The sequence below is a fragment of the Cryptomeria japonica genome, chromosome 3 (assembly GCF_030272615.1).
Source record: "Cryptomeria japonica chromosome 3, Sugi_1.0, whole genome shotgun sequence".
Taxonomy (NCBI): domain Eukaryota; kingdom Viridiplantae; phylum Streptophyta; class Pinopsida; order Cupressales; family Cupressaceae; genus Cryptomeria; species Cryptomeria japonica.
This window is the reverse complement of record NC_081407.1, coordinates 370655057-370799235: the sequence shown is the minus strand read 5'-3', so window position 1 is coordinate 370799235 and position 144179 is coordinate 370655057. Positions and strand designations below refer to the sequence as shown.

Genomic DNA, 144179 nt, shown 5'->3' with positions numbered 1-144179 from the left:
CCTAACTGTTCTACAAGGTCGTACTCAGGCTTGATTGATAAAGGATTGGTATTCTTAGTGGAGGCACCTGGCAACGTGATCTTACCTCGACGGGTTGTAACATGACATTCAGAGGTAGATTCAAATGAAGATCCAACACCCTTTAGGACAATCTTGGGTCTCTGAGAAGGATTCTCAGGATTTTTGTTCTTGATAGTAATAGTAGAAATATGATTGTCCATTGAGATGTGATTGATAGTTGAATCATAATTGTAAGGTGCTCTAGTGTAATTGGCTTGATCATCTGTGACTTTGCCTTTTCCTTTGTCATGTTTTGGGAATGGTTCCTTAAACACCTCATGTTCTTGGTTAGATGAATGTCCCTCAATCTCAATATCTCCTCTATCAATGAGATCTTTCACAATGTTTTTCAATCGATGGCAATTACTTGTCTTATGACCCTTGCTCTTATGAAACTCACAATACTCATCATCATTCCACCAATTTGGTTTGACCTTTGGTTCATATGGAGGAAAATCTGGAACTGTGATCACTTTGTTTGCCACAAGCTTTTTGAATACTGATTCAAGTGGTTCTCCCAATGGAGTGTACTTCCTTCGTGGTTTAGAAGTTGTTTGATTGTTCACTTGATTGTTTGTAGAACTTGATCCTGAAAAGATGAATTTGGGTCGCACTGTGTTGGCATCAACAACACCATCATTGACTGTGTTCTTGTTTTTATTCCAAAATCTTGGCTTGTCTTTTCCTTTAAAGTCATCTTTGTTTTCCTTGAATAGCTTGATGACTCCTTGTTCAATTAGGACCTTTTCTGTTGCTAAGCCCTTTTCAATAACATCTTTGAATGTAGACAAACAAGCTTTTCTGAGATCATAGCCAATAGCCTTGTTAACATTTTGTGTGAACATTTCTACCATTTGTTTTTGTGGAATCTCACAAGAGCATCTGCTGGCTAGATTTCTCCATCTTTGTAAAAATGATACAAAAGATTCTCCCTCTTTTTGCTTGGTGTTGCACAAGGTAGTAACTGAGACATCTGTTTCAATGTTGTAAGAGAAATGTTGAATGAATGCCTCTGCCAAGTCGCCCCATGACTTAATACCAGGAGGTAATTGAGAAAACCATTCCATAGCTTGATCTCCTAAGCTCTGTGGGAACAACCTCATCAAGTATGTTTCTTCTACCGCTACCTCAATGCAAGTTGTGAAGAATTGTCTTATATGTGCCTTGGGGTCTCCTCTCCCTCTATATTTATCAAATTTTGGCATCACAAAGTGAGCAGGAAATGGAGGCATTGGAATACTCTTATCAAAGGGATAAGGACATATATCTCTCATAGTGTATGTAGGTTTTGATGTACTCATGTCCTCCATTTTCTTTTGTAGATCCCTAATTTGTTGCTCCAAATTATTCTTGGGAGGAGATTGATTTCTTGTAGCATACCCCATGTTTGAAATGCCCATTTGAGGAGGAGCTTGTTGCATGTATGGATGATACTGATCGTAGACATGTCCATATGGAGGTCTATATTGTTGCGACATGTATGGAGCACTTGGCATAACTTCTTGTTGAGGGACCCCATATCTATTTTGTGCATATATACCATATTCAATAGGCTTTTCATTTTCCATTGTGTTGCCCCCAATTTTGACATGAGGTCTCCTTGTGTCAAAATTTTGAGGATGTCCTTGAGTATCCACTTGTTTTGATTGATCCATACCTTGAGCATGTGTTTGAGCATAAGGCCTCCATGATGGTCTTTGAGTGTAAGTATCATATGTTTGAGCTTGTGTATGTGGGATTGCTGGCTTTTGAAGCAAAACTGATGGTGACTCAGGCATCACATTCGGTCCTCTATTTCCTCCACTATTTGGTCTCCTTTGATCCATGTTGGCTTGAATTTGTTGTGAGGGTCGACTTTCTATAAGTTGAGATAAGTCAAAATCATGCGGTATTTTAGCTCCACTTTGTGCCATCATGTGTAAAAAGTATTGACGATCTCTCCTCATTATCTCTTCAACCAATCTATTGAAATGAGGATTCATTATGGATTCTTCTATGTCTGCTGATAGTATTGAAGAGTTGTCCACATTGTCATTGTGTGTAGTATTGTTGTTTATAGTGTTTGTGGTTTCCACATTTGGATTATGTCTATAAACATTCATGTCTGGTAATGTAGTGTGCTCAGGATTGTAGAATAGATCATTGTCATACTCATAAGAACTCATGTTTACGGATTCTTGAGCTTCTTTAGCTATTCTCCTAGATTTTTTAAGGCGGGTTTCAACCATGAACTAGGTGTTTGACCAATATGTGAGAGACTAGATGAAAAATGACAAGAGTATGGAAGACCAAGAGTTGTATGGAGTGTAAATGAATCTTGAGGTGTACTTGCAATGTCCAAAGTGTAAGACCAAGTATGTAAGTAGTAGAGTAGGTGTGACTTCCAAAGAGAGGATCGTTTCTCTTGATGAGGTAAGCTGACCTTGACTCTAAGTAAGACCAAATGAGACCCAAAGGTAAGAAACCTTGATGAGGGACCACTTAGCAAAGTGTAGTAGTATGTAGTGTGTTGACAAAGTATGATGAGGACAAGCAAGTGACCTTTTGACTCAAGTTTAGACAATTGTGAATGTAAAATGAGATGTAAAGCAATGATGGACTGTATGAGACCTTAGGACAGGTTAAATGCTAGATGAAACCTGAAGAGACAACCTAGGAAGCTCAAGTATTCCGAAACTGATTTTCTTTGTTTGCTGGACTCTGAAATTTGCAATTTTGAACACAGACGCGACTGTATCCTTCACAGACGCGGTTTCTTGACACAGACGCTACTCTGTTAAACACAGACGCGATTCTGAGATTTTTTGTTGATGTTTGCTGGACTGTAAAGTTTTTTGCTCTTCTGAACACAGACGCGACTGTATACTTCACAGACGCGATTCCCAGACACAGACGTGTCTCTGTTCGACACAGACGCCTCTAAAAACACAGACGCTATTCTGCCCTTCACAGACGCGCTTAGATTACGCAGACGCGGTTAAGACAGACACAGACGCGTTTCTGTAAACTTCGTGCAATTTTTCCAATCTGTGAAGTTGTTTTGTTGTGACCAAATCCGACTGTTTGACTGTTTTTCGTGACAAGAGGACACAATGTTGATGACTCAATGTTTGCAAACTGTCTAGACTCCAAAAGTGTGTTGTTTGATGTAAAAAGTTTTGCATACACTTGAAGACAAAAAAGACACAATGTTTTGTTGTTTGGTCTTGAATGTTTGAGTGTTTAACATAAGTCAAGCACAATTCTTAGGGCTGGCCAAGACAATAGTTGTTGATCCCACATAGGGTTTTACCCCCGAGGCTACGCTATTCAGAGCGGATACTTAGATGCTTGACCTCACTGGCTCCACCCTCGGCACTCACTTCTTGGGTCAGCCAAGCATCAGTCCCCATGAAAACTCCCCATGGCGAACTTTGTACCTCTACTAAGAACCGTATGTGTGTGGGCCGCTACCAGAGGTCCGACCTCCTGCCCCAACAACTAGAAGGATTTGGGCTTCTAAAACAAAAAGGTGCTAGTAAGGGCATCCGCTCGTGTGGCCATACATGCGGCACTTTCAGCTCTGTAAATACAGAAGGCTCCCAGCCGGTAGGGGTTACGCCCTACAAATGATCAAATAAATTTGATCAAACGGGTTTATGGGGAGACATAGTGTCGGTATGAACTAATCAGCACACGTTATCCATAGTTTTCACCATGAATACATTTGATTATAGTGGTTCGGAAGAGGTGGGTTTTCCTCGCTACCACTTGGGTCGTTCTCTTCTCATTAGTAGTCCTAATGACCACACGGGAAGACAGGCCCTCTAAAGATTGAACAAAAAGAGCCTATTGCTCAGGACACAAAAGACAATGATTCAATTTTAGTGCACCAATGGAAGTGTTTGCTAATCTATGAAAACAAGGCACACAACAAAATTACAAAACCCTAGCAAAGGCCCTGCAACAAAATTGTTAGTAGTTTGGGTTGTTTCAAATGATAACCCCTTCCTGCAAGAACACAAGTTAGGTAAATTTTAGAAAACCCAAAAGACTTTGTGAAAAAGGGGCCTTCAACAAAAACGTTTTTGCCTCCAAAGCAAGCTGCACAAACTTAGTTAGCTAGATCTGCAAGGGTTAGCCGAAAATAAACCAGATCTGAAACCCTAAGTATAAAATCCGAAAACCTGAATTAAAGAAAATTGAAAAATTTGCAAAACAGAAAACACAGACGCAGTTATACCAGACACAGACGCGTCTGTACGACACAGACGCGGTTCTGTAATGCACAGACGCGCTTGGATACCGCAGACGCGTTTCCCAAACACAGACGCGATAAGATCAAGCACAGACGCGATTTAAATTCACAGACGCAGTTCCAGAAACCTGCAAAAATAAAATCTGGCAAAGACACAGGCGCGATTAACGATATTGCAGACGCTTCTGAAACACAAAAACGTGATCCGAACGCTCGCAGACGCGGAAAAACCTAAAATGTCGTCGAAAATTGTCCGATCTGCAACTTCAAAACTGCGAAATCTGCAACAAAAATGTTAAATGCAAAGGGACAAGGGTCCCACCGGGCGTGCCAAAATGTTTATGGTGAAAATGGATAACAACAATAACAATATTGAAAGGCTAAATGAATTCAACCACAAAATCCTAGCCTAACAATCAACAAAGATCCACCATAACATATGAAGATTACCTAAGACCATGCAAATAACTCAAAATCACAAAGATTATACCATCACATGTCCAATAGGGTTTTGATCTCCATTCTTCCTATCTCCATTGATCTTGCTTGATATACTTGCTCTTAGATTTTTATATGCACAAGAGCTCAACAAAGAACGGAATGTGGTTGCAAGTAGGATCGTAGTGTAGTCAATTGATCAAGTCATTAGTCATTAGGGTTTGATAATGAAGAAAGCATCTCCTTATATAGAAGACACAATATGAAATGGAGGGTTAAGATTGAGAGGTGTAAAAGGAGGTCGGCTAGGATTAGAGGGTAGGTAGAAGAAATAGTAAAATAATGAAAGGGGTAGGTAGTGTAGGAATTAAGAGATGAATGACATGTGTCATGGGTAGAAAAAGCTAATGAATTAATTAAATAAATAAAGATTTATTTAATTAATAGAAGAAGTAGGACAATTAAATAAATAAAATATTTATTTAATTTAGGAAAGGGATAATTTAAATAAATAAATGTATTTATTTAAATGAGAAATAAGGCTAGAAGAGGATAAATGAATTAATTAAATAAATAAAGATTTATTTAATTAATAGAAGAATTAGGCTTAGATAATTAAATAAATAAAATATTTATTTAATTAGACATGACAATTTTAGGTGTCTACAGTTACCATACACCAATAAACGCTTCTTAGAAATTTTAAAAAATTGCCTTTGTAATATGTCACCTTATAGAGACAAAACCTTTCCCAAAACCACCTATTGACCTATACCTATATATTTATCTATACTTTAATGCTTTTCCACTCTATCCTTATTGTCAAAATTTGCATTATATGATTTTCCACTCTATCCTTATTGTCAAAATTTGCACCATCTCATATAATTTTAAACTACATTAGTCAACAAAATAACGACATTGATTTCAAATACACGCTTCGATCCACTACCTGCATTGTTACTAAAACAACGTAATGCAATATTATTGAACCTTGTCACAATTTGGAAAAAAAAGAAAGAAAAGATCGTCATCTTCCAAACATCTATAACTATGTTAGTTTATATGTTCATTTCTAAGATATACATTGATTTTTTCACTCTTCCTTCAGTTATAATTATGAACAACTCAACAAAGCCTTGAAAATTTATAAAAAATAACCATTATTTTGTTTCAATTTACTATTCATTTATACTTTTCCATTTTCACCTTTTTTTGAAAATACCCGACCTATCGACGGAATGTTGCATGCAATATAAAACTTGCAACCGCTAGTGATATCATCATTCCTTTTGATAACATCAATAGTGGAACTTCCCATCAAGAGAAAAACATTAACCGTCAAACTATTACATTTTTTTAACCATTAGGGGAAGAGCATCAATAGCTGACATAGTTCCAATACCCGTACACTTATTGCCATATTGGCTCCCCAAAAAATACAAATATTTTTGTCAGTACATAATTAAAAAAATACCAATAAATATTTAATTGAACACCAATACATGTTATCAACTGAATGTGTAATTGACCACCAAAATTTTTTAAAAAAACTACTGGTACATTTCCAATTTTAATACAAATCAACGTGCACAAAATATAATGATTATTTTTTATTTTTTAAAAACTTTATGTTTACATTTACCACTCTATGCAAGTGGCTACAAACTACAAACGTACTCAAATTATATTTACATATGCATAGTTATTGGTGCATTACATGACATAAAAACAATCAAATATTGACTTCATAGACACTCGTGTGTACATTCTCCCAAACATCACTTCATAGCTTCATACATTAAAGAGATCTGCATTTGGTACCTGCATTTGCAACAACTGATGTAAGGCTCCCCAGTAACCAAGAATTTACATAAAATTAATTAAAAAAATCAAATTTCATTCAAGTCAGGAAAGAAAATAGAAGGGAACGAAGCTATGAAGGATTGCATATTTAATATGAGATGACCGATTGTTTCCCACAAAAATTCAAATTTGCAAATCAACTACCACAAATGAATGCATTCATATTCCATATTTGAATTAGTTTATAAGACATAATTTCCTGTGTCACTTTCGTTACAATCCAATTCACTGCATATTCCTGAGATTCCTGAGCTTTGCAACTTCCCTCTGCACATTCTTTATTCAAGGGCGCTCATTCAGGTTGGTGCACACAGAATAAGTAAATTCCCTTTGTAGTCAATGTTTCATGTTATAAATCTTTCAATTTAATTTATATTATTTTCAGTAAACCAACATTTCTTTCATATATTTCTTTCAATATCTCAGAATTATATTTCATTCCAAGTTTTCCATTTGATATAGTCAATGTAAATAATATTAACAGGCATATTGGATGTCAAATGATGGTTTATCCTCCTTCGTAGCTGCATTATGCTTTGTATATTGATGATTTATTTGTATGTTGTTTACGGTTTCATTTCAATGCTCTCTTACAGTTTAATAATGTTGAAATCCTCACAGAGAATGGCAAAAAAATTGATTATCTCTTTGTTTTCTTTGAAACCCTTTCATTTAATGGGTGCGCTCTTAAATGGTGTCTCTCTGTTTATAATGCCAAAATCATTACAGAGAATGCAAAAAAAAAGATTGTTGTTCATAATTATTCGAAACCCCTTCATTATTTATCATTTCATTAATATGTATGCCTCCTCCATTTAATACCCATATGGATAATTGATCCAGTCAGTGATCAATTATATTTTTTGAACACTCCATAGAACAGATTTTGAGTTTAGATATAACTGTGATATTATTATAAAATGACAAGCTGCCATATTTTTTAATGTTTTCAAAACCCCGTTGTTGTTTTTCAGATATCTCATATGATTATACCAATGAATTGATGATGTTGTTATAAATCTCATATGATTTTTTTTTGTCTTCAACTAAGTGTGTGTGTGTGTGTGTACACACACACACACACACCTATATAATGTATACATACATATATATAATGTACACACACACACACACACACACACACACACACACACACACACACACACACACACACACACACACCTATATAATGTATACATACATATATATAATGTACACACACACACACACACACACACACACACACACACACACACACACACACACACACACACACACACACACACACACACACACACACACACACACACACACACATATCAGATATATACATATAAGCATTGATGGTGTTGTTAAAAATATTCAACTGTAAAGCATATATGATTTTTGTCTAATGTTAACTAATTGTGTTCTTCCGTTGTTTTTCTGAAATCTCATATAATTGTACCAATAAATTGATGCTATTGTTATAAATCTCAATTGATTTTTTTCTAATGTCAACTAAGTTTGTTGCTTGCAACCATATGATTTTTGTCTGATGATTATACCAATGATTCTCATATGATTTTTTTCTAATGTCAACTAAGTGCGTTGCTCACTATCAAAAGAGGCCACATAAGTGTTGAAATTAACAAGATATGACATAACAAGAACATAAGAATATAAGAAGAACAACAAAACAAGATATGCATCAAAGTGTTGAAATTGCTCACTATCAAAAAGGCCACATCAGTGGCCCATCTGTTTATTTAGATGCCACTGATATGCCCTCTTTTGATAGTGAGAAATTTCAACACTTATAACTGTTGAAATTGTAGGCATCATATATAAACAATCCACAAAGAGAAGATTGAAACGTAAAAAATAATAGAAGACAACAATTCAAAAATTGCAGTGTCTACAGGGTCTACTAGGTCATTGCATCGAAATGATAAAAGGAAGTGTCCTATTTGTAAAAGGCAACAAACAAAGAATTATATTCTAGTGCCTTACAAGATATTTTGGTAGCTGCCAAGTTTTGGTTGTTGGTAGTATCTAACAAAATATCTAGTATTGCATTTTGAAGATAATCAAAGAACAAATATTGTAGTACTCTGAATCTAGTTTCCAAACTACTAAACTTTTTCAAAATTGGATAAGATTAAGGGGGTCATATCCTTCGCGCATGAAAAACTGACCTTGATTTTTTCTAAAAAACATAACATAGTGTCTGACGTGCGCATCAAAAAAGTCAGTTAGATTTAGTATTTTGACAAATCCTTTGGCAGAAAGATAGTTAAGAGTGAGCACTAGAAGTTGTGTATTTTTTTGTAATTTTTTGTTGAGTATTTTTTTTTAATGGTTTTTCCAATCGAGCACATCCTGAAAATTAGGTACATGTTCGTACGCGAAGCATAAGTTGCACTAAACGAATTGAAAATACAATTTTTTTTAAAATTATAAATAATCAAGTGCACTACAATAATATATAAAGTTTTTAAAATTTAGATAAGTATATCAAAAGTTATTCAAAAAATGGGGCACCTATGTCTGTGAGAACTATGGAGACACTGGTAAAAGAAATTCAATAATAATATGTTATTATTGTTCAAATTTTAGAAATACCCACTTGATGAAGTGTAAACCTGATGATGACAAAGTCGATAAACCAAGTTGATAAAATAAAACACGTCAAAAATGAGAGAAATGGAGGGAAATCAAACTTCCAAACCGTAGCTTTGTCATCCAGACCTATTTCCAAGCCTAAACAATCAAAAGAGCGTACAGGATACTTATGGTTTAAAAAGCACGTACGGGGTACTTATGGTGTAAGAAGTGCATACGCACTCTTTTTACTATAAACGACGTGTACAAGCTATTGTATAATATGATATTGTATATATAATATGTGTATATACATAGAATATATGTAATATATAATATGTGTATAGTATGATATTGTATATATAATATGTATATATACATATAATATATAATATTTATATATATATAATAATATATAATATATTAAGTGTATATATACACATGTAAGTGTATTGTCTCCCCCCCCCCTCTCTCTTTCTCCCTCTCTCTCTCTCTCTCCCCTTCTCCTTTCCTCCATACCCCATCCCTCTCTCTCTCCCTCCCTCTCTCCCCTTCTCCCTTCATACCCCATCCCTCTCTCTCTCTCTCGCTCTCTCCCCTTCTCCCTTCCTACATACCTCATCCCTCTTTCTATTCTTCTCTCCCTCCCTCCCTCCATACCCCACTGCAATTGTGTCTGCACTTCTATAGAAGTAAGTGAATTTATTTCTTGTCTGCAACTTCCTCTTTGATTTTTATCATGTATGCTCTCCTAATAAATTGACTGATGGATTTGTGTGTGTATATTGAATAGGAGGAATAGGATTTGAAATTGAACCACAGGTGCATTATCGTGACAAACAAGGAAACCTGCAGCAATATTCTTCTCGAATATGTTTTTAATGAGCAGAGCAGATGTGGAAAATAGTGTCAACAAAGCAACATGATGAGTCAGAGTACCTGCAATATGTTTTTCAGAAGGAAACGACCAGTAGGAAGAGAAAGAGGGAGAGTAACACAGATGATGTCCTAGAGAATGATAGCGGTGGGTATGCGAGAGTTCCCATGTCGTTACACAATGCCTGTCACCTAAATAAATTAAATTTTGTTGTATGCATGGCAGTGGTAGTATATGATGATCATCACTTGTCAAACGGCTTGGAACGGTACATACCCATGAAAGAAATCAAGTGTGTACTTCCTATAGTCACAATCGAGATCAGTTCTATAACCTTGCAAATTTAATAGCATCATATGTTTTAGAACTTAGCCAGTACTATTAAGGTTAGGTCAAGCTCTTACACTTTCTTTTTAGCGAAGCCTCGTTGTTTGTTCGCTTGGAGTCTCGTTGTATGATGTTCTATTCATAACTTTAAATTTAATATATCATTTTATTAGCCCACCATATGACCCCTTAGGTGTCATTAGAGGTCGTATTGTTTCCTAAAAGGTCATATGGTGTCCTGTGACCCCTTAGGACACCATATGACCCCTTAAGACACCATACGACCCATAACAACACCATATGGTGTCCTAAGGGGTCATAGGATGCCATATGACCCCTCAGGACACCAATGACCCATAACAACACCATATGGTGTTCTAAAGAGTCATATGGTGTTCTATGACCCCTTAGGACACTATTTGGTGTCGTTATAGGTCTTATGGTGTGTTAAGGGATAATATAGTGTCATATGACCCCTTAGGACACCCTATGACCCCTTAGATGTTGTTAGGGGTCATATTGTGTCCTGGATTCAATCTCTCTTCCTCTCCCTCCTCTCTCTCTCTCTCTCTCTCTCTCTCTCTCTCTCTCTCTCTCTCTCTCTCTCCATACCCCATCCCTCTCTCTCTCTCGCTCTCTCCCCTTCTCCCTTCCTCCATAGCCCATCCATCTTTCTCTTCTTCTCTCCCTCCCTCTTTCTCTTCTTCTGTAATTCCTATAGTCACAATCGAGATCAGTCCTATAACCTTGTAAATTTAATAACATCATATGTTTTAGAACTTAGGCAGTACTCTTAGGGTTAGGTCAAGCTCTTACACTTTCTTTTTAGTGAAGCCTCATTGTTTGTTCGCTTGGAGTCTCTATTATGTTGACAATGGTCTAACTTAGCTATATCAAAACTGAACTACTGATATTCTATTGTATGATGTTCTATTCATAACTTTAAATTTAATATATCATTTTATTAGCCCACCATATGACCCCTTAGGTATCATTAGAGGTCGTATTGTTTCCTAAGAGGTCATATGGTGTCCTGTGACCCCTTAGGACACCATATGACCCCTTAAGACACCATGCGACACATAACAACACCATATGGTGTCCTAAGGGGTCATATGGTGTTCTATGACCCCTTAGGACACTATTTGGTGTCGTTATAGGTCCTATGGTGTGCTATTTGGTGTCGTTATAGGTCCCTCCCTCCCCCCTCTTCTCTCCCTCTCTCCCTCCCTCTACCTCTCTCCCTCTCTCTACCTTCTCTCTCTCTCTCTCTCTCTCTCTCTCTCTCTCTCTCTGTCCCTCTCCCTTCCTCCATACCCCTTCTTCTCTCCCACCCTCCCCCCTCCTCTCTCTCTCTCTCTCTCTCTCTCTCTCTCTCTCTCTCTCTCTCTCTCTCTCTCTCTCTCTCTCTCTCTCTCTCCTTCCCTCTCTCTCTCTCTTCCTCTCCCTCCTCCCCTGCTTTCTATCTCCCTCTCTCTCTCTCTCTCTCTCTCTCTCTCTCTCTCTCTCTCTCTCTCTCTCTCTCTCTCTCTCTCTCTCTCTCTCTCTCTCTCTCTCTTCCTCCCCCTCCTCCTCCCTTCCCCCTCTCCTCTCCCTCCCTCCCCCTACTCTCCCTCTCCCTTCCTCCATACCCCTTCTTCTCTCCCACCCTCCCCCCTCTTCTCTCCCTCTCTCTCTCCCTCCTTCCCTTCCACCCCCTCCTCTCTCCCTCCCCCCTCCTCTCTCTCTCTCTCTCTCTCTCTCTCTCTCTCTCTCTCTCTCTCCCTTTTCATTCACATTTTTTCTACTACCAATAGTGCGTACAGGGTACTGAACCTATTAGTTCACTGATCTACCATAACTTTTTTAAGGCATAGGAGTGCGTACGCGGTACTTATTACTTGTAAGCATGTACGAGATATTGAGCCCATTATTCGCTACCCTACGATAACATTTTTTAGGCTTAGGAGCGCGTACACACTACTTATTAGTACAGAATGGGAAAAAAATACCATTGGGTTTGCCAACATTTTATGGACTAACAGCGTGTACGCGGTTATTAATGTAGTGCGTACATAGTACATAGACATAGTTTTAGTTTCCCAAGAGCCTCAATAGCCTCAAAAAACAAATTTGAGGTCGTTGAAGGCCCCACTGGAACTGTGTCTGCACTTCTATCGTTGTTTTATACATAGAAGTAAGTGAATTTTTTGTTTTTGCATGATTTCAAATAATTGAATTGTTGTTCTTATTAGTTTTGTCAATAGTATTGTGATTGTTTAATAGTTTGATTCCAAAAAATAGTGATAAGATGCATATTTATGGTTATTTGTTTGTTTATGAACTTTTGTTTACATATATATGTAATATGATTCTATTTAGGACAACCGATATCAACCATGGGAAAGAACAAGCGAGGAACGATGGAACAACAAGAGGTTGAAAAGGAAAGACAAAGGCAACGTATGAAGAAATTACGTGACATAAGAAAAATGGGAGAAGAAGGTATGTCATCCTCAACATCTCAATTCGATTTACCAAACGAACATAATGCACCTAATGCAATTGAAGAAGAGACATTTGATTTACCATATGAACCTAATGCAATTGAAGAAGATATTACATTGAATAATCAATTAAATGATGAACATACACCTTCTCTATTTAATGAATTGAATGTACGTAATGCACCGATGTTAACACCTCCTAGAATCATTCATAGGAAACCAAAGTATCTAATTGACATTGATGAGAATATATTGAAGCCAATGCCCAATAAAATGAATGAACGAACTTGTAGGAGAATGGCTAAAAGAATATGGCAAAACTATTTTGAAAACTTAAATCAAACCGCAAGATGTCAATTAATTATTCAAATGATTAAAAATTTGAATTTTAGAGAGACAATGAAAATTCTAGGCCTAAGATCATCTGAAAGTAACAGTGAAAGAACTATTGTGAGAAATCTATCTGATGCATATCAAGCTATTGGTTCAAAATCACATACTAAAGATTCTAATGCTATTTGACATGTCATTGCATCAACCTTAATGAGCAAGAAAATAGAAAAAGATCGTTTGATAAACAAAACAAGTAAGTCATTAAACGTTAGTAGAACAACATTAAGTAAAGCATTAAAGAGGTGGGAAAAAATAGAGGAACCTAACAATAATTCTCTTTGGGCATTCTCGGGTAGACTACCACGCAAAGACAAGGTTGTTGTTGATGCACTAAGAACATTAATTGAAATTTTTTGGCATGACAACACAAGAGTTTCGCCCAACCAAAGAGATGTTGTTAGAAGGCGAATTGGGTCTAAAAATCACGAGCCACATGCCAAACACTATTTGGATATGACTCAAACTAAATTTTATGAAAGATTCCTTCAAAAGTTTCCTCAAATAAGAATTTCTCAAAGATTTTTTGAAATGACAAAACCTTTTTATATTAAGATTAATTATGTACGCACCACGTGTTGTTGTAGGATGCATATTGAATTTCTATGCACTATGATATTTTTCATCATATTTGTTCTACTTTGCACACTAATGATGTTTTGCAAGAATGCAATATACAAGCACCTCCTAAGTTGGTAAGAGAATTTATTTCAAGTGTGCTATGTAATAGAGATGATGGTTGCATTTATTATAAGATGCCTTGTTTGGATGGTTCTTGTGCTATATGTGGTGGTTTGCAATGTTTACCAAGATGCGTACATTTGGAGAGCACATATGAAATTGGTATGAAACTAGTTTCTTTCGGAAAATACAAGACAGACACATATGGAGTTAAAGATGGAAAAAATTTGAAGAGATGTGAGCTAGTGAAAAATGATATATGTGTAGTTGAATTTATGAAAATATTTCAAGAGAAACTAGATTATGAGTACATAATTCATACACATAGAGCTCGATGGTTAGATGAGCAATTCAAGTTATGCAAGGACACATTTCCTCTTGGCACCATTGTCTCTAACATTGATTTCGCTGAAAATTATACACTACAACCTCAAAATGAAGTGCAATCTATGTATTATCACTCTATACAAGTTTCTATTTTTGTACACATAACATTCATGCATGCAGATGATAGCACAAAGGAGAATAGAAAGTTTGTAAGAGAGTATCACTTCTACATAAGTGATGATCGTACTCATTCATCAGAGTTTGTACAAGGATGCTTTAAAGTTTTCTATGATAGTTTAAGCGAAAGGAACATACGATACAACCGACACTTAATATGGTCAGATAATTGCACTGCACAATTCAAGAATGCAAGGATGTTTTATTGGTTGACAAGGATGCACATTAAAAGTGGTGTACAACATTTTTGGAATTTCACTGAGGTTGGACATGGTAAGGGAGAGCACGATGGTGAAGGAGCATGTGTGAAAAGAGCCCTAGCTAGAGAAGAATTGAAGTAAAAAGGTGGTGCTGAGTTGATAGATGCAAAAACAATTGTGCAATGGTGTAAGTCTACGATGGGTCCAAGTAATCCAGGTACGTCAATGGTTCATAGATATTTTTGGTTGATCACTGAATCTAACATTGAAAACTATCTAGATTGGTGTATAGTTGTAGGATTGAGTGACATGCACTCACTTATGAGTTCAAATTCAAGTTCACTGGTAATTTATACGAGACAGATGGTATATTTTTTCTCTTCATGCATGTATTGTTTGTGGGAATAATGTGAATCACAAGAGTGGGTTGACAAATGGCCTTGTAGACTGTTGGTTCCCATTTATTCATATCAAATTCCCAAATCACTACAATTGAGCCAGATGGAGACATCAGTGGATTTTGACCATGTATCCGACCTAGTGGATTCAGGTGATTTTTTGAGTTAATTTTTTTGCAAGTATTCTTTTTGGTTCATTTTGTTGTACATCATACTTTATTTTTGGTATTAATTAACACTTTATAAAATGCAGGTCATGTATATGCAGTTGTTGCAGAAGAGAACAATAAAGAAGGAACATATTACTATTTGTGTCGTTGTGTTGAGCCAAAAAGAAAATTGACAACCACAATCATTGATGGAGAGGGTATTGAGTACCCAATAGGGTTTGTTGTCGTGATAGGAACATGGCTTCAGAGATACCCTATCAAGAATTTTGATGTTTGGTTTCTCGAGGACTTTGAAGCACACAGACATATTCTTCATTTCTCTAACCTTGTTGTTGCAACAAATATTCATTTGATTAAGTATCGTGGTAGACCTCATAACAAGATTTTATGGAAAGTTCGTGAATCTGACCACAAGGCAATACTTGACACAATACAGATTAGAGCCAATCCCGAAGGCTCACTTGATTGATTGTACGGTTCAAAGTAGAATGATTTTGAGAATTTTGTATAAATCATCGATGAATTGTTCTATATTCATTTTTTGTATATATAAATGCCCATGAGCTGATTTTTACATGTTTAAGGGCATAATTTTGTATATTTAAATGACAATGAGCTGATTTGTACATATGCATATGCCAAATTTTGTATATTAAAATGGCGATGAGCTGAATCGCACATATTGTAATGCCAATTTTTTTATAAAATCCCATGAGATGATTTGTATATTAAAATGGCGATGAGCTGAATCGCACATATTGTAATGCCAAATTTTGTATAAAAGCCCATGAGATGATTTGTAAGACATTTTTTTGTATAATCAAATAGCCAAGAGCTGATTTGACCATATTTAGAGGCAAATTTTTGAATAATATGTGACAATGTTTTGTGACTATTTTGTGTGTCAATGTTTTGTGACTATGTTTTGAGTATATGTGATGTGTCCCTGGTCAATCATGAGCATTCTTGATTCTTGTATAATCATGGAGAATTATTTGAGTCATTATCGGGTCATAGGGGTCATAGATTGAGACTAGATACAATTTGAGCAAAAATTGTCATTGCTGTCAAAAAAAATGTCAAAAAAGTTGTCAAGCAACTTCTACATTGTGTCGGTAGGGTATGACTCTCAACGTTTCGGCGCTTTGGGATGCACGACAGGGGTATGCTTAGCGTAAACTTGCCCACTCGGATGCGCTCGTGACGTCGGTTTGTGCACACGACGAACCGAATCAATTCTAGCCAATCCTGCAACTTTGCATTGCATGCAATTGACGACTTTTGCAACAAGCGAAAAAATGCTACCAATTGAAAATTGCTCCGAGTCATCAAAAATCGAGATAGGCCATTGTAGAGGAGCCTCACGCGACCCCACAGGTTCAAACGGATCGACCATATGTGTCAAATTTTGACAATTTTTTAGACTCATGGCACTTGAGAGATCACCCCGGTACGGTATGACTCTACGTTTCGACGCTTTGGGATGCACAATAGGGGCATTCCTAGCATAAACCTGCCCACCTGGATAGACTTGTGATGTTGGTTTGTGCACACGATCAACCGAGTCAATTCTAGCCAATCTTGCAACTTTGCATTGCATGCAACTGATGGTTTTTGCAGCAGGCGAAAAACTGCTACCAATTGAAAATGGCTCCAAATCATCAAAAACCAAGATAGGCCATTGTAGAAGAGCCTCACACGACCCCACGAGTTCAAACAGATTGACCACATGTGTCCTAGATTTGAAGAAACAGTCTGTCAAATTTTGATAATTTTTTGGACTCAGGGCACTTGAGAGATCCCACTGGTATGGTATGACTCTCAATGTTCTGGTGCCTTGGGATGCACGAAAGGGGAATGCCTAATGTAAACCTTCCCACTTGGACGCGCTCGCGATGTTGGTTTGTGCACACGACGAACCGAATCAATTCTAGCCAATCTTGCAACTTTGCATTGCATGCAATTGACGGTTTTTGCAGCAGGCAAAAAAATGCTACCAATTAAAAATGGCTCCAAGTTATCAAAAACCAAGATAGGCCATTATAGAGGAGCCTCACGCAACCCCATAGGTTCAAACGGATTGACCATATGTGTCCTGGATTTGAAGAAACAGTCTATCAAATTTTGACAATTTTTTGGACTCATGGCACTTGAGAGATTGCCTTGGTACGATATGACTCTCGACGTTCCGACGCTTTGGGATGCATGAAAGGGGCATGCTTAGCGTAAACCTACCCACCCGGACATGCTCATGATGTCGATTTGTGCACACAACAAACCAAATCAATTCTAGCCAATCTTGCAACTTTGCATTGCATGCAACTGACGGGTTTTGCAGCAGGCGAAAAATGCTACCAATTGAAAATGGCTCCAAGTCGTCAAAAACCAAGATAGGCTATTGTATAGGAGCCTCACGCGACCCCACAGGTTCAAACAGATCGACCATATGTGTCCTAGATTTGAAGAAATAGTTTGTCAAATTTTGACAACTTTTTGGACTCAAGGCACTTGAGAGATCGCCCTGGTACGGTATGACTCTTGATGTTCTGACACTTTGGGATGCACGATAGGGGCATGCCTAGCGTAAACCTGCCCACCCGAATGCGCTCGTGACGTTGTTTTTTGCACACGACGAACCAAATCAATTCTAGCCAATCTTGCAACTTTGCATTGCATGCAACTGACAATTTTTGTAGCAGGCAAAAAAATGCTACTAATTGAAAATGGCTATGAGTCATCAAAAACCGAGATAGGCCATTGTAGAGGAACCTCACACGACCCCACGGGTTCAAACGGATCGACCATATGTGTCTTGGATTTGAAGAAACAGTCCGTCAAATTTTGATAATTTTTTGGACTCAGGGCACTTGAGAGACCACATCGGTATGGTATGACTCTCGACGTTTCGATGCTTTGGGATGCATGATAGGGGTATGCCTAGCGTAAACATGCCCACCCAGACGCGCTCGCGACGTTGGTTTGTGCACACAACAAACAAAATTTGACCATTGCGAGTGTGAGGGTGCTCTCGCACCAAACACATATTGTTGTTTATATTCATATTGTCGATTTTTGTTGTTTATATTCATATTGTTGATTACATATGCAAATATTCATTTAAATTTATAAAAGGGCAGCCATCAAATACAACGAATACACAATAATGAACTGAATACAAGGATTTTTGTAGGGTTAATTCAACATTTTAGAAATTTTACCAAATCATATTCCACGATTGCAATGTTTTATATCATATATTTTTGTTGGTTATATTCATATTGTTGATTACATAGGCAAATGATCAATTAAATTTATAAAAGGACAACCACAAAATACAACGAATACAAAATAATGAACTCAGTACACATTTATTGGATCGAATATCGACATATATATATATATATATATATACATATATATAATATATATATATATATATATATATATATATATGTATATATATATATGTATATATATATATATATATATATATATATGGCATGTCTGCCAAGTCAATACAAGTATTACAAAAAATGTGGCATATGCCATGTCCAAATCAATATACAATAAAAATGTAGAATATATCTACATGTATTGGTCATTCTATGACCAAAACTAACACTATATGATCCTAAAATTGTGGTGGATCATCAAAATCAAGCCTCTTCGATGCAATTCGCGGCTCTGTAGATGGCTGCAAAACCACAATTCAAAAGCCAAGTTAGAATTCTTTTGTAGAAAATAGTTCACAATTAACAACATAACTTTGCATTTAACTATAACTCCTTCGCAATTGAAATGTAGATTACCTCATCAACTGATCTAGGAGCTAATGTCTTCGCTCACCTCTCCTTGTCACTCTTAGGAGTTTTCTTGAAGACATACTTAAATGGATCCACGTTATGACCGTACCTTGAAGGGATCTATTGTAGATTAAATGTACAATTAATACAATGTACTAACATAAATATATCAAAACACTTAAAAGCTATAATATAGAGAACAATGACGTACTTGTGCCTGAGATGCTTCTCCAATGGATTGAGGATGACTCACCATCGATGGAGAAACTGTCGCTATTACCTATACAAAAAATGTTCAAAGATTAAATACAATCAATATAATGATAAGTATTGTAGGTTAAAAATAATTAATTTTACATATCAAACAAAAGTGTACCGGATTCTGAGATGCTTCTCCAGTGCACGGAGGAGGGTTTGCCATTGATGAAATATGTATGGATATTTCCTGTATGAAAAAATTATAAGATTATATTAATCACAAGTTCACATGTATGCATGCATATAATCATGAAATCAAGAAAATAAAGTAGAGATACATACCTCCGCCCTCTCTTGATCCACAGGCGAATCAGGTGCATTCAACAAATCCACATAGCTCAATGGCCGCTAAAATAGACAAAAAACACTAATCAATCTACAAACCCCAACTAATACTTGATTTCAACATTTTCAAACAATTGTACAACTAAAAATGTGTTCAGTTACCTTCTTCCCACGTTTTGGCATCTTTGAGGAATTCTTTTTCTTAGGACGAGCCCTAGACGAGGAGGGGGTACCCTAAAAAAACAAAATTAACATGAGATATTAGTACAGAAAATAAATTAAACATAATTTTAAAAATTTAAAATGAAATGACTTGCATATTCCATCAAAACAATACATAAAAAGGGTTGTACAAAATATGATACCGTATAGCCTTGTAGGCCAAAATCGATCGCTGAGAGCGTGATCTCATCAATCTGGGACATTTGGTCCCCTGTCAACACCTACAACCAAAAATTGGACCAAGCATTAAAGATAGTTAGTATATCTTGTATTTTTTTGAATTCAAAGTGTACTATTCTATTTTAACATGTTACAAAATTTATACCTTAGGCATCGAAGTTGCAGCAATAGTAACTAGGGGAGGAGTATGGGATACCACTGCTGCATCCTGAAATGCATATTATTTGTCTCAATTTAAATCAATGTATAAATGAAAATTCATTTATGTAATTACAAATTTAAAGTGACTGATAAATAAAATGCTATGAATTCAAATCAACACACCTGTGTTTGTCGCTCATGGGCAAACACCATGTCCATCAACTCATCTGTCAGCGCAAAATCCTCAGTCGTGCGGGCTTGACATCTACTTCCACAAATCGTGTACAGATGAGATGAGGATCCATCTGCACCGGCTGCATCATCTATCCCCGAGTATATCCTCGAGCAACTGACACACATATGCTGGATGGGCTCTTTGTCGCCACCTAGAGCAACTAATGGCTCATCATCCAATACAATAGGGTGTGCCAACGACGTCCCATGTTGGATGATGGCACCAGTTAATGTTGTGGCTGCCTAAAGAGTCTGTAGCTCCATCGACTCTTTCAACTCTACTGGGACAACCTGATGCACCTTGGGTTTGGGTGCTAGGGGGCGGCGACTCTCCGCGGGTAATCACCTACAGGCTCCAGGTCTATCTTGGGCAGAGCCACCACCTCCACCATGGAACTCTCTCGTGTCAAAATAGTTTGGGCACACATTGAGCACAAACTCATAATATACTTTTCTCAAAAAATATAATGGCACCTCATAATTATTACAAGGTGGATCATCAAAGACCATCCACCACCTATGCCAAAAAAGATTCTTCATCTGCACATTGGTACACCAATGTATGGGAAACCTCTTTGAATTAAGAGGTAACGACTGACCAGTTTTGGGATCAACGAAAAGGGCACATATTTGTTGTTTACTAATATTTTTGTTTTTACTCCATCGTATGATATCCCATCGACATAGAATTGACGACACCTATCCCTAAAGCTTCCCCACTTGGTAATTTGTGTGGAAACAACTATGGCACCACTAGCTAATGTTTCTAGGCTAGTGACGAGGGATTGATCATGCTCAAGTTAAGATGTTTTCAATTTAACAATCAGTCTATTGATTTTAGACGTATTTTATCCCAATTGATTAATTAATTGCTCATGTGTTTCAGGTGTGTGGTCAAAAGGAGGAATTGGGGGTGCATCTTGTGGGTTTTCAGGAGGTGCATTTGGTTGTTTTTGTTGTGGATTAGAAGAATCTAGTTTTTGAAACAAAAAATGAAAAAACCTAATCAAAATTAATGAAATTAAATTCAAAATGTAAAACAAATTGAACAAACGGGAAAGAAAGACAAAAAAAAACTAAAACTAACCTTGATCCATAGTCAGGAGGAGAAATCTAGCACCCCGTTCGTGGTTTAGGAGAGAAAATGAAGAAAAAACAAAGTAAAAATGCATTATTCACGGGAAAATAAGACCCAATTTTTTTTTAAAAAACTTTTTTTGACAGGCATCGCGTACACAGTTATCTTGGGATTATTAACGCGTACGTGCTCATTTTCCTATAAGTAGCACGTACGCGCTCATTTTCCAAGGGGTAGCGCATACGCGCTCATTTTCCTAAAAGGAGAGCGTACGTGCTATCTTCTCTAGGCTCGGGAACAACAAACCTAAGCACATACGCGGTGAATTCAAATTTTAGAACCGCATAAGCGCTGCTTGTTTTTCAATGTTTTTTTTGGGTGGTGTCCACTTTTCTGACCACCATCTTTGTGCACTTAACCCCAAAATGCATAATCATTTGAGATATCTACACAAATTAATAAAAAATGTAAGCATATAAGGCATAATCTCCCACAGAATTAAAGTGTGTTAATAAACACATTTACATTGATATAATGATCTTCCACAAGTAAGGTTCTTCCCTCGATGCTCCTGCACGCTTGCAAAAAATAGTAAAAATCGGGGGTAGTAATGATGTCACAACAAATCATCCATACATTATTGCATGCACAACAACTATTTGACTGTCTTCAACATTTCACAACATGCATACAATCCTTACACACATTCATACATACATATTCAAATGCACAAGTGCATACATATACATATACATATCCATCTACATACATATGCACATATACATATATATGCATATGCATATATATAACATACATACAAAATGTATATAAATAGTTACATAAGGAATGTGTAGAGGGAATTTGCAGAGCTTAGGAATATGCAGTGAATTGTATTCTAATGAAAGTGACATGGGAAATTTTGTCTTATAAAATAATTTGAATGTGGAATATGAATGCATTCATTTGTGGTAATTGATTTTCAAATTTGAATTGTTGTTGGAAACAATCGGTCATCTCATATTTAATATACAGTCCTTCAATGCAAGCAAGGTATGTTTTCTATGTTGCCTTCAATGAATGGAGGTATATATGTATATATATACATATAAAATCTACACACACACACACACACACACACACACACACACACACACACACACACACACACACACACACACACACACACGAGTCAAGTTCACACTATAATACAGGGGCATTATAAACAGAGAAAGATGATTGAAATGAAACCTTGAATGCCATTAAGAGAATTGATTAAAAAACAAATCAATTTTTGCAGCTACCAATGAGTACAAATCCATCATTGAAAACCTTTGAACAAAATAAAATGCTATCATACGTGTGTCTATATATATGTGTGTGTATGTGTGTACACACACACACACACACACACACACACATGGACAACAACCATATAGCCACACTAAACTGTAAGAGAGCATTGAAATGAAATCGTAAATCACATAAAAAGAAATCATCAATATACAAAGCATAATGCAGTTATGAAGGAGCATAAACCATCATTTGACATCCAATATGACTGTTAATATTATTTGTGGTGACTATATTGAATGAAAAAATTGGAATGAAATACAATTAGGAGATATTGAAAGAAATATATAAAAGAAATGTTGGTTTACTGAAAATAGTATAATTTGAATTGAAAGATTTATACCATTAAATATTGATTGTAGAGGGAATTTAGCTATTCCGTGTGTACCAACTTGAATGAGTGCCCTTGAATAAGGAATTTAGTAATTATGATGTTGATTACAACAAGTATATACTCACAATAAATAATATTTCAAGCATACATATTATTGAAATAAAAATATTAATTTGTTAAGTTCTGTGGCTATATATATATATATATATATATATATATATATATGGACAATAACCATATAGCCACATAACACAAAACATCCATCATTGAACATCTTTGAACAAAATATAATGCTATTGTGTGTGTGTTTTTACACACACACACACACAAGTATACGCACACACATGTATATATATATACATATACATGTACATGTATATGTACATTTATATATGTGTATGTACACACACACACACACACACAGAGAGAGAGAGAGAGAGAGAGAGAGAGAGAGAGAGAGAGAGAGAGAGAGAGAGAGTTTATATAACAAGGAGAGAAACTAAAAGCACAAGATACAAGAGTGAAAGATGTAAGTATGATGTGATTAAAAATTGGACACACACACACACACACACAATAACCATACAGACACAAAACTTGAAACTTTATATAACAAGGAGAGAAACTAAAAGCACAAGATGCAAGAGTGAAAGATCTCTCTCTCTCTCTCTCTCTCTCTCTCTCTCTCTCTCTCTCTCTCTCTCTATATATATATATATATATATATATATATATATATATATATATATATATATATATATATATATATATATATAACTTGAAACTTTATATAACAAGGAGAGAAACTAAAAGCACGAGATGCATGAGTGAAAGATGTAACTGGATATTGTTGATATTCTATTAGATGCAGATTCATTTCTCATATGATTAATAACTGAATGATGTTGCTGTATATAAATGTTGTTGTATTTCCCATATGAAATTTATTGGAAGTAATAAATAGGAAAGATTAAAGCTGTTTGAAAACAGTATAATATGTATGCCTGATAATATTATAAAGTTGTCTAAAATTAGTATAATATGTAAGACTGATAATATTATTCACAATGAGTATATACTCGCTATAATTAATATAATCAAGCATACATATTATTGAAATAAAAATATAACAAATTGAAGGAGAAATGACGAAGAACAAGGTTTTTTGCAGAGCAAACAATGAAAATGCCCCAAAAAATCTTCATTTTCTAAAGTTTTTAGGGCAACATAGTTGTCGGTAATTCATGCCAAGTGGCCCATAACGTGTACACGGGAAGGCTGTTATGGGTGTTCAACGGATAGCCACACACACACACACACACACACACATGTATATCCGTTGAACACCCATAACAACCTTCCCGCGTACACGTTATGGGCCACTTGGCATGAATTACTGCCAACTATATTGCCCTAAAAACTTTGGGAAATGAAGATTTTTTGGGGCATTTTCATTGTTTGCTCTGCAAAAAACCTTGTTCTCTGCCTTTTCTCCTTCAATTTGTTAATATTTTTATTTCAATAATATGTATGCCTGATTATATTAATTACGGTGAGTATATACTCACTATAAATAATATTATCAGGCATACATATTATATTGATTTTAGACAACTTTATAATATTATCAGGCATACATATTATACTATTTTTCAGACAACTTTAATCTTTCCTATTTATTACTTCCAATAAATCTCATAGGAGAAATACAACAACATATGTGTGTGTGTGTGTGGGTGGCTATCCATTGAACACCCATAACAACCTTCCCACGTACACGTTATGGGTCACTTGGCACGAATTATCGCCAACTATATTGCCCTAAAAACTTTGGGAAATGAAGATTTTTTGGGGCATTTTCATTGTTTACTCTGCAAAAAACCTTGTTCTTCGCCATTTCTCCTTCAATTTGTTAATATTTTTATTTCAATAATATGTATGCCTGATTATATTATCCACACACACACACACACACACACACACACACACACACACACGTATATAGATATGTGTGTGTGTGTGTGGACAATAACCATATAGCCACAACAATGAAGGGGTTTCGAATAATTATGAACAATAATCATTTTTTTTTGCATTCTCTGTAATGATTTTGGCATTATAAACAGAGAGACACCATTTAACAATGCACCCATAAAATGAAATGATAAATAATGAAGGGGTTTTGAATAATTATGAACAATACTCATTTTTGTTTGCATTCTTGTAATGATTTTGGCATTATAAACAAAGAGACACCATTTAACAGTGCACCCATAAAGCGAAATGATAAATAATGAAGGAGTTTCAAAATATTATAAACAATAATCAAGTTTTTTTGCATTCTTTGTAATGATTTTGGCATTATAAATAGAGAGACATCATTTAATAGCGCACCCATAAAATGAAATGATAAATAATGAAGGGGTTTCGAATAATTATGAACAATAATCAAGTTTTTTTGCATTCTTTGTACTTATTTTGGCATTCTAAACAAAGAGACACCATTTAACAACGCACCCATAAAATGAAATGATAAATAATGAAGGGGTTTCGAATAATTATGAACAATAATCAAGTTTTTTTGCATTCTCTGTAATTATTTTGGCATTATAAACAGAGAGAAACCATTTAACAAAGCACCCATAAAATGAAATGATAAATAATGAAGGGGTTTCGAATAAGTATGAACAATAATCAAGTTTTTTTGCATTCTCTGTAATTATTTTGGCATTATAAACAAATAAACACCATTTAACAACGCACCCATAAAATTAAATGAAAAATAATGAAGGGGTTTCGAAGAAAACGAAAAAAATAATCAATTTTTGTGCCATTCTCTGTGAGGATTTTGACATTATTAAATCGTAACAGAGCAGCGAAATGAAACCCTAAACCACATACAAATAAATCATCAATAGACAAAGCATAATGCAACTATGAAGGAAGTAAACCATCATTGGACATCCAATATGCAAGGAGGAAGAGCACGACCGTTACCTAGGAGCATAGAAGAGCTGGATCGACTGAAGGAGAAAGGACAAAGAAATGGTTGCAGAGGAGAAACGACAAAGAACAAAGTTTTCGCATGGCAAACAATGAAAATGCCCCAAAAAATATTCATTTCCCTAAGTTTTTAGGGCAACGTAGATGGCTGTATTTCGGGCCACGCGGGCCCATAATGCGTACGTGAGAAGGCGATTATGGGTAGTCAATATTTTTTTCGACCACCCATTTTAAACTTTATAATATTGAATGTGTTTAATAATATGCCTAACATAAAATATTTAGGTCAATTTTAATTTATAAAAAGGTGGAAAACAGATTAGTTAATAGGTATTCTATAAACATATATTGGTCTTTTCGTGTGTGGTTATTGGCACAATAGAGGTCAAGTATCGGGTGACACTTTGAAATGACCACTTTTTGACCTTTCGACGCATAACGACCCATAGAAATTGGATCGTTACTACCCAGAAGGCAGATCAATAGCTATAAGCAGTTAAGTCGCATACAAAGACAACCAAAAAAAATAAATTCAAAATCAGATGTACCTGTTTGGGATATATGGGTGTACGAAGTTAGCTATGACGACTACTAATGCTCTTCCCCTACTCGTAGAGAAGTTACAATGAATTGCAAGTGAATTCCTTGCAATTGTGAGAAAATAAAGCCTATCATCACCTAAGCCAAAAGTGACCGTTTTGATTCAAATTCTTGGCATAACGACATTGTGTAATCAAATATGGAGGCCGAGGGTGAACTTTTAATGACTAATTAATTTGATTTGAAACTAAACCAGTTCCCGCCATCACCTATTCACTTTGCAAATTTAATGCATTAGACCTTCAAGAATTAGTAACTGTAGAAAAAATTATTGTGCCATTTTTCATCACAAAAGCATCTTAGCGAATGAAGAAATAAAGTGTAGACAACAAATTAAAATGACATTTTTGGAAGGAGGAATTGGGGAGAGATGGTAACAAAGCATCCAGTTGTAGTCCCCGAAAGGAAGAAGTCACCTAGTTCATGACGTTGTTACTTCATGACATTGCTTAACTATACAGGTAAACACAGAGAAGCGATTATAAGTAAAAATCTAATATAATTTTCTTGCCCATTATGAATTGAAAATCTTTTGTTCTCAATTCTATTCAATTTCAAGTTGAATTTTGTTTATGCAACACACTGAAGCATATTTCTTAGCCTCCTGCATTTTAAAATCATCGAAAATGTTGAAACCCTAGGTCAAAAGCTAGAACAATTCTAATTTAGCAAAAGCTAGAACAATTCTAATTTAGCAGAAGCTTTTAGGTAATTACTGGAATTCTTTGTTAACTAGGTCAAATGAGTAAGCGGGCAAAGGATATGAGGGATCAAATTCAAGGAGCCACCCCACAACCGCAGATTTGGCTAAAGTATGGGGTTATCTTTGACGCCAATCTGGGACATGTTGATATGGATGATTTTCACAAGAGAATTTCAGCTGAAAATGCATTATTGTGGGTTCAAAACATCGTGAGTGGATTACACAGGGCTGATGGATTTCTTATGTTTTTGGAATCTCCCAAACTCATGCTAGAATGTGTCCATTACTATGATGAAGGAAGGAGACTAGTTATCAAAGAAGGAAGGGTGTATGCAGAATTGACAGTGGAAGGGATTAGTAGAGCATTCAACATACCTGTATAGCTAATGATGAATCATTTGAAGGACAAATCTGTAGATGAATTTAAAGAGGCCGAGGAAAAGTGTAAAAGATCCATACACAAAGGTTGGCTAATTGATGATCAAAAAAGTCAAAGTCTGTTTCAAAAATGCCCAAGACTTTATGTAGAAGTGATCTATAGAATGAGATAAGTGATATAGTAAATCTCTTAAGCAGAGTTGCTGGCTTACCCAACTCAGGAATATTCGAATCATGTATGTATGAGTATATCAAGATTGTGAAAGATGAAGGAAAAATGATTCATTGGGCCCAAGCCATCAGCGATTCAATTCATGCATAGATGACTAATATCAGACAAACTAGGCAGTTCTACATGACACCTTATGTAGTGTATTCGTGTGCCAAGGACTGGTGTACTTGGCAATGGATCTGGATAAAATCTTGTATATAAATATTACCTACAATTAGAACTGAAGAAATCAATCAGACATTACTGAAGGGTAAATGATGCATTTGTTATGTGGCTAGTGAACACTATTGAGGGTAATAAGGCCAAGAGAATTTCTATGGATGTCTAAGGTGTAATTTATCTGCATGGGAGTTGGTTCATCCAATTTGCCAAATTTACATACATCCGAGTGGAAGGGTTTACTGGAATGCCTTTCATGTTGCCCAAGTATCCAACGGACAAAGTGATACTACTAGAGTTGTCTCAACAAATAATTGAGTTTTATGTAGAATTTAGAGACCTTGCATAGGGGAGAACGGATGAGATTCCTTATTAAGATGCGGTGGTATAAATGTAATGCCCTTGTGAATGCTAAAGAGTCTAAAAAGGAGCTGGGATTTCTTGGGTCGAAGCCTTTTGGATTAGCAAGACCAAATTATGATACATTCCATAGGATTGAGAAGTAGATTAACAAGAAAAAATACATGAACCTCACTTAGAGGATTACTGGACGGATTGTGTAGATGATCATGAGGTCAGAAGGCATTATCAGAGGTTAACTCTAAACTAGATGAGGACACTTGGTACTCACAGTGTTCCACCACAAATTAGGGAAGATGATGAAAATGTCTTGCATCCCAGTTATGATGGGAGTAGAATGTTTGATCAACCAATATTGGTTGCTAGTAAAACATGGTTGACTCATTGTGCTTAGGCCTTAAAGATTAAAGGCGTAGTTATCACATACCCCAAAGATAGTAAAAAGGACAAAGGAAAGCAATAGATGATACAGATTTTGATTACTGTTTAGTAAAGAAGAACACAAGAGGCTAAGGTAGTGGAAGCAGAAAAGATGGGAGAATCAGAAAAGGAAAACAATTGCTGGGGTGCTAGAACATCCAAGTCGGCTTGTGCAAGCTAATTGTATTAATCTAATCAGCTCACTGTGGGCTATATCATCTAGCAGATGACTTGCCATAGATAGAAATGGTTGCCCTAACATCACCACCAATGATCCAAGGGTCACTACCCACCATTCCGAAAGGAGATGAAAAATGTAAAGGTGTGAAGGGGACTCTTGTCTCAGTATATACTAAAGAATGTTGCATCCCCTCACCCTCAATACCCACCATTTTGCAACCCACAGTATAAGAACAAGAAGTTGAAGTAGAAGAGGAGGCAGCAAATAGTCCTACCACAACAACAAAAGAGTAGAATGCAGGAAACCCGAAAGTGGGTAGAAAAGGTAGAAACTTGCAGTCCACCTCTTCCTAAATTTATTGATCTTGGTGATGACGAGGAAGAAATGTTATAGCTGTAGGATCAATTTTTGAGGCCCAATCCATTCACGTGGGTTTACTTTCTTAAAAAACAGGTCAAGAATTGTAGATAGGCCTAAATTATACAGGTCAAGAAAGACTTGCAGGAAACCTGAAAGGGGGTAGAAAAGGTAAAAACTTGTAGTCCGCCTCTTCCTGAAATTATTGATCTTTAGAATGATAAGGAAGAAATGGATATAGGTGTAAGATCAATTTTTGAGGCCCAATCCATTCATTCGGGTTTACTTCCTAAATAAGTAAGATAGATTCCATTTTTGACAAGGTATTACGAATAAATAAGGAGGTGGCACCTATGATTCACATTAAACAAGTGGAAAAAGTGCCCTATAAGCCCATTCTTTTGGTGATTCTATCTCAAGAGACAAATAAAGGAGCTGATAATAAAGACAAGTAGGAATCTGATCCTGAAAGTGATGGGACTGACCAACAACAACAAGGACTATTAACTGAATCAGGTAGTCCCATAATTGATACAGAGGAAGAAAAAGCCCAACAGCAACAAGAAATCCTGGCCCAATTAGAGAACACAGAACTAGAACAAAAAATTCTTGAGGAACAACAAATACAAAGGGACACCCCTTTGGAAGTAATGAATCGAGACAAATAGAGGCTTAACTGCAGCGAAGTTAGAGTGAAGAGTCAACAACTGACATTCCTAGCTAGCTTGCTACTATAATCCAGCAGATGTGGAATGTACAAATTGTGCCATTAGATTTAAAAGTTTATTCCAAGAAGAAGAAATGCTAGCAAGGCTAGGGTGATGTCCTTGATTAGAGAGACGCCATGGGTTACATAACTACTCAGGTGGCCAATACATTGGTTCAGGAGGATAAAGGTGACATGTTGATGACAGATTATCAGATAACAACAGTCAACCTAGGGCATGGTACTAGAGAGCAAGAAATTGAAGAACTTTGGGCTAATGTAGATGCTATTACCTCAAGATTGGAGAAAGACAAAAAAGTAAAAGGGAGTTAAAATATCAAATTGTCCAGCTGCAAAACTTTATCAAAAGCCTAGTTACTCCAGGGCAAATTATTGAGGACATGCCCATTTACCTAGCCCTTGTATCTCAAGAGCAAACTAAATTAGATAACAAGAAACATGAAGACAGGGTGCTCAAGAGTTGGATTGGAAAGTTATTGCAAAATGGGATGAAATGCTCCACAGGGAGAAGAATGCTGGGGTAAGAAATGACTGTAGTAGCAAACTTGAGCAAAGTGATATAGAATTATTCAGGCTACAGGAAGTTGAGAAATTGGATGATGGGCTACTGTTGAAAGAGGGAATAGTGTCTCATGAAACTATATTCCAAATAAGGTCATAGATAGAAGAGTTGAAACTCAAAAGAGACCTAAGACAGGGTTGCGAGGAAAAAATGGAAAGCGGAAGAGAGTTATATATAAAAAATATGAGGACATAACGATTGTAGAGAAATTAATGGGCCATATTTGTGATCCTGTCCAAGTACATGATGAAGAGTCTGCAATTAAAGAATTCGAGGAAATGTTTGATGCATCACTTCAAAATTCAATGGTTAATTTGAGTGAGAGGATAATGGATCAGGTCAAGGAAAAATTGACTTTAATAGAGGAATATCATAGAGCTATCAAAGGAAGGAAAGATCAATTGACCTCAATCACAAACTTTTTTGGCATGCAAAAATTCAGATGGCTAAAATCTAAAAAAATTGATAGAACTGAAGTTAATAAAGCCCTTGTCGCCTACAATAGATATAGGAAAGCAAGATGAAGTTATAGTAGAAGATCTTAGAGACAACAAATAATGTTAGTTTGTAGGCGTGCTTTGTATGTAACGTTTTAACCAGCTTACTGGTGAAGCCATCTTGATGGATTGCCATTGAGATTGGTTAATTTTCAAGGTTCCTGAAAGCATATGGAGTTTTATGTTTCTCTACCCGTTTATTCCACGTCATCAATCTTGGAGATATTTTGAAAGATTTTGATGCAGATAGTATATGTTGCCAGTTGTCCTATTTTGCAAAGGTCTCAATCAAAAATCAAATATTCTATGTGCCAACTGTAAAATTAAAGTCGCAAAGCTCTTGAGGGATATTCTAACTGCCAGCTAGTACTGATTGTTAAGGTGATGGTGTCATCTTATTGCCACTACCAAATTGCCACTGTTGATTCTTTTTGATGCATTTTGAGCCATAGATTTTTGTGACTTATTGGCACCTTGTTTCTATAAAAGAGATCGAGTCATTCATTTTAAGGGATTAGAAATTGCTGATTACTACCAAGCATAAGCTAGAGAATTGCTAACTTTTGCTTGCTTCATGGCTTCTCTTCATATTCAGTGAGAGCATTTGTCTAATACAGAGGTAGTGAAATAGAGGCTACTACAGGTCATTTCCTAATTCTAAATCTTATGTATGTAAATTTTCCAATCACTGTGAAGTATCAAATAACTGCACCAAAACTTTGGGTGCATTTGAATCATCTCATGGTGTTTGACAAACCTCCTTTGAAGTGTGCATCATTTGTATGTAGTTGTGAACAACTTAGGTAAAATGCTGTTCGATTGAGGTCTCTGTTCATTATTCTGGAAGGATATACATGTGTGATCACTGAGAATTTAAGTTTCTTAACCCTTTTCTCTCCATTCCCTTAATCTTTTTCTTTTTTTAGAAAATCCTTTTAGAAACATAAAATCTCTGATGTCAAATTGAAAATATTTAAGAGAGTCAAGAGAGTTGATGAAGTTGTGAAGATCTTTAGGTGGTTTCCAAAGAATTGATTAAAGCTAAGCCAATCTTTACCAATCTTCATACCTTTTGTCCATAAATCTTCTAAATTTGCAAATTCTTAAAGATGAGTAGATAGTTTTAGAAGTATTGCTCAAGATTATCAATTAATATTACACATGCAGTTAAATAATTGTTGATCCTGTCCACTAAGTGTTATAACCTATCAATCCTATAGAATATCCTACGAATCCTTGTCATTTAAAGTTTGAAAATAAAGATCGCAAAAGTTGAAGTCCCTTTGTGAAACAATAAATACAACGAATCTTGAGTGAACCTAATGTGTCAAGACCTAACAATTGAAGCCTTGGGATTGCAAATTCTATTGAAAGTTGAAGTCTTTCAAGAGAGATAGGATTTAGTTGTATAAAATTTTGTATGTGTTGTGTGTGAATGCAAACCACATCAAATTTACACAAAGCCATACATGATGGACCACTACTTGTGGTCTTTATCAGCTACTTGTTCATTCATTTTGTTGGTGTAATTTATGTCTCATGTAATTACACTTTACTTAAGCTCACTTAGGATAATGTATTTCATAGTAATTTGCATATGAGACATATAGGGAATTACATATCTAGGGAATATGGTTGCAGGAGAAATTCCACCTTTAGTCGAATAATCTATTATTTTCTCCTACCTACCCATACTTACCTTTGCATCTCATTGGGCCACATGTCATGATTGTGTGCTCTCTTTTCCCTATGGCCTTGCCTATATATGTAAGCACATGTACATTGTACTTAGTTGAGCTATTTGCATCTTGATGAGAATACAATTTGTTATTGTCACATAATATTTCTCTCTTATTCTTGTGCTTTCCATTGCCTTTAGATCTTGGCTGGCTACCTTCATAGCCAATTCTCACACATTTCAAATAATTCTTGAATCTTAACCATTAGTTCTTATCATATTCCTCTTTTCTCTTGAAATTATCTTCCTAATATTTAGTAGTTGTTAACTTTTTAGATAATAAATATTCATAAGTACTTGAGGGTAGCAATAAAAATATTGTGGTTGGCATCTTGTATACATTATTTTGTATCTTAAGATTGAACCTATTACCATAATTAGTAATTACAATATATGTAAATTGTCGCAAGCTTCCTTCCACAAGCAGCCTTTTCCATTTGATAGTTTCCATATGAGAGTAACTTGCAACTATACTTTCCCATAGTTTGTGTCCATTCCCTCCCTCTCTTTGCTTTGGTAAGTGTCATTGATACCAAGTCATGATTCTGGTTGCAAATGGATAAGTTGTACTTTGTGAAACACTCTCAATATGTTTTGACACACGAATTGATTCTATGTATGCAAAAGTTGACACCCAACATCAAAATTGATACCTCGAGTTAAGACGGGTAATGTTACAAACTAATGATAGAAAAAAAATTAATGAAGCAGCCAAAAATTTTCAAAATGAAGAACAAACCCCAATTCTGGAAAAATTCCAGAATATAAAGGATTTTTACAAAAATCCTTTCTGGAAGGAAACTTCCTCCAAAAACTCCTGGACACACCCAAAATCAAAATCTTTCCCTTTTTAAAAAAAAACTTCCCTCAAAAATTAAAATTAAAATTTAATTTCTAAATTCAACATTAAAAATTAAATTAAATTTCCAGTCTCATAAATAAACAATTTAATTTAATAATAAATAAATTTGTTTCAAACTTTAAAAAGTCATTCCAAAATAATTCTATTTATTTAATTCTGAATTGATTTAATTTTCACACAAAAAGCATGACACATCAGTAAATCAATCTTTGTTAATTTATTAAGCAAAATAATTTAATTAGATTAACTTATTACGATTGATTTATTATTTTATAATTAAAGGGTACAATATTAATTTAATCCCCTTGATTAACTTTATGCATAACATAACATTAATTATTAAATACACTAAGGTAATAATAATTAATCAAATGTAAAAACAACACTTAGGAATAAATTGATAAATTCAATCAACACATAAAAAAAAACATAAAACTCAACCAAGCAAAGATAAACATGGCCCACAAACTAACATTGGAAAGTTGCCTAAGTGGCGATCCGATATGGTTGACAAACAACTGACAATGCTCTGACATTGAGCAAGGCTAGGTATGACTCTGATGGGCCTTAAGACTATCTCCTCCACTTCCATCGGGATAATTAGGTACGCTCAAACCTGTGAAGCCAGGTGGAGTTGGTACCTTGTACCTGCAATTCTTGCATCACCGAACAACATATATATAGATATATCCAAACACGATAGACACACCGGCAAAGGAGAATCATGACGTTTCGTGTCTCACCGTAGCGAGTGACGGAAAATCATCCCCTCGCATCCCATACAGACTCCACAAATCAATGAAGACAAATACATAATACATCTCATACATAAAGTAAATTTGTTAGTCCATGGTCAGTACACATGAGTAAAATTAACATTTCATCATCCATAAAGATATGATGAATAAGCAAAATTAACATCTAATCATCCATAAGGAAATAAAGCATAAGCAAAATTAACATCTAATCATCCATAAGGAAATAATGCATAATCAACATTCACTGAATCACACACCCAAGCATAGTCCATCATAGCATAGTATCAGAATAAAAATATCACAACATAATGTATCCACCATCCACAAAACTATTGAAAAAGTCAACCATGGTCAAACTAGGTATCAAAATAGTCTGATCAAGGGAGGGGCATTACAGCTATGCTGACTTTAGTCTTTTAACTGGAGATAGAAAGTAGTGCTACTAAGTCAATTAATTTCTTAATGAACTTATTTTGTTTTGTTAGTTGGTAAAACCTACCAAACTAGAATGTAGAGGATTATGGGTTCACAAATTATGTTTAAGAATGTCTTAACAGGGGTGTAGAAGAGACACATGCATATGTGCATGTAAGCTAAGTTGCCGGTTCAGGTTCGAAGAACTGGTATGTTGGTATGGCAAAATTTTGAAAAGGGGATTGGGTTCATCTGGGTTCGTTAGTACAAAAACAATGTATATATATATATATGTATAAAAGCATGTGTTAAGATTAGAATGTATACACACACACACATATATATGTATATGTATACATATGAATATACATATACATATACATATACATATACATATACATATATATGTATGTATGTATATACATATGTATATGTATGTATATATATATCAAAGAAACGGGACTCAGATTCGGCTCAAACTCGGTAAGGCCGACTCAGACTCGGACTCGGAGTCAGACTTGGCTGGACTTGGGAAAGTGAAAAACTCAAGAAATTTAGAGATTTTTAAAGATTTTGGACCCCAGTCTATGTCTGGCCAAGTCTGGCCGAGTCCTGGAGAGTTTGGACCCCAGACTCGGCCGAGTCCGAGTCCGAGTTTGTTGGACTTGTGGGGGGTGACTTGGACTCGGTTTGCCGAGTTTGGGCGATTTCTGGCGATTTTCGTTTCTCTCTCTCTCTCTCTCTATATATATATATATATATATATATATATATAAGCATGTATTAAGATTAGAATGTCACATAGCATCATATAAACAACAAAACCACCATAAACTTATAATCATAGCATCATGATCATACCATCATATACATCAACTTCAATATCAAAATAATAATATCGAGTTCAAGTATCATTGTTTCAACAATTAGATATCTGCTCTAAGCTGCAATTAATAATGTTTATATTAGAGGAAGACCTAGCAAACTGGTGCTCTTAGAGGAAATCACTGCTACCTACCAATTGTACTCTAGTCGATTAACTTGTGTTGACACTTGACACCTCCTAAGCCTTGTGTTACAGCCTTTTCTATGGTCATCTTCCTATGCGTTGTGTTACAGCCTTTTCTATGGTCATCTGGCACTACCATTTTGATTTGAATGTTCTTCACCCCAATGTTGTTCTCTGATCATTACATCAGTAGATCTGATGCCCATTCACATTGATTAATAATGCTCCAGTTTGGGATATTGAGGATATTCAGATGCCCTTGGTGGTACTCTTTTAACATTTTGGAGTCTCCTCTGTCACTTTTTGGTATATAGTAAGGCAAAACCAAACTTTTGGAGGATTGAGGGTATACAAGATTAACTATAAACCCTGTAGTAAGGAGCAATAAGGTTGTTTTTATGTAAGGGCGCATGTTGGTGGTATTCAACACCTTGATCAAACTAGGTGTGTTTTGTAACTTGAAAATGGGTCCTTTGCACTTGAACATGGTTTGCATGCATCCTTCACAATCCAATCCTCACCACAAATTTAATGCTATTGGTCAAGTCAAAGACATATTTGTAAGATTTTGAGGTACCGGCAGATTTCAAATGGCTGATTGCAAAAAAAAAAAATGTTTTTGGGTGCCCGCGCCCAAGCGTTTGGGTTTGCCCTGGGTTCGCCTAGGTTCACCCCGGACAAACGAGCTCGCTTGGGCACGAACCCTGGCCGAACCCATAGGCGAACCGGACCAGGACTAGTAGGAAAACCGAATCGGACCAGTACCAGGCCCTCAGACCTGTGAACCCTACAACTTAGCATGTAAGTGCAAGGGATGCACTACATGCACATATGTAATGTGTCAAGAAACACCTTCTTACAAGTACATTAAATACTAAACTTGTTTGATATGATACATAATGATACATAATGAGATGGTATTCTCAAGCAGCCCTATGCCTTCTAGGGTACAATCTCTAGGAAGTAATCCTAATCAATGGAAAATTTGAGACCATGATAAATCTGAAGTTATAACTCATCTAGTTAATAAGATAAGTTTAACCATGTACCGAGAAAACAAAGAAAGATGGAAACTATGCTGCAGTATTAGCATGTCGCAGTGGTCAAAGTTCACCTTAGGAACTTGAGTGTAAGAAACAAGTCGAGTGGGGTGGTGAATTGTGAGTGCAAGTTTTATGTGTTTGTAAGTATTCAAAACCTTTGGCCAAGGTGGTGCAAGGTTTTGCATGCATCAGTTAGTTCACTTGAACCAGATGCACTTCCAAGTTAGATGGTCGTGCTAGTTAGGAGGTACCTATAGTGCTTGACTGTCTAGAGTCGTGTAGGATTCAAAACACTAGGCTCAGATGGCAATTAGACCTAGTCCTGTGTCTATACCCTCGTGAAGGGTAGGGCCACTTCCATAAGGAAGGTGTGCGAGGGACCGCTAGGTCTATGGTTGGAGGAAAGGCACCTTGATGATGCTCTCCTTCAGAAAGATCAAGCCAAGACTTGTATGAACACACCAAACTAATATGCAATTCATTGTAGTCTCTTAACTCTTTCTTTGCTTTTCTTTATTATGCAAAATGTTTATTAAATGAGAATTATGATTTAGTGATTTAATGTTAAAGGAAGATCATGCAAGAGAAAGATAGATGTTGCTTTTGAAAAAAATTGTACATGAAATTAGTAGCACTTTATTTTATGCAAGTTAATTTTTTTTTAAATATGTTTTAAATTTCTTCAGTAAGATAATATGTTTCATATGGTATCACTATGCAATATCCTTCATTATGAAATTGACCTTTCTCTACTCTAACCTTACTGCTCACTGCCACCTTGGTTATCACCTTTCACTGTATATAGGGGTCCTCAAACATGTAAAGACATCTTTTGTGACCTTGTGACTGTGACTGTTAACCACCCTTCTTAATCTCTGCTCATGACTGTCATCTAGCTTTATTAAAGACCACTCCCTCCAAGAAAATACTTGAAGTGATCTCCTTTGGTGGTTTGGTATCCCATCCATAGCCCTTCTCTTCTTTTTAATAGTCATTGAGGGCATATGACTGTCACAAATAACCCTGTCTTTTTTCACATAACAGTCTTTAATTTCAATGTACCCTTTTGATGAATTTGAAAGGAATTAACAGCCAAATAGTTCACTGTCTTCTGCAAATACTGTAGCTCTTGTAATTGTTACACTGTCTTCATGTATATTTCCTTGTCTTTCAGCCTCTGTCACTTCGCATTGACTGTCATTCTGCATTGTCCTTTTCTTGTAGCCTCTTGAATTTGACCATAGATCATCATGCTACTTGGTATCCTTTGATGAAGATTGTAGGTCCTTTCCTTGGAACTACTTACTTCGGCCTTTGATGCATTTTGAGCAGTAAGCTGTCCCTTTCTAGCCCTTTTGATCCTTAAATACCATCATGCCACTTTGACTGCCACTAAGCCTTCTTGGCTATCAGTCATGTAGTCTCTGTTATGGGCAGACTGCCACTAGATGCTTTTGACTATCCTCTTTTCCCTCATTATGCTCTGCTCTGTCTCAAAATAACTGTGGCTAAGTCCTTACTGTCCATAGCATTTCTCCTTAAATGTCACCTTCGTAGCAGATTTGTTCATTGTAATTAGGTCTTATAGAACTCTTGAAGCTTTCCCATTGATTGTCTTCTCAACAATTACTTGATCACTGTCATGATAGATTTACCAAAATCAATCATACTGAAGTTATACACATGCTATCTGAAAAGAGCAGCTTGTCTTTGTGCTCACTGCCCTCTCCTAGCCTTTCATAGATGTGTCATATCTTCCCCTCAACTATCATGGAACTCCTAACGTTGTTCACTATCCTATACTCTTTTGTTGTCCACTGCTCTGTGGCTTAGGACAGTCACTTCAAGACTAGGTTTGTTCCTTGCCAAGCATGATCAAATGCTATGTTATTGCTCTAATGAATGCTTTCTCATTTGTGAGTGCCTTGTTTTGTGCTCTTGACTAACTTTTGTTTGGACTGCTCCACTGTCAATAGGACTGCAAACTGTCCCTTAATTATCTCATAACCCATCTACTCTCTTCTAATCAAGATCATTGCATTTCATGCTTCATCAAGGGTTTTACTCAACCTTTGAAACTAATGCTCATTAGCATTGCTGCTGCTGCTTTCTGTGACTGTATTGTGCTTCTATGGAGTGCCCTATACCATGCACTAGACTGTCCTCTAACCCTGTCTCATTGTTCAAAAACAAATAGACTAATCACTTTCTTTTATGACTATATGACTGCCCGTATTAGCTCCATATCCTTTTGACTGTCACTTAGCTCTGCATTTTCTTTGGATGGTGATATTTGATGAAGAGACTGTCTTCTTTGTTGCCGACTGTCACCTTCATGCAAGCTGTATTTATCATGGATATCATGGCAAAACCTTACATAATCACTATGTTCTTCCATTTAATGAAGACTAGGTCCTTTAAAGCTTTAGACAAATTCATCTATGGCATTCACAAAGGTATTTGGGTGGACATGTATTGCTCTTTTGATTGTTCTATGCATGACTACCATTACTCAAGATCTCTCATATCACCTGTATCTCTTGTATCCTGACATTTACTTTTCTCTTCCTGCTGTCCTATTGTGGACTGTTCTATCTTTCTCAACCCAATGCTGCTCTCTATATCACTCGCGGAGAAAAGATCTTGCTGTCCACTTGCTTCATAACAGTTCATGGCATAGTAACTGTCCTATGCTCTTCAATTCCAACTGCAATTTATCTTGTCTCTCAACCTAAATCATTTTGGAGCTCTATTTCCTTGAAAAACAATATCTCAAGCTTCCCTTATGACTACTATCTAATGAAGAACAACTAACAGTCTCCTTATTGACTGTCAATGTAGCAAAGTCATATTCAGGCCTGCACTTTAGTAATCACTGTTTAAATTGGATTTGTTATGAAAAATCATGACTGAGCCTCTTTGGTTGCCAATACCCTATTACGTCTTAGATTGACATGCACATAATGACTCACTAATCCCTTGGATAATGCTGTTGTACTGTTGGCTCCTGAAGCTTCATATCTATCCCTTTATATTAGTGATTTGATATTGTTACACAATTACATGTTGGTATAGATTATCGCTGTCTATTCCCTTTTGATATAGACAGTGCATAGGTCTGCCATACTTATGACTGTCTCATTGGTTGCTTTTGGATATGCCTTGCTGGTTGGGTCTCTCTTTTCCATGGGTCTGTCATAACAGTGAATGACTATTCTTTGCCTCTTTATGATGCATTTGTTCAGTTGATATGGCAATCGTTTCTCTTTTCCCTCTTTTCTTTTGTTCTTTAGCTAAAGCTGCTTCTTTTTACCTCTTGGATACCTTCTTTACATTGCTAGGGGTCTTTGCATTTCCAAGGACTGTTACCTTGCTTTGGTCTCTGTCATGCAATATTAATCATGTAGATTAATGTCTCTCCAACATGTCAGTTGATCTTAACAAAACATATGCCCTGTCCTCCTTCACTCATACCAAAACTACCTTTCCTTGGATTGTAAACCCTTTGTTGCTTCATGTTTTCATTCCTCATCATGCCTACTACCTTTATTACTGTCATTGTACATCTTCATCCCTTTTTATCTCTTATATTTCCTCCTCGTAGTATTAAAGACTGCTTTATTCTAAAAAAGGGACTGTTCTTTTTTATTTTTTGGCATTGATGCATCATAGAGAGTCGAGACTGAGGTTTGACAGAATATGAGGAGATAATCCAAGATTTAAGTTACAGTACACAACAAGAAATCAATTTTCTGCAATGAGAGAAGGATAATGGCGAGATTACAGACCTGGCGTGAAAATAGTATGGCAATGTATCTGAAGACTTCTTCCACTTTCTCTAACACATGCTTAATCTGCTCAACCGCCTCTTCTTGTTTGTGGCTGCCATTATAGTTTTTCTCAACTGAAGGAAGACTAGGGGTTCCTCTTGCGTTGAAGCTAAATGTAGCTGAACCTGAGTCAAGCTTGACCCAAGAGTAGTTGGGCAAATATTAACTTGTTTCTGCACTTTTTCCTCCAAAAGCGCTTAGGGCTGAATGTGGACTCCTCTTAAGACTAAGTCTAAACCCAAAAATCACATGAAGAGGCATGCTATGTAAACTACAACCTTTTTTAAGGCTTTTCTCTCCCTTTTTAACACCAGACATTTGACCGTTAGATTTTAAACAAGCAAAATTCCACATATAAAAATGTGAAAGCAAGCTTATTTAACGTATACAAAAAAAAAAACTTCATTTGGTCAAATAAAAGGGTTAAAATAAAAGACTACCTATTTAGGTTAAAGGTAAACTAAAATAGTTATCAGTAAGTTCTTAGTTTACATCCCTAGACTAAGACTTCTATTTCCACCATATCAGTACTGAAATTGGATTTTGTACATCTATGATTGCATCTAGCCTGACATATGCATTTCTAAATTTCACATTTTGTTGATATCAATTCATATCAACATGCTTCCAGCATGATGGTGCTGGAATTGGGCTGCAGTTGTCATGATGCTTAAATTTAAATGGGACGGCAAAACAACAAAGGGACGTGTTTTGGGGATGGCAGGGGGATGACAATATATATATATATATATATATATATAGAGAGAGAGAGAGAGAGAGAGAGAGAGAGAGAGAGAGAGAGAGAGATTTCTACAAGTTAATCAACATCAGTTTAACAGCAGCATTATAGCATGGCATTGCTATAATGATGTTTGTAGAAGCTTGCATGTCAACCACATTCCAAAAATAAATTGTTTCTTTGTACTTCTCACACAATACCACACTGTACCAGACCATGGCAGATGCACCTTTAATGTCTTTTGCAATAGACAATAATAACAGACTCCAATATCATATCAAGAATTGTGAAGTTTTATGCTTTTTTAATTTTTAACAATGGAATCAGAAATCCAAATTATTGCTGTTAATATTAAATAATTTATATCATTAACTATGAATCTGGATCATTGTATATTTATTTTTGTTATATATAGTTGTTATTTCTGTCATGATTAATTAAATTGCTGTTATAGTGCTGTCATGGCATATTTAACAGTTTTTTTAGTGTTATGAACAATTTTTTTAAAACATTATTTAAAATTGCTTTTCAACAGGGGACACCAAGCATCCCCTGTGTATCCTGCCATCCCTGATTTTGGGGACACATTTTGGAATGTTTCCACATTTTCTCAGTTGGGGAGGATGGCCAGGGGACGTCTGCTAAAGTCCCCCCGTCCTCGAAATGCCTCAAAAGACAAGAATGATTGTTTAGGGATGGGGATGCTTCCCTATGTAACACAACTTCTTATCCTTATTACCTCAGGATCATAATAGCTCTTTGCAATGGTGAGAAATTACATTTGTGCAATATGCCTCTTGTCTATTTCTTCCTTGGTGAGCTTTGCTTCTTGTTGAGCTGCTACCATTTGAACTATAGTCTTTTATTTTACCTACAATCTTAGTTGCCTTTACATTCTTGGTATGCTACTCTAGATTCTTGGGGTTGATTTGAGGATGTTATCTACCAAACCATCCTAATGCCCCACTCTTGTTGCAATGTTCATAGCAACAATATTTCATTCCAATACTTTTTGATAACAACTTGCTTTACTATTTATGTTGATTTCAAGTGTGACATTCACAGCCTGCTTCCTCCTTGAATTACTTGTGCTGATTGGTGATGTATTTTTTTCTTTCCACACATGGCTACACAATCATTACTGATTCCACAAAACAAATAAGGATATATTGTCCAACAATAAGATGTTACATGGTCTCTTTATTTACAATGGTAACAAACAGTGGCTGATCAGTTTGCATATCATATTGGGCTTCCATCATATTTGTTTTCACAAGGTTGAATTGAGTGGTGATCCTCATCTTATCTTTTGGACTGGTGCCCTCTCTCTAGAGATGGTTTGCATTATTTTGTGATGCATATTCGTCTATTAGACTGCTGCTATTCTTTTGTAGATGTTTTGCACTCTTCCTGGATGCCTTTGCCTTTATTGGACTGTTGTTGTCTCTTTGGACACATGTCGCTCTCCTCCATCATACTTTTACCTTGATTGGACTGTTGCTATCTCTTTGGAAATGATCTTGGGAGTATTAACACCAACCTTAAACATGTCTTGTTGTGGTGGTGGCTTGGACTCCTCTTATTAAAGATAATTTTATTCAGCTTCCTTGAGTGCTTTCCAATCACTTCTTTGTCCCTAACAACCCCAAATCTGCATGTTTAGGTCTCTCTTCAAACTCTATTGGATTCTCATTCCTTAGCGATGCTTGCCATGATTTGTCCCCTATAAATGATACATTGCATCATTTCAATTTAATTCTTTATGTATACTTTTCAAAACTACCACAAGTTATATTCAATGCTTCATTGAACGAAAGAGCATGTGATGGGGTGCTTATGAAATGTTCCCCTTAGTTTTTTTCAATTTTCAAACACAATAATTTCACCCATTAGCGTTAGCAAGATGAAATACTGAGAGCAATACATGTTGGCGGTTAGACCAGCCACTTCCACTTTTCAGAGGGATAATGAAATATTGAAGATTAAGCAACTACTTGGCGGTATAACCAACCAATAACAAAGCCAAGAATACTGAGATTAAGCAAATGACAATCACTCTATCACTTTTCAGCGAGAGGACTAGGAATAACAAAACTATCACTCAAACCACTTTTTAGCGGGAGGACTAGAAATAACAAAACTATCACTCAACCACTTTTCAGAGGGAGGACTAGAAATAGCAAAACTATCACTAAACCACTTATTCAGCGGGAGGACAGGAGTACAATATGAAATAGAGATAGGTGGCGAAGCCAGCCTCTTCCACTTATGCAATGGGCAATACAAGAAAGTATAATGTAGTATGAAATGGACTGTTTCAGTACTATTGAATACATCCTTACAATGGACAACTTTGCAAGATACTGTCAGTACATTAAAGCTCCAATCTCTAATAGATATAAGAGGGTACTCCAAGAAGCTACAAACAAGAAAACTGGAAAATACAAGCTAAAATGAACACTTTACCAAATTTGCTATAGCACATCAACATTGCCAAAAATCAGACCAGCAGCAATGTGAAGTCCATGTCTCCTTCAAAACACCTTCGAATGGCTCTAAATCAATGGTGAATGAGAGCTAGGAAGGGGACGCGCAAGTTCCAACCAACAAACTAAGCCAAACAACCTTAAAACTTTATTGCATTCTTCCCAATGTAACTTCAGCAAGGTATGACCTGCCTGGAGAGGAGCGATCTGCCTTAAAAATCAGACTGTTCACTATAAATCATGAGACTCATCAAGAAAGGACACCTAACATAGAGGAATCCAATGAGCCATTACCTAGAACGATCAAACAATCAGTCGGACGGATATGAATGAATAACTGCTACAGCCATGACACAATCCAGCAACATGAAAAATGTAATGTCCCCAAGTAAGTTTAACCATTTAAGACATCATAAATTCTATATTCTCAAACAAAGAGAAAAATAAAATAGAAATTAACCTCAAGGTGGAGTTCAACTTTAAACCTTATTACCAATGTAAGTTTGGAAAGGATTACGTTCCTGAATAGGATGCTTTGATACCTCAGCGTGACGACTTCCGTCAGAGTTTTTGGATCCAAGCCCAGGCCTAATTTTGGGACGACACCCTCAAGGACTTATATGGGTCGCTGATCTCTACCCATCTTGAGATAGACGCCCAATGGTTTTACATAGGCCTTTCCCTATTCATTCATGCAACCCTCCTACTATACTAACTGTTAAGAAATTAACATTTGTTCTTGACTTAATTAATTGTTCTAATTTGTTTATTTGCCAATTTGTATGATTAAATTAGATAGTTTATTGCTTATTAATATATGTGACACATATAAAGAATTAATCTAATAATCCACTGTGAATTTATATAAATGCAGATATATTTCCTATGCTACAGTTCTATGCGTAAGGATGGCATATTATGACTCATTTCATTGGTTACAAATTATAACTTAAACTTATAGCTTTTGTCTTATAAATTAAGAGTGTATAACATTATGCAGTATTTATGATAACTTAATTTTAATCAGTATCTTGCTGTAGGCGTACGTACCTTTGGTATTGTATGCGGAGTAGGTAGAATGTTTTGGCTAACGTTGTAGTAGAGTTGATATTTTATGTGGCGGAATTCCTCCAGACACTCCTTTCCGATATCCCCCATAAATCCTCCTAGTGCAGGTTTCTTCTACTTATATTCATTCCCGTGTTTTGCCAAAGCCACGAGGTTACCAGGTGTGCCCGTTCGGTTTGAAGTGTTGTGCGTGTACCATCCGAAGAGGTGTGCCCACTCGACAATACCTAATTCGATTTATATTGCAATCGTTGATTTGTAATACGATTAATGCTATCGTTTGGTGATTACCGTAAAACACTATTCGATTCATCAAATATGAACATGTAAGTATAACAATTTATAATAATATTATTATATTATTATAAAATATAAATATATGTAAGTATGATAGTTTAATAATAACAATGCTATTATATTAGGAATCACATATAAAATATTATATTATCTCTTGTAAATAAAATTTATATTATATTATAATCAATTCATAAATTACATATGGGGGTTATCACAGTCCACCCCTCCTAAATTTGCTTGTCCTCAAGCAACTTAAGGTTTGGGTGTTCAAAGATCTCTGCTCCCTTCGATGATGCGTCTTCTTTTGGTAGACCCCTCCACTTGATCAAGTATTCCAGAATGGTCTTGTTGCTTAGTCTCTTTTCCCTCATGCTAAGAATTCAGTCAGGTTCTAAGATGAGTTTTCCCTCGTCATCGAGCGAAGGTAGTTCCTTGCATGGTTCAATTTGTTGATTGAGGACCCTTTTAAGTCTGCATACATGAAAGACATTATGAATCCTGCTGTGTTCGGGTAGTCCTAATTCATAAGCCACTTCTCCAATCTTCTTGAGGATTTTGTACGGCCTGTAGAATCGTGGTTTCAATTTTTCTGCTCCATTGGTTTTAATAGTTCCCTATTTATAGGGTTGTAACCTTAAAAATACCCAATCTCCGACTTCAAAAACTTGATCAGTCCTGTTTCAGTCAGCCTACATCTTTTGTTGGCTTTGTGCATGGTGAAGGTTATCTTTGAGTACTCATAATATCCACATTTTGTTGCACAAAATCCTTGGCTCCTGGTACCTTGCTTTCTGGAAGGATTAAACCTCCGAAAGAAGAGGCTTCATAACTGTATAGTGTTTTGAACGGACTCATCCCAATGGATAGATGATGTGTGGTATTGTAACAATACTCACCCAGGTGTAGCCATTTTACCCATGCATTTTGTTGCCCTGTGACATAGTTCCTCAAATAACCTTCTACCCATTTATTTACGATTTCTATCTGTCCATCAGTTTGAGGGTGGTAACTTGTGCTAGGTATCAATTATGTCCCTGACAAACGGAATAATTCTTGCCAAAACATACTCAAAAATCTGCTATCTCTGTCACTAACAATATTCCTTGGCAACCCATGTAGTTTGAATACTTCTTTGAAGAATACTTCCGCAACTTGAGGTGCTCGGTATTTTGTAGATATAGCCATAAAGTGTGAGTATTTAGTCAAACGATCCACTACCACATATATGCAATCTTTTCCTTGAACCTTGGGAAGGCCAACTATAAAATCTATGGAGATACTTTCCCACTTCTGATCGGGTATTGGTAGTGGTTGCAACAATCTGGCGGGATGTACTTGTTCTGCTTTATTCCTCTGGCAGGTCATGCACTCTTGAACATGCTTGAGTATGTCCTTTTTAAGTCCCTTCCATGAATAACTTTCCCTTACTTGTTTGTATGTTTTGTAGTACCCTTGATGACCCGAAAGGGGGCTGTCATGAAATTCTTTAATGATGGTTGTCTTCATTTTTGATCCCAGAGTAAGATATATTCTGTTTTTGTGTAAGATCACTCCTTCTACCACCTTATGATCCTCTGAAGGCATGCTTCCCTCCATGATTTCGTTGGCATGGGGATCTTTGGCATATTCTGCAATGATGGTGTATTTCCAATCTGGTGTGACGTCTGTCAGTGTACATAAGTATGGCCTTCTAGAGAGTGCATCGGCTACAACATTATTCTTCCCCTTTACATATTCTATATCAAAATTGTAAGCTTGTAGTTTGCTTACCCATTTTTGTTGACGATCGTTCAGATCCTTTTGTCTAAGGAAGAACTGCAAACTATTATGGTCCGTTTTCACCAAGAATTTACCACAAACTAGGTATTGCCTAAATTTTGCCAAGGCATGCATGATTGCCAACATCTCTTTATCGTAGATGGAATAGGATTTTTCCAATGGGTGGAGTTTCCTGCTCTCAAAGGCAATGGGATGTTTGTTCTGCATTAGCACTGCATCGATGCCTTCCCCTGATGCATTACATTGTAATTCAAATGGTAGAGAGAAATCAGGGACCGCCAAAACTGGGCATGAACTCATGGCCCTCTTGAGTTCTTCAAAAGCTTGTTGGGCTTGCTCATTCCATCCAAATACTCCCTTTTTAGTTAAGTCTGTAAGGGGTGCTGCTATTTTTGAGAATCCCTTTACAAATTGTCTGTAATAACTGCAGAGTCCAATAAATCCTCTGATTTGGGTCAGCGTTTTAGGTTTAGGGCATTCCTTGATAGCCTTGATTTTGTCTTCATCAACACTTACTCCGTGCTCATTGATTTTGTGGCCTAAGTACAAGATCTCCTTTAGCCCAAAGTCACATTTTGATGCTTTAGCATAAAGTGACTCTTGTTCAAGAATTCCCAATACTTCGTCAATGTGTTTAAGGTGATCCTCCCAAGTTCTGCTATATATGAGGATATCATCAAAGAATATTAGCAAAAATTTTCTGAGTTGCTTCCTGAAGGTATGGTTCATGCAAGATTGAAATGTTGCTGGGGCATTGGTTAAGTTGAAGGGTAGGACGAGGAATTCAAAGTGCCCATAGTGGCATCTAAATGCTGTTTTGGGAATGTCTTTCGTTCTCATCCTAATTTGGTGATACCTCGACCTTAAGTCAATTTTTGAAAAGTACTTGGCTCCATGTAGTTCGTCTATGAGTTCATCCACTCTAGGAATAGGGTATCGATTCTTTATGGGTTTCTTGTTCAGAGCGCTATAGTCAATACACATCCTCATTGTTCCATCCTTTTTCTTAACTAGTACCACTAATGATGCAAATGGGCTAGAACTGGGCTAGACATGACCCATTTCTAGTAATTCATTTATAGTTTTCTCTATCTCCTCTTTCAACTTTTGTGGGTGCCGATATGGTGTGGTGATTACTAGTTGGGCTCCTTTCTCCAATTCTATAATATGTTCAAATCCCCTTTTTGGTGGTAATCCGGGAGGAATGTCGTCAAAAACCTTTTTGTGCTTCCTTACGATGGGTTCTACTTCTATATGTGTCGTTTTCCCTTGAGGCATGGCTTGGTCAAGGATTAGACATTGTGCTGCCCATTCTCCTTGGTCTTTCCTAAATATTTTTTCCATCTTTTTACAAGAGACTATCTTTGGAGATCCGTTGGGTAACCCTTTTAGTATTACCTCCTCCCCTTTGTGTAGGAAGCGGATTGTGAGATTTGGTAGATCAAACAAGAAGCATCCCAATGAGTAGATCCATGGAGTGCCCAATATTAAGTCATAATCTAATGGAACCACATAAAAGTTTGCTTTAATAGGGTATGTCCCTACTAGCATTTCTAATTGGGGAACTGTTGTGACCTAATCACACATCACCCCATCCCAGATAGGGACCCCCTAGCTTTTAGGCCCTTTGGGTCGTTTGGTCTTGGTTTTGTTTGTGTGTGTTGGTAGCAATCTCTTCAATCTCTCCGCTTTGCGGATGTTCGGAGGTCAGTTAGGTTTAATTTGCTTCTCTGTCGGGCGAATTTTATGAAGTCTAGGGCCCATTTTGTCCTTTTTTAGGGTTTCTGCCTTTTGTCCTAGATTTTAGGGGTTCCTGTTAGGGTTTCGGGAAAACTGAGCATATGAATGGAATCAGGACCCTTCAAGGGACCTCCTAGTAAAATTTGAGCCCAAATGGAGCAACTTTCTATTTTTAGAAAGTCCCTATTTTTTAGGGATTTTTTTGAGTCTCGAAATGTCGTCATTTTGCAAAAAATCAAACTTACTATTTTTAGTAAGTCATTCCTGCACCCTGTCTAGGGGTCTAACATTGACATGTGGAAGGTTTCTATTTTTGGAAAGTCAGTACTGGTAGGGTCAGTCAGACAAGGCGACAAGGATTTGACGTTCGCAGACATTTCTAATTCCGGAAAGTCAAACAACAGACGAAGAAAGCCAAAAATGGGTCAAGTGCTGGAAATCCATGCCTAAAATGGAAAGCTCGGGAAAATACTTCAAAATCACAGGAGGTCAAAATATTCCAAGTCAGGGAGATTAAATGATGGAAAGATCCATGAATCCTTGGCAAGAGCAAAATTGTGCCCAAGTATACAGTCAGGCGCCAAAATGGAGAAGCCAAGGACAGATGGAAAAATCCATGAATCCTTGGCATAAGCAAAATTCTGCCCAACTATGTAGTCAGGCGCCAAACTGGAGAAGGCAAGGACAGATGGAAAAATCCATGAATCCTTGGCCAGAGCAAAATTGCGCCCAAGTATGCAGTCAGGCGCCAAAATGGAGAAGCCAAGGACAGATGGAAAAATCCATGAATCCTTGGCATAAGCAAAATGCGGCCCAAGTATGCAGTTGGGCGCCAAAATAGGTTAGGCAAGGACAGATGGAAAATTCCATGAATCCATGGCATAGTGAAAATTCCGCCCAAGGATGTAGTTGGGCGCCAAAATGGGTCAGGCAAGGATAGATGGATAAATTTCATGAATCCTCCGCATAGAGAAAATTCTGCCCAAGCTAGAAGTTGAAATTTTGCCTAAGGCATAGAATCCAAGGAGCCAAGGAGGAACAAAAAGTAAAATTCCCCTCGGGCAAATTTTTTGAATTTGCTATTTTTAGACACCGAATCTCACCGTAATGAGGAAATTGTTATAGATTCGGAATCGTGGCAAAATTCTCCATCCAATGAACCTGGCTCCTAAATTTTATGAGGATTCCTAAAAACTAGGGATGTTGAAAAGAAGACATGGACAATTCACAAAACAATGAATTCCTTCCTCAGGAGGAATTTCCGCCTCGACCTTGTGGAGGGCGCCAGAATGAACAGTGCACAAAGAGATGAATTCCTTCATCGGGGAAGAATTGCACCCAAGAAGAAGAAATTCCAGGAAAGGTGAAAAATTGACCAAGTGTTTGAAACTTCTTCCTTAAGGACATAGTTCTTGGTAATCATGAAAATTAGCTAAGGCATGAAGAATTTCCTTCCTCAGGGTAAAGAACAAATTTCTTTCGAAAGGAGAATTCCTCCACAACAAGAAATCACACCCAAGGATGAATTTAAGATAAAATTTCTAAGGCAAGGAAGGAATCATGGATGAACTAAACAAGAAATTTCCCCCCCAGGAAAAAATCTGAAAAATCCATTCTCGGGCATCAAATCACATCCAAATTTCAAAAGTTTTACAAATTTGGATTCGTAGGAGAATTCTCTTCCTCTTGGACTTGAAACCCTAATTTGTGCAAAATTCCTAAAAAATAAGAGATGTTGAAAAATCATTGAAATTTTTTTCCAGAGCAAGTTAAGTTCAAAAACTTCAAGAAAATACTTCCAGAGTTAGAGATTCTCCCTCTTGAAGTTTTCTCTCTCCAGGGTTTTTTCCACCAAGTGGCAGCCGAGTCAACAGACGCTGAATTAATGAAGCACCTCTTTGCATGCAGCCGTCACATTTATGGCATTATGATAGATTCTCCGTGCATGTCGCCGTCATTAAGAGAATGATGGGCATTTATGATGGTGTCGGTTATATTCTGAGCATAATCAACATCATGGGGCACGTTTAATGTGCTAGTGGGCGCTATTTTAGGCTCTTTAAATTGATTGTACATGGGCATAATGGGTTATTAATTGCCGATTCCCACCTTGTTGCACCTTGAGTGGGGAATCTTTAGGGCAAACCTGTTGACGTGTCTTTTGTACACGACCAAACACAGAATAAAATACCTAAAGGTACCTTATCCTCTCTTGAGCAAAGTTTCCCGACTGCTGAAGATCTCGCCGAAGGATCAGTCGAGGCAACTCCAAGGTTCTTGTATGTAGGTTCTCTACTTGTGGATAAGCTCTCTGTGGTATGATGTGATTTTGCTGGAATCACAAGGGGACTTACACTTGACGACCTAAACGTCTGATTTGCTGGAATCACAGGTCCTATTAACTAACTGGAAGACAAACAAATGGCAAAAGATGTAGGGTTCAGGAAATCTACTCGACTACCTAGAATGCGAGAAGATGGATGAATGACTAGGTGGAGTCCTACTGGGCTGGGTCTCACCATCAAGTTGAACAATTCAACACCAACTCAGTGCGATCTTCTGGGGGATGCTTCAAATATATTCAAATCGGACACCATCAAATACTGATCATCATTCAAGTTAATGCATGAACAATAGACGTGTAACGACTTGAGATTAAGCTCATTTTATGCTAGTTGACCACACAGGGCACACTTACAATCAGTAAGAGGCTAGTGGTATGGATTAGACAGATTCCACACAGGTGCATTCAACAACTTCTTTCATTCAATTTAATTATCTATCATCTAAAATGAAGATTCAACAAGAGACCATGCATATTGCAACGAAACAACATATTTCACCATATCTTCAATGAAAAAGAAGTCTTTACAATTAAGGCAACAATGTCTTGTCTTCTCTTCCTAGTCTACTCTAATTGCTATTCTATTTGCTATTCTACTACTTATTCATCAACTATCAACTATTTACTAACTATTCTTTATTAGCTCACCATTGACTAACTATTAGCCTTTACAAATGAGGAGCCGGGGCTTATATAGTGCCCTCAATACAATTCAATGGTTCAGATCAACTTGAGATCAATGGTCGAGATCTTACAATGAAAACCCTAATTAGGGTTTGTTACAACAAACTCAATTCTGGCCAATGAAACAATTGCATTATTTAGACACATGTCTTCTCTGGAATATTCGACCAATGGATAACTGGGGTAGGTACATCGAAGTTTGTGTCATCTTTGAGGAGTCAGGTACATTGACTCTGGACATGTTGAGATGGACCAATCTAACTGGAGGAGTGATGATTGGGATGCCACCTTGTCTGACACTTGCAACTTGGTAGATATTCAATTTGATGATGCTGAGAAGCTAACTTTAGTTAACTATTCTGAAACTGTCTGCTTCTCCAACGGACCCTTGCTTTAACCTCCTTTGTCTTTGATGTGCAGGATAGATGGTGTACCTTTCCTTCAAATGCTGGACTAGAAGAGGTCGTCCCTGATGATGCTGGACCAGAGAAGGTCGTCCTTGTTGATGCTGGACTGGAAAAGGTCATCCTTGTTGATGCTGTACTGGAGAAGGTTGTCCTTGACGATGCTGGACTGGAGAAGGTTGTCCTTGTTGTTGCTAGACTGGAGAAGGTCATCCTTGATCTGGCCTGGTCTTCTTTCATCTGCAAGACAAACCATAAGATGATTAAGGACACACAATATATTTATTCTAACATAGCATTTTACACCTTAAACCATCAACAAGAAGACATCAAAATGAAGTTTGTTCAAGATTCTTTCCAAGGACAGGCCCTATAAGAATTTCGCCCTGGACCCTCTGGAAGGGTCAGGAGCGAAATTTGCATTCCTGGCCAACTTAGACCTCTTTTCAACATTACCTCACAACCAACCCCTCGCCTGGCCCAAATAAGGTGAAAAATAGTAGTTTCAAAGGATTTCGCCCTGGACCCTTTGGAAGGGTCAGGAGCAAATTTTCCTTCCTTGGCTTTATTTTGCACTTCCTTTACCTCAATTCACCCTACAAGGCTTAAATAACCTCCCTCCAGTCTTTTCATGCCTTAGGAATCAAAATCTTGTCTTGACACAAAGGGGAAATAGTGATTTTGAATAATTTCGCTCTGGACCCTTTGGAAGGGTCAGGAGCGAAATTCACTTTCTGCTTGCCTATTCACATTAAATTTCACTTTCTTCACTTCACTCCATCTGGACTCCCTCATATTGAATCCACTTCTCAACTTGGCAACATTGGTTTGATCTTCACAAGGTCCAAAAAGGAGAATTCGCTCAAAAAACTAGCTAGGGATAGGACCTATCCAAAATTTCGCTCTGGACCCTTTGGAAGGGTCAGGAGCGAAATTCCAATTTTAGCTTAAAATATGCATCTTTGATGGTCAAGAGTCTATCCAAGGCAATCCAAATGGTATCTCTCACCCTTGTTTAGGCCTGACTTCACTCAAATCTTGAGGAAAAAGGTGGTTTTAGGGTTTTTCGCTCTGGACCCTTTGGAAGGGTCAGGAGCGAATTTTTTGTTTGTAGCTCACTTCTCCATCATTTCAACTTCAAATCACTTCACAAGGCAAGGAAACACTTCTCTTCTCTCATCCAACTCCAGTTTGACTTAATTTTGCAAGGAGAAAAAGGTGATTGAAGAATTTTCGCCCTGGACCCTTTGGAAGGGTCAGGAGCGAATTTCTTCCTTTAGCCCAAAATCATCATTTCTGGAGACAACAATCAACTCAAGGGCAATCTCAAGGGCATCTTTCACCTTGGCCTAGGCATGGTTTAGCATAAATTTTGGAGAAAATGATGCGTTTTAGGATTTTTGCTCTGGACCCTTTGGAAGGGTCAGGAGTGAAAATCTTGTTTTAGGCTCATTCCTCCATCATTTCAACTTGAATTCACCTCCAAGACTAAGGACACATTGCCTCACTCCTAACCAGGCCATAAAAATCAAAATTTTGACTTGTCTTGCAAAGAAAGTAGGTGATCCTAAGATTTTTGCTCTAGACCCTTTAGAAGGGTCAGGAGCGAAATCCTTGGTTTGGGCTAATTTTCATCATTTTTCAACACCAATTAACTTCAAAAGGCAAGAACATGTCTCCTCGCACCCATCCAAGCCATGAAAACCTAACGTTTGACTAGACTTGCAAGGAAAATAGGTGGTTTTAAGATTTTCGCTCTGGACCCTTTGGAAGGGTCAGGAGCGAAAATCACTTTTTGGCTCAATTCCTTCAAGTTTAATAATCATTGCTAAGTCAAAGTCATTCCTGGGGACCTCTCCCATCAAAACTCGCCCTAGTCAGCACTTGGCTTGGTACAAAATTGGGAGTGATTTAGAGAAAATTCGCTCTGGACCCTTTGGAAGGGTCAGGAGTGAAAATCATGTTTTGGGTTGGATCCTTGACTTTTCCTATTTTCATCCTCTTCGGGAGGCAAACATAGATCCTTCCTCATGCATCTCCACCTTGGTCTTGACTCTTGCTAAAGGAAAAATGAGTGTTTTCAAGAATTTCGCTTTGGACCCTCTGGAAGGGTCAGGAGCGAAATTCCTAATCTTGACTAAAATCCTTCATCTTTCAATCTTGACAAGGCTAGAACATTCAAAAATACCCTCAAACATGCCTTAGGAACTAGAAATTTGGCCTTGATAAGTGAGAATTTGAGGTCTTCAAGGATTTTCGCTCTGGACCCTTTGGAAGGGTCAGGAGCGAAATCCCTATTCTTGGCCAAGATCTTGACTTCATTTTCACATTTCCTCATCCAAACAAGCGTTTTGCCTTCACAAATGCCTGGGAATGAGCTAGTTCATGACTTTGGGCAATGTAGAATGTCTTATGGAGAATTTCACTCTGGACCCTTTGGAAGGGTCAGGAGCGAATTCTGACATTTTGGTCTCTCCGTTAGGATTCATGTATAGAATATAACATTTAAGTATAAGTGACATTTCCTTTAAGTTATATTCCATATATACTTCCAGGATGTTTGAGAGTGGTTTCGGACCTCCAGGAGTTATATTGCAAAATCTAGTTTTTGGAGGATTCTTCAATTTTGCAAACTTAGTCAAATTTCAGGATCAGGACATTCCAGACAGCCAAATTTTAGGGCATTTGAAGATCAGGATGGCATTCCAGACTTCATCACTCACCAACTTGACCTAGCTCGGACCTTCAAGAATGATACTCACTCACCAAGCAAGACACAATTAGCAACAAGAGCAAAACCAGGCCCTAAGGAAGACTTTCAAAGAAACCCTAATTCTGGGGCCCCAAAGACTCACCTCGGCTCAAGCAGAGCCTGCCATCCTAGTGATCCCCCTGGCGACACTCAAAAAGCAAAGGCTAAAAGACAAAAACCCTAAAAGACCTAGAAAGAAAAACCCCACAAAGCGAAGAAAAGTAGGGGTCTCCATTTGCAATGGGGCGATATGTGAATACGTCACAACAAAACCCTAATTAGGGTTTTGCATGTAATCATGGCTTGAGGCCTATATAAGGGGGTGACCCCCTCATTTGCAAAGGAGGAGAGACTATCGTCAGAGATTGTTGCTAAGAGTTCTTGAAGCAAACACTTAATACATTGTTCCATTGTTGGTGTGTTCTTGTGTTGTTTTGGAGCTCGCATGGTCTCATTCTCTTCATAGATTAGATTTGCTTTCATGTTGTTAGACGAACTGGATTTGATAGGATCACTTGTTGCAAAATTCGTGCTCATACTTTTGGTGTGCAGCTGATTGTTGTATATTGTGCAAAGTTAGCCTGAGCCTCCGTCATATGTGTATGTTTAACTTCGATTATCGGAAGAGATTGTTCGATTTGATGGTTTCTCTTGATAATCTAAAAATCTTTAACACACCCTTTGAAGATTGCACCGCCTTCGTGTAGTTGTGCATTGCTGGCAAAGCGAAGTGTGGTTGGATTTTGCGCAAGTTATCCCGTCTCCTTGTTCATAGGATTAGATTACCTTTTAGTCTAGCTTTTCTCTACCCTATTCCTATTTACTTTCCGCATAATTCAAAATCCAAAAGATCCAAAACTAGAGCTTTCATTGCAAATCATCTGTATAAAAAAATCCTTGAGCTTGCATAAGTTTCTTCAACATACGTAAGGCCCCCTTGGGTTATCAGCAAACCCATCAAACAACTGAGTCACGTCCACGCACCGAAGGAACCTTGGAATTAGCCATTTGAACTTTAAGCAATCCTAGCATACGGACTAATCTTGATCAAGAGAGAATAAGGTGACCGTTGGTGACTTTATTCTGTGTTAGACGCGGTCATAAAAAACACGTCAATAGGAACCTTTTTTGTACATTTTACCAAGGCCCCTGTTGCTGTTGCTGCAGAAAAACCTTTAAATTCTTTGTTGCTAGTTTCCTTTTTGCCACCAAGGATTCACTTATGAAATTGTGGGAGGCTCCACTATCCACCAAGGTAATGACGTCCTGTCCCTTAAGGGTTCCTTTCATGCGGAAAGGGCGGTGCTTGGGTTTCCTAGAAGTAATAGTGGCTATAGTCACTTTTCCTCCCTCATCGTCCTCATACTTAGCTTTCTTTTGGGGGCTTTCCCCTTCATCATCTTCGGAGGTTGCTTCATATTGATGGATTTGGTTTTTACATTTATGGCCAGGTTCCCATTCTTCATTACATCTTCGGCATGGATTCAACCTTCTTTTTGGGCATTGATGTCCTTGCCCCCATGGTTGTTTGCATCTAAAACACAATCCTTTCTTTTTCAATTCCTCTACGATGGGACTGCTTTTTTGAAATTGCTCCTTCTTTGGGAAATGGCTTAGCGGAAACATATGAGCTTTTATTGTTGGGTGTTGATGTTTCTATGTGTAAGGCTGTTTCTATGGCATCATCTAGAGTAGTGGGTTTGAATGCAGCCACTAATCCCTTTATTGAGTCTTTCAACCCTTCTACGAAAAGATAGGCTAACTTTTCTTCATCAATTCCTGTAACCCCTGTAGACAATCCTTGGAATCTATTGATGTACTCATCTACTGATCTTGTTTTCTTTTGCTGAGTTAGTTCTTTAAAATCTTTTTGAGGATGTTTCCGGTCAAATCGTTTTATCAGCTTTTGTGATAAATCTTCATAGGATTTTATATTTTCATATCCTTGTGTACGAACACCATGATACCACCAATCGTGGGCTGCGTCCTCTAAGTGCAAGATGGCAAATTGAATTGCATCTTCCTTTGTCATGGGATTAAGGTTCGATAATGTATTCAGCTTTTGGAGCCACCCATGGGCATAAATTTTGTTTGTCCCATCAAAGTTTGGTATCGTGACCTTGTTTACCTTGTGTCTCAGATTCTTATTTTGCGGGTCTCTTTCTTTTCTAGGGCCTTCTAGTTTTTTTGCTTCACAATACTCCCTAAAAGATATAACTCCCCTTATTTCCAGGTTTAATCTAGTGTAGGCCTCTGCTAATTCTTCTATGCTGTTAGGAGGCTGATTATTCCCTTCCTCCCCCCTGGGTGTGTTTGTACTAGGTAGGAAAGATGGATTATTCTTTTTGGGCGTGTATGACCTACTATTATTTTCTGATTGATTTGTATTTAAATCTCTCCCACTAGGGTTGGACCTTAGATCATTTATCAAAGCATTCATGTTTTTCAGCGTTTCCATGAGTATTTGTGTTTTCTCATTCTGTTCCATCAAAGTTTTGGTTGTAATTTTCATGAATGATCTCGTATCCTCATGATTTAGTTCTGCCATTGAATGATATGATTCTGAGTTGGATTCGTTAAGGAATTTAGATCAGAGATAGAGAATACAATAGTCTGGTAATATGTAGTGAGGATAGACTTTAATAAGATCACTGCAATGAATATGTTTTACCTCCGATGTGTATATATATATAACTCTAACTATTAATCTTCTATGATAATATCGACAGCTTGCTAGTTCGTGAAACTGCCACAGTTATTGGTTTTAGTTCACAGCAAGTGTCGATGCCTATAAATAAAAGGATGAAGAGTCATGTCCATGTAGGGGCATGACTTCTACGTGGCTTATGCCACGTAGAGTCATGACCCTACGGAGACATGACCCTTTGTTCAATGTCGTTATATATTACTTGCTTCAATTCGAATGAAGCTATATCCTTAACACTCCCACTTAGCAAAAGAGGATTGAATTTCATAATTAAGTTTTAAGGAACAACATTCTAGATATACACATTCATTTGACATGATCATTCACTTAGTAACACTTACTAGTGAAATACTTCATATCTCAGAGAGATATGGATTATCTGATATCCAACACTCTGGGACAACAACTACTTGAAGTCTTATCAGATTACAATCTTGATTCTAGTGACAATTGTAACATTGTCATTATCACAGGTGAAATAATTTTAGTATCATGATATCCGACACATTCTGGGACAACAAATTAATATAGTCAATCATGATATGATTGTTATCATAATTTCCGACATATTTCTGAACAATCATTTAATGATAACAATTCAATAACTCATCATAGCAAATTTAGTATCAAGATTTTCGGCACAACAACTTAATGTAGTCAATCTTGATAACAGATCAAGCTATTGTGAAAGTCGTCACCTTACAATAGTGACCTTACACTTACATCACATGAAAGATCGTCACCTTCCATGACATAACACATACATGCAATATTGCATTCAAGATATTCATGAATATATCAATTACATATGATTAAGATTAATATCAGAAATTTCCATTATAATTTAGTCATACCAAGTTTACCTCTAAAGTACTCCACTTTCAACTTTGCAAGAGGTTTGGTGAATATGTCGGCACTTTGCTCTTCAGTGCTGATGCAGGTCAATTTTATGACATCTCTGTCTACCATATCTCTTATGTAATGATATGGGATTTCTATATGCTTGGATTGATTATGAAAAAATGGATTTACAGAAAGTTTGATGCAGCTTTGATTATCATAGTGAATCACAGTGGGGTTTAGGGGCTTCCCAAATAGTCCAACTAGCAATTTCCTTAACCATACTGCCTCACGTGCTCCCATGGAGGCAGCCATATATTCGGCTCCAATGGAACTCTGAGCAACTGCTGACTATTTTCTGCTAAACCAGGATATCATAGCTGATCCAAGACTAAAGCAACACCTCGTTGTACTTTTACGATCAATGGAACTCTCGCCCAATTGGAATCAGAATACCCTTCGAGTCGTATCTCAACATTTTTATACTTCAAGCCAAGTCCAATAGTGCCACGCAAGTATCTCATAATATGCTTAGCAGTCATTAGGTGAATCTTCTTAGGTTCGCACATGAAATGACTTAACACATTGGTAGCGTAACAAATATAAGGGCGAGTGTTTACCAGGTACATAAGAGATCCAATAATTTGTCTATAGTATGTAGGATTTGTAGGTTCTGAATCTGCTGCTTCACTTTTGAGCTTATGAAGATTTGTTTCCATTGGAATGGATAGAGGCTTACAATCTATCATACCAAATCTGGTCAGGATATCAGTAGTGTATTTTCCTTGATTTAGGAAAATATAATTCTCTTTTTGCCATACTTCTAGGCCCAAAAAATAGTGCAGTAGACCTAGATCCTTGATATCGAATTCAGCCACAAGATCTTGTTTGCATTTTGCAATGAGGTGATCTTTTCCTATTATCAACAAGTCATCAATTTTTGGAATATTCTAGTTTGGAGAGATAACTATCTATCCTTCCGTACCATGCCCTGGGAGCTTGCTTAAGGCTGTAGAGAGCATTTTTTAGTCTACACACATAGAGATTTCTATCATGTGTAGCAAAGCCTTCAGGTTGTTCTATATATGTTTCTTCCTCAATAACACCATTCAAAAATGCGGTCTTCACATCCATTTGGTGTATCTTCCACCCTTTGGAAGCTGCAATGACAATGATGGTTCTTATAGAAGTATATCGGGCAACTGGAGCAAATGTCTCTTCGTAATCAATTCCAGCCTTTTGAGAGAACCCCCTGGCAACGAATCTGGCTTTGTGTTTTTCAATACTACCATTTGGTGCATATTTGATTTTGAATAACCACTTTGATGAGACAACTGATTTGTCTTTTGGTCTAGGTACAATGTCCCAGACATCATTTTTTAAGATAGATTGGTATTCCTCAATCATTGCATCTTTCTAAGCTTGACATGTTAAAGCCTCTTCAACATTTGATGGTTTAGATTTTGTAAGTTCGGTCATGAGTGCAACATAGCATGATTGACTTCTTGTTTTGTTATTCTCTTTGAAGATTTCATTGGGTTCCACATTATTTTCTTCAATCATCTTTCTTGCCCATAGTGGTCTTTTCTTGTTGTTAGGATTTTCAGCATTCTCGAAATTAGGTGATTGAAGTTCATGATTTTCTATGCTATTCTCCCTTTGATTTTGAATTGTAGGATTTTCATCGAATTCTGCGGTTAGATCATTTTCTGCACTTAGAGATAGTTTATAAGCAGCATCTTCTTCAAATTTGACATCTCTACTGATTTCAATAGATCTTTGTCCTGGAATATAGACTCTGTATCCTTTAGTGGTTTCACTGTAGCCAACAAATATGCCTTTCTTCCCGCAGGGTTCTCTTTTGTTTAGGAACGTGAATATACACGTGGCAACCAAAGATTCTTAGATGGCTTAAATTTGGTTTATTTCCTGTAAAGGCTTCTTCAGGTGTTATATTCTCTAGGATTGAATGAGGGCATCTATTTTGAATGCACACAGTTGTATTTGAGGCTTCAGCCCAAAATGAGATATGTAGATTTTGATCATGCATCATGGCTTTAGCAGCTTTGATGATGGTTCTGTTTTTTCTTTCTGCAACTCCATTTTGTTGAGGATTATAAGGTACAGTACACTCCCTCTTAATCCCAACAGAAATGCATAATTCTTTAAAATTTTCAGAGATATATTCACCCCCATTATCTGATCTTAGAGTCTTTATTTTCTTTTCAGTTTGATTTTCCACTAGGGCCTTAAATTCTTTAAATTTCAATAACACTTCATTTGATTCTTTGAGTTTTATGAAATAGATCCAAGTTTTCCTAGAGTAATCATCAACAAATATCATGTAATACAAGAATCCCCCAAGTGATGGTAATGACATTGGACCACACAAATCGGTGTGGACAAGTTCTAGTACAACTTTTGATTTGTGTTCACTTGAGGGAAAGGACCCTTTTGAGTTCTTCCCTAGAGCACATCCTTTACAAGTTCCAACATGATCAGATTTTAGATTGGGTAATCATGTGGTAATTTTTCCTATAGAAGGTAGGGCACTAAATCGAAGATGTCCTAATCTTCTATGCCAAATTTCATTAGAGTTTGATACTTCATGATTTAGTGCTTGTTTTTGAGTATTACATAATTTGTATAAACTACCATCTCTAGATCTTATAGGAATAGCATTCTTTATGTTAGAGTTTTTAGGCCAGAGTAGAACTTTATCTTCATGGAAGGTGACACGATATCTTTGATCAGCTAGTCCTAAAATAGAGACCAAATTCCTTTTGATACCTGGTACAAAGAGAACATCTTTCAATTGTAATGTAACTCTTGTTCTTAATTGAATTGAGCAGGTCCCAATTCCTTTCACTGGATAGGTAGAATTGTCTCCTATTGTAACTTCTTTAGTTGAGTGGCCTTCAAAGTTTTCAAATTGATCTCTAAAACTGGTTATGTGTCAAGATGCTCCATTGTCGATTATATGTTTGTTTGAGTTTAGTTCGCTTGATAAGGCTAAGAAAAATAGAGGATTCTCTACTTCCTTGACTTCAACTATGGTTGCTTGAGCTTTCTTTCTTTCTTGGCAGAACCTGTGAGTGTGTCCAAATTTATCACACTTGTAGCATTGAATCTTGGAGAAGTCTTTGCTTTTGTGATTATTTCCTCTCTTCCGTTTGAACTTCCTTTTCTTCCCTTTGTTGCTTGTGTTAGCATGTAGTGCTTGAATTTATCCCCCTTTGTTTGGACCCAATCCTCTTGTGATTAGTCAAGATTCTTCTTGAGTACAATCATTCTTGAGTTGATCGGATTTTGGTAGTGTTGGACGAACACTAATGCCTTGAATAAAGGATTCCCAACTAGATGGTAATCCCTTAAGTGCTATTAGAGATAGCTCCATATCATCTATATTATTCCCAATACTTGACAATTGGTCTTTTAATTCTGAAATCCTCATGAAATAGGATGTGATTGTTTCTCCTTTGTTCATGTAGATATGCATTAATTGCTGTTTTAAAGTGAGCAATCTGCTTGCATTATTTATTTCATATGAGTTTTGAATGGTTTTGAACATATCATAAGCTGCTGTTAGTTTTGAGATGGTTGGGAGAATGTGATCTTTAACAGCATCAATTATGATTTTCTGAGCCTTGTTGTTGTGTCTTTTCTAGGTTGTTTTCTCTGGCTCGTCTTCGGCCATCTTAGTATCTTCTTCTATGTATGCATCTAGTTCGAGTTCTTGAAGAATTGCTGTTATTCGAATTCTCCATGAGATGAAGTTGGATGTGCCTTCGAGTCTATCCTCCACTCTAACACTGTTCACCATGATTGTTTTTCCTTTGATTCTGAGTGCAAGTTTGAATTTTTTTTAGAAAATTGATGTCACTATTTTATTATTTCTCTACCAACGTGGCTCTGATACCATGTTAAGGAATTGAGATCAAAGATAGAGAATACAATAGTTTGGTAATATGTAGTGAGGATAGACTTTAATAAGATCACTGCAATGAATATGTTTTACCTCCGATGTATATATATATATATATATATATCTTCTATTAATCTTCTATGATAATATCGACAACTTGCTGGTTCGTGAAACTGCCACGGTTATTGGTTTTAGTTCATAGCAAGTGTCGATGCCTATAAATAAAAGGATGAAGAGTCATGTCCACGTAGGGGCATGACTTCTACGTGGCTTATGCCATGTAGTCATGACCCTTCGTTCAATGTCGTTATATATTACTTGCTTCAATCCGAATGAAGCTATATCCCTAACAGGATTCGGCTTCTAACCTCCTCCTTTCTCTTTCCAACGCCCTTTGGGCTCTTTGATTGTTTTGCATGAATTGTTTTTCCCACGGGATGGCAGGATACGAGCTCTGATACCAATTGTAATGTCCCCAAGTAAGTTTAACCATTTAAGACATCATAAATTCTATATTCTCAAACAAATAGAAAAATAAAATAGAAATTAACCTCAAGGTGGACTTCAAATTTAAACCTTATGACCAATGTAAGTTTGGAAAGGATTACGTTCTTGAATAGGACGCTTTGATACCTCAGCGTGATGACTTCCCTCAGGGTTTTTGGATCCAAACCTAGGCCTAATTTGGGACGACACCCTCAAGGACTTATATGGGTCGCTGATCTCTACCTATCTTGAGACAGACGCCCAATGGTTTTACACAGGCCTTTCCCTATTCATTCACGCAACCCTCCTACTATACTAACTGTTAAGAAATTAACATTTGTTCTTGACTTAATTAATTGTTCTAATTTGTTTATTTGCCAATTTGTATGATTAAATTAAATAGTTTATTGCTTATTAATATATGTGACACATATAAAGAATTAATCTAATAATCCACTTGAATTTATATAAATGCAGATATATTTCCTACACTACAGTTCTATGCGTAAGGATGGCATATTATGACCCATTTCAGTGGCTACAACTTATAATTAAAACTTATAGCTTCTGTCTTATAAATTAAGAGTGTATAACATTATGCAGCATTTACGATAACTTAATTTTAATCGGTATCTTGCTGTAGGCGTACGTACCTCTGGTATTGTATGCGGAGTAGGTAGAACGTTTTGGCTAACGTTGTAGTAGAGTTGATATTTTATGTGGCGGAATTCCTCCAGACGCTCCTTCCCGATATCCCCCGTAAATCCTCCTAGCGTAGGTTTCTTCTACTTATATTCATTCCCGTGTTTTGCCAAAGCCACGAGGTGTGCCCGTTCGGTTTGAAGTGTTGTGCCTGTACCATCCGAAGAGGTGTGCCCACTCGACAAGCTGGCGGTGAACCTTAACGATTTATCCATCAGCGATCCCAGCCGATAATTAATATAGTTATATGCCTAATTCGATTTATATTGCAATCGTTGATTTGTAATACGATTAATTCTATTGTTTGGTGATTACCGTAAAATACTATTCGATTCATCAAATATAAACATGTAAGTATTACAATTTATAATATTATTATTATATTATTATAAAATATAAATATATGTAAGTATGATAGTTTAATAATAACAATGTTATTATATTAGGAATCACATATAAAATATTATATTATCTCCTGTAAATAAAATTTATATTATATTCTAATCAATTCATAAATTACATATGGGGGTTATCACAAAAAACACTCCAACACTTAGAAAACTGAAAATGTAACAATAAAATCCATCTCAATATAGCTCAATCTATCCCTCTGAATGGGAAATAGTCTCTCCAATCAGCTAGGTGCTATCTCTCAAGCACAAAACTAGCACAAGCGAGGAAGCTCTGAACTTTGAAGCACAAGTCTGACACAAATTCGATAGCACTTCGTTACAAAATATTCATCGATACCAAAACAAGAGCCCAACACTCTTATTTATAACTTTGGTGTCTCCAAATTCAAATTCACATTCCCTCCAAATGGATGCCAAACCCAAATGCACACTAATTTCACCCTAATTTGAAATTTGCATTTCATTTCCCCTCCTTTCCAAGTCGACCTTCACATAGAAGCAAATATACTTTTATAAAAATGAAAATAAAATAATAATGTGGCATCCAAGTTAGATAAGTGAAATATATTATAAAATTAACTTATTTCCCATAAGGCGTCCTTCTTGCCTTATTAATATCACTTTATAATTTTATTTTTTTCAACAATAAATTGCCCAACCTTATGACATAAAATAATATTTTATCACCTCAAGTCGACCCCTTGAGTCATAACTAGAAATACATAAGTCACACACCTAGGCCAAGGGGACATTAAAAAAATATAAATTAAAATACTTTTTCCCATGTGCTGAGCAACTGCTATAGTGAGCTGAAGGCCAAAAGTACTGAAAACTGCACTGCCAGAAATAGCCTCTAAACAGGACCATTGAAACTTGCCAAAAATAGTACTTACTATAAATAGCATACTGCTAAAAATAATAAGTGTCTCTAAAGTGATTTTAACCACATTTCGAGCAGTCGTTTTCATTTACTAAAAATTATGTATGGAAAAGTCCCCAGATTCAGTTGCATGTCACACCATTGTGAGGCTCTCTGAAAACCCAGAAAAATAAGTTGTCCTCGCTCCCATTTACTAAAAATAGTAAGTTTACCAAACTCCACTGATTGCTACACATGTACCATCATTGCGAATCTTTTTGAAAACCCAGAAGGAATCTAGAATCAAAATTGTAAAACTCCAACATGCAAGCCACCAAAATTGCCAAAACATCCTTCTAGAAAATAGGAAACCCTAATTACTGCTCCCAACTAGCCTACGGGTCTCCGAGATAGGCTAACAGCCAACTGAACTGCTGAGAAGGGGACATTACAGCTTACCATGCTGGTCTCCTTTGTTGGGTAGACTTTTCTCTCCTTCACATCATAATCATCTTGGAACTTGAACGCAATTTTTTTGTTCCAACCAATTCTCATTACAGCTCTTCCATTTTATCAAAGACAAAAGTACATTATAACTCTTGATTCTCCATTTCCCAATGCTGCTCATCTTTCTCAACCCTTGATTTCATATTTGAATTTTTTATTCCTTCAATCTCTTAAAGACTTTCCCTCTGCAAAGCTTTGCTTATGATTGAACTGTGCGACCACGTAACCTTGCAGTTCCTTATACCAAAATACCACGCATAAGTGAAAATGCATGCACATGAAATTTCAATATGTAATTTTTCAAAACATATTTAAGATAATTTATGTGATATCCAGTTTGAATTTTTATTGCATCTAACACGTATAATATCTAAAATTGATGTGCAATGACTCTTAAACATGTATCTACATCATCTAACATGTACGTGCACACCCTTCAGATATGAGACTTCATTTTTTTAGAATGTTGAAAGTAATTCTTGGCCATGAATCGTTTTGTTTTGAAATGTGGAATAGTGCCTATCCAACAAAATCAGAGTCCAGAACTGACGAAATATTATGTAATTGACCTCTATGGATTAATTTCTTCAACATTTGAGTACGAGTAAGAAAATGATTCCTAATAATGAGTTACTATTCAAATGATGAGAAAATTGCTGCAGTTGATGATTGAATTTTAAGCATTGTTGTTTTCATTTTAATCTAGTTTATCACTATTCCTATCCTTGATTTATCTTTTGGCACATTGCTAAAATTTTTCTCTAGTTTCAACTTTAGAGTTGTCACTTTCTATTTTTTCTAGATTATATGTGGAAGATGAGGGCAATGTACCAGACACTGCAATTAGAAAGCCAGGTAATCTAATAATGGTAACCCAGAGAAACCCATTGTCTTGCAGAGTTAAGTCAATTCCAAGAGGCGAATAATAATAGAAAAGGTTGACCAATTTTGTAGGGGTTTTAATAGCAAAGAATAGGTGTGAATAGATTGAATTTCTAGAGAAGCTGTTGAAAAATAACTGTTTTGGTAAAACTCTAGAGGTTGGAGATTGTTGACAAGGCATTTGAGGGGACTATAGGAATGAATTCTATTATTAAGGTTCTATTATTAGGGGAGAAGAAGCCTGTTTATGTGTATTCTTAAGTTTTCCTACTGCAGAGGAAAATGTCAGGATTGTGTGTTGAATTACTGCTCCGTTAAAGAAATAGTGAATGATCTGATTTGGTAAGAAGGCCTCTGCCACAGGAGAAAGATGATATTAATCATTTTCATCTTCTTCCAAATCTTAGGAGTTGGAGGCAAGTAAAAGAAACTATGGCAACAACAGTGATAAGGCTGATAATGAGGTAAACTTGACATGAAGGGCGGGGACAAGGGCAATGAGTTCCTTGAGGTGAAGAAAGAGAAGATAATTAATAAAATCCCCATCAATAAATTCATGACTGATTTTTTGGTGTTCATTTTAGTTGTACATGCGTAAACATGATTTACAGCAAGACCACCAAACTCCAAATCAGGGAAATCGATCAAGAGGAATCATTGAAAACATTCATGGCTGAACATTTGGTGGAACATACAAAATCATGATTTACAAGAAGACCACGAAAGCCCACATCAGGGATATAAAAAGAGAAATGGAATCTTTCCAGTCTGTCATTCTAGATCTGATGTCTCTTTGCTAGCTCACACAAAGAACGAGAGTAACATAAAGCCTCCATATTGTACAAATCACATTTTCTCATCTTTTGGCCATATGAATAGAACATTTTTGGAAGGAGTCAAGTTTATCACTCTTTTTAAACCTGAATCATCCTAAATTTTCAACTTTAAAGGCTTAATTAAAAATATTCTTTGTTTCATGGTGTTTCTGTGATGGAGACAGCAAGGAACACCATAATGTGTTTCAGGGACAACAGTCCAGGAGGTTATTTTTGGGGACAGCAGTCTAATAGCATGTTTAACATGTAGCACGCTTGTAAGAATCTTTTCATGCCTCTTATATCTAGTTTGAGTCTCATTACCTTTAAGATATTTCTGTTACAATGTTTTAATCTCAGGGACAACAGTCCAGGAGGTTATTTTTGGGGACAGCAGTCTAATAGCATGTTTAACATGTAGCACGCTTGTAAGAATCTTTTCATGCCCCTTATATCTAGTTTGAGTCTCATTACCTTTAAGATATTTCTGTTACAATGTTTTAATCTCAAGAAGATCTGATCTCCACTTAAAATACCTGCTCATTCCGGTCTTAGTTGTCTTGCTTTTATCCTATCTTTGGACAATTTGATGTTTTCAACCAACAAAGTAGAATCATAAATACAAAGAGCATTAAATTAATAAATGAAGCAGCACAATAAATGAATTGCATGTTGTGCTGTACTAATTCTCTACCAGTCGGACCTATTTCCCCATAAAGTTTGTTGATATGCATTGTAGTTTCTCAAACAACGGTGTAGGAAATTTCTAGTAATTTTCATTTAAGCATCACCATGTAATGCTGAAAAATTCTCTACTCTGCAATTTTTTCTTGAAAAGGATTCTATATGTTATCTTTTTGTTTATATGCATTTCATATTTCTTACTCTCCTATCTTTTTCGTTATGAACGTGGAGACTATGGTGAGATCCATGTCTGTACACAAACTTTCATCAACAGGATTTGGTAATGCTACTGGAACAGATAAATCCATTCTAGAATGCTAGAGCTTCTGGTTTAGAAACTATAATTACATTTTCTTAGCATCACTTCCAACAATTTCTAAATATGCATCTCTTGGATTATCATTGGTTCCATCAAGTATAATTTTGATTGAGGTACAATATGATTCATAAAGATCATCCTTAACCACATTGAGGCATGGATACACAGTTCCATTGGTTGGAAGCCATGTGTTTCCTGTCACAGTAGTTGACTATGACATTTGGGTTTGGATTCAGTTCTACACTCTAAAGGAGTTCATCAACATGTAAGGTGTCCAACAATAGTGGGAAATAATAACATGTGAATGTACTTTGAGAAAAGGGAACATAATGAACTCAAAGACATTCTCACTAATCTATTTGATGATGTTGTGGGATCTATATTGAAGGAATTGAAGTTTGATTTGTGGCCCTTGGAGTCGCTCATTTTGGAGATGAAGCTAGACTTTGTTACTAGCCTAAAATTGACAAGGTTTATGATGCTAAACATATGATTTCTTATACTTTTGGTTGGTTCATTGTATCTCAAGAACTTTCTTTGGATGTGGTAGATATATAAAAAATTAGATGTCTTATCTACCATTTTCAAGGCATGTAGTGATGTCTCATTCAACTTGACAAAGGCTTCATCAATGGGTGCTAGTGGGTAGTATTGAGGCAAACTTCAAATGAAATATGCCTTGTAGAACTATGCAATGCACAAATTTAGCTATGTTGGATGTGGAATGGATTCTCATCCCACATGTGGGAATGCTTTGAATGATACACTCATAGAATGTGAATAATTATGCAATTCACCACCTCAATTTGTCCATTTGTCTAGGATGGAATGCATTGGACTTTGTCAACCTAATGTCCACTACTAAATACATGAAGATAGTCATCTGATTTCAATGAAACTGGAAAAACTGAAGGAACTCTCACTGCAACAACAAGATCTAAGAGATCCTCCATAACACCAACAACCACTACAAAAGATCATCCATCTCCAAGTGATGAATCCATGTCATTGTCAAAGCTTCCATTGAACTCTGATGATACCAAGATCTCCAAGCATCATGATGATCATCTCTTAATTGAAGATCAAGCATCCTTTGTCAATAGAACAAAAAATGTCAATAAACGTGTACTACAAATTGAAAGGTAGGATCCAAGAGCTTCTCATACACCATACACTACTACTATAGATTCAAATGAAACATAAGTACTCAAAAAAAATTCATTTTTTCACTATAATAAGCATACTAATATAATAAAGGTGACCAAGAATAAGGCCTATCAAACAATTTTACAAGATTAGGACATATGCAACATCTCAAAGGATTAACACATAATCAATGCTTCAATATCAAATACTCCACATCAATAAAATGCCAAAAAAGAGAACCAAATTTAATATGCAGATTTCCAAGACTCAAACACCAAGATTAACGCTATATCTAAGCTGTGAAACAAACCCACATAAGAGTAACAATAGATCAATAAGAACCCACCAAGTAGCCTTGCAAATCTAAATTTGTTTCCATCAGAAAACTCAAATAGTTTGAACACAATCTTTTCATAGATCTACAAACCATAGTTTTTGTTTAACATGTAAAATTTGCAAGGTCATCTTTATATATTAGAATCAACTTAAGCTTTTAAACTCTCATATCTTTAAATATGTCATTTGAATTAATGAATATACTTAAGATCTACCAACCCATAACATTTAGAAATGGGAAAGTTGCAAAACCTACCAAGTTGTCCAAAAGCATTAAGGTTGTAGAATGGCCAACTCCACAAATCACAATGAAAAAGAGAAAATAGGTTGTCTATAAGCTTACAATAAACATGAATAATGCCATCTCTACAACCCAAAGGCGATCAATGGCTTATCATTTGGTGCTTTCATGTAACTAGGGGTTGAAACGACAAACCCAACATAATCATTGCATATTGTAGTTCAAAAAGTAGGTGCTTTCATATGTGACCAGGGGGCTAAATGCATACACCCAACATGAACACCTTTTCACTGTGCGTGACCAAAGTAAAAGAACATAACCACCATGGAAGAGGAGAATCACATATTGTCAAACCAGAGCTCCAAATCACCACTATTCAAGAAACAAACAAATGACCAATTCCATAGGAAAGAACCATGAATTTTAAATGCCCACTATAGATCCTATTGACAATATCTATAGCTAAAATGGATTTCATGGCTTCCATTCTCACAAATCTACAAAACAATTTTAACACACAAACCATACACTGCAGTATACAAGCCTCCAAAAACACCCACTTGCACAAACCAGGCTTGATACTAAATATTGAGAAAGAGTATAATATTGTTGGAACAATATAAAATTCTCTAATCCTATATCAGATTGGTTGAAATACAAGGGTTAGACCATAAAAATGGAAAATTGTTAGTGTATGCAAATTTGAAATTAAGTTGTCTTAATCTTGAAAAGACTTGCATGCAAATATGAAATTAAGTTGTCTTAAATATACGAAGTTGTCTTAATCTTGAAAACTGTAATTGTATGCAAATATACAAAGTTGTCTTAAGCAGGCTTCGGCAATGACGTGAAGAGCCTGCATTAAATGCGGCTAAAGATTTGGCTTCTCTAAGGCATGTTTCGTGTCCTTGGGCTGTGCGTCCGTCACTTCTATCATCGCGAATGACAACTCATAATTAATTTTGGGTTTTCATTCTCTACATTTTTATCCTTGTTGTGGTGGCATACAAAGTTCACAATTAATTTTGGGTATCCATTGTCTGGATACTGTGTGTGTTTTCATTGTATCTGAGCTTGTTGAGGGCTTTGCTAAGTTTGGTTGGAGTGGTGGTTTTTGGCTATGTTTGGTTGAAGCGGCAGTTTGTGAAGAAGGGAGGTAATTGTTTTCAATTGCTGAATTCAGGTACGTTTACAATTTGACATTCTCTGGTTCCATTGCGTGCATTTACATTCCGTGTCTCTGTTACCTTGCGGCCTATTTTGCCTCGACTTCTATGGTAGTTAACATATTTTGGATTTTTAATAAATTGATAGTTTTTTTGTTCTCAGTGTTTTATGCATCTTTGTTTGTGCTTTAAGAATCTATTGTTTGGTTTGATTTTCTATGTCTTCGTCGCATCTTTACATTGCTCTGGCAGTTAATGAAAGTATATTTTGGGTTCTCCGCATTTTTAGGGTTTCATCGTTTTTGCTTTGCATGTGTTTTTCGGTTGTCTGTCCATCGATTTAGGGTTTCACTATGTGCATTTACTACGGGTTATTTGACCTTCGTTGTTGCGGCACTTAACAAATTGTGGGCTTTGATTAATTCATAGATTTTCGTTCCCCGTGTTATATATATCAATTTCACATTCTTTGTGTTGGTATCTGTATTGGTAAATTTAGGGTTCAGATATATATAGCTTTGATTATTTCATAGATTTTTGTCCCTTGTCTTATATATAAATCTATTGTTTGGTTTGATTGTCTGTGTCTTCGTCGCATCTCTGCATTGCTCTGGCAGTTAATGAAAGTATATTTCAGGTTCTCTGCGTTTTTAGGGTTTCATCTTTTTTGCTTTGCATGTGTTTTTCGGTTGTCTGTCCGTCGATTTAGGGTTCCACTATGTGCATTTGCTATGGGTTATTTGACCTCGATTGCTATGGTACTTAACAAATTGCGGGCTTTGATTAATACATAGATTTTCGTTCCCTGTGATATATCAATTTCACATTCTTTGTGTTGGTTTATGTATTGGTAAATTTAGGTTTCAGATATATATAGCTTTGATTAATTCATAGATTTTCGTCCCTTGTGTTATATGTGTGTGTATCAATTTAGGGTTGCATTGTGTGCATTTTCATTCTTGGTCTCCGAGTTATTTGCCCTCGATTGCTGTGGTGCTTAACAAATTGTACGCTTTGATTAAGTCATAGAATTAATATATACATATACATGTGCACATACGCGAGCGCACACACACACACAAATATATATATATATATATATATATATATATATATATATATATATATATATATATATATATATATATATATATATATATATATCTGTGTGTGTGGATTGAGAACACCATGCTTGCATATGAAATGCAAAAATGTATGCCCATGGTAGATTTATTATCATTGTTCGTGTTAACATCTTTAGATTCATAAAAGTATTATGTGATGGGATCCTTTGCCTTTTAGGTGTCAAGCATGGTTCTCTCAATCCATGTATAGGTTGTGTCCTATAATTGTTTTTAGGTGTAAGGTATATGTATATGTATGATTGTAGTTTGGCACTATTTGCAAATTGGTTTTATGGAGGGCAAGTTGATTGATTATTATGCATTGAATGGAATTTACTGCTTAGTGTCCAACTTTGTTCACTATTTCCTTGCAGTGAATACCCTTACATAGATAGAGTATGGAAATGAAGGTTGCAATTTATATACTTTTATGCTTGACATACTTTTTGTAAATGTGCATATGTATACATAGGCGAGGAAAAAGATACGTGATGTATATATATATGTTTATATATCTATGTATACATACATGTGTGTGTGTGCGCGCACTTGTATACATTGTATATATAAAACACAATGAGTGCCCTTACACACAAAGTATGGAAAGAAACATTGCAAATTTATATACTTTTATGCTTGATATACTTTCTGTAAATGTGTCTGTGTGTATTCGTTGTATTTGCAAACTGGTATTTTGAAGGACAAGTTGATTGATTATTATGTATTGAATAAAATTTACTGCTCAATATATTTTGTTGTGCATGATTTTGTGGGTGTTGGAATCTAATGTGAATAATCTCGATGTTTGGTGTAGACACCACCATGTTGATTTAGAGAGCACTGTCTTGTCTGGCTGGATGGTAATGCTTTGCAAGCAGTTGACATAGTGATATCAACCTTATTGATTTCTTTGATGGTCCACTAATATAACTTTGGTTAATGGCTTCTTGTTGATAGTTTTACGGTTAAAACAATGAAAAAAACAATATTGCTCTTTGTTATTGTGCAAATAGATGTTGCATCCTTGCAATTGGCATATAGGAATCAATTGTTGTGATTTAGAGAATAGTTATTGCTATGTTGGCCAGCCCAAGCTTTGAAAAGACCTCGGAGCAGGCTTCTCCACATGATTCTGTAAGTTCAAATATTGTCTTTCATTGCTTCGTGAAAAAAAAAGTTGTGAGCATGTGGAACATGCGTGCTTATATTTGTGTCTCTTATGTTCATTCTATTCCTTTATCTGGTCCTCCAAGCACACACATTGATGCATTTATTGTAAAAACGTTCACATTGGTGTTGACGTGTATGTATGCGTACCTATATGCATGTGATTTTGCCTATTTGTTTAGGGTTTTCCTACATGCACAACATTTTCATATGTAGAGAGAAATATTCACGGTTGTACTTAGATACAAACAAAGCATGCTTGCACTTGTATGCTTGCAATAATTGTGGTCAAGTATACCGAGAGTGTTGACCTTTGTTCTTTTGGTTGTGGCCATGGCAAATTCCCCATATGTACAGGCACGAGCATACACAAATAAATAGCTGTGGAGGATGTCATATGTGCTCAATTGATGAAATGAATAGCCACCCTCACATCTGCTTTGCTAGAATAGATGTTAATGGATCCACACATGGTCGTTTATGGTTGTGAGTACACCAATCAAAACTGGAAATTGTGTCATGCCCCCTATTTGTGATGTATTCCACTACTGTTTAACGTGATAGTTGGATATATCCCACTGTTTGCATAGACTCAGACATACAAATAGAGATACAAATGGAAACCAAAATCTTGCATGTGTTGAAGTAGGGAGAACAAGAAAAGCTTTTATATGTGAAACATATGCACATCCATGTGTGTATCATCATGTATGCCCTTTGGTGCAACAAAGTGATAAATGAGTTGTTGTGCTTTGTCTTTGTGAGATATAGATCATGTACATCTACATAGAGATTCACATATATGTGCATATATCTGTGCTGAAACATGGGTTGAAAAAATAAGGAAAAACTACCATATGTATATATAGGAATGTGCAACTCATATATATACTTACACAACTCTATAGATTTTCATTTAGGAATAAACTCTATTGTACTTTCTACTATCTGTGTAGGATGCACATATGCAACCAGAATTGACTGCACATGCAATACATTCCATAAATGCCGGAGATGAATTTTCATCTCTAGTCTTTCAACTATTATCCTTCATAAAATTGCATGTTGATCAAGATGAGGATGAGTGTTACAGAGTGGTCCTCTCTGATGGCACCCATATGCAATTAGGTATAATCCCGCCTAAGTACAGAGAGTTGTTCAATTCAAATACACTTAAAGTAGGTTTGATAGTTTCCCTAACAAGCTTTGTGTGTAGATCCGTGTGTGCATTAAGGTAGCTTCACCTGCATCTTCTCTGCTTCTTTCTTTGATGATTTTGTACTATTACACTCATGCAAAACTATATGTTCAACGTTTATTTCTTCCTCATGCCACAAGACTATAATAGTTTTCGGTCTTGATGTTAGACTTGCACAATGCTAGAGGCTCGGAAGCCCTAAGTACCTTTTCAAAGACCAGGAAGATGAAATGATGGGGTGTAGCATGCCTCCATCAAAACGAGCCCTTAAATTTTGAATACACTTGCCTCGGACACAAGCTGAAAAATCTGAAATGATTAGTCCTATAAAATGACACCCATATGCAATTAGGTATAATCCCGCCTAAGTACAAAGAGTTGTTCAATTCAAATACACTTAAAGTAGGTTCGATAGTTTCCCTAACAAGCTTTGTGTGTAGATCCGTGTGTGCATTAAGGTAGCTTCACTTGCATCCTCTCTGCTTCTTTCTTTAATGGTTTTGTACTATTACACTCATGCAAAACTATATGTTCAATGTTTATTTCTTCCTCCTGCCACAAGACTATAATAGTTTTTGGTCTTGATGTTAGACTTGCACAATGGTAGAGGCTTGGAAGCCCTACATTCCTTTTCAAAGACCATGAAGACGCAATGATGGGGTGTAGCATGCCTCCATCTAAACGAGCCCTTAAATTTGGAATACACTTGCCTCGAGCACAAGCAGAAAAATCTGAAACGATTAGTCCTATAAAACGGCTTAACCCTTACCAAAGTAAGTGGACTATTAAAGGTATGTCACAAATGAAAAAAACATACGTTAGTTCAGTACACCGAAGGGTAATGGTCAAGTTTTTAGCTTTGATATTATTGACGCTGGTGGCACCAAGATCAAAATTACTTGCTTTAATGACATTGCAAAGTTGCATCATGATAGAGTTGAGGTGGGAGCGTCCTATTGTGTCCCCAAAGGCTTAGTTAAAGAGGCAAACACAAAGTTTAATAAACTAAACAACCATTTGGAAATAACTTTGGACCAATGTTCAATATTGAAATGTTGTGATGACAGTAACACATCTCCTGGAAAAAATTCAAGCTTTACACCAATAGGTGAAATTACAAATTGCAGTAACTACACTTTGGTTAGCATAATTGGCATTTTAGTTGATATTGGAAACACTACAATAGTGTGAAGAAAAGATGGAACGCAGGTTATGCGCATAACTCTAAAGATTAATGACATATCAAACTTTTCTATTGATGTGAATATATGGGGTGATGGATGGCAAACTATAGGTGATGAGTTGGAAAAAAGACATTGTTTTGGAGATCTAGTTGTCGTTTTTGTTATAAATGGTCGTGTGGGTTACTTTAATGGGAAGGTCATTAACAACACTGCTGCAACAGTATTGAATGTGAATCCTTCCATCCTTGAAACACGGGTGCTTATGGCCAGAGGGGAACTAACATCTAATGTAGTGTTATTGCCCTCTACCCCTGGACAACTTAATACGCCATATACCAGAATGATACTTGCCTCTATTTTGGAGCGGTCTAGTGTTATGACAAAAGCTATGGAAACAATTGTTAGAGCAACTGTTATGTTTATCAAACCTGATGCTTTTTGCTACCTTGCTTGTCTATTGAAACTAAATGGCAAACAATGTAAGAAAAAGTGTGTTCAAGAAAATGCCAATGAATGGTTCTTCCCTAGATGTAAACTGCAAATACCAGAATGCACTTATCGCTATTTGTTGCAGGTGAAGATTCATGACCATACTGACAACATGTGAACTTTTGATGAAGTAGGAGCAAAAATGTTGCAAATCCCTGCGAAAGAACTTTACATGATTCAGTATGACACACAATAACCACAACTTTGATCTATTTTGTTCATTGCAATTGTTATGTCTTCAGTCTTCACATCAAAACTGAAATGTACAACTCCTAGAACAGGTTGAAAACAACAATTAGTAGAGCTTCAAAGGTTGATTTCAAGGTTGAGTCAGACCCGTTGCTTTCAGAGATTGCTCAAATCACCGGATCTACATAATGATTTTCTAGCTTTCTTAGTTTCCTACATTTCCTTGACACTTAAGACTTTAACAGACATGAGTTAATGGTTTTATTTCTTGCGTTTCATTGACTAAACTTTGTTGCCACCCTCCACACTTGATTTTTTGCTATTCCTATGGAAATATATATGGACTGAAAATATAGCATGAACATTTCTAAACTTGACAATATGTTGTTACCATCATGCTTGTTCTGTTTTATGTCCTCTCTAAGTTTGAATATATTATATAGATCATTGCTTTGCATTATCTGTAGCTAAAACGAATTAGCATTCTATGTGGTATCTTACCTTCATAGCTTGCCATGCCCAAGCCTCTGTTGTTGTTCTCTTTGTTTGTCATTTTACCTTCCTTTTGGTTTCAAATTATTTATTTGTCACAATATATACCTTCCTTTTGTTTGTCTCTTTGTTTAGTAGTTGACTAGTATTTACCTTTCATATGAATTTTTGTTGGATAATTAATTGTCGCTTTGTATGCGTCTAATGGACAGTTTATGTGTGTGCATAATTATTTCGCATGTTCTTTATTGAGGAAATATCCACACCTGCTCATAAATATGTGTGCACAGGTTTATATATAATGCCTCTATGGTGTGCAAATAGCATACATCCGCAACATTGAAATGTGCCATATGTTTATGTCTGTACAAGCTTCACTGAGTGTACATCTTTTCTAGATCTGTGCAAATGTTTGTGTGCCTGCATATGTGTGCATATATACATTTGCATTGTGTGTCTTGCACAGAGCGTTCAACTGCATAGAGAAAACAATGTTTGTGTATGCGTATACATGTGTACCTATAAATACATATATATATCTATGTGCATGTATGATGGAAGTGACATACATATTGCACAAGGACATGAAACATGCCTTAGATCAGCCAAATCTTTGGCTGCATTTAATGCAGGCTCTTCACGTGACCATTGAAGCCATCCATAGAGGTTGTGGTAGGTGGTATATCACCTCATCGCCACGTCACACTCGAACGCATCAATAGATGACGAGGTTCAAGCTATCTTGTTATCACCTGGGAGACGAGGCTTGGCTGAAAAGTCGTGGAAAAACATGCGCTCGTGTAATGTCCCCTTCTCTGTGATATTCAGTAGTAGCAGAGGATTAGCCTATCTTGCGACCCTCGTAGGCTAATGAGGATGGTTAGAGGGTCTTTTGAGGGTTGTGGCATCTCCAGTGCTCAGAGTATTGTGGATTTGGCCTTCGTTCGACTTCATTTGGACTTTGTTTGCCATACTTACTATTTATAGTAAGTTGGAAGTAATAGAGATGGACCCTTTCTATTTTAAGAAAGTGTATTTGGTCACATGGGGTATTAAGAGGAGAGACTACTACTTCAGACGCCACGTTATATGGTGATTTAAGGAGATTAATATTATTGTGACCAAATTAATATTAATTCATTAAATGGTTAATTATAAAGTTACAAATAACTTTATGATAAATCACTTAAGTTGAGGGTCTAAGCATCATGAAGAGGGGGACCAAATATTAATTAATTTAAGAGCTGATTTTCCAAAGTTTGGTGACATGATTATTAATTGCAAGTTATACCATTTAATATCATTAAATTTAATGAGGAATTCGAACTTATTGGGAAAATATAAAAGGACTTCATTGGTGAAAATCGATTATTCTTGACTTGTCATTTTTGAGGAGATTGATTGAAGTTTTGAGCTCTGGAAAGATGGCGGGGGTTCTTGTAGATTTCAGAGTTTTGGCATTCGAGAACGAGCAATCTTCAGTGTAACAACCTTATGAATTGGTGGAAGATCCAGTGAGTTTAGCTACAAAGGGATTGGCTTCATTCAGGAGTCAACATTGAGCTAATTGGTAAATATTTACAAAGATAATTTTCAATTTTCAAATCAGATTGACTGGCTTGTGTGGAATCCAGCGAATAAGGAGTTTTTGGCATCATTTCTTGATTGGTACGGCTTGATTTTTATTAACCCCAACGACAACAAAGAAGGAGATCATTGAGGGGTCGGATTTTTAACAGGGAGATGCAGAAAAAATTTGGTTTTGTTATAGAAGAAGGCGACTGGCAGCAAGAAGGGATTAGGTACTTCATGCATATTTAGAGATTTCGGCTCATTTCAAGTTGCTTCTTTGGCTGGGTAAACATTGGATCAGAATTTGAATACATCCGGGTATGCTAAAGACTATTACTGTTATGGAATTTGATCAAATACAGATTCAATAATGTGTCTTCTCTATATTCTTGAGTAATCAGATTAGATTCAAATTTCGGAATTTATTTGAAGTTTTATGTGCATTGCTTTATTCATTATCATATATCCTCAAAACACAAAAAAATAACAAAACTCAAAGAAAACCAAAAAACAGTCAGCAAATCTCCAGTATTCATTAAAATTTCAGTGGTTGGAAGACAAGGGGTCTTTACAGCTTGTCGAAAGGATGACACTATATATATAGAGATCCCTGGTATGCAGCAATACACAGAGAAGTCTTTGTATGGCTATAGTTGTTCTATGGATGTCCATATCCTTGGCTATTTTCATGTGTTTGTTTATATGCAAGTTGTATATATACATTGTGGGTGTTTAAAAATATACTATTCAATTTCGTGCCTCCTATATGCTTGCACATATATATATATAAATATATAAAAAAATGTAGACAATGTAAACCAAAAATTAATTGTGAACTTCGTTCCGACTAGTGGAACTTTTAGTAACAACTGCTCAATATCATTGCAACGAGCTATAGTGCACTCATCATATACATCTTAACTCTATTGAGAGAAGTAGAGAAATATGTTCTAATTTGTATGCTTAGTGCCTTTTGGGCTATATGTCTAGATATGCACATACATATGTATATGTTTGCATGCATGTATGTGTCCACGAAAAGAAATAAGCATTCTCCCAAATCAATGCATTCTTGTATACATACATCCTTTTTGGTTGTGTATGTCTATGCCTGTATACATATAACCTTTCCAACCCACATTTTGTAATGAGGACACAGAATGAGAGCACAAACAATGACAACCCTGATCTAATTAATTGCCAGAGCAATAGAGATAAACGAATTGAATTGCAAGCAATAACCATGTCTATCTATTTACATATCTAGTCACACATGTATGTGTATGCGTTGCATTTCAAAAAATCCACAGTTGCATACATGTTGACAACCGACAATAACTACTCTTAAAGGCACCTATCTATCTTTATTGCGGTCCCAACATTCAATAGATTCATGATAACGTCTCTGGTAACGTTCATTTTTCTGCTTTGTATTCACCATTTGTTTCTTATATTTGAATGTTTTCTATGAAAAGATGGACCTACATTTTTGTTTTGATGTCTCTTCATAGTTGATGGTTCATTTATAGTTATTTCAATATGTATAGACATTTACTAATATGCATTGTCATCTCTATATGCTATACACAAGATCTTTTCCCACTTATGGTCAGACTTTCGAACATCTATTGCCATGAACAAGTATATGGACATGTGTATCATTGTATTTTGATTGTACTTTCTTTCTATGTCTATTGTTGTTTTTGAATTGTACTTTGTCTTTGTTTTGATCTGCCTTGAACCAATGATTGTCTACATGTGCTAATGAATTTTTATTTGCAATGTGTTGTTATTAATTGAAATGTATGTATGTCTATGCACAACTATATAACTCAATTAGATACACAAATATTTATCATTGTTTTCTAATTGTACTTTGTCTTTGTTTTGATCTTGCTTGAACTAATGATTGTCTACATGCGCTCATGAATGCCTATTTGCAATGTGTTGTTATTAATTGAAATGTATACATACATCTGTGCACAACTATATAGCTCAATTAGATACACAAATATTTAACATATTGTCAGTTCATCTAAGATAAAAGAACATGCATAGATGGCAATGCCCCCATGTACAACTTGCACCTATAACTGTTCCGTGAAACATGGGAGCTTTCCATCTCTTTTCAAGGTTATCCTAGAAGCCAACTTCGAGAAATTGGTAAAATTTGTACTCCTTTAACAAATAGCCCTCATGTGCAACTCATTAATGACATTTGTAGCTGCATTTTGTGACTTACTGGCTTTGCCTTTCCAAAGAATCCCACCAACATTTGTACTTGTTATATTTGATGTATTCAATACATATGTCATATTGCAAGGACTGACAGACAATGAATGGGATGTTCTCCTTGTTGCCACTAAAAACAAAGCTCACTTTGACCATGGATGGCATCAATTTGTAATTGACCAAAACCTAGAGCATGGCGACTTCCTTCTTTTCAAATATATACAACATTCGTATTTCAAAGTTATCATCTTTGGTAGAGATGGCTGTCAAAAAAACTTCCCTGTTGATTACCACCACACCCATCCACCCCCAAAATGTATCTACGTTACAAGAATTCGCCTTGCGATCTTTGTTTACAACCATGGCGATGTCGATGCATCTGACAACATCAACAAAAATAAAATGCATCCAACATTGTTCTACTCGTGGTTAGTATAGCTTCTCGTCTCCTTTCTGGAAAAAATAAGGATTGTGCTTTTCTTACTAGCTTTGCCATTTTTCATTTGAAATTTGTAGCTAACTGCTTTTTCCTTGTTTTCCATTGTCTCTTGGTCAACTTAGCACGCAAAATACCCGTAGTTGTTGCTCGCTTTATTTCAGAGAAACCTTTCACTGCAATGGTTATAAAGCGATGGAATATCGGTGGCCCTTTCCTTGTGGTAAGAAGTCAAATATTGTTTCTTCCACCGCGTTTCAATTTATGTAAACATGCCTCATTTCAATAGGCAAAGCTCACATTTCTGTAGTTGCTTTATCCGCCTCTTTTAACCATGTATTTACGTCTGTTGTCGTTTGGTTCTTTTTTAATCGTCTGGTTGCAAAAATTTCCAATACAATCATCACATGCGCTACGCCTCCCTCATCACCAAACACAAAGCACCCTCAACACCTGATGGCTGGTCCTGGAATGTCAAATGTATTATTGATAACATGACACCAATCTTCTCTACAGGTTGGAGAAAATTTGTTTATGAAAACAAATTGAAAGAACACGATGTCTATGTGTTTGAAAACCATGGTAAAAGTTATTTCTAGGTCCATATCTTTCCTTTCTAGATGACAGGTAAATCAAAACACATTTTCTTGAGTTACTTCTTCACATATATATGGATACAAAGTCCATTCATAGTCACATTTCCAAACGAATTATAATATACCTATTGTTTCCATCTGCTCGTAGGATAGTCTACTTCATCGTGCTTTGCGACTTACTTGCCTCTGTTGGTTCATCACTCGTAGAGATCTTTTTTTTGTTTTAAAGTCTTGAAAAACAAAATGACTATTCAAGACGTTATGTTTGTTAAACTGTCTAATATTTATGACACTTAGAAACTATGGTTTCTACATAATACTTGACCACCTGATTATTGTACTTATGTATAATGTTTATAATATACAGTTACTGAACAACAAAACATGACACATACTTTATTTCACAAAATCAAAGTTTATTATCCTTTTTGTCGGAATTCAAATAAAATTTTGCCTACATACATTCATATTCTCTCCAGCTTTCCTAGATTATATTAATCTTGACTTTGATTAGATTTTTCACTACAATGCCATATATTTACATATTTCTCACAGTCAATACACAACAAAACATTTTTCACTTATTTGCCTTTCATTGTCATTGTTCAATGTTTTGATGGTTGCTTTCACCTCTTATCTGGAATTGCTCCTACAACTGCAAGTTCTGCATCTCCGATTTGTCCTCTTGTAATTTCTTCCTGCTATACATGGTAATATCTCCCAATTGCACATCCTCTCAGATTATCTGCATCTCTGAGGTTTTCCACCTTGCACATTTATTCTAATCCTTTTATGTTACACATTGAATGCAGATGCTAGCTCATCAAACAATTTGGCAACTTTCAAACATGGATTATGCGCACAAGGTACACTGGCCAATGTATGTACAGATATCATTGTTTTACTTCCAGACTCCTCTTATTATTTTAGCTTGTTCCTTTTCAAACAACCTTTCCACTTTTCAAAAAAAAAAATCAATTGCTTTTTCATTTTTTCTTAAACTTTTGTTGCAAGTGCATATCCATCCATTATATGGTTCCTTTTTTAAGCAAGTCACTATGCATTTAAGCACATTCTTAACTTCTTTCTTCTATGTTATGTTGTTTCTATTGATACCTTTCCTATCCACAACAACTTACAACTCGAAAATAATCTTTGGCCATTGTTAATCTTCACAGTGCACAACCAAGTGAATAACATGGTCTACCACATGTGAATGAATTGTTATATCTAAGCAATTAATCTATGGAACTTTCCTTTAGCATTAAATTTAACATATTTTTTTACCTTCTAGCCACACATCGAACATAGTCATGCATTCTCCCCTTTGCATCATGTACATTCATCATTTCAAGTATAGTCTATGTGCAAGCAAGGTACAAATTTACGCAAACATTTATTTGTGTACAATGAGTTTGTTTTTTAAAATTATGTATTGCTCATACTACAAAACTTTGACTTTGGCAACTTTGTTGTTCAACTTGCCAATATCTTTCCTTTGTTTGCTTTTTCCTCGCCACTTTAACCATCCAATGCAGCAAAATGTTTTCTATAAACTTTACTTTGCACTGTTGCTGGCCATTTCACATCATTCCTGCACCTATGAGTTTTGTAGATATTCAACTTTTCTTTCTTTCAATGTTTCTCCAGTTCAAATGTTTGCGATATACAATTCCAATTGATTTATTTTCCAGCTCGTTGCATATAAAAGCAGGTGACCATCCAACCATTGTTCGCACCTACAACACACAAATCGATCGACATCAAGCTCATCCACTAGTAAATTAATTATTGTCTTTCTAACATTAATTTATAGCATTGTTGTATGTTTTTCAATTTAACGTTTTTTTTTCACTTTTCAGGCTACTCACCTCTAAAGGTTCTTTACTTTTGCAACGCTCACCCACTGTAACCATACATTTCATTCTTTCATTCTCACACATATTACATTTCAATTGCCCCTTACCTAAAACGAAGGTACACCATTTTTCAATCCTTTTGTTTTGCATAGAAGCTTTTCCTATGCGTTGTTGCAGTTTCTTTATATTTTCTCTTGCCTGTTTCTTTTCATTTCTTTCAATCAAGCACAGTTAATCTTTTTTCCTGTCTATTCAATCATAACTAACGTTTGCACTTTGTCACTACAATACCATGTAATACCGATTCCATGTCTCGACCAAAGAACTCATACATTGCCTTCACTCAATTAGGGGTACACACCATCTTCATCCAATGCATCCTCCAGATATTCTCCACCCCTATCAAATCATTCCATTGTGGAAATTCGGTCTCCATTCAGATTTATTCTTTCCAAACAGTGCAACTCTCGATTGTTGCCAAGTTATTTCTACATAAAAATTGCATTTCCCTTTGAACTGATCATTCTCTCTCCTTGATTGTTGATATTGCCTTTTGCAAAAATTGGAGATGACATTGCTTCTCGACCTTCCTTCACTTTCTCCTCTTATTGATGTCGCGCAACAACAAACAAGTACCAACCATTTTTTGCTTGCTTTTGTCCTTTCTTTTTATTGTGAATTCCATTTATTTGAGACCTTACACACTATCTTTTCTCCATATGCTCAAGTCCAGTTACTCAACCATTGCAACCAAATACCACTATGATCAATGTGTCTGCCACATTTGTTTCTTCCATCCTACTAATGATTGCTCTTTTGGTAAGTTCTACTTTATGCCCTTTTTAAAAAACACTTCATTTGCTTCTCTCATTATTGAAAAGGAAAACTTACACTTTGTCTTTGCAAACATAGGCATTGCAAATTTGGCAACTCTTCTTAGGTTACATTCCTTGAAGTGAGTCTCGAGTTTATTGCAACTGAAGTTCTTCAAAAGAATTTCTCTATGGCTTATGTAATTCATAATTACTATGGTGGCCCAAATCAATCGTACAGTTGTACATAAATTTTAAAAGAAGATACAATTGTTGGGATCCAAGAACATTGAGAGGGGGGGTGGGGGGGGGGTTGAATCAATGTTCTACTGGAATGGAGAAAATTAACCTTATTAATACAACAACTCAGCAACCGGTAAACATAAAAGCATATAACAATAAGCAACAATGCAACCACAAAGATGTTCACACCATAATACCATAGATTTATACGTGGAAAACCTCAAAGAGGAAAAACCACGGTGGGATTGGAGACCCACAATATCTCTCCATTGATTAGATGAATAAATATTACAATATGGGCCCTGCACGTGCAGGAAGGCCAATAGCCTAGAGCACACTGCTCATCACAAAATGAGTCTCACTTACTACAAAAAACATTGGACAACAATCCGCAATGAAGATTGAACTGCAAGTATAGCATCTCCCATGCTTGAGTACAGTTCTGGTTAAGCTCAATAACAAAGGCCTTAAACCTATTGCATAAACCCAACTTGATCACCTATGATCGGCCAAATCCTTTGCATGAATGATAATTACATTATACCATGATCTCCTAACAAAGAGATCTTACATCATATTTATATCAACTCGGGACCTAAACAATTAGGTCGACCACCTAAAAGATAATACAATGAATTCATAACGTAAACCCGCAATCTAATGAATCCAACCGGTAACGCATCAGGAGCATCAACCCACACATTACATAAACCGATCCATAACCTAGTAGAATAACACCTGACCCAACATAGGTCCACACTTGCTAAAGCAATGATCCCAATCAGTCAAGGCTCGAACACAATCACCATCAGGATCCTGAATCCCTACTAGAAGCCGCACCAACACCACTTATGCATAATATCAAAAGATCTTCAACAAAACTCTGTCGGTAAAACCCTTACCGGTAACCAAAAGGCTTACTAGAACAACTGATAGCTTCCGGATCATCAAATCCCAAACCAACTGAATGTGATACACATCAGGAACACATGAATAACCAATCCAAACCAATTTCACAAACCAAATTATACCGGATCCACATGATCTTATCAACCAGAAACCAATCATCCTACTGGGACCAACCAAATACTGGTAAACAGCCAAAGTAGCTAGTGTTGACATCAATGACAAACATCATTGCAACACCTAATCAATTCCTCCAAATTGCCCACAATCTCCCCCTTCGGCATTGATGGCAACGCTAGATGTGAAAAACTTCCAAGTGCCAAGAAATACCAAACAAGTCTCCCCCAATGGAAGACAACCAACAATCTCACCAAGATGATATGACAATGAGGTTCTGAACCAAATACCTATGTACCAATTAACCATCCATAGACCTGAACCAAACTCCCGCAATGGGATACAACCAATTTGAAATTTTGTTTCTCCTCCTTGTGCCAATAATCTCCCCCTTAGATTGAGATCTCTATTAAGCTTTGTTTTACACATAAGTATCTCTCCCCCTAATGTATATAACGCCTTAAGTTTTTCACATGAATATCTCTCCCCCTTTGACATCAATGACATAAATTTGACATAAACATCAAAGAAAAATCATAAATCCTCTGAACCATATGGTTGACTACTCCCTCTGAGTAGTAGCACCAACACATCAATCTAGAATGAATGATAGCTCTGATAATGCATATCCGGTTGATGTCAATCAGCATCACTCAGGTCTCTATTGGAGGGGCAGAAAACCTCAACTTGTCTCTCAAATGCTCAAATGATTCCTCAAACCAATCAGACTTCATTTGCTTCCACCTACTCCTTCATAAAACTTTACTTGATAGAATTACCGGATTCTTTGATATGAATAACTACCGGTACATTACAATCCAACTTTATATCCTTCAACATATGCTTCATCCATAGAACCTGTGTACAATTAGTAGCAGTAGCAACATACTTAGCTTCAATAGTAGATAAAGAAGTACATGACTGATTTTGCTGATCTATGAAATAAGTTTCTTTCCAAGAAAGAAAGCTTCACCGGATGAGCCTATCCGGTTACCTATATCTCTAGCCCAATCCGCATCTGAACATGCTCAAAGTGTAAAGTCATCATAAAACAAAAACGATACCAGAAAATCCTTGAAAATATCTGAAAATCCTAGCTACCAGAGCAAGGATTCAACATAATCAATTCCTTCCTTTTGAGAATATTCATTGCAAACCAATCAAGCCTAGTTCCAATAACATCCAAGTCCATGTGTTGTCCTTTTCTAACTGATCCAATTCCTCTTCCATAGCTTTCATCCAACATTCATCCTTACAAGTTTCAATAACTGATGCCGATACAATTAAAGAAATTAAGCATACCTCATCAATTGCCAACCTTCTTCTTGTCCAATTATCTGATCTTCTGAATGATTCAGTCTGACATACCTAGGAATCTTCTGACTTTCGGTTCCTCTTCCTTGATCTTCAGTTACTGTTGAATTTTTTGATACTGCCAGAGTAACTGGTTTTGCATTCTGTTCCGATATAGGTGTTACCGGTTCAGTTAAGACCATTTCCATTGTCGGTTCTTGCTCATAAATTCTGATTTGACTTCTATTCAGCTTGTCCACCTTGACATTAGTGCTCTCCACAATTTTCTGCAATCTTTTGTTATAACATCTATATGCTTTGCTTTTATTAGAGTGACCAAGAAATATTTCTTCATTACATCTAGGATCAAACTTCCAATTAAATCACCTCTCTTGATACAACATTTACTACCAAAGATTCTGAAATACTTAATTGTAGATGTATGACCAAACCATAACTCATAAAGTGACTTACCGGTAAACCAAACTAGATCCAAGATCCAACAAATCTTTTTTCAGTTAACCTTCAAACTGACTTCCAAAGATCTGAAACAGGCTTTCAGACCACTACCAGGGGGAATGCAAGTTTTGTCATCAATTTGCCTCCCCCTAAGGCGAATGCCTTAGTTATCGAATGAGTTTCTTGTCGGTGCAGGAACATTCTGCTCTGTCGGTTGAGTAACCGAGGTATATCCTTCAGCCAAATGAACATCTGGGGCAATTGATTCTGTCGGTTGAGCCTCAAACTTCATAACCCACTTCTTCTCATGCTCCTTTTGAATGTCATCAACCCGCTGCTTTCCCTTCTCATTAGATTTATCACTTCCTGCCGGTAGGTTCTTGCTTCTGCAAAATTTAGCAATATGTCCTACTTTGTTGCATGCATAACAAGTGACATTGTTCTTCTGAATTGCCTTACTGTAACCTTGACCATTCCTTGACCTGCATTGATTAGCCATATGTCCAAACTTTCCACATGCATGACATTTCACATTCATTCTACAATCTTTTGTCCTATGACCATACTTCTTACAATTTGAACACTGACTGAGAACTGCATTATTAATCTGATTTGCTTTATTTCTACAATGCCTAGCCATATGACCAAATATATTGCACACAAATCATCTACCATTAAATTTATGTGCACTGGTGACCTCTGATTCCAGTTGACCTTTTGACTGAATGTGTTATCCTGATTTGCAGTACCAGAGCTTTCTACATGCTCAAATCCAAGACCTCTAGTGTCTCTAGTGTCCCTTTGATCCTTCAATAATTCATCAAGCTTAGCAGAACTAACCTTGAACTTATCTATGTATTCATTTGCAGCATCCGGATCTCCTCTTAGGATTGTTACCGTTCTTTCCAATTTTTGCCCATTGTTCCGTGATTGCACCAATTCAGTTCTCAACACATCATTCTCATGCGCCAACCTATTGCATTCCTCAGATCTGTCTTTCAGAGATATAGCAAGATTTTCTTCATTTTTCTTCCGGTCTTTAATCTCCTTGGACATCCTCATAGTTAGGGCTTGCATTTCATTCTTTATGACAATATTCTCCTGACTTAGCTTCTGCCATTGTTCCTCAAGGGCATCCTTCTCTTCATCATCATGATTTTGTAAAAGTTCCCTCCTTTTAGCTTGAACAGATGACAACCTCTCCTATAGGATAAGAATGAATTTCTTCGTAGATCTCAACTCATCTTGCATCTTCCTGTTCCTCAATATTTCAGCATCATAGTCTTCAAGTGCTACTTGAAGTTCCTTCCTTAAACTTATCTGCATAGATTTCGGATACTGGATCTTCCTTAAGCTGTTAAACTTACTCTGAGGCACCAAGCTCTGATACCAATTGTTGGGATCCAAGAACATTGAGAGGGGAGGGGAGGTGGGGAGGGGGGTGAATCAGTGTTCTCCTAGAATGGAGAAATTTAACCTTATTAATACAACAACTTAGCAACCAGTAAACATAAAAGCATATAACAATAAGCAACAATGCAATCACAAAGATGAACACCATAACACCATAGATTTCTATGTGGAAAACCTCAAAGAGGAAAAACCGTGGTGGGATTGGAGACCCACAATATCTATTCCACTGATCAGATGAATAAATATTACAATAAGGGGTTTGCACATGCAGGAAGGCCAACAGCCTAGAGCACACTGCTCATCACAAAAGGAGTCTCACTGACTACAAAAAACATTGGACAACAATCCGGAATGAAGATTGAACTAAAGTATACCATCTCCCATGCCTGAGTACAGTTCTGGTTAAGCTCAATACCAGAGGCCTTAAACCTCTTGCATAAACCTCACTCGATTACCTATGATCGACCAAATCCTCTGCATGAATGATTATTACATTATACCATGATCTCCTAATCTACAAAGAGATCTCACATCATATTTATATCAACCCGGGACCTAAACAATTAGGTTGGCCACCTAAAAGATAATACAATGAATTCATAACTTAAACCCACAATCTAATGATCAACCAAGTTGACCTAAGACCGAAACAACATAATCCAATCAATGAATCCAACTAGTAACGCATCGGGAGCATCAACCCACACGTTACATAAACCGGTCCATAACCTAGTAGAATAACACCAGACCCAAAATAGGTACACACACGCTAAAGCAATTATCACAATCAGTCAAGGCTGGAACACGATCACCATCCTGAATCCCTACTAGAAGCCACACCAACACCACTTATGCATAATATCAAAAGATCTTCAACAAATCTCTGCCAGTAAAACCCTTACCAGTAACCAAAAGGCTTACTAGAACAAGTGATAGCTTCTGGATCATCAAATCTCGAACCAACTGAATGTGATACACATCACGAACACATGAATAACCAATCCAAACCAGTTCCACAGACCAAAGCATACCGGAGTATACCGGATCAACATGATCTTATCAACCAGAAACCAATCATCCTACCGGGACCAACCGAATACCGGTAAACATCCAAAGCAGCTAGTGTTGACATCAATGACAAACATCATTGCAACACATAATAAATTCCTCCAAATTGCCAACAATAATATACCTCTTTCCTTCACGTATTCAAAACTTAAAGGTTGTTTATCTTTCAGATCTATGTGCAAATTTCAAGATTCACATAGTTGTGCAACTTCCCTTTCCTACTTTTCGCTTTTACTATGTACAAAAACAATCTACACAATGAATTTATATGATTCATTTTCCTATGTTGTTGACCTAATTTATTTTTTCCTTAAATATTGCAAGTATATATAACTTATTTGTATGATGCATTAAACTGTCCACAATGTTATTTGATAACCACCTTTCACTACTTTGCTTCTACTAATCACATTTTATCATATCGATTATATTTCTTTTCTATTACTTGTAATTTAGAAGAAACAAACTCTTAATGTTGCGTATTTATGTCCTTTTGTCATTTCTTTAAAAGTCAAACAATACTATTTAACAATTCAAATAATCATTTTGCACTCAATTTCCAAACAAATAAACCCAAACTTTCAATTATCTTCGCTTGGATCAAATGTTCAACACAACTAACTCGTACAAATATCACATATTTTTATATTGTTTCCATGGATTAATTCCACGCACATAAGTGACTCATATTTGTCTTTACTTTGCAAACTTTTCTAATTTACCTTGAATAAATTTAAACCCCCCTAACATAAATTACAACCCTCACCTTGTTCTCTAACTACTAATGATGCATATTTTCGTTGTTTTCTCATTTCTTTATAACTAATATAATATTGTCTACCGATATACAAAAACTTTGTGCAGTCAATTGTCAAACAACTAACTAAGCTTATGATTGTCTTAGCTTGGATTGAAGATTCAACACAACTAGCTAATACTAATAATGCATATTGCTATATTGTTTGCACACATTAATAATTCCACGCACAAAAAACTAACTCATATTTTGATGCAGAGGTGAGGGTGTAGATGCAAACTAGACATAAACACAAACAACTTGACAATGGAAAGGATTCACAAAGGAAGATCCCTTACCTGATTCACCTTCGCAACTTGGTGACAACCATTCATGGCTACAAATGCAACTTTTATGGACCACACAAAACATCAACTAGACAATTGATTTTATGGCCTTTAAGGCATTGGAGGACACCAAACACCACAATAAAACACTCTGCAACTGCCCTTGTTAAGGACCAATTGCATTCCCTTCACAATGCACACCTAGTCCTAGTAGCCCTCCAATTCGGGTTTTTGGCACTTAACTCTTTGATCCTTGACCTCTGATACAAAAGGACAGATTTAGACATGCATTTGGGAGTTGTACAACATACTTGTAATTGACCCTATGGTGTTTTGGAACATACTGACCAAAAATTGACTGGTAAGGGTTTTAGAGGCTCAATTAGCCTTATTTTGCAAAGTGGCTACCCCACAATTGCACTCAAATTCTCAACCAATAGATCTAACAGATGTAGTTCATCACCAAGCCAACAAATCAATAGGTTTTGGGTGCCCAAACTCTCTGGTTTGCATCAGGCCTACACATTTCTTCAATTTGCCCCTATTTCTAAGCCTCTCACATAGAAATGTCAGTTTAAGGCTTCCTCAAACTTGCACTAGACTTGATCTCCCGCTCTCTAACCATTTTGAACATTGAAAGGACACATAGAGCCTCCATTCTACCAGGTTTGGCAATTTTCAACGGTGGCATGGGGAGATTTTCATGACTTTGTGACCAAACCCTTGCTACCTAGGGTTTTAGAACAACTTCCAGAAAAATGCTTATAACTCCCTCAATCCTTTGTGAAATATGATCAAACAAACTTCAGAGCGAAGTAGATTCACCACTCTTCACATCTATACAGGTCACCAGGCATAATGTTGTTGTACAAAAACCGTACAGACCATTGAAACACGGAAAAATCAGAAGTTTTGTAGGAAATCAGATTTGCTCTTGTTTGTATTGCTTCCAAACTTCACCAAAAACCAAGCCCCGACCACATGGAGGCTTTTTAAACATGTCTACATCCATTCCCAACGGTCCCTAACCACCTTTAAGTTGGTGATCATTGGGTTACAAATCTTGCAACTTTACTTTATGCAAAGTGCAAAGTTGTCAAGCAACTTTTGCATTTTGTTGACAAAAATTTGTGAACCGACCCTAACCGACTTCTAATCACCAAATACATGATTAAGGAGGCCAAATGGGCCAATTACAACATTACCCTCAACATTTGACAATTTGTTACATTTTGACATCATCATGACAATATTTGCTCATATAGGACCAATGGCCAACATGACTCACCAATTGAGTTCAAACTCATTACAAATTGTCCATAAGACCTTATTAAACCTTAACGTGACATAAAACATGAAAGAAAAAGAAAAAAAACTCCAACTAGCCTCATGGAGGCATGAAATCTCTTGGGTGCCCTTGCACCATGTTTGTCTTTATTTTGCAAAGTTTATGAATTTATCTTGCATAAAATTCAATCCACCTAACATAAACTACAATCGTCCACCTTATTCTCACATAGTTTAAACTTTACCTTTGCATTTCATAAATATCATTAATGTACCTATACCTTTTTAACATATTAAACTCCACTTCCACTTCCACGCAAAGAATGCATCCTTCATTTTCTAGACCTTGATCAAAGGTGTGCCTATGACCTTATGTTATAAACGATAGCTACCCTTCATTCCATTGTCAAATACTTCGACACACCAATACCAAACCAATTTATGCCTCTTCCTTCCTTGCGTTGCAACCTTCCAAATTACATCGCCTTAACTCAAAATACTATTTCAAACTAGATATCACAAAAAAATCGCTTATCTAAATTTCTAAATAGCGCACACTTCATAGCAAACACTTGCCTCAAAACAAAGTACATGTACATGACAAAAAACACCCCACAAAAGACAATGAAAATTTTTTGCCCACATAAATTAACAATTTGCTTGCATTGATACCAACTAAAAAAAGAAACATTTGTAGTTATTAATTCCCTATTGCTTTTCTGTTCAACTTTGCCCCTCACTTTTCCGAATTTGTGGTTTTCTTCTATAACAAAATACGCTCTCACTATCTATAATAGTACCATACTCCGAGCATTTGACACTTTGTTCCAAATTCCCTACACTAAATACTTATACATAGCATTCATTGCAAGAAATCCCTCAAATCTATGTTGTCATAAAACAATATACAATACAACTAGTATTGTCGGGAAGCATTTAATATTCCACTTCCATTCCAACACCAAAAAAAAAAATCCACCAAAAGAAAATACAATGCCTCGTTAAACATATTTGCTTGGCCAAAAAAATGAGAAACACCTTAATAAAACAAATGAAATGCTTCAAAAACATACACCAAACTAAAAAAAATGACAATAATACAGAACAAACATCATCCCACGCTTTTTGCATCGTTTAATCATGCAAATTAAGTGCACTCACGGTTTGGTGCACCAACACTTCAAAATTTACAAAACAAAACCCTCTCCCCTTAACATATCCACTTAAACACTTTTGCCTAGACAGTTCTAGAATTGCATTGAATACCTCATTCCAAATACCTTGCCTATCGGCTCCTTATTGCATGCAAACCATGCAACTACTAGTCTAGGAAATTTGGGTTTAATGATTTGTTTGATAATTTTGATTTGCTAAAGATAATAATTAGAGAAGGACGATGCAAATATTACTATGATTTAAATGATGAGAGAAGCATTAGTGGAATCACTTTTCTCACATATAAAAGGTAAATTTTAAACTAACTAAATTATATTATAATTAGATAGTGAGTTATAAATTAAGTGCATAGCATAGTCAAATAAAAGTCTTAGATTAAGAAGTACTTAGCATTCTACAATCAAATAAATGAAATGTAAAAAGAAATATACTACAAATTTTGTACAACCTTTGTGTCATGTCATTAATTCAATTCAATAAACCTTATAGATCTACTTTACTTTTTTATGCTATCGAGTATTGGTTTGTGTTCAAACTAACAAACTTTTCACAAGCTCTTATTGAATGCTCTACCCCCATATTTGATTGATTGAAAATTTGATGCCACAACAAAGTTAGAATAATGAATAGTTTTTTTATTTGTGTAATGCCCCACCAGGAACCCTATAGGGAAACAACACATCTAGGCAACTAAAAGGTGAAATATTTAAATAAAAAAAAAGATTAAGTGCATTAATTATAACATTGCACGTTTATTAACACAACAAAAGTCTAACACATGATCCTAAAGGGTTACCAACGAAGATTACTTCGAAACTAAACAACTACAAAAGGTTAATCCAATTATCCATCTAATTAGGAAATTCAATTGCAATTAATAAAACCATTCTTATAAAAGTGAATCCCATATTGAAAGATTAAAAGGGTTACAATATATTTATTTTCAATGATTCATTTACACATAAGAAGAAAGATAACTGATATAACATACATTCCATTGAATTAAGATTACAATATTCAATAATTATATGGCTTCCAATAATACATATGAAATACATAGGTTACAATGCAAAGGTTACATAGTTTACTGTTACAATGACCACATGGTCTCAAATATACAATAATCTCAAACAAGAGCTGATACATGAGTCACGAACCAAGAAACACCAGTGAAGCCGATCCTCGCATGAAGGTATGAACAAAGATATCCGATGGGAAGTGGCACTACCACCCGACCATGTGATCCCAATGTGGAACAACCCCACCGTGTTGGGAGATAGCAGAAGACCCTCAAGCAAGCAAAACAACCAAGTACAACAATACAACATGACTCCACAAACCCATGTGACTCAACTCACAACACAAGTGACCCTAAGGAGAGAGTGTCATCACATGGTTTAAGGTGGTTACGCTAGGTAGGCCTCCATAGGTCCCGACCCCCATCCTGGGTTATCCTAGTAACCTCTCTCGAACCCCCGGCTCCATCTAAGCATTATGCGGACCCTACCAATCCCTTCGTGAGGACAAGGTGGTAGGTTTGCCATTCCAGGTCTTCTCACCACATCCTGAGCCTATACAAACACTCAACCATGTGCGAGACACATTATCTTAATTAAATATTTCAGCTACCCACCCCCTAATCAATTATTAGGTTATCACTTCTTAACTGACTTTCGAGGGGTTATCCTGCCATCCACTTTGGGTGTGGCCCCCGCTCGAAAGCCACTCTCTCTCATAGGACACTAATAGGAATGGTCTAGCTACGAGAACTCTATGGCGAAACTGACAGCCATATCTAATCCTGACAAACTACAGGTGAAGGATACACAAATCATAAACCCAGGATTGACCATTTGGAATAAAACACACAATGGCTCACATCAACAAGGTTACACAACAACACCTAACCAAGGGGTATAAACAACCTTTACAACATGACAACAACTCGAAATCAGATTTACAATGAAATATGCTTTTACCAGAAAATACCATTTATTCTAAAGATCCTATAACAGACAATCTTTTTAAAATAGTAAAAAGCATTAATTACTTGCAAATACGGATATTTCAGAAAAATAGAAAATACATCTTTATTGATATAAGAATAGCAGAGTTGTCATTTGTTCAATAAGACTAAATTTAAACACATAAAAATTGACCCCTTAACATATTACCATGATTAAATAACGAATCTAAATATAAGCTTTTTTGAATATATATATATATATATATATATATATATATATATATATATATATTAAAACATAAATTTATTTGCACAATATTAATAATACTCAATTAATAAAATGCTCAAAGTTTAAAAAAAATTATATATATATATATATATATATATATATATATTAAACATAAAAATAATAAAAATCCTAATTAAACTATACTGGGCACGAAACTCGAAACTTAACATATACTGGAAGCACACGAAAACAGGGAGGTGAAGTTATTGTTTGCCTTGGTAGCCTTTTGCTACCCTACAGTAGCATGCTACTCGTAAGGTAGCCCTGGTACCCTACGGTAGCAAGCTACCGACCCCCTCCCCTTTGATTTTTTTTTTTTTTTAAAAAAAAATTAAATTAAATTTTAATTTTACACAGAGAATAAAATTTCAATACTCTTTTTTTTTTAAAAGGGAAATTTCAACAGAGATTTTAAAATCTCAACATCTCCACTCTGAGACAACAAAGTCTAATAAAACACAGCATAAAAAAATTAAAAGAGAAACTAAAATTACACAGATTAATTACTGGAAAAGAAACTCATAAAAACATCCAACCTCTGTGACAAAACAGAGAGGCAAAACCTCATCTCTTTTACAAAAATTTCTTCGATAAGCAAAGGAGGGTAAACCTGGCAAAAAGCATAACCTCCTACATTTTCACAAAATCAAAGCTAGATAATTACACAGAAAGGAAACAAATAAAACATTTAATCACATATAAAATCAAGACTCAACCAGAAATGGAAACAACCATATTCTAGTAATTTTTTCTTTTACAAATACACGCCAGAAAACTACAGAGACAGGAAAGATTTGAGCTAATATTAAAAATAAATAACCAAGTAGAAGATATCCAATTTCAAAAGCTTTCCTGGAAGATCTTCGAGGAAGAGCTCATGCACTCCTTCCTTCCAGATCCTTATTTCTCCAACATACATCCAAGAAATTTTTTAAAATTTCTTCGACTGCCCCTTTCCCGTGAACCCCCAAAAATAATTTTGAAAAATATATTTAACCTAAACTTTTTTAGGTTGAAAATATTTTCCTCTTCAAAATAATAATATTCCCTTTTTTTAAAACTAAAAAAGATTTTATTTTATTTTCTAATTTCCACAAGAAAAACAAATGAAACTGCAATTTCCCAAAAATCATTACTTTCCTTCTTATTTTTCTTTTCTCATTCCCATTTAATTAACTTTCTAAAAAATTATTTAAGGAAAGTAAATCAACTTGATTTTATTTATTTCTAATATATTTTTAAAATCTAGAGAACAATAATTGCATTTAATTTTATTTATTTTCCCACTAAAGTTTAAATAAAATTATATTTCTAAAATAATGAAATTTGCAAACTTAATAAGGGAAAGTAATTTTTAAAAAAAATAAAAAAATCTTGAGAACAATAAATGCAATTAATTTATTTTCTACTAAATTTAAATAAAATTATATTTCTAATATAATGCAATTTGCCACTACATTTAATCACTTCAATTAATTAATTAAATTCATACTCACTTAAAACATTATAATTCATAAATTAAATATGCTAACTATAAAGTGACGCCATAAACTCAAATAATTAATCTAATCAACTAGGGCACACAAACCGAGAAAACCCAAACAAAGACTCTGATAAAGTCAAACAAATCGACTCGACGGTTGAACAAAACCAAAAGGGACGACCGACTGACAACACTCACAAAAGTGTAACTGAGGTACAATTAGGGTCAACCACGATCTCCTCCACTCCCATCGGACAAATAAGACACGCTCAAACCTGTGAAGCCAAGTGGAAACGATACCTCGTACCTACCCGGTTCTTGTACCTACAATGTCCTGCATCATCGAACCACATATGCATATATACAATTATAGAATACACGACACACACACCGATGAAGGAGAAACGTGACATTACCCATCTCAGCGGAGTGAGTGAAGGAAAATTATCCCCTCGCATCCAATACACTCGCAGACACGCAACATATAATTACACATTGCATAGATAAAGTAAAGTGTCAGTACATAGCAATAATCCATAAAATACCACAAATCACAAGTACTTAAATACTATAAATAAAGTGGGCATCCCATATCTAGATAGAGCATGAAATAATGTCATATAAGTTTGAATACCACATAATGGTAATGTATCCACTGAAAGTAAACCATAATAAAATATGAGGCTAATAAGTTCAATCAAGGAGGGGTACTATAATTTGTGTCAAAGTCCTCGAACAATCACACATCAAATTTCTTCAATGAGTACCTTAAATGCCATGTTTGAGTAACAAAAACTAATCCTATAGGATACTCAATGTTTTCTCCTTCTATTATAGGGTATCTTCATTTTTTTACCTCTACACAATGACACAAATAATAATATGTTTCTTTTTCATTGCCTTCATCCACAACAATTGCATAAACATGACCTACATTCAATTGTGTAATTAATGATATTAATTCAACAAATAATACAAAAATACCACCATAATAAGTTAAAACTTTAATTTTTATTAGATAATACATCTACTAACATATGTATATTTTAAAAAATCAATGTAAAATATGTTGAGAGATCAAATTTCAAAATGTGTAAACTTTATCTTAGAACCCTAATCCTAATTGAACCCAAACCATTATTCTAATTCCATTTGAACCCTAAGCCTAACTATAACCCTAATTTAACACTAACCATATTTATATCCTAACCCTAACTTTAATCATAACCTTAAATTTGATTTATTATATGGAACAGTATAAAGCCTTGAATAACGGTATCGATATTTGAAAATGTTATTAATTAATAAACTTGAAAATGACGTCAAATGAAAAACATTAGAAACTTAATTTAAAAAAAGACAAACTAAGTAGTTGGATAAAAAAATTTAGTGAGCTCTAAGAAGCATCAAGCTCTTACTACAACCTACTACAATTTTGATTTCATTATAAAATATACTATTGAATAGTAGCAATGCACATTGTATAGAAGCATATCTATCGACTTAAACTTTGAGACTTTCATTATGTTACATCTATACACTATAATGAAGTTTAGTTGGTGATTATGAATTTCTAGTTGTTATTAGAAATTTTTATTTATTTTTAGATCAGAGCCAACCCACCTAGATCTAGAGTACAAAATGCAATCATGACAATATTTAATTGTTAGAGCTTTTGAAAAAAAATGTGTAGCCGGTAGTTTTTTCATAGTAAATAAAAAATGTTTTGTTAAGTAGTAATTGGCAATGTAACGATATTTATTTCGGAGTAGTTGTTGATGGTTGTTGACCATACACATTATTATTGATTGTACACATTACGTTCTAGAATAAAGGATACATCTTTCTGACCATGTTTTGATGTTATGCTCTTATGTTACTTATGATGTGAATGTCAGTTACCACTTATTCTACATAATATAAATCACATTCCTTTCAAGAGTAAACACTCTGATTAAAAAAATTGATGTAAGCAAGAATTATACCCCATTCCAAAATATCTTACTATCATTCTCAGGAACTAAAAAAATCTGACAATGACAATATTCGCAAAATTCTAGTGCATAATTTAAATTGTGCACCATTCTTGATCATAATTCCTAGTCTATGGAAGAGGATAATTCTTGATGTTTAATCCAGTGTAGTGTAGAATCCTTATTTTAAGTACTATACTGCCACATCCCCAAAGTGTTATTGACCTCTTGTCATGAACATTTTTGGAAAATCAAAGCTATAACATTGGTATATTACAAAGTACTCTAACACTTTGGCATCACTATTTGTGTTGCATTTAAAAATTTCACTAGATGATTGATTTTTGGATAACCTTACTTGGTCATGATTTTCATTGGGAAGAGACTGTTCCTAAAGATCGAACAACCTTCAATTTGACATCAAAAGGAGAGTTTCTTGCATGAGTAGATCCAGATGTCTTAGTTTTCATTCCAGTTAAAAAGAAAGCTCCGAGTATAGTCTTTGAATAGAAAGGAAAGTCTTGTGCACCCAGGGGAGGGGACATGACTTTTAGATTATCTGCATCCATTAAATCTGGTGGATTTGCTACTTGTCCTTATGAGAATGACACCTTGCAGGAATCAAAGGAGCAGAGTGTGGAATAATATATGAATCCCTAGATACCATCCTTGTTGTTGGACCTAAAGAATACTATGTAGAGCCTCCATTATAACCAAAAAAGAAATTTGTATTACTAAAATCCCTCTCATCCCAAGAATAATTTTGTGAATAGGAGGAAGAATAATTGTGTGTATCATTATTCTATTAAAGGCACCACATGACTCTTCCACTTCCACCCCTTTTCACTAATGTGCTTCATTCTTATGACTGTTCGTTTAACAGGGAATATTACTCTTCCAGTATCATCATCCAACCTTGAAAAAAACAAAAACCATTCTACCACTACCATCCAACATTCACCTGTCAAATCCACATCAAATTTATTCAAAAAACGTTTTTGTCTATAAAGGTTGATTGCATCCATATATAACTGATATATGCCTCTTGGCATAATAATACCTAATTGAACTAGATTTGAAATATGGTTAAAGTCAATTGATGAGATCATCTTGGTGAGTTGTGGTGCTTTGAAAGTTGATACATCTCAAGTGGGCTTAAAATTTTAGCACACTACTCATCAACTTTTTTGAATCACACTCATTCCAACTAAAATATAGACATGAATTACACTCATTCCAATTAATTTGCTTTGTATGAATAGTTCATGAACCTATATTTAAACATCAAAAAAGAGTGGTATGCGCTTGATCCTGTCAATGTACAACAATCTTTATATTTGCAATGTTAGCTTCATATACCAACCAAAAAATATATAAACTAATATTTACTTTCAATAGTTGGACCCATTATAGAGTCGCGTTGTTCAATTTTGAATTTTGCATTTGTCAACTTTGATTTATGATTCAAGAGCATCCCTGGTTCTTGGCAATCTTGCATCAACCAAAAACATTTCTTTTCAGTTTGTTTTCTATTTTGCAGTTCCGACATTTATTTTTGCTTTTTCTTGCATTTGCTCACCGGATCTTGCGGAGCTAGATTTTGATCAAGGACATAATCATCTACCTTATTCCTGGTCCGCGGGACGTTTGGATCTTTTTTCGGCAAGTTATCGATTCCAATATCTGGGACAATTTCCTGGCTTAGAACACCGGAACTACTTGGACCTATTTTGGCTTTGGTGAATCTTGCAAATCATTTTCATAGCTTGTGAAATTTCAATTTGTTGTTTCCAACATTCCTTGGTGTATGGCCGACCTTCCCTTTGGTCCGCACTTCATCCTTTGGATTTTCCTAAGGATTTTCATTGGCGGAGGCCGACTTGGTGGTTTTACATGTTTCTTCAAGTTCATCGTTGTTTAATTCTTCTTGGGTCAACACGGATCCCTCTAGATCATATAAATCAATGTAATTTAGCTTGTAGTAATCAATATTTAGAACCGGGAAGATCTATCTTTTGGATAAGTGGTCCGATGTTGATCGAGACTGTAATTGAGTATGTCTATAATTGGCCAGTGACTCGAATCTTGTAGCCTGCATGTTGTCAACAGATTGCAAACAGTTTTTCATGATATAATCAATTGCCTCCATCATCTTGTCTTGCTTTCGTTATGTTTTACTCTTGCTGCACAGTCCATATAGATCTAATTGAGGTCCCTCCTCACTGTGACAACACCAAGTGGTATTAGAACGAGATTTCGTTCCAGAGAGTGTTGTCCTAAAGATTTTTGTTGTGGGGTGGCGGATTGTGGATCCGACATGTAGCTGCAGAGGACTGGCATGAAGATGGTGCGAAGAGGAAATAGGAATGGTGGAGCGCATGGGAATGCAGACTCTGCTGTAATGGAAATGTTGAGAGGAATTGCAGTCCGGTTGGAAGATGTTGAAAAGGCCCAGAGAAGAGGTTGACATATTGAAGATGTGAGCGAAGATTAGGAAGAAGAAGCACCGACAGAACAAGTAGCAAATCCATCGGCGATCGATCTAGATAAAGAAAGGTTCTTGAGGGTTTTGAGTAGGGCAAATACCAAACCACATTTTACCCCACTGGAGTATGATGGCAAGTTGGATTCCGATTAATTAATGGATTGGATCTCGAAGATGGAGAAGTATTTTGATTTTCAGAATACTGCAGAAGAAAGAAAGGTGAAATATGCATGTACTAGGTTGAAAGGTCATGCATCTCTTTGGTGGGAACATTTGCAGGTTGATAGGCAAAGAAGAGGTAAAGAGAAGATCAAATCATAAGAGCGGATGGTCGCCAAGTTAAAATCAAAATTTATGCCAACTGATTACCAAATAAATCTGTTTCGGAAGTTACAGAACTTGAAGCAGAAGGAATCAAGTGTGAAGGAGTACATCGAAGCATTTTACAAGTTGAATATCAGATCCGAACATGTTGATGATAAGGTTGAACTAGTTGCGAGATATTTGAATGGGTTGCGGATTTCTATACAAGACGAACTCAATTCGATTAAGTTGCGGAGTGTTGAGGAAGCTTACCAATATGCCCTAAAAGAAGAGAAGTTGAACAAAAGACGAGAGCAAAGACAAAGAGGTAGAGGTGGAAGGTTTTCCGGAGGAAGATTTCAAGGAGGAAGAGGATATTCTAGAGGAGAGAGAACATGGAAGATCTATCTTGAAGATAAGTGGTTCGGTTTTGACCGAGACTGTAATTGAGTATGTCTGTAACCAGCCAGTGAGCCGAATCTTGTAGCCCGCTTGTTGCCAGCAGATTGTGATCAGTTTTCATGAAATAATTCATTCAGTTCTGCATTGCCTCCATCATCTTGTCTCTATTCTGTTGTGTTTACTCCTGTTGCACGGTCCTGATAGATCTCATTGAGGTCCCTCCTAAGCGTGACTACACCAATTTATCTTTGTACTAAAAAATTTTGTGCTAAGCTCTTTTAATACATACTTCTACATCATCATGCTCTCATTTTCTATACTCAACTTTAGAGAAATTCTATATAAGTGTTAAACACCACTTGTTTTATGCATCCTACTCAACCAATATAATATTCAAGAGTTCTTAAATTGTGATTCACAATTATTTGATTATACAATATACTAATCAAATATGATTTTTTTACTACTCAAATTATTGTAGAACATTTTGAAAGCAACCGTTCAAAAACTTTGTAAAATATATGTGATCGTTAGTAATATAAAAATGGCACTTTGTAAATATCTTTCTATCTTCATATATTAAATGCATGAATGAATGTTATATGCACAAATATAACAATCTTAGTGGAGTTTTAGTATTGTGATTGAATTTCATTTTGTGATTGTAATGCATCATTCTCTACACAATATATAATTGAAATGATGATATGAAGAAAAATCTGTCCTTAGATAAATTGAATTGGAAATCCAACCATTGAGCTTTATGTATATTGAATACATGAAAATTAAAAAAATATAAGAATTTATAAAGATTCAAAGCAATAGTGTAACCTTTTACCTTGAGTAGAAATGAAGTGCATCCAATATCTCCAGTTGATGCACTCTTTGTGATTTATCAACTCTTAGAATGTGGTTTCTTAGTACACCATCAATATAATTTTAGGATTAAGATGAAAGATTAAGAAAATGGTAGCACAAGGATTTGATAAAAGTGAATGTGAAAAGATGATAAAATGGAAGAGAAGGTCTACAATTTATTATTTCTTTTCATGTAAACAATCAACTACAAAGATGTAATGTTTAATGGTTGGCTAGGGTTTGAAGAATATGAAGGCATGGATTAAAGGCTTAGCCTTGTGACTATTGTCACCAAGATTGCACCCATGATGCCCAAGATTGCACCTGTGATGCTTGAGCTGAAAGGTCAACAATCTTGTGAAACATTGGAAGATTTTCAGTCTTGTGGGTTGCCTATGGTGGAAATTGACCTCTAGAGTGAGTTGGATCTCTTTGATGAACCTCCTGTATACTTGACTTGATGGGGAAAAGGATAGGTAATTGCTTGAATGGGAACCTATCCTAAGAGGTGATGCACCAAAACTTTAAGAAGCCTACTCAACTACATTGAAACACAATGCATTTTAATAAAAGAAATCTTTTTCATCATAGCTCAACTAAGCATGCAATACATCAATATTTCATAGAAAAGGGCTAATTTTAGAGCTTGCTTGAAGGAAAATAAAATATTCTCACAACTTCAAACTACTAATACTAGTTGAACACAATCTATAACCTATATTACTATGCATCTTCTTGCATTAATGTTGTTTAAAGGAGACAACATCAAAGGATTCTAAAAAGAATCACAAAAACTTCATCAAATCAATTGCTCAACACAATACACAAAGTATTGAAAAGGAAAAACTACTGCTTCTATTGAAAAATAAAAGAATATTACAGTTGAGAATGCTTCTGTAAGCTACAATCTTCATGCCCAGTTGAAAAGCAAAGGCAGAAAAAAAGGAACCACTAAAGAAAAGAAAAGAATGAAGATTTATAGAAGAAGAGGCTTCAAAATATCTGAAGATGAACTGAACTTGAACTCTCCTTCATTCATGAGCTTAGCTGGAACTGAAAGTCTCTTTCTTGAAAATATCTCCATATTGCATGAAAATAGCCCTTGGGTCGAATTTGAGCAAAAATCATGCAAAAAAGGGGGTCCAAACTGACTGAAACTGGAAGTGAACTGTCTCAAAGGTTGTCTTGACTAATGGTCGACCCATGTGAGGTCATAAACTAATGTGTAATTGTTGCATGTGCTCTGAAAACTCATCTTTTGAAGGCCTTGATGCATGAGTTAAAATACCACCTTGTCATGATAATGCGAATTGATACTTAATCATTAGATGATGCATGATCCTAGGAGCTGGTGATCACACTTTGAATTGATATACAAGATGTAGCTCAACAATTTGAATGATGAAATTCAACCAATGTCTAAATTTCAAAGAAAATATATATTTAAGAAAATGAATATCTATCCTCTTTACTAAGAAATGCATCAACCTAATTAGGAAACTGCTTGTTCACTGTAGATAGCATATTGCAACCAAAATGATATGTCCTTATTACACTGGTTTTTGTAATAGGCCAGCCTTTTATATGACATATTTATTCTTTTCTCTCATAGGTCTGCTCTTGAAAAGTATTGAGTTGTAAATCTACTCTTTGATCTTGATTGGAATTGCTACTCTATTAATAGAGAAATGATCGTTGCTCCTTTTCTATTGTTGTAGGACTGCACTTGAATGCTTTAACAGGACTGTTCATTATTGTATTGACCTCATTGACTGTCCCAAGACATGGATGTTTATGATGACTATGTCAGCATGTTGATTGACTTTAATCACATTTTGACTTGTCCTTTGAGCTATCTTCTCTCTATTTTGTGATTACCCCTTGAATGACTATATATTGTCTCTTATGTCTTGGCTATTGTGTAATCTTCTGGAAGCCTGCAAAATAAATTCCTTACTATTCTTTCTTTTGACAGTGAATTCTTCAATAATTTTGACCCTTTGTTGTTAATATCACTGCTATGATTGAACAATCTCTTCTCTTTCTATTCCAAAGACTGTTTTGGCGCTATGATTTCCTCGTTATATGGAATAACAATAGAACTTCAAAATTATTTTTGTCTTTCAAAGTTGATTGATCTTGTAATCACCATGCCCACCAAGGTTAATACATGCTCACATGATGAAAACCCTTATTATACGGGGTCTTGTTGGGAACAAAAGATCTTTCATGTCAATGGCTTCAATCAAATCACCATTCTAAGTTAGGACTGCACTACCATTAACATTTCTTGCATGCCCATTGACAGTGTAAAGTCTTTCAGTTCAAACACCCTAATGCACTATTATTGGACAACTTCAAAAGGTAATGAAAACTGAAGTTAACAATGAATAGGCACATACGTACCCTTGCATGATGGAAGGCAAACAGTTTTGGGAGACCTCTCCACTGTCCACACTTTCATTATTTTACTCTTAATGCATCTCTCACGTATTTTCCTTATCTTGATCCCCTTCTCATGCCTACTTTACTCCTTGAAAACTGAATAATACTTTGAAGATGATCAAATAACTGTAGGTGGAGTGATGAAGATTGCATGATTTCTTTTTTAAAGCTACTAGAAACTCAGAGCATGAAGTTGCATTGGAAAGAAACCTAAAGCACCAGCATGTAGCTTGACCTAACTCCACGTTTAGGACTCAAAACTCACCTTCCTTAAACATGGCAACATGGAGTTTGAGATTAATGCAGCATTAGTTTTTTGGAAGATAAACCTTTCATTGCTATTTTTCACCAAAAGTCACGTTGAAACCCTTTTTACTTTGAAATCTAAATTCCCTCCAACACATGCATTGCTTTATTTGACTTGATAATACGTGAAAGATGGTTTTGGAAAGCCCTTTTAAATAGGATATAAATAAAAAGAACAAAGGACTATGTATCCCCTTCATTTGTATTAATCCCATCTTTAAATCAAAATGGCATTTTGATTTTTGTAATAATCATTTTAAACCTCCCTAAAATCTCATGAGAAAACATAGGGCACGTGAAGGGGATATAGGAGTCAAAAATAGGTAACATTTTGGCGACCTCTCAGGGGTGTTTGCTCGCTAAACACATTATACCAGTGGCCTAGCATATCCATTGGGCATAGGAGTCATTGATATGACTTGGGAAAACTCAGTTCAGACCTCTACTCGGCTATTAGAAGCATTGAACAACAACAATTAAACTAAAAAACTGGAAAACAAACTGAAAAATGTGCATCGGCGCTTAGAGGAAGGGAAAACTAAAAGGAAACCTATTCTACCCTAAGCTAACCAAGAAAGAAACTTGGTCGCACAAAACCATTCACTGGTTTCTCAAAATAATTGTCTTTTCTTCCTAATTTGGAATTTATTACATGCTGATAAACAATTGAGAAAAGAAGAAAAATGAAGAGGTGTTTCACAAAAAACTGCAATACTACTCCAAGAATTAAAATACAGTGAATTACCTCTTCATTTTGTTCATTCATGCTACTGCTTGAAAGAGTATAGGCCAGTTGAGAATGATATTCTTTTGTTGAAGCTTCATTCTTGGGTGTTTGATTGACTTGTGTTGTCGTCTTGGCCTCCAATCTAGAAAGATGTCTTTAGGATAGCCCCTTGTATGAATGAAACTCAAGCTCTCCTTGTTGGTGTTAGGTTGATGGACTACTTTTTCAACCTCAAACTGCTGATTGCAAAGAATTAGTTCTTGAACCATGGCTTCTAGCTCATCCTTCTCTTGCTGCTCATGAATTGCCTCTTCATTTTGTGTTACTTTAACTTCCAAGGTAGAACAAAAACCCTCCAAATCATCCCAAAAATCATCCTACTCCAAATCTTGTTGACTTTTTTGTACACAAGGACTATATTTGTCTTCATTGCAACTTTTTACAATGTATTTTTGAAGTATAGGCTTAGATTTGAGAAATTTCTCAACATGACCAACAACCTCTTGCATATGAGCCTCATTATTTTCTCCTTCATACTGCTCATTAGCTTGATTTCCCATTAATATGGGTTCATTTTCTTCACCAAGATCATAAAAACAAAGGAGTTCATCAAATAGGAAATTAAAAGCTTGATCATTAATACCTTCAACATTACCTTCCTTTGTATCTTCATCTTGTTGCTCCAGCTGATTTGTTGCCATTGAAACACATACAACCTCCTACTCTTCAAAGAAAAGTGGAAGTCCTTTAAACAAATCCAGTAAATCCTCTTGGTGATCATCAACTTCTTGCTCTTGAATTTTTTGCCCCAGCTTTCTATGTTCATTATCATAGCTCTCTTGTGGTATAATAGGATGCAATAGATCAATTTGTGGGGTTTGATGGGCTACTAGAAGGTGAATAAGTTCTTCAAGAGGCTGCTCTTGAGGTATTGCAAGTTGAACTTGCTCAAGTATAGACTCATTTTGCATGAAGCATATGGTGTTAAATTGAAGAATCTCTTTACCAAAGAATAGATTTGGAAAGGTTAGGGGTAGATAGAATTCTTGTTAAAGTATAGTTTATTTTAATGGAGGAGGAATTATTTGAGCCTCCAACTTGGTAAGCTTTTCCTCATATCTCTTTTTCTATGCAATTAACTCTCTTGTAAAAAGATTTTCAAACTCCCTACATTTTGCCTCCAATTCTTTCTTATTAAGTTGGGCTTGAAGAGCCAACTCTTCATGTTCACGAAGATATGCTTGATAAACCTACTCATCCTGTGGATCACTAAGATAATCTTGGAAAGCTAATTCGTTATATTCATGCTGGCTCTTGATCTCATCCATTTGTTCAGTGAATCCTTGCAATATACTTTTGATTTCATTAACTCCAAAATCTTCATTTTGGAGCTAGTTAGGGCCTTCTTAAGACTGGCTATAGGCTTGGTTAGGTTGTCAAGAAGGTTGATTAGGCTTCTTTAAGTTTTGATACATCACCTCTTAGGATAGGTTCCAATTCAAGCAATTCTTCCTATCCCTTTTCCCATTGAATCAAGTTTACAGGAGGTTCGTCAAAGAGAACCAGCTCACTTTGGAGGTCGATTTCCGCCATAGGCATCCGACATGCTTGGAAATCTTCCAATGTTTCACAAGATTGTTGGGCTTTCAACTCAAGCATCATGGGTACAATCTTGGTGACAACAGTGACAAGTGACACAATAGGAATATGAGTGTAAGAGCTAGGTGTGCTAACACATATGTGAGCATTAGATGTTTAAGAGGTAGGGTGGCTACTTTATGACATATGTAAGAAGTAGGGTGGCTATACATGTGCAAGAAACACGTTCACACATGTGAATAAGGAGTAGAGTAGGTACACATGCTCACACATTTAGAGGTATGAAGGGCTTAGAGACACTTGTCAATCAATGACAAGTTTATATTTTGAATTATGTAGATAGATTTAATGGCTAAGAAAAATGAACAAGGATTGAAAATCAAGCGAATTTAAATATTAGAGGAAATGATAATAGATATTACTTAGCCTAAATAAATTAATTAAATATTAGTTAATTGATTTAATCAAAATATTTGAAAGATAATGTTCAAAATAAATAGATAAAAAATAAGCAATCGAGTTATTTAGGGATCTGGGAGATGGGAGAATGGTAGTGTGTGTTGCGTGTTCGGGCTAGGTCTCTCGTGCCCTAACTGTTTCCTTCCTGTGTTGGATTGTTTGTTGCATGACCGGTTTGGGGGTGCGGGGTTGTTTGCTTGGTGTTGAGTGTGGGGACAGGGGTCCCTCTTCTCACTTTGTTTTGTTTTTTGCAAGTGTTTTTCGTTGTTGTCACTTTCGATTTGGTTGGGGGTTGCATGTGGACTGTCTGTCGGCTATTGGAGGTAAACATTTTTTTTCAGTGTTGGGGTTTGGTGATGTGTTTGGGTTCAGGAGTTTGCCGAGGCATGACTGTGGTGGGTGATTTGGTGGTTGGGTGTGGGTTGAATTTTCTTTTGCGGGTATGGAGTTGCAGCAGATTTCTTCTAGTTTGGTGGTGGCTAGTGGTGTGTCACCTAATGATTCTTCTTTGGTTGTGCATGCAAGGCCATCAGAATCCTTTTTTGTGGGTGGGGGCTCCAAACTTAAGAAAGTGAATGGATGTCTGTTGAGGAGTCTGGATCGTCTGGTTTTGGTTATTCCTCCTAAACCGGTTATGGAAAATGTACTTACTAGAGCAAGCATGCTCTGATCTGTAAATTCGTTAGGATTCATATTTCTCTGTCAGCATTGGAAGCTTGGATTCGTCGACCTTGGCAGGTTGAAGGGGATATGGAGATTATGTTGGCTACGAATAGCTATTTCATGGTAGTTTTTTCCTACATATCTGATATGAATCGTGTTTTTGAGGGAGGGCCCTACTTTTACAATCATGTTGGGGCTTGTTCATTAAACCCTGGCATGCGAGTTTCAATTCGATAGATGAATTGCCCTCAACGGTTCCTATCTGAGTTCGCTTTCCGCGACTTCTTTTGGAGTTTTGGAGGGAGGATATTTTGCAACAAATTGTTGATTTGCTTGGAAAGTTGGCTGCTATAGCCCAACAAACCCTTGAGAAGAAGGTAATTTCTTTTGCTCGTATTTGTGTGGAAATTGATTTGAATAATCCGTTGTTGGATTCTTTGAAAATTTGTTTAGGATCTTCATCTTGGATTCAACAATTAGATTATGAATCTCTTCCTTTTCAGAGTCGTATTTGCCATGAGTATGGACACCTTCAGTGTAAGTGTCCTAGGGTTAATAAGGTGGCTAGTGGTTCTCCTTCTTCCTCGACTCCGAAGGGGGATAATGGGGACAAAGGAAAAACCCTTGTGAAGGATGGTGGCTCTGATAAGGATGGTTTTATGCCTGCTAAGGGTCATGCTAGGGGAAGAGGACAAAATTAGTCTTATAGAGATAGTCAAAATGATGAGGGCTTCAATAAGTTTGAGGTGCTTGACACTTTAGCCCTAGATCAAGGGATTCCAGAGGATGTTTCTTCTGTGGCTACCGGTGTGAGTATGGATGTTGTGCAGGAGTAGGGGGATTCTATTATGGGTCTTATTGATGTGCAATAGCAAGGGGTGGCCCCTAATGGTCCTATTTCAGGAGATCTCGGTGACCCTGTTGAGTTGCAGGATGATGTTGACTTGGTATATTTGGCTAAGGACATACTGGCATTGGGTTAGGAAAGAGGGTCTCCTTAGGCTTTGGGTTTGCAGCAAAGGCCCTTAAGAAGGGCTCTTTTGATAATTCTTTAAAAACTGGCCACAAGAAGGACTAGGAGAGGATTAAGCTAGCTAGGGAACTGTTAGTGGAATTTGGGTTTCTCAAGCCCATTGAGGCTCATTTCTCCCCATCTCTTTCATGATTATTCTCTCTTGGAATGTTAGGGGTCTAAATTGCATCCCTCGACAAAAGGCTATTCACAATTTGGTTGCAATTCATTCTCTGGATATCTTTTGTGTTCAGGAAATTAAGCTTTTAGTTGACTCTATGATTTAGTGTGCTTCTAGTATATGGCGATTTGGTCAATGTCAGTGCATTGGCTCTATGGGTTGTTTTGGGGGTCTTGCTCTCTTTTGGGACCCGAGAAAGATTGTTCCACTCTGGTGGATCTCTAGCCTCTCTGCTCTTTCGATGGTTGCCTCTAGTTTGGAATCTGGAGAGATTATTCCGGTTACTAATGTCTATGCCCTAATTGATTTCTGTGAAAAAGCTTTGCTTTGATCTCATATTTGGTATGTTAGATTGTGTGCTCCTTTCCTTCATTGGGTTTTAGTTGGTGATTTCAATTCAGTGTTAAGTTTGGAGGAGAAAAGGGGAGGACTGGCTTGGTTGGGTTTTTCCTCTGATCTTTTTTGTGAGAATGTGGACTTCCTGAACCTTATTGATATTAAACCATCTAATGGGATCTTTACTTAGAATAATCGATGGTGTGGAGATGAAGCTATATCTGAACTGCTGGATAGGTTTCTTGTCTCCTGTTTTTGGGTTGGTGGTAATTTGAGTACTACTTCTGAAATTCTTGATTGAAGGGGTTCTAATCATTGGCCAATCTAATTTTCAACTGCCTCTGTTTCAATTCCTAAAAATCCTCCTTTCAAGTTTCAGCTTATGTGGCTTCGTGATTCTTCCCTTCATGACTTAATGGCTCAATGGTGGAGGGATGGTGGCCTTGCCTATGGTACTGCTATGTATTCCTTTGTTAAGAAATTGCAGTTTGTCAAATTTCAGCTCAAGAGATGGAATAGGTTGTGCTATAGTAACCTTCATGCTATGAAGCGAAATTCTCAAGCTCATATGGATGTTATCACTCGCCAAATTTGGGATCACGATTTCTCGAAGGATTTGGGCAAGGTAGAGTCCCAAGCTATGAGGTAATTAGAGGAGTGGGAACTCCATGAGGAGATTTTTTGGAAACAGAAGGCTCAGATTGATTGGCTTCAGGAAGGTGACAGGAATACAACTTTCTTTCATAAGTCGGTGCAAGCTCGTCAGAATAGGGGTTATATCTCCTCTTTGGTGAATTCGAAAGGTGTTTAGCTGACATCTCTATAGGCTCTATCTTGTGAGGCTACTAAGTACTATTCTATTCTCTTTTATGAAGACTCGCCTCCAACTGAGGATGAGGAGAATATGGTCCTTTCCTACATCCCCTCTTTAGTCACCAATGTGATGAATGAGTCCCTCATGCGTTCGGTATCTTTGTCTGCATTGGAAGAGGTTGGTTTTAGGATGCGTAAGGGTTTCCTATTGAATTTTTTCAAGGATTTTGGGATATTGTTAATTTTGATTTGTTGGAAGTGGTCCGTGAATCTTATGGTAGTAAACAAATGCTTCAGGCCTTGAACTCTACATTCCTTGTTCTTATTCCTAAAATAGAAGGTGCTAACCCATTGGATTTTTTTAGGCACGTTGCTTTGTGTAATGTGGTCTACAAAATTATTACTAAATTGATTGCAAAGAGGCTCAAAATTTGGCTCCCAAATTTGATCTCGGATGAGCAAGGGGGTTTTGTGGTAGGTAAACAAATTCTAGATGGGGTGTTGATTGCTTTGGAAGCCATTCACTCAATGACAGTGTCTAAGGAGAAATCTATGTTCATTAAACTGGATATGGCCAAAGCTTATGATAGAGTTAAGTGGTGCTTCTTGGAAAAACTTCTCATTGCTTTTGGTGCAAGGAAGTTAAGTAGCGGAACAACTTCCTACACTAACCTTGAGAGGAGGGTAATGCAAAAACTTTTACTAATTGTATGTTTATAAAAATTTAATAGAAATGAACATAATGTCATGCATACCACAACACAGTGATTTACATGGGGAAAACCCTTTCGGGAGAAAAACCTCACACTTCAAAAGCAACTCAATATATTATTCAACAATCAATAACAAATTACAATATACTTGTAGAGAAATCTCTTCAGAAGATTCATAAGACTCTTACACAACCTCTATCTCACGCACCTCATATATTGGAGATACAAAACAAGAAACCATCAAATGGTATTACAAAACCATGGGCTTAAAACACCCAATAAAGTAGAGCTGACATTATCTCCATTCTAGATTTCTATGACGTGTCAAAACACACATCAACATGTCTTCCTCCCTTTTACAACTCATTTATGTGTCTGATGCATTTTCTATTTTCTATTTCAGGAGTCCAAACTTCTGGAGGCCATAACTTGTGAACCAAGTGTTTGATTGATGAACCGTTTGATGCATCAGAAAGCTTTTGAAGTGCTCTATCACCTCGTAACCCACTATGCTAGTTACAATCACTTTTTAGACCATTTTAGAGGGTCTAAATTCATCAAAATTAAATTTAAACCTTTCATCGCACCCTTCAAAAACATAAACTTTAATATCTTCAAAACTAGTTATGATTTTGCGACGAAAATTTGTCGGCATGCTTATCTAGCCAATCTGAAGCTTTGGGGAGAATTTTGCACCATTTCATGCTCAAACGAAAACTTACTGTAAATAGTAACCTCATGTAAATGTAATATTGAGACACCATTTTTTTAACATTCTCCCATGTGTCAAACACCTTGCAAGAGCAAATGGAGTATCAACACAATAAATTAATTGCTAGGAGCCATGAGGCCCATAGACTCTGAACACCATCTGAGCTTCTTTGTTCTCATAGCCTTAGTTAAAGAATATACAACATTCATCAAAGTCTCTACCTTAACCAGCTTCACCCTACCATCTTCGATCATATCTCTAACAAAATGATAATGAACATCAATGTGTTTGGTCCAAGCATGAAATGTTAGGTTCTTAGCTAGGTAGATCACACTTTGACTGTCATAATAAACTGTCACTACACCTTATTTTATTCCAATATCTGAACACAGTCTCTCAAGCGAAATGGATTCTTTAAAAGTATGAGTAGTTGTCATATACTCTTCTTCTGTAGTGGACAAAGCAACCACACCCTATCGCTTAGTCATCCAACTAATTGCACCACCAAATAAAGTAAACACATAAGAACAGGTAGATCTTCTGCTATCAATATCACCTGCCCAGTCTGAATCCACACAACCATGAATATCAAGGGAAATCTCATCTCCAACCAAATTAGGTCATGATAACACAAAGAATACTATGAGGTGCCCTTGAAATATCTTAAGACTCTTTTGATTGCATACTAATGAACTCTATTAGGATTAGACATATATTTGGAAAGAACTCTCACTACTTGGGCAATGTCTGGTCTAGTACAAACCATAACATACATCAAACTTCCAACTGCACTCTAGTAAGGCACTCTTCTCATGTCTTCCATCTCTGATGGAGATGTAGGACAATTTGACACAGATAGTTTTGTTCCAAATGTAAAGGGAACACACAATGGTCTACAATCCTGCATGTTGAACCTTCATAATACTAAATTCACATACTTATTGGCCTAGCCATAGTTTTATGTTCACTCTATCTCTTTTAATTTCCATCCTAAGAATGTGTTTTGTTTCACCAAGATCTTTCATTTCAAATGTAGTAGCAAGCTGATACTTTAGTTCTGAAATCATACCTTTCCCTTTACCAATGAATAACATATTATCAACATATAATGCAATTTACAGGAAATGATCACCATGAGATTTATAATCAACATAGTGATCAGATTTAGAACGTTCAAATCCCAAACTCAACACATATGTATCAAATTTACGGTACCACATCCTAGGACTCTATTTGAGGCCATACAAAGGTTTCTTCAATTTCGAGACCAAATTAATTTTACCTTTTAACACGTAGTGCTCCGATAGTGTCATATAAATATCCTCCTCCAAATCACCATTAAGGAAAGCGGTTTTCACATCCATTTCCTCAACCTCTAAATCATAAGCAGTAGCAATATAAAGCAAAAATCTAATGGATGTCATTTTTGCAACAGGAGAAAATATGTCACCACAATCAACACCCTCAACCTGATAGTAGCCTTTTGCAACCAACCTTGCTTTATACTTCTCAATGCCTCCATTTGAACCAATCTTTTTCTTGAACACCCATTTACAACCAATAGGCTTCCGTCCTTTAGATAATGGTACAAGATCCCATATATCATTCTTTTTCAAAGCTGTCATTTCTTCTTCCATAGAATTATTCCAAGATTCTGCATTATTCACACCTAATGTCTCTTCTACAAATCTAGGTTCATCCACATTAGTATTCAAAGCAAAAATACATCTCCAATCATCAAGTGAATACCTTTCAGGTTGTTGTCTATGTCTTGTGGACCTTTGAACAAGCCGAGTTGGAGGTTCTTCCTCTTCTTCTGAAGATTTAGAGCTAGATGAGCTCTCCTCAGCTTCTTGCCTATCAAGTGGTCTTGATTCAACTCTTCTAAGTGTAGAAGAGAATTGTATCGCATCCTCTTGTTTAGTTTGTTCTGGCTGCAATATAACAAAAGGAGACTTAATTTCTCTAAAAATAACACTTCTACTATGAATTGCCTTCTGTGCAACAGGGTCCCAAAGCTTGTATCATTTCACACCATAACTATAACTGATAAAGATACATTTCACAGCCTTGTTCTCCAACTTTGTTCACTTCTCCTTTGACACATCTGCATATGCCTCGCAAACAAAAACTCTAAGATGTGTCAATGAAGGCTTGTGACCTAACCATGCTTCCATAAGTGTTATAAAAAAGAGCTGATGTAGGAGACCTATTAATCACGTAGCAAGCAATGGCAACAACTTTAGCTCAAAACTTTTGTTCTAGACCAGCACCACTCAACATCCTCCTAGCTTTCTCCATCAAAGTCCTATTCATTATTTCTGCAACTCCATTCTGTTGTGGAGAATACAGAGTTGCCTTCTAACTGTTAATGCCATAGTCTTTACAGAATCTATCAAAATCATTAGAGAAAAATTCACCACCATTATCAATCCTCAAACATTTAATTTTCTTTCTGGTCTGCAACTCAGCCATTGCTTTAAAATCTTTAAAATGACTAAAAACTTCAAATTTACTCTTTAGAAAGTATACCCATGTCCTTATACTAAAATCATCAATAAATGGAACATAATATGTGGATTTTCCAATGGAAGGAACATCTACAGGACCAACTGCATCAGAATGAATAAGATCCAAAACACGACAAGATTTATGATAACTTGAGTAAAACTAAATGCGGTTTTGTTTTCCATAAATGCAATGCTCATAGAAATCAAAGTCAAGATTACAATCATTCAAATCTTCAACAAGTTTTTTTTAATTTTTCAAGGTCATTAGACCCTTTTCTCCAATCTGGCCAAGCCTCTGGTGCCATAGTAGTCTTCTCTGTAGGTAACTTTGCTTCAAAAGAAAGAGTGCCCTTAGGTATCCAAAATCCATGTCCATTTGTTGAAGGTGAAACCATCAAATCTTTCGATTAAGTATCCATAGATGTATTTACAGAAGTGTTATTACATTCAACAGTGCATGCCTCTAGCTTATACAAAGCATCAAACTTGACACCTCTAGCAATCACCATAGCACCCTTAATCATCTTAAATCCTACATCAGAAAAGACTACCTGCACACCCGCATCTATCAGTTTTCTCACAGATAATAAATTTCATTTTAATCCAGGGATATGCAAGACACTGCTAATCCTTTTTATTCTACCATCAGGAAACTTGATTCTAATGTTACCACAACCAACAATATCTAAATGTGAATCATCACCCAAGTACACCTTACCTCCATTGAATTCATCATATTCAGAAAACCAATCTCTATTGGAAGTCATATGAAAAGACGCAGTTGAGTCAATTAACCATGCATCATTACGTGCATGACTAGCCAAAGTTGCAATGAATGCATCACCATCTTCCTTCTTGGACTCATAATTAGAATTGAACTTCTTTTTTCTTCTTCTTTTCTTCTTTGCAGTCCTTACAGATGTGACTTAATTTACCACAATTCTAGCAAATGACTTTGGACTTTCTAGGAGATTTCAATCTCCCTCTGGATTTGGACTTATTGCGCTTCTCATTCTTCTTTCCTTTTTCCTTAGGTCTTCCATGAACAATTAGGGCTTCCTTCGAATTGATGGATATTTTCCTCTGCATCTCTTCACCAAGTAGGGTAGCCACCACATCTTTAGACTTCAAAAATATTGAAGTACTGTCGATAGCCATAACAAGAGAATCCCACGAATCAGCCAAAGAACAAAGCAAGATCTAGAATTTTTCCTCTTCATCCATCTTAACACCAACAGATACCAATTGAGCCACGAACATATTAAATGCTTCGAGGTGGTCTGTAATTCATCCACCCTCTTCCATTCTCAAGGAATATAATTTCTTCCTCGAGAAAATCTCATTCAATAAAGATTTGGCTTAATACATCTCACCAAGCTTAGTCCATAACTTCTTTGCAATGTTCTTTTCGTGGACATTGATTAGAACAGAGTCTTCCAAGCACAATCTTATTAGACTCCTGGCTTTACGGTCCATAACATCATATTGAGCAGCCACAATAGAATTTGAGGGTCTTGAGACATTCACATCAACAACATCCAATAAGTCTCGATCTATTAGCAGATCGTCCATCTTCAAGTTCCACATCTCAAAACTACTTCCTAAAAAAAAATTCACCTCTATTCTCCCTAACGAATTTGCTATCTGAAAATTCTTGCAACAAGATAAAAAAGTATTTTTTGCACAAGCTCCCACTCAAATCTGGATTAGTTGAAAAAACCCAACAACCCACAACTAAAACCAAAGGTAATCAGGCTTTGATACCACTTGTAAGCAAGTTAAGTAGCATAAAAATTTCCTACAGCAACCTTGAGAGGAGGGTAATGCAATTTTTTTTATAGATCATATAGTTACATAAATTTAACAGAAATGAACATAATATCATGCATACCACAACACAATGATTTACGTGGGGAAAACCCTTTTGGGAGAAAAATCCCACACTCCAAAAAGCAGCTCAATATATTATTCAACAATCAAAACAGATTACAATAAACTTGTAGAGAAATCTCTTCACAAGAGTACCACTAATCAAAGACTCAGAGGTAATTCAATAGCCATAAGGCTCTTACACACAACCTCTATCTCACGCACCTTATATATAGGAGATACAATACAAAAAATTGTCAAACAGTATTACAAAACCATGGGCTAAAACCACCCAATAAAGTAGAGTCGACGTTATCTCTGGTCTAGATGCTCTATGATGTGTCAAAACACACATCAACACGTGTTCCTCCCTTTTACAACTCATTTATGTGTCTGATGCATTTTATATTTCCTATTTCACGAGTCCAAACTTCTAGAGGCCATAGATTGTGAACTGGGTGTCCAATTGATGAACTGAATGACGCATTGGAAAGCTCGTTAAGTGCTCTACCACCTCATAACCCGCTATGTTGGTTATACCCACTTTTCAGGGCATTTTGGAGGGTCTAAAGTCCTCAAAATTAAATTTAAACCTTTCATTGCACCCTTCAAAAATGGAAACTTTAATATCTTCAAAACTAGTTATGATCTTGCGAAGAAAATTTGTCAGCATGCTTAGATAGCCAATCTGAAGCTTTGGGGATAATTTTGCACCATCGGGTGCTCAAACAAAAACTTACTATAAATAGTAACCTTATGTAAATGCAAGGTTGAGACACCATTTTCCCAACATTTGGTTTTAAGCTAGAGTGGGTCAACTAGACGATGAGTTGTGTTATTTCTTCTTCCTTCCCTGTTAATTTCAATGGTGATCCATCTGTGTTGTTTTGAGCTTCCAGGGGTCTTCATCAAAGGGATCCTCTTTCTCCCTATTTGTTCATTCTTATGGCAGAGGGCTTGGGCAGATTTATTATGTCTCAAGTTTCTCATGGCTTGATTTAGGGATAGAGTTGGGGTCATGGGTTGCCCATTCTTTCTCATCTTCAATTTGTGGATGATATTGCTCTGTCTTCAAGAAGTTGAATCTTTCAAATAGACTTTAGATATTTATCTGGTTGCTTCAAGTCAGAAAGTCAATGAGCATAAATCTTCCATCTATTTTTTCAATACTCCAAAGGCTATTCAGAGTAGGATTGCTAATGTTTTAAACTATTTCAAATTGGTTCTTTACCCTTGGTCTACCTAGGTATCCCTCTCTCTATTGGTAGGCTTCCTAAACTGTGCTGACAAGAATTGTTGGATAAGCTGCGTCGGAAGGTTAATCGCTAGACTCATAGACGGTTGTCTACTGCTGCTAGGGTGATTCTCTTCAATCTGTGATTTAGGCTCCTCTTATTTATAAGTGCTTTGTTCTATTGGCCCTTGTGTATTTTCTCAAGGAATTTGATGCTCTCTCATGCCAATTCCTTTGGAGTGGCAATTTGCATAATTGTAAATGGAGCCTTGTTAAGTGGGAATCAGTGTGTAAGACAAGGAAGGAGGGAGGCCTTGGCCTTCATTCTGCTATTTTGAATGTGTAGCTCTTGCTGCCAAATTATATTAGTGTTGGTGTACCTGTCAAAATCAGCTTTGGGCTCGCATTCTCACGCATAAGTACCTTAGAGGAGTTAACTTTCTGGATGTTCCTCGTGATTGTTTGAAAGGAAGGAGTTCTCTGATTTTGAATACTTTGAAAATTGGGGCTCAACTTGTTAAGAGAGGCTTATTTTGGATATGCAATAAGGGCTTTGAAGCTCTTTTTTGGTTGGATTCTTGGGATGGCCATCCTCCTATTCTTTCTATGTATTCGCACCTCCAACCTCTTTGTGATATTTTTTCTATCGCAAGTTGGGATAAGGTAGAGCATTACAAGACTGTTTGGAACTTAGGGTTGGTTAATGGTTATATTTGAAAGGATCCCCGTGAATGGCCACCAAGTGGATCTGAGGGGGCCTGTAAAGAGTTGGCTCAGATTATTGCTTTGTGAGAGTGTAATTCCTTGGTAGGGCATGATGTTCTAGCTTGGGGCAATGCTTCTTCTGGCAAATACTCTATTGTTGTTGGTTACCTGGAACTTATTCATTTTTTTTGGAGGAGTGGAAGTTCCTTGGTGGAAGCATGTGTGGAGTAAGTTGTCTCGGCCTAAATATAACTTTTTTTTGTGGTTGGTAATCCAAAATCATTGTCTTACCTGGGATAATTTGTGCAAATGGGGTTTTCAAGGTCCCTCTATGTATGGTCTATGTTGTAATAGTGAGGAAAATGTTTCTCATCTCTTCTTTCAGTGCTCTTTCTCTAAGGCAATTTGGCACTTCTGGTGGGGACTTTGGAACCAGGCCTGCTGGAATGTCTCCTCTTTGGTTGAATTCTGGGTCGGCTTGGGTAAGCCTATTGTTAAGACTTCTTTTCTCAGGGTTTCTTGGGCTATTGGTCCCTCTTTCATTATTTGGCACATTTGGTTGGAAAGGAATCATAGGATTTTTCATAATGCTTGGATGGTTGTTCGACATTTGTTGTGGAGAATTATTCATTCTCTTCATGAGACTGTCTTGGAAAAGTGTGACTTTGGTGGGGGTGTGGATCCTGGGGAGTTTGATATTTGTAATTAGTTCAAATTTTCACCTCAGGGAGGTGTTCCTTCTCCTGGGATGTAAATAATGAGAAATATGTCATCGTCATTTGTGGAGGTTTAATAGGGAGGGTCGTTGGTCCTCCCCTCCTCGGGGAGTTTTGAAACTCAACACTAATGGTTCCTCTCAGGGGAACCCTGGTTATGCTGGTATTGGTGGTGTTGGTTGGGATGTGGTTGAGATAGCTATGGAGATATCCAATTTGTTTTTTCGATTTATAAGGGTGTTCATACTAATGATTTAATGGAGGCTCTTGTCATCTTGTATATGGTGGAGCGTAGTTGTGTTCTTGGCTGGAAACAAATGATTTGTGAGTCCAATTCTCAAGTGGTGGTGACTTTGTTAAATGAGCAACGGTTAGACGAGGTTAGTTGGCACTTGGTTGTGGTGACTAGGCAGTTTCTTTGGTTGTGCAACTCCTTGGAATCTGTGATTTTTAGTCACATTCCTAGGGAGTGGAATAATGTTGCAAATTGTTTGGCCAAATGAGCTTCTGATCACGAGTAGGGTTGGAATATAGTGGATAGGGGGTAATTATCTCCGGATATGTCTCATTTGTTGGACCTCTTAGTGGAGATTGACAGAGTTGTGTAATTTTTTCTCTGATAAGCGTGTGACCCTTCTTGTATTGTTTCTCTTTCTTTGATTTAATAATTTTTTACCTCTCTTTTAGTCAAAATTAGATTAATTTTTATTTATTTATTTAAATATTGGTTAAGACACAATAAATTCAAATGTGGTTAGGTATGAAATTTTTTAGGTGTCTATACATATGTCTTGCATAGTCTTACATATTCTATAAAAAATAGATATAAATTGATATCTTGGTTTGATTCACTAATTCACACCTTTTTTTTTGTTTTTTATCATCTTTTAGAATATATGTCAACTTATATTTTCCAATCTTACAAGTTCATTTCCAATTACATTTGTATTCTTCATGTTACAAACCATTGCAACTATCACGTGTTTCTTCCAAACAGGGTTTTTTATAAAATAATTGTCCATCTACTCTTTCACATAAAATGTTTGAAATCTCAAGTATCGATCTAGGTTAAACTTTTATTACTCTCATAAAACCTTTAGTATGTAAATCTACACATATATGTCAAAAAGTATCACAATGATTAGAAAATTCAATGTGGACTCTACAACTTGTGATTATTTTGAAATAAAAAGATTTTTTTGACCATTTTCTAATTTTTTATGCAAAACAAATGTGTTCATGTTATAACATAAGCAAATTATAACACCCGTGTGTTATAGCACAAGAACACTATAAAAAGATCACACTATAACTTGCCTTGGATTTTTTAAACCCTTGGGGTTGGATTTCCATGTTAACGTATTTTTTGAAAAATATAGAAAAACAATATTAAGTGTATTCTCCATCAGATTTGCACATCTATTGATGTTGATCTACAATATGCCACAATAATGTCAAGCTCTCTCTTACCCCTCTAACCATGTATTGTTTTTTACTGTCTTTCTTTTTTTCAAAAGCTTATGTATAGTATTTTAGTGTAATTAAATTTTGACTTTTGATTGACTTAAAAAAATAAGGGGGAGCATGCTCAACTTTTCATTTTTAAGATGTGTTCACTTTGAAAATTTATATATATATATTTAAAAATTAGTAGATATTTAAGCACAAACTACATTATGTTATCTAATTTAGACCAAAGCGATTTGTAAAAAATATTAATAATTGATATTTTAGGGGGAGCATAACATGATCTTATATGTTATATTTTTCTTATAAAAATAGGAGAACTTTCTATGCTCCACCATTTTGAAATAAAATTATTTTTGTGAAACTAGATTTTGAGCACTACAAATATTGTCCTTGATACATCTTCAGATGTAGATGTTGAACATGAATATCTTCAATTTCTAATCTAAGATTTTTTAATTGATTTAAAAAAACACGACCCCATTTGATCTCCATTTTCATATATATACCTTTTAATTATTTTTATAACTCTATGTTATCTTACATGTTCCAATTTTAATACACAATCTAAATTAGATTTTCTATCAATAGTGTGAAGAAAAATCAGTAGCATAATATCCATATAGATAAACATTTTTATGATAATAGAAAACAAAATTAATGATTCCCTTGATATATTTTAGAATACAAAATTTTCCATTTTTTAATGTTAGATATAAGGCCTTTGAATTACTTGTGATGCAACGCCTACTTGTATACAATTCTTGGTCATCATATGGTAAGATATATAATACCTCCAATTAGTTGCTAATGTAAATCATGGTTAAATATTGCACATGAGGATTTAGATTTAAGCTTAATACCAACATTTACTAGAATAGCAATAGTTTTATAGTCAAATATGTTGAATCTACTAAGAAGATTTTATATCTATTTTCTTTGTCATTTATCAATGGAAAGATGAGACATACCTAGATAATAATATATGATGCCAAAATATGTCATTTTAAAGGTTTGATTTAATTAATTTATATATTTATGGATTAGGGATTCAAAATTGTTGGTCATGAGTAAATCATCTATACATAATATAATGATGATAATTGATCATTTTCAAATTTGACAATGAGATCATTGTCAAAAGTACAATTAAAGAATCTAAGATTCTATAAGAATTTTTTTTTTTACTATACTAAGTTTGAGGAGCTTATGTAAATTCATAAAGAGTTTTTTTTTTAAGTTACAATATAGATTTCTTTTGTTGGTTTAATAAAACTTTTAAGTAGAGAAATACAATTCTTTTTCTTGAATATTGTCATTTAGGAAATGAATTTTAACATCAATTTGATGGATTTTACAATCATTTTGAGTAACTAAAACAAGAAGCATGTAAATAGTACTTATTTTTTCTATTGGATCAAAATTTTATCATAATTAATGTCATGTTGCTGAGAAAAACTTTTAGTGACTAATCTAGTTTTACATTAATGTCAATTTATTTTTGATACTTATAATTAATTTTATAGAACCAATGACAATCAATTATATTTTGTTTTCGGAAGGAATATGAATAAGCTTCCAAGTTTTTTTTTAATAAGGACCATTAAAGTATGATTGGATAGAATCTTTTCCAATTTTCATTAATTTTCGACACTTGTTATGCAAGGACATTAAAGTTATGTAGGTGTGTTGAGTTGAATTCTAGTATTTTTTGGAAGAAATGTAGTTTGCAAACTAGAGCCTTAGGTGAAAAATTGATCCCATCAAGGTATTTTGAAATGAGAATAAGAAGGATTAAAATGATTATTTTTTTATTAATATTGTTATCATCTTCTTTTTGAAGTGGGAGATTCAATAATATCTACAATGAGGTGTGATTAGGATAAAGCAGATTCTAAGAAGTGAACATTTTGACTTAGAATGATATGTCATTTTGAAGGAGCATAATAGACCTTTAGTTTGTCCCCCATAACCTAAAAAATAAATTGAAATGAGGTTTAATCAAGTTTTGTTTTTTTAGAATGCGAAGACTTCTAAAAATCTTAAGGTGAGAAACATTGGGTGACAATTTTGATCACATTTATAAGGGTGTAAAAAGTTTTGATTCTTTTGATGGTATTGCATTTAGAATATAAATAATGTTCATTTTTTTTCATAAAAAAATTAGGTGCAAAATTAGATGTTTTTGATGATTATATGATAGATCTAACCATTTATGTGATAGTTTAGTTTTTTTCTTTTAGCTACATCATTTTGTTAAAAAGAATATGGAGAATTTGGTTTTCTCTCTATCCCTCACGAAACACAAAGATTGTAAAATTATTTATTTATGAATTCAGTTCTATTATCGATTCTAGTATGATCATTAATAAATGCAATAGCATAAACTGATCCATTAAGAAAAGGAACTCAAAAATTCCTCATAAGGTCAACTATGCATTAACTCCATTGATTCAAAAGAGGTTTGGACATGACTATTGTTAAAGGTATTGTAATATTTTCCCAAGAGGTGATCCTTATAATTTTTCAATTTAAATATTAGGATGTGAGGAAATCTTTTGGAAGTAGAAATCTAAAATTCAATGGTTATAAACGCGTGATAAAAACATCAATAATTTTCACCATTCAACTCTTAAACATCAAAGAAGATACATAATTACAAAGTTGAAGGACATGGGTGGAGCAATGGTCACCTCAAAGGAAGAGATTGCATGCATAAAGAACTATGTTCATTGAAAATTTGTTAAAAAAGTGTCCATAAGATTCTCCTTTTCAATTTGAGAAATATTTGGAGGTTATTCCTTCTATCTTGTTTGAGGAAGATAATGAATGCATGAAAAATGTGGTCTTTAACAAAGATAATATTTTTCACCTTTTATTTTGAGGCTTTTAAAGCACTTGGACCTTATGACCTTATGACCTTATGGATTTTCCACCCCCTTTTCTAGGACATTTGGAAGATTGTGGGTGGCAATGTCACTATTGCTTTAAATGGAGGCTTTAAATTAAAAAAAATGTTAAACTTAATAATGCTTTTATTTTCCTTATTCTTAAGAAATGACGGTGTATTTCTTAACTATTTTAGACATATTAGCCTTTGTAATATTATTTACAAGGTCTTTTTCAAGCTCCTCATCTTTAAAAACAAATCCCCTCCATAAAATGACCTTTCAAAATTGGAATTAAAATGGGTTTGTTCCTAGCTAGAATCTTGGATGTGATTCTCACCACCTATGAGACCCTCCACTCAATTGACAAAAGAAAGAAATAGGGTACATTTGTTATAATTTATATTTCTAAGGATTATGATAGACTTTCTGGGGAATTTTTTCTTGATGCCTTCAGGAAGTATTGATTTTACAAATAAGGAAGTGTGGCTTTAGGAAGAAAATGCTTCATTTGATCCAAGAATATGTCACCACTCCAAAATTATTTATAATTTTCAATAGCATCCTTAATGTTTTATTTAATAGTCAGAAAGGGTTAAGACAAGGTGACCCCCTTCCTCCTTATTTATTCAATATGGTGTCTGAAGTTCTTGGGAGAAATATCAAGAGTTTGATTTGATTGGATTCAAATTTGCCTCTTCCCTAAAACCCTCATCTCACTAGTGGTTTGTTACAGTTTGTTAACGATGCCATCATTTTTTAGGCTTTTTCTCTTTTGGGTGCAAGGACGAAAGACGTGTTGTATGTTATATAAGGACTTGGAAATAAGTGCTAAATCAATATGTTATAGCTTCTAGTTAGCATAAAAATTATGAGAAAAGTGTGTTCGCTTCTAGTTAGCATAAAAATTATGAGAGAAGTGTGTTCACTTATGATTAGCATAAGAATTGTGAGAAAAGTGTGTTCAAACTTCTTGAACACTAGACAAGATCTCCAAAACAAGATTATTGAAGTATTGGGATGTACTAGAGATGACTTGCTTGCTTCCTACTTGGAGATTCCTCTTTCCATTAAAAATATTGGACCCTATAGGTATTGGTATGGTATCAAGGAAAGAATTTAGAAATAGTTAGCTTGAAGGAAAGACACATTGCTCAACTAGGCTAGTAAGTTCCAACTCCTCAATATTGGACACTATCTATTGGTATGGTATTGAGGAAAGAATTTAGAAATAGCTAGGTTGAAGGAAAGATGCATTGCTCAACTAGGCTAGTAAGTTCCAACTCCTCAAGGCTTCTTGCCAAAATAATCCTATCGAATTTTATTCCTCTTCCAAATTACCCAAAATATGATCTAGAAAATGGAGAAAATTCAAAAGAAATTAATTCTAGAAATGCATGGAAGGAAACAAAGGCAATTGTGATTAATTGGAACTTAACCAAGGAAGATACCTCATATTGTCATGATGGCATTAGACCTGCTAGCATGTTTTTTCTTTGGTTGAATTTTGGGCCCGCTTGGGCAAGCCTTCTATTAAGACTTCTTTTCTCTAGGTTGCTTGGGCTATTGGTCCCTCTTTTATTATTTGGCATATTTGGTTGGAAAGGAATCGTAGGATTTTTCAAGAGGCTAGGATGTTTGTTCAACATTTGTGGTGGAGAATTATTCATTCTATCTGGGAGATTATCTTGGCAAAGTGTGACTTTGTTGGGGGTGTGGATCCTGGGGATTGTTGATGTTTGTAATCGGTTCAATTTTTCTCTTCGAGGGGATGTTCCTTCTTTTGGGGGGCAGTATGATGGGTAAATCATGAGAAATAGATGATGCCATACTTTGCGGAGAGTTAATAGGGCCGGTCGTTGATCCCTTCCTCTTCGAGGAGTCTTGAAACTTAACACTGATGGTTCATCACGGGGGAACCCTGGCCATGCTAGTATTGGTGGGGTTGGTCGTGAGAGCTCTGGAGATATTCAGTTTATTTTCTCTGTTTATAAGTTCCATACCAATAATCTCATGGAGGCTCTTGCCATTTTGCATGCGTTGGAGCGTAGTTGTGTTCTCAGTTAGAATCAAATTATTTGTGAGTTAGATTTTCAAGTGGTGGTGACTTTGTTGAATGAGTGTCGGTTAGATGTTGACATTTAGCTGTGGTGATTAGGCAGATTCTTTGGTTGTGCAATTCCTTGGAGTCTGTATACATTTTGTCATATTCCTAGGGAGTAGAATGGAATTGTTGATTGTTTGGCCAAATGGACATCTGATCATAGGTAGGGTTGGAATATAGTGGATATGGGGTAGTTATCTTCAAAAATGTCTCATGTGTTGGACACTTTAGTAGATATTGACAGGGTTGTGTAATTTTTTCTCTGCTAAGCTTGTGTCCCTTCTAGCTTTGTATCTCTTTCTTTGATTGAATAATTTTTTATGCCTCTTTTAGTTTGAACTGTTTATTGAAAAAAATCCAAATGTCTTCATAAATTTATTTCCCTTTTATTTGCTACCTCTTTCATTTAGGCAACGACTATCCAACACCCAAATTTTATCATTGATCGTGTTTAAAAATTAATTAATAAAAACAACTTGTTATATTTTAATTTTTAATTATTTAAAAAACACGATCAATAGTAAAGTTTGGGTGTTGAGTAGACAATGACTTTCATTTACCACCAGATTTTCTTATTAAGAGTAAAATCAAAATGAATGACTCCTTAAAATAAACAGTTACATGGACCACGAACTCTACAAATTACTTAGAAATAAAATCAAAATGAATGACTCCTTAAAATAAACAGTTACATGGACCACCAACTGTACAAAATTACTTTAAGCAGTTGCCAGTTGCATGGACCACGAACTCTACAAACTACTCCTTAAAAAAAATTGAGAATCTACCCAAAACTTGCCCATATTGACCTTAATTTTGGTTAAATATTTCCAAAATCTGGAGGTGCTCCACTTCCCGAGATCAGATGACCTTCCGAAGGGCTCCACATTTATGAAATTCCCGTTGCAGGCCAAATCCAAAAGTGATGTATGCATTAAGCTCTACGATCATTTATGAAACTTGATAACCTAAATTTATGCCCTGCAATCATTTAGTGAAAATTGATATCAGAGAGGATGATCAAAGCCAAGATCAATGTAGTATACAAGCAATTTCGGTCAAGAGGCATCCATATGACAGAATATGAAGAGCGGAAAAAAATCCCCTCGAAGGACACCATCGAGAGTTTCAGCGCATTCTCCAGGTCAGCCTGGAAAGCTCCCTGCTACTCCTTACGAGTTGTGGTGGTGTTGATATTTTTGTAGTGCACCTGAGTGAGGAAGCAAAGCATCTAATGTTGAACTATTTGAAAATTTGTAGTGTTTATGAATCAATTGCTTCGTTCAAAATAAATATTTGATTGTGTTCATGTTCTGTGATTCTGCAAATTCCTTTCTGACATGCATATTTCTGAACCAGTATTAGATTCATCTTACTAGTTGTACTATGTATTTTGATTTTAATAGGTTGGTATGTAATATAAAAAATTTCCTTTGTAGATAAATTAAAATCTAATTATGCTTTATCAATCATTATAACTTGAAAATATCAAATTATACTCTTCGAATTCAACAACATTAATGGAACAAATTAAGAAGATCAAACAAGACAAAGTGGGGATGGTTAAAGATATTTTTCAGACAAAGCTCTCCGAGTATTTAAAGTGGTATTCTTATTAAGCCAACAGGCAGCTTATACAGCATGGTAAGACATGAAAGACTGGACTCAAGAGATCAGAAGATCAAACTATCAGAAGATATCAAACAAAAGATTAATGGCATAACAGAATAATAATTAAATCTAAACTGTAGATATGGAGTTTCCCATTTTCTGCATTTAAGTCTTAGGCCAACTACGCTGAAAATTTTAGAGGTACTAATCCATTTCCCAAAACTTGCATCTTAAAATTTGGATGACTTTGCAGCTCAATCCCAATCACACTCAATAAAAAAAGTCATCCTCATCATCTGGCAAAGGTTGGTCTGCAACTTTCCGTATTTCTTCCTCGATGCGCTGCTGTTGTGAAAAATCAATTTCAACTTCTGGAGGCTTCAATGCAGGAGAAGCCACAAAGTGAAGGTTTGGATCACTGCAGGGGAAATATAAATTCATAAGATGAAAGAAAAGTTAAGTATTCATACTTTACTTCCAGATTATTGAAAAAAAAGAACCTAATTACTTTACTTCCATATTATTGCAAAAAGAACCTAATTGCTGTAACCTTTCATGAAAAAATTCCGACTTACCCTGAAAGTTTCTTTGCAAGATATAGAAATGGCTTTTCAAAGTTGTAATTGCTTTTGGCTGAGATCTCATAGTACTGGAGATTCTTTTTCCTGTGGAAAGTAACCTGCTTAGCCTTGACCTGTCTGTTTTTCATATCAACTTTGTTCCCACACAAGACAATAGGAATGTTCTCGCAAACCCTGTCAGGATACACACAGCGAAACAGAGTTGCTCAGCTCTGCACATAAAATGAGCAGGAATAATGAGATAAAAAGAATACATCTTAATTCAAGTAGAAGGGAAATGAGTCCAATCTTTTTAACCACTTCGATAGGAAACTGATTGCTCAACCTTATCCTTGTGAGTGGATTTTTTTCATGGATACTTGTCTTTTGCTATCCTGTTTGCAATGCTTAGGCTCCAGCCTCATGGAGGAGGGCTTTCTAAAATATCTCAAGAGGTGTCATTGAGAATTTTAGGAGCTTTTATAAGCATGAGTCTCATGGAATTTTTAATAATTTTTAATTTTTATTTTTTAATTATTCTTTTTTGGCAAAAAGGTATACTAAATTTACAACTGTATAGTTAAATCTAAAAAATTATTGAAAGGAATTTAAAAAATTATAGATAAATGACAAGTGATAGCGTTTGAGGGAATCTTTTAGCCACCCCCAAAGATACTGGCTTAAAAAGTAAGAGCTCCTATTTTCTTAGGAAAGATTTTATTTTTATCCTTAGCATAAAAAAATATTCCCCTGCTCCATAAGATCCCTAACTTAATTTTTCCCTGCTCCATAAGACCCCTAACTTAGTTTTACGTTTTCTAAAAACCACTAAATTTCTTAGTATAGTTGTAAAATAATTGACCAGATCCCTTCAATACCAAGATTCTTGCACCCCAATTTGTGAAACATCTTTTTAGATCTTCAGTTTTTAGAGTTGGTGCTATGCTTTTGATAGGAAATATTTAAATGATTTCAAAATAATAAATCATCCACAAACTACGAAAATTGAATTTGAGTAGCAAGAAAGTCACAAACTTTGATTGAGCTTACTCTTTTTCATAGTGAGTGCCTGCCTCCATGCAGATTTTAGATTAAAAACAATTATCATTGACAAACCAAAATAATAATACCCAATCTACATTCCAATTTTAAGATTAATAAGTTAATAGCAAAACAAACCAAAATCAATAACAATGAGGACCAGACTTTCTCCTACCTGCAAATGTCTCGGTGCCAAGTAGGAACATTTTTGTAAGTTAGGCGGGCAGTGACATCAAACATGATAATTGCACATTGGCCATGAATGCTGTAAATATGGTTATGAAAGTTTCGTCTCAGGATTAAGGAAATTATTTAAAGAAAAGAAGCCAAAAGCATCAATCTAAATATATTTTATAAAGAAGATAGTATAACCAAAAGAATAAAAGATCAAACCATCTTGAAGTTAAAGTACACTTTAAATGGAAGAATGCATAATCAAAAGATCTTCAGCTTACTAATATCCATCTCTGAGCCCGCCAAACTTTTCTTGTCCAGCTGTATCCCAGCAATAAAATCTGATTCTCCCACAGTTTGTGAAGAAGTCCAGTGGATGCACCTCTACGCCAATTGTAGCTGCAGGAAGGAGATAAATAAAGTAAAATAAAATATTACACAAATATTTACTCACAATGAGGTCAGAGGGGTTTGCTAAACCCTAGAAACCTAATCAAAGCGGTGGTCAATAATCAAAAGGTTGTTTGGAATAAGACATTCATCAGACAATGATTGAATCATTAAGTAAATTTGGTGTTAACTTCCATATTAGGCATACTCACTAAAGACAGATATACTGCAGCAAGAAAATCCATTTAAGACTACACAACCTTCCCACACAAGATGAATCTACTGAACAAAAAAGGGTAATAATCTGCAAGAATCTAAACCACAGGAAAGGATGAATATAAGCCTATATTACAGTTTGGCTTTAAATTACTTAAGATTATTTTCCTCTAAGAAATCCACGAACCTAGACAACCCAGGATACAAGCAAAAGAAGTTATCTCTGTTGGAAATACGTAATTTCCAGTCAGAGATAATTTTTTGACATGTCTTTCATTCTTGCCCAAGATCTCTTGGATCCAAAGACACTCTACACCACTACCAGTGACCAAACTTCATTTATTTTTGGAGGCCTAATTACTACAATTTAGATTTGAGTCATTTTTTTAGCAGATCTTTTTTATGGAAATTAATAGTTGGTAGGTGAAAACCCAAAAGAGCAGAATACAAGAAGGAAGAATAGAGAAGATACAAGCAGATGGTCTAAACTCTGTTGAAAAGTCGGAGAAATAATTTTTTTGGCATGTCTTTCACTCTTGCCTAAGATCTTTTGGATCTAAAGACGTCCCATCCTACAACATCTACCAGACTTTATTATGTTTGGCGGCTCAATTTCTGGCGCGTAGATTTGAATCAATTCTTGAACAGCAAAATTCTTTGGATAGAAATTAATTCTTAGCAGGTGAAAACATAAAAGGGTAAAACAAAAAAGAAGAATAGAGAAGTGTCTGCATGAGAAAATCAAAGAGTCGAAACACAGCAGCAACTACAGAAAAGAACAGAGCAACAGCAGTAGTTCTAAAAAGGTCAATACACCTAGCAGTTCCAGAGAGAGGGCATGGACAGCAGCAAGCGAAATTGGTTGTAGAATGTTTTGTTTGTAAACAATTTGTACAAGCTATCTTTGATTTAAATAGATAATCTATTCTCTGAGTTTGATATGAAGAGCTGTCTCTTTTGGTGATCTCCAAATTTTTTATTTTTCCTTAAAATCTGATATCAGAGTAGCAATCTTGTAATTATTATTTCTAACAACTTCATTAGTATTTAACTATTGTCATGGACTTCATATTACCAAAAAATGTTAGAGAACATATCAGATATACGTGTGTTCATAATTTATGATCTCTTCCATATATCAATAGCATTAGAAGCGGTGGTTAAAGATTACTATAAAGTTTCACTGATGCTCATAAACATATCAGCTGATCGAATTCTTCAATTATAACAATAAAATATTCAAGTGTGGGGTTTAAGATTTATCTTACGTTCATATTTCTTCTCAAATTCTCCAGTCAGGTGTCTCTTGACAAAGGTGGTCTTTCCTACAAGGCGCGGTGAATAAAACTGTCAGGCTATTGATTGCTTACAACATTCTGAGTATTGAAGGAATCATTATATAAAATCATAATATATCAACAATAGACAAGGCTCTTGCACAATTTTGCAGGTTAAAAACTTATTATTATCACCTGTGCCTCCGTCTCCAACAATTACAAGCTTGAAGTTGGGGCATTCTAAATTTTGAACTGCATAAGCCTGGATACAAAAACTGGTCAGATATATTAGGCATAAAATATGTAGCTCTGTGGTACACAAATATGGTAAATAAATTCTTGAGGCACGGACTTCAATGCTATTCCCAGATGATTAGTTTAGGATTATTCTTTGATAGTTAAGAGGTAGAAGAATAAATTTACTATTTTTATATAATTTATATATGAATAAAATATAAAATTATTATTGGGTGTTTGACTTTTGAACAATTTTATATTTAACATAAAATATTTCTGCATTTTACAGTTTTTTCTCTATTTAAATGGTTTTACATAAACATTATTTTACTAAAAACAATCCCTGTAATTATGTTATATCTATCTTTAACTTGATATAAATTTTCCAGTTAAAAGATATTAAAAAATCCTGTTTTAAAGTCCCAGAAGCATCTACATGAAAACTGTGCTTAAACTATGGAGGAAGAAATTGACAGCAGATATAACAGCCATGCCATGGCAATTGGCGAGTTATGGATTTGTGTATAGCCCTGTTGACCCAAGAACTGATGAAATAAAACCAAGTAAACATATGCTAGGAAAGACTTGGGATTTCCATATCATGTTCTTTTCAGTTCAAAATATGAAGATCTTAAAACACGCCTGCACAACAATCTAGTAATGCAATGGAAGTGTAATCAACATGTATCTGATTAATACAACTGAATCAACTTCGAAAGACTATAAAGTCATTTGAATTTCAAGGCTTACCATTTCTGTTTTCCAATTTCCCTTATGTCTCTAGGGAATAGAGTTAAAGAGGGTCAGATGCAGTGTATTGCGTTGCTTGCATACACTGAAAGCAGAGAGCTCACCCCAAATTAGTAGTAGAGAGAGGCAAGAAAGAATATTGAAAAAGCATATCTTCAAGCGTGCATGGTCGACACGTGTAAAATTATAAGATATACCACCTTATCAGGGCTTAGAAATGATTATGAAGGGCTCGCCCACATTATAATTCATGAAGTGACACAGTGCGTTGTAGCAACGCTAAGAGGGATCTTAAATTATAAAACAAAAAACAAGTGCCGAAAGCAATGATTTTTTAATGCAAGGAGTATATGATGCATATCTCTCAAAGATTAAAAGGAAGTGAGGTGGGCTGAGGTCAGAGGAATAAGAGCATAAGACATGGTGTATGAGAATTGTGCAGTAATCATGTTCTTTGCTTCTCTTTTTTGAAATGGTGTGCAGAACATATTCTCTCAAATATGAAAGGAATGTTCTATGTCAAACCAAGCTGCTTTACCTTTCCATGGAGCCACAGATTTTATATTATTGCTGCATCAAACATATGACATATGTGCAATGGTTTTCTACACCTTGACTGTATCATTTGTTTCAGTCATCACATCACTTCAAAAGATGGAATATAGTCAGCTAACATCATATACCCACGAAAAGGGTAACATTATATACCCATGAGAGCCCAAAAGAAATCCATACTCTTTCAAAAACTTATCACCCATTTACACTTCATGGGTTGTTCTATTCAAAGGGGCTCGGACACTGAAAAAGGATATAATCCTGCATCTTCTTAGCAAATATATCCTTTGAGGTAGTAAAAGGAATTATGTGGGACATGTAATAGAGAGGCATCTCTTCTTCTCATCATTCACTATATTGAGTATTCCCACGTACAAAGAATTTTAATGGCTACATAACTTTTTAATGACTTCTGAGCATCTCTCCTCCCAGTCATGTTTTATATTCTCAAGCTAACAAATCACACTCGATAAAGGAAAATATGACATGTTTGTCACTTTTAACTCATGGTAGCTGATACAAGCCATTATTTATAGAATACTTTGAAGTTTTAAAATGCGGCTAAAGAAAATAAGTGCAGCGTGAAGAGTTGATTTCTGTAAAAATGTTCCCTTTTCACTTAGCAATAGATCAATTTGTCCTAATGCTATGCTTTGCTTTACAGATCTTTTGTACTTTACCATCCTCCCTTGTACCTCTCCTTCAACACAAGGAATTATGCTACACATATTTTAACTGATGGGAATAAAACTTAATATGAGTGATATTTTAAAAACACTTCAGGCATCAATAATATAAAATTTGTATTAGTGGTCGAAAAGGAAAAGTGATTTATAATGTTTTTAGATGATATATAAATTGAATTGAAAATTGAGATAATTTATTTATTAATAGTGTGTATAAGTTTTCAATAGTTAATGAAGTTAGTACTGAAAGTATTTTTGGTTTTAATTATTATTTTTTTGGATCACAATCAATAATTTATCATTAAGATGAGAAGATAATTACTAATGCTCAAACTTTAAATATATGCTAACATGTTTACTATAAAAAATGATTTTCAAAAATATTTGAATGAGTGAAAGCATTGGGAGATATAATATCTTCTCATGCTGGATTATTAAGTGTGCAACTTATAATGTATATGATAAAAATTTAACGTTACATAATTATCTAAATGGTTATAGAATCTAGTTATCAAGGTTGTGACTTCATTTGTAATGTTTCATGGGTCATTTTTTATATTAATAATCATTCTTTTGGGATTTATCAATATATATGTTTCTAATGATGCCTTTAAAAGATCTATTGTTTGGCATTGTTTCAGAGATATGTAATACTCGGATTGACTACTGCAATTTTTTTATAAACTTGATCTAATGTAAGTTTTCATTTCCACATTTGAGAAAAAAATGCATTGTCATTACATGCATGAGCAACCATTAGAAGTGGGTAAGTATATGTAAAGTAAAATTGAAACATCTCATATAAAATATATAAAATTATGTACTAGATTTGTATATAGTAAATACTTTAACTTTATGCAACCCTAAAGTCATGTCATTAGGTCAACCTATCTTTTATTTTACTAATTTCTATTGTTAGTTGATCATGTTGGTTCTGTAACCCATATTTGATATTTTGAGGAGCTATGAATTCCTATGATGAAAACTATTAAGAGGATGACAAAAAAATGAGAGAGATATAGATATTTCCTATGTTTTAGGTTTGTACAGGACCTATTAATGCACATTGGACTATATATGGAATGAAATAGGTTTATCAAAGTAAATAAAATGTCATGCAGACATAGCAAGGATTCTGGAAAATGTCATACATTGATATACACCCCTTGTACTCTTAATTATCAGACATGAACAATATAAATAAGAAAAAGAAATTATTCTTTTAATTATTTTTGTTCTTAAGTATGAGTGGGATGGGAGAGTTTCTTATAAACTAACCAATGTATATTTAGGTAAATATAGAGTCACCAAGTATTATCATGTCTCTACATTGACAACAACATTTTGCACAATTCTAAGCATGTACCACTATATTATATTGAATTTTATTGCCTTGTAATAACTTGAATCTACAAATTTAATTTGAATAAAAAATTATAATTAATAATATGTTACCAAAATTGCAAATCCTACTTGCTTTATGGAAAGATTTTTCACCCTCATTGAAAGTGTAGCAATCACTAATCAAAACAATAAATCCTATATCAAATGTATAGAAAAAACATTTTTCACTTTCCTTGAAAGTGTACTTCTCCTCAAGAACAAGCAAACATAAAAAAGAGACAATATGCGATCAAAACATCATTCATATAAAGCAACCAAAAAAAAGTATCATAAAAATCTGGAAAAACAACATTAAAACACTAGTTTCTTCAAAATAAGTGTGATATATTGTATAGAGGATTTTTTCTTTCCAATCTCTTTACAAATGAATTTGTTATCTCTTATATAAGAATGATTATAAAGACCATCCACATAGATGGGCAACATTTGTCACAAGATTAATCACCAATCAAATGGGTAACCTCTTGCATAATCTACAAAGGAAAATACTATGAGATATGCTAGAATAGAGTTCATAAAGACCCTACTACATTAATAGTTGTATGGGTTGTTTCCCTCTTCGACTATTCCATGTGAATCTATGTCTTTGTGATGAAGATTACTTCTAGATATAAATTTTGTATTGAACAATTGGAGGACCTTAGTGGATTACTAATGGTGTTCTAGCTATGTAGGATTAGTGTGACATGTTAGTGTTCCTGTGGCACCCTATTTGGAACTTTTTAAAGAGAGTAATGACATCAAATATATGCTCTTACTTTAACACCTAGTACCACTAGAGAGATATGTTGTATACATTTACCAATAGGAGAACTGTATTTATTGGGTGACTGTCATATGACCCAATAATATCATAACATTCTTCCATGTGTATTGACAACTAAACGATTGCATATAATAATATTTTACCTTTTATTTTCGTTGTGCATTGCATATATAAAATTGAGACCCATATTCAAAATTGTAATGTGAATGACCTCTACAATGCATTAAAAAAAAGTTATTTTTCTACCACCACATATAATACTACTAGAAATAAACCACATTAACATTTCCTCCCATAAGAGACAAAGCCATTACACATTGAAAAAATTAAAGTGGGGTCCATATTCAAAACCACAATGTGAAGGATCTAAGCAATGCAATGGAATGTTACCAACTATACCAAGCTAACTAGAGTTTTATATTTAGTCTATGAAGTGCATATATAAGCATTAACAATCGAATCATTAATTGCTAACTTGGCACGAGGACAACACAACATTCTTGGAACCAACAAGTACACACTTAACTTCAAGGCACTTAATATCACTAGGTCACATTTTTAACAAAATAATTCAAAAAAGAACTATGATTTGAAGGATTTACATGATGCAATACGAATTTGACACTTGTCCACCACCACATAAAGATATTATTGAGTTGGAAACAAAATCAACATACATGTAGGAAATGTAAATCCATCACACATCATGTGTATGAAAGTGGGGTCCACCTTCCAAAACATAATTTGAAGGATCTACAAAATACAATAGGATATATCGACCTACCACAAGCTAACCAATCATCTATTATTATTTCATGAAGCATACACTACGCATTAATGGACCAATCTTAAGTAATCAACTCAACTTGGGAATAGCACAATAGTGCATGAACTAGTGAGTATGAATCTACACTATGGACACATGGTATAATGTTGCTAGCTCATAATTTAGCAATTATTTTTATATAAAAATCATGATGTGAAGGATCCTTGTGATGTGATAAGAAATCAACATATGGAACACTAATGAGGACTTCAAGTTGCAACATAATCATGACTATATAATAAAGAATAATAAATTAATATGAAGACATTAGTTAATAAAATTAAAGAGCATGTAAGACTATGACATTCTAGGGGATCAAGTCAAATCCCTCTTGCGCAAATATATTCAATAGCATAGGGGACATTGATCTCCCTTGGGGGATCTCTTTGGAGGTGAAGGTATAGTTTGATAGTTCTAATACTTAAAGATAAGTACAGATGCCAAGCTAATAAGATGAGATGGGGGGGTGAATCATACAAACTTAATCTTCCATAAAAACATCAGATTCAACCTCGGTAACATATACTTCAGTAATATAACCAAAACTGCTAAACATGCAAACTCAAAAGCATATAAACATCATAACATTCATAACACCAGATTTAACGTGGAAACCCAAATAGGGAAAAACCACTGTGGGATTTCGGACCCACTAAGAAAAATACTCTTCTAGAGTATGCTCGGTTAAAAGCAAATCCTGTTAAAGATTACAAACACATTGCTAGATGTGACCTAGTTAAGGGATTTCCCTTAGATCTGTTAGGATCTTCACCTTGTTAGAAGTGACCTTGTTAAAGGATTTCAAACACTCAATCGGAATGTCACCTTGCTAGAGGGTTTTACAAATAAGACTATTAAGTCCACTCGGTTAAGAGATTTTCTTTCACTTCACAAAATAACAGTAATAAAATCTATTTGCAACTTCTCATCTAAAATGCTAAAGCAGATTCTTATTTGCTTAATACAATATAGACATAGAGCTAATCTAGTCCATCTGCTGGGCTCTATACTCTGTTATTCAAAACAGATCTTCAAGCTTCTATGCTCGGTAATCACTATGTAGCATCCCTGTGCATACACTTGCTCGCATACATTGTTTATCAATAGTTCCCTATTTATAAACAATTCGCCAACCGCTTAATCTCCTTGATCACATTTCCCATGATCAATCATAGCCATCAGATCTTCAAACTTTGACCAGGTTCAATGTATCCTTAGATCTGAAAATGTTTTACCCCGCCTTGGAACTTGCATATATTTCTTGGAACTTGTGCTAGGGTATTGTGGTTCAATCTAAGCTGTAGATCTTCCAGCCGATTATCCTTTGCCATAGATTCTTTAACAAAATTCATTCACGACATACCAATCATTTAATCATAGCCAGCTCATCAACTTCCTTCATTAAATAATGCTTTTATTCATTCAATGCATTCTATTATTACTCAGTTGCAACTTGGTAAATACTAAACTTCACTCAGTAGACATTCTGCCTTCATTAACCGATAGCGATAACCTTAGGGTTTACCGACTAGGTTCCTTAGGGTTTACCAACTAGGTTCTTTGTTGAGTAACATAGTATAGTATTAACATTTCAATTAATAACATATGTAGGATATCAAAACAATCTAATCATCATGATCTCATCATTGTCTAACCCGATAATAGTTGCTCATTGAATAACTTATTTCTTCCCTTATCCATCATATTCTTTCTGTGTCTTTTACCGACATCTTTATACTCATCAAATCATACTTCTCAAGATATGGCAACATCATACTGAATTAGAAAATCAATTTCTTGACATCAATGACACAATAATAATATTAAGACAGTAAACATCCTTAATCAGTTTTATCCATAATCATCAACAACCTTCTCAATATCCTTATTGAAATGCCAACAATCTCTCCTTGTCTGTTATAATGCCAAATGCCAACAATCTCCCCCTTTGGCATTGATGGCAAAACCAATTGATTTGACCTAATTGATTCAGATTGTTGTGAGATTTTGAAATGCTCTCCCCCTGTCATCAGAATTCTCCCCCATACATTAGTCTTCTCCTCTTCTCTTCTGTCTTCTCCCCCTTTGACAACAATGCCAAAAAGTAAAGAACTAAAACATAATTTCTTCCTGTATGAAGTGATTTCCTACTATTATGTGTCAACTTAGTCTCGATCAGAGCATTTTGTCTTCAATTCCTGTTCCCTGTATTATTTCCTGTATTGTTTCCTGTATTGTTTCCTATACACCTTTAGAAAACATCTTAAAGTGTGTAAATCAGCATCAACTCCTAAAAGATATTCTGTAGAGTCATTGAATTGATGCTTTCACCGAACTTAGTCAATGAGTAGAAGATAGGGGTAGGACCCCTAACTTACTTTTAAGATACTCAAAAGCGTCCCTTGGTAGTGGCTTGGTGAAGATATCTGCTATTTGTTCCTTTGTACTAACATATTCCAACACCACTTTCTTCTCTTGAGCTTCTTCTCTAAGATAATGATATTTGATAGAGATGTGCTTTGTCTTAGAGTGCATAACAGGATTCTTTGAAATGTTAATGGCACTAGTATTGTCACAGAATATAGTTACTGGCTCGGTAACTTTCTCATTTATACCTTCCAACAGTTGTTTGATCCATGCTATGTTGGTACAATTCAATGCTGCAGCAACGTATTCAGCTTCTGCTATTGACTGTGAAACACATCCTTGTTTCTTGCTAAGCCAACTCACTAGTCTTTCTCCTAAAAAGAAAACTCCTCCACTTGTTCTTTTTCTATCATCAATGTTGCCTGCCCAATCAGCATCAGTATAAACTTTTAAATCAAAAATCATTTCTTTTCTGATATACTAAGCCATAATCCTCAGTGCCTTTTAAGTATTTGAAAATTCTCTTGATTGCTATCATGTGTGTTTCCTTAGGATCTACAGAGAATCTTGCAACTATACCTACTGCATGTGCTATGTCTGGCCTGTTGTGAACAACATATTGCAACTTTTCAATCATAGATCGGTAAAGTGTCTCATCAACAGATGCAGATTCATCATTCTTTGATAGTTTACAGTTGGTAGTCATAGGAGTACTTACTGGTTTTGAATCCTCCATTCCAAATTTCTTCAAGATTTCCTTTATGTACTTGGATTGAGTAATGAAAATCTCATCTTTCATTTGCAGTATCTGTAAACCTATAAAATACTTTATCTCACCGATTAATGACATCTCAAATTCTTTGCTCATTTCATTTCCAAAGTTCTTACATAGAGAGTCATTCCCACAAAATATAATATCATCAACAAATATTGTTGAGATCAGTATTCCATTTTCATCATTCTTCATGTAAATATTGTTGTTTTCACTTGTTCTTATAAAACTAATCTTGATTAAATAAGAGTGCAATCTTTCATACCATGCTCTAGGTGCTTGTTTCAGACCATTTAAAGCTTTATTCAATTTACATACCTGATCTTTTTTATTGTCTTCAACAAATCCTTCAGGTTGTTCAATAAAAACTTCTTCTTCTAATACTCCATTCAGAAATGCAGATTTGACATCCATTTGATATACCTTGAAATTCTTGTAAGTAGCATATACCAACAATGTTCTTACTCCTTCAAGTCTTGCTACAGGTGCAAAAGTCTCACCATAATCAATTCCTTCTTCTTGGGCATAACCTTTGCAAACTAGTCTTTCTTTATTTCGAATGACCTCTCCTTTTTCATTTAGCTTGTTTCTGAAAATCCATTTTGTACTGATTACATTTTTGTTCTTCGGTCTTAGGACCAGTGTCCATGTGTCATTCTTCTTGATTTGATCAATCTCTTCTGTCATAGCATTTATCCAATCTTCACTGTTAAATGCCTCTTTCACTATTCTCAGTTCAAATTCAGATATCAGACATGTGTTCTGTCTCAATTTGTTCCTTGTCATCACTGGATCATCCTTATCTCCTATAATCTGACTTGGTGCATGATGTCTTCTGACATATTTGGCTAATATAGGCTCGGTAGGCTCTGTATGATCTTCTTCATCACTCGATAACTGGATATTCTCTTCATTTCCTTCTATAGTTTTCTCGGTAGGACTTGTTGGTTGAACATAGACAAATTCATCATAATCTTCTGGTTCCTTGGAATTTCCTTCATCATTTCTTTCTGCAAATTCATCAATTTTCACATTTGCACTTTCTACTATTTTGTTAGATGATTTGATCAGACATTTAAATGCTTTACTTCTAGAAGAATAACCAAGAAATGTTCCTTCTTCACTTTTCTGATCAAACTTGCCATTTCTATCATCCTTGTGTACATAGCATCTACTTCCAAAGATTTTAAAATAACTTACATTAGGTTTCTTGTCATACTAGATTTCATATGGTGTCTTCAAAGTACCTTTCTTCAGTTGTAATCGGTTTAGGGTGTAAACTATTGTGCTTATTGCTTCTCTCCAAAATGTTTGTGGCACTTTCTTTTCAATCATCAGGGTTCTGGCACAATCCACAATAGATCTGTTTCTTCTCTCAGCAATTCCATTTTGTTGTGGAGTTCTCAGTATAGAGACTTGTCTTTTTATACCATGATCATTGCAGAATAAGTTGAACTCATCAGATGTGAACTCTCCTCCTCTATCTGATCTAAGACATTTCAATTGTCTTCCTGTTTTATTTTCAACTCTTGCCTTGTACCATTTAAACATTTGAAAAGCTTCTAATTTTTGTTTTAAAAACATTACTGACATCATCCTTGAGTAATCATCCACAAATAATATGAAATATTTATCACCATAATAACTTTGAACTTTCATAGGACCACAAAGATCGGTGTGCACAAGATCTAAAGTTCCCTTAGAAGTGTAAGACTTGTAAAGCTTGATCTTGTCATTTTACCCATCTGGCATCCTCGACACATAGCATTCACAGGTTTTTCAAGACTCGGTAGACCTCTTACTCGGTGCTTCTTGCTTATTTTGATCAGATTATCAAAATTTACATGACAAAACCTTTTATGCCATAACTAGGTATCATCTATCTTTGCATACAAAAATTTATTCCGAGTTGAGTCAAGGTGAAATGTGTTACCTTTTGTTTGTGTCCCGGTAGCAGCTAACTTTCCATGTTTGTCATGAACTTTGACAATTCCTTTCTGAAATTCTATTCGGTAACCTGTATTGTTTAGCTGTGCTACACTCAACAAAATGTATTTCAAACCTTCAACCCAATAAACATCATTGCATCTTGCATTGTCAAGAAGTATTATAGATCCTTTACCTCTTACCGGACATGGTTCATCATTACCAAATCTTACATAGCCTCCATCATAGTTTTCTAACATAACAAACTTGTGTTTATCACCTGTCATGTGATGTGAGCATCCACTATCTATGATCCAAGAATCATTAGTATTTATGTGAGATATTAGGGCTTTTTCTTCATACCTTTCTTCATCTGATCCATCTTTGATAGCCACATAAACTACTTCCTCTGTATCAGTTTCATCTGATTTATCATCATTGGATATTAAGCATGACTTTCTATCTCTTCTTCTGAAGTCTTGGTGTCCTCTGTAATGATTATCTTTCTGTCTATCATCTCGGTAATCTCTCTTTTCAGTAGAATATTTGTCAGGACAGTTAGAAGCCATATGTCCTATCTTATCACAATTGAAACATTTCAAAGGTAGTTTTCCTTTATACTTACCTTTGCCTCTTGGTAACCTAGCTAATAGTGCTTCAAACTCTTCTTGCTTTCTAATTTCCTCATACAGTTTGTGTACTTCCTCCATGTTCTTGCGAAATCTTTCACTTGCTCCACTATGATCCCCTTTAGTGTACTTACTCATTCTATCATTGTAATCATTAGATTCATCAAGATGAAAAGAACTAAATGTAGATTCAACTTTATTTACCGATGATCCATTGTTATCAAAGTTACTTAACTCAAATGCATGTAGCTTACCAATAGTAGCATCTAAAGAAACTGGCATATTTGGTACAGACCTCAATTCATTGATTGCAAAGACTCGGATTGCATAAGCAGGTAGAAGGGTTCTTAACAACTTACTTGTTATATCATTTTCTTCAATAGTTCCACCTGCTCCTTGAGTCTTGTACTGTACTAGGTTATGTTCTCACCTTCATTCATCCTCATAGATTCAAGTTGTCCTTTTAGACTATCCACTTTTGCTCTTTGAACATGTTCATCTCCTCCATACACAAATATGAGCTTGTCCCACATTGCCTTTGCATCATTGCAGCCTTCTAGATCATTAAACTCTGAATCAGTCAATGCAGATGTTATGTCAATCATTGCTTGGATATGTTTTTGCTTTGCCTTTATCTCTTCCATTGTTAATGGATAGGTGCTCGGTGTGATGAAATCATTCTCCAGATAATATACAACATATTCTCCAACTCCTGATAGGTGCAACTTCATCATTTTCTGCCATGTAGAGAAACTTGACTTGTTCAGCTTCAGTGCATCCCTCTTATACATCTTTGGATCTTTTCCTCAAGTACCTTTAAACTTTTTCTTCCGGAGTCCAAAGCTCTGATACCAATTGATAGTTCTGATACTTAAAGATAAGTACAGATGCCAAGCTAATAAGATGAGATGGGGGGGGTGAATCATACAAACTTAATCTTCCATAAAAACATCAAATTCAACCTCGGTAACATATACTTCAGTAATATAACCAAAACTGCTAAATAAGCAAACTCAAAAGCATATAAACATCATAACACTCATAACACCAGATTTAACGTGGAAACCCAAATAGGGAAAAACCACTGTGGGATTTCGGATGCACTAAGAAATATACTCTTCTA

At 35.6% G+C, this 144179-nt stretch overlaps 2 protein-coding genes and 1 long non-coding RNA gene across 3 annotated transcripts; 1 reads left to right on the top strand and 2 right to left on the bottom strand.

Annotated features, from left to right (window-relative positions):
• Positions 1 to 18772: 18772 nt before the first annotated feature.
• LOC131060478 (uncharacterized) lies at positions 18773 to 20769 on the bottom strand. The gene is made up of 9 exons (XM_059217914.1): positions 20290 to 20769; positions 20111 to 20173; positions 19929 to 20006; positions 19726 to 19797; positions 19561 to 19626; positions 19397 to 19465; positions 19232 to 19300; positions 19027 to 19140; positions 18773 to 18911 (listed from the first exon to the last, which is right to left on the bottom strand). The coding sequence occupies exons 1-8, from the start codon at positions 20464 to 20466 to the stop codon at positions 19060 to 19062; spliced, it is 675 nt and encodes a 224-aa protein (XP_059073897.1). The 5' UTR covers positions 20467 to 20769; the 3' UTR covers positions 18773 to 18911; positions 19027 to 19059.
• Positions 20770 to 27002: 6233 nt separating this feature from the next.
• On the top strand, positions 27003 to 105346 carry LOC131874504 (uncharacterized). Its single transcript, XR_009371855.1, has 3 exons — positions 27003 to 27166; positions 82748 to 82815; positions 105129 to 105346. It is a non-coding gene; the product is annotated as an uncharacterized LOC131874504 (long non-coding RNA).
• Positions 105347 to 128464: 23118 nt separating this feature from the next.
• On the bottom strand, positions 128465 to 133385 carry LOC131060472 (GTP-binding nuclear protein Ran1A). The gene is made up of 7 exons (XM_057993713.2): positions 133126 to 133385; positions 132334 to 132400; positions 132130 to 132186; positions 130537 to 130654; positions 130257 to 130346; positions 129056 to 129235; positions 128465 to 128898 (listed from the first exon to the last, which is right to left on the bottom strand). Exons 1-7 carry the CDS (start codon positions 133126 to 133128, stop codon positions 128751 to 128753), a joined length of 663 nt encoding a protein of 220 aa, XP_057849696.1. The 5' UTR covers positions 133129 to 133385; the 3' UTR covers positions 128465 to 128750.
• Positions 133386 to 144179: the final 10794 nt, after the last annotated feature.

What these genes read in the sequence shown, in the direction of transcription:
- LOC131060478 (XM_059217914.1), bottom strand. Translation starts at nt 20,466, where the DNA reads ATGTGTGTCAGTTGCTCGAGGATATACTCGGGGATAGATGATGCAGCC. An exon ending in CTGCAACTTCGATGCCTAAG is followed by an intron (nt 20,007 to 20,110) that starts GTATAAATTTTG and finishes TTTTGGTTGTAG; the next exon opens with GTGTTGACAGGGGACCAAAT. An exon ending in TGGATCAAGAGAGGGCGGAG is followed by an intron (nt 19,466 to 19,560) that starts GTATGTATCTCT and finishes TTTTTCATACAG; the next exon opens with GAAATATCCATACATATTTC.
- LOC131060472 (XM_057993713.2), bottom strand. An exon ending in TGGCACCGAGACATTTGCAG is followed by an intron (nt 129,236 to 130,256) that starts GTAGGAGAAAGT and finishes GTATCCTGACAG; the next exon opens with GGTTTGCGAGAACATTCCTA. An exon ending in CTTGCAAAGAAACTTTCAGG is followed by an intron (nt 128,899 to 129,055) that starts GTAAGTCGGAAT and finishes TTTCCCCTGCAG; the next exon opens with TGATCCAAACCTTCACTTTG.